Genomic DNA, 109,997 nt, shown 5'->3' on the forward strand with positions numbered 1-109,997 from the left:
CGACATCTATCGACGCCGATAATCGGCTCGGTGTGTAAGAGGCTTAAAGGCCCTGACACACCAATCTGACAACAAAGAACTGACACAGACCGACCCCGACTGTCGCGTCGCCTCGCATCTCTGCGGATTGGCGGTGTGTCGCACTGGAACACACCGCAAAGACTTCAGCCGACGGCCAAGAAGCACGTACGAACTGCACATGCGTGAGTGGCAATAACTCTCCTTACCAGCAGGCGGCGGTAGTGTGTATTCGTCATTCAAAAGAGGCAACAACCGGAAGACAGACTGCGTGATAACCGAGAGAAGAAGAACAGACTGCGTGATATAAACAAACAACAAATAGCGTGTGCGTTCCATTTTCACTCTACAGCGAGAAGCTCATGGGGCTTTCCCGAACCTGTGTCGAGAGCTGGAGTTAAATGAAATCTCAGATTTGCCTTCTTAATAGTTTGTTTGGGTCCCTCACTTCCGTTTCGCTTCTCATGCACTGATTCGCTAGCTGAACAGCCAATCAGAATGATTTCTTTCGCCGACTGCCTTTGGCCGACAGCCTACCGATTCAACATGTTGAATCGGCGGGTTTTCGGCCGAAAAGGCGTCGGGTCGGCTGAAGAGACCGACGGTGCGGGACACACCAATCCGATTAGGGCGTGTCGACGGTCATCGTCGGCCTGACGCCCACCAACGCCGATAATCGGGTTGGCGTGTCAGGGCCTTAGCTGAATGCGGCGATTACCATTTTGTTCAGCAAAACGCCTCACAAACGTATTAAGATCTAAAGCTTTAGTGCGTTTTGATTCAAGGCTGAGTACAGCCAAACTTGACAGTCTCTTCTCTGTCATTGTAGACCGCAAATACCTCATTCCTTCCCTCTACTTGGGTCCGAATGCTTCTCGTTTTGCGCCGTCCCGTTCAAATGAAATTGCCGCCAATCATATTTCCACGATCGCGCCAGGGCCGGGGGAGGGGTTACAAGACTCGCGTCTTGTGCTGCATCAACACGTTCTCACTCCCAACCCGTCACATGTTGACGGACGGTCAGGGCCCCTCCCCGTCACTCCATTACGGACAGGGTACCCCTTGAGAGTCAGTTTTCAACGGGCAGGGCGTCCCATAGACCTTCATAGACCTCCCATAGCGTTGATAATAGACGCCATGAGAACGCTCCCCGACGGTCGGTTGTTATTGTCAATATTAATATAATAATTATTTATTTTGTAATAGTCACACTCGATTTCGCCGATTTTCTTGTTGCCCCAGCTGGTTGACACCTCTTTTAGCAGAAACAAAGGCTACATTAATGTATTAAATCGATGTTAATCCATGTGTGTGGTTGTGGAATTAATGGAAGTGCCGTTATGCGATTGCGTTGCCAGGCAACGCAATTTACAAACTCTTCAACTACAACCCTAATTATATTTTAAAACATTTTAGAAGGCCTCACGAAATACTTTAATGTAAATTAAAATGTAAGTGTGAAGGGATGTGTGTAATGTGGTGATTGACATTATTCACCCACGGATCTATGGGTTGGGGGTATTGTTCCGCACGGACATTTTAGTTAACCGGACTTCCTGTTGATGTGAAATCCGAAAACATTTAAAAAAAAAAAAAAATACTTTATTCCGAGTTTGCTTGCTTTTCTCTTTGGAGGTCATCACATAACGGCATTGTAATATGTTCGGCTGCTAGGACCCGTTCAAATCCAGTTTTGGACAGTCTGTCGTGGTTCCATCCCATTTCAAAGTGCTGTTTGACGCTCGGCGTAACCCTCGGCGCACACTCAATCATCCAATCACAGAGCTTGAGGACTATCACGGGGTTTGTCAAGCGAAGCGGAGAGAATACTTACTTCCGCGTGTAAAATTCTCTAAAGCAACTACTATGAGCTGCTCCGACCCTCGGTCCTGACGGACTCCAACTTGTGTTTATTAATCAAACAAATAAATACACACAAGGATAATTATGTGTTATTGTTGAGTAAATAACAGTGTGTGGTTTAGAAAAGAATACAAAATTAGAAGGAAAAAACGATGAAACAATACAGATTTCAGTATTCTGAGCCCCTACTCTCCCCCTAACTGACGGCAACAAAAGTCCTACATTATTCAATTAAAATAAAGAAGTAAAAACAATAAGTGTGGCTTGATCTTGAGTAAGAAAAAGGTTGATAAACGCTGTGAGAATGGATCTGCGGAGAGCATTTAGCCGCGATCCCAACTTGTCTATTACCAACGTTCAGGGAGCTCTATGCAAGTCAATGGGACGCCCTGCCAGTTGAAAACTGACTCTCAAGGGGTACCCTGTCCGTAATAGAGTGACGGGGAGGGGCCCTGACCGACCGTCAACATGTGACGGGTTGGGAGTGAGAACGTGTTGGCTGCATTCACTTGCACTCGGACATTAGAGACTTTCTCTCATAAATGTCCGATGAGCCACAACTTTTCTTTCAAAACAAAGCTGCCAACTGGGGTGGCAGCTGGGGTGGCAAGGCCTATTTTTAGGGTGGCAGTTGCCACCCCATGCCACCCTGGTAGATCCGCCTCTGACTGCAAAGTATGCTGATACATGGACAGAAAGACTCACTTACAGTATGGTGGTGTCACAACAAAACACATTTTCAAAACAGAAAACTCAACTTTCCAATAAATATTTACAGTGTTTCTGGCAAATTAGCATCTGAACCATGTGTTGTTGTGTTGATGGGCCTTCAGCTGCCTAACCAACACGTATATAAAAGTGCACATCTTGAAGGTTTATTGACAGAATCATAACTTTACTTATTATTTAATCATAACCAGTCACACCAGGAGCAGATGGAGGTAATTTAGTCATACCGTACATTAGATGATACAATGTTCAGCTTTAGTGTTTATAAAATGGGATTATCCTGTAAAGACAATGCTCCGGCCGATAATGGAAAATGTATATTATTATGTAATATTCGGATAATGAAGTTATAGTTGATTAACTCTTGGACCATAATACAAAGCCAAATTGCTTTTATTTACTTAACAAGCGCTTCATTCAACACTCAGATACAGTCGGTAGTGGAATGCAATTTTAAAGTTGGTTTGACACACAATATTAAGTTTTAGATGTAGATACAAATGAATAAAACATGAGGTTGGGAGCATACGGCAGGCAGAAGAAGCTCAATACAGAATGTTTGTCAGCATAAAATGTGTCCTTGAACAGGAAATTAGAGAACTAGTGCTCACTTCAAATCATGTTTCACAAAATAATTAAGGGGTATGATTCCAATGATATTTAGCATAAATATTGGAGGACTAGGATTTAATTTGATAAAAAAAAAAAATGTGTTAACCAAAGCAGGATAATGATAAAAACAGCTGTACACACTGTTGATCTCAACAAAGCAAAGTGCTTTTGTAAAATGCGACTGATCTGACTGAAGTCCACGGAGGCTGATGACCGTAACTCAGCTGAATGTTTACTATTTCTTAACTTCTTTGCTTTTTGGCTGAATGCCCTCAACAATTATTAACTGGTCCTGATCTTAACTGAAACCCTTTTGGCATTATTATTTCATTCCTGACAAAATGTGCGTGAGATATCTTGGAGTTTTTCTCCTGGTTTGGAATCCACAAGTGCTGCATGGTAAGGGATTCAACTCTGTTGCTTAGAAACTTCTGAATTTGTCTGGATATATATTATTTGAAAGTTATGTTTGTCATTATATTTCAGCACAAAGTGCAGCTCAGCCTTGTCCTGCTCCCAGTCTGAATGGCGGGTTTTTTTTCCCCTGGACAATCAGCTTATAATCATGAAGCCACGCTCAGTTATGCCTGTCATGCCGGACTTAAACCAGCAGTGAAGGGCTGGTGGGGGACCAGCAGGTGTCAAAATGGCAATTGGTCTCCTAATCCCCAATGTATAGGTACGTTTTCTATAGTTTTTTTGGTGGTTTGTTTAAATGAGCAGCTCTACGTTGTGTTTTTCAGTGTACAGTGTTATACTTATTTATTTTCATTTCATTCTGATTGGGATTTAAAGGATAATGTCCTGCTTTTGTACCTGTATGATACTTACTTGAGATATTTTCTTTATGACACATTTGTTGTACATTAGTCAGCTTTTTGTTACATGTCACCAACAAACAGATATGAATTATACAAACACCAACACAACCCGGCGGCACACACATATTTTAGCATAACATTTAAAGAGTTGGCAAAGATTCCTTTTTATTTCATTTCTGAATGACGCTGGTTCATTTTGTGCCGAACTTATTTAATATGAAACAATGAAATAAATATATGAGTTGTGGTTAAATTTAACAATAATGTTTGGTTTAATAAAACCTTAGAGATATTGTTCACTCAAATAATGGCATTTTAAAAATGAAAAGACTGTCAAGATGGTATAATGTCTTCTTCTTCATTGTTGATCTTGAAAAAGTATTTGGGGGCCCTAACGTCCACTGAATAAAGGACAATGCATAGGAGCTGTCGTGTGCTGCACTTTATTTCAAATTGTATTAATTTATTTTCCAACACAGATGAAAAAGCCTGTATGCCACTGACTATCCCAAATGGAAACTATGATGCAAGCACAGATGGTTGGTATAAGGATGGAGGCAAAATCAGGGTAAGATGTGAAGAAGGATATGAACACAAAGACCATGACGCCACAGCGCAGTGTATCAACGGAATATGGTCCTCTGTGCCAATCTGTGAAAGTAAGTTAAAAGTTAATCAGTTACCAGAATCAAATCAGTGTCTAAATCTTAAATCCACTTTACACAATAACCTCATTTTCAGGGAGTACCGAATCATGTGGTGATCCCCCTAAAATCCCCCATGCAGTCATCATTGGTAAGGGATACCAGGAGGTGTTTGCTGTAAACTCACAACTGCAGTGTAAGTGTGAAGATGGATATGTTGCAGAGGGAGCAGACACCAAAACAATCAGTTGCATCTCAGGAAACTGGACTGAAGGCCCAACGTGCAGTAAGTGAAAACAGTGCAATATGCTGTCATTAAAGGAGACATGGCGGAGTACTGATACATTAACTTTTTGCTTTAAATTGACATTGCATCAAATAGAGGGGTGCAGTTGAAGTATTGTTGTAAGCAAGTAACATCGCAAGGGCTCCCTCAACAAAAACAATGGGAATTTTTCCATTGGATTTAAGAATATTGCAGAAAATAAGATGATGACGTTTTTGTTCAGCAGGACACCACTTTGTGATTTTGGAAGCCTAGATGCAATCACCAGAAGTAAAAAGCTAACGCTAGGTGAAAAACAAACTACATCTAGAACTACAAGCTACATCACTGCATAGCTGCGTGTCACAACCGCTAAACTAAAGGCGGCTAATTTTCGGCGGGATGGCGTTCAGCAGGGGCGGACTGGCCATTAGGCGCTTTCACACCGCAGTACTTTTCCCACAAAGGTTCATCAGAACTTAGTTCATGAGAACTCTTTAGCTCTCATGAACTAAGTACAGATCGCGTTCACACCGGAATAAGTGACTGGGGGAGGATTAGGCAAATGAAGCCGCTGACGTCACTTCTTCTTCTTCTGCTTTCGGTTTACTGGCAGGCCGCAAACAACTTCACGGCGTATACTGCCACCCGGAGTCCCCGGCCGGGACTCCCAGCACCTTTTTCTCCCACGAAAGTACCTGCTCTCTAGCAGGGACGGAAAAGGGGGTAAAAAAGGTTCTCATTAACTAATTTTAGTTCCAGATTTTTTCGGTGTGAACGCAACATTTCGGAACTATATCGGAACTAAAGTGGGAAAAGTACTGCGGTGTGAACGCGCCTATTGGGAATACCGGGAGTTTTCTTCGGTGGGCCGGTACCGAAGTGGGCCGTTCGGACAATTCACTAGCAACCCCCCGCGTTGACAATTGACTAGCGGTACCGAGTTGGGCCGGTCGGCCGGTCGAGTTTCCCGGGCTGATTTTTAGTCCCAGTCCACCCCTGGCGTTCAGTAGTCGCATTTAGCCTCTTGTTATCAACCGCCATTTTTATGACACATAAAAGCTTCGGATATTCACTGCTAGTGGGGTAATATCATATGCATTTTTTGTCGAAGGACAAAATGTGAAAATCTAACCCATCAAGTGGTAAAATGCTAACTAATTTCCATGTCTTAGGACTCATTCCCCCCATACTTGATGAGTATCTGTGAACGTGTAGTGAACAATTTAAATCAGCATTGTTCACATTTTTGTCAACTTGCTAATAGTTCTTTATTTTCACTGTTAGCGCATTTATCTATTTCTTATTGAACTACCACAATAAAAATACTCTGCTAAGATTTGTTGAAATGAATGCTCATGTTGCTCTGTGTCAGCTGACTGTGTAAATAGGCCACTTTTTTCTAACAAATCCACCATATTCAATTTATAAGGTGATAATATGTCAGTGCTGTTCTGCTGCCCTCAAGTAGTAAAAAAGACCAAGAACTATAAAAACATGTTTAATTTCAATAACAGATAAATAATCCAAAACTGCATTTTGGTGAAAGACCAACTTTTGTTCAAAGAAAACCACCATATTTTGTGATTCATAAAAGTAAACATATTGTATGTATTTTTTTTGTTCTTCTTCTACTGGACATGGTGGTTCTGCAGGTGTGGGGGACACTACTGTGACGGAACCTGTCTCCGGAGGTAGGCTTGGATTTGTATGAGAAATGTAATAGGACTGTTATAGTATAACATAACCCTCATATATACAATACGTTTGAAATTACAATTGTACTGGTTGACACAAATGAACAACAGTTAAAATGACAAAGAGGGTTTTACATTTGAGATGATTTACTCTGCTATGGCATCTTGAAATAAGTATTTCTGAAATAACACATTTCTTTTTTTCTATTTCAGGGAGTGAGACTGTGTTGTTATATCTGTTAAATGTCGAATAGAATTATATATATATATCTGCTTGTGAAGACAACAAATTACCTTAAAATTGAGAAAGCTAAAATGTTTAGGCTTTCTAAAATAAATGCTTAAAACCAACATCCCATTGCGAAATGGCCGCTTTATCTTTCAGGATCTTAGCAGCTCCAAAAAGGATGAAGAAATTGAAAGCAACATTTTATTCCTTTCTCCTTTTAGATATTATAATAACCCTCATATATACAATACGTTTGAAATTACAATTGTACTGGTTGACACAAATGAACAACAGTTAAAATGACAAAGAAGGTTTTACATTTGAGATGATTTACTCTGCTATGGCATCTTGAAATAATTATTTCTGAAATAACCAGTTATTGTTTTCTATTTCAGTCGACACCTGTGGAACTCCCCCCCCGGTTGCTAACGGTGAAGTTGTGAAAAACACTGGAAGGTATTTGCGGTACCGATGCGCTGCTCATTACGAACTAGTGGGTCCGAAGATGGTGGAATGTTACAGCAATGGCACGTGGTCCGAAGCACCCACCTGCAAAGGTAAAAACAAGTCCACTCTAACATTCAGATAACTTGGCTGTGTAAATAAATATGTTGTTTCTTTTTCCAGCCACCTACTGTTCTGTGAACACTGGTGAAGTTTCTCACGTAAAATCTGTTGGAGTCAGATTAATAAATGATGGTGAAGAAGAGCATTTGGAATGTTCCAGGTCTGGCACGTTTTTTGATCATTTTTCTGAAGCCCGGTGCACTCGTGGGAAAGTTAAGTTTTCTGAATGTAAGTATAATTTAAAGCTTGTTACATATTCAATGCCATTAAAATATTTTTGAACATTATTGTTTAAAAGACATAGCTTACGGAAAGCAAGAACTAAGTAATTTAGTCGAATACCCAAGCAACTTCTCAGTGTTTTTGCTTTTTGGTCAAGTCCCGAGTAAGACCACACCCCCAAAGATACTGCAGTCAATAGAGTGCCACAGTGACGTGTCCTAAAACCTTCCGGTTCCCTCGACAAAAACGCTAGGATTTGGGAAAATAGCTGGAAATAAGGTCTGTGGTTGACACACATTTAAGAGACGGATCACGTTTTGTTCAGCAGGATAATATCCACATGTCTACCCTACTTTTATCATTTTCGAATCATAAATCTAGTCGCCAGAAGCAAAATGCTAACGTTATGCTATAAACGAACTACAGCAGGGTCGCTGCTTCAACGTCACGCCAACTTAAGATCCATATTCAAAAATACAGATTCTAAATGGTACAAGTTGAAGCGTTTGTTTGAACAGTTTGCAGGAGGCAGGGACTTGCTTTCAAGCAGAACACGGGAAAAAACAAACTTAGAGGAGTGTTTACGTGTTCGGTGTAATGACGTACAACGGCCTCGACAACTTCTGTAGTCCTATTCAGCCACTTGTTAACAACCATCGTTTTTCAGACACGTGAACTCTTCAGAAATCACCAGTGGGGTCACTGCTGATGTATTTAATGTCGTAGAACAAAACGTGATCCGTCTCTTCAATGTGTGTCAACCACAGACCTTATTTCAGCTATTTTCCAAAATTCTATGGAGAAATTGCATTGCTTTTTGTCGAGGGAACCGGAAGTGGTAAAATGCTAACTTACTTCCGGGTTTTAGGACGCGGCACTCTGGCACTCTATACTGCAGGTATACAGTCTCATAAACACAAAAAACATAAAATATTTTGAATTATCAAAAATGTAATTCATTAATTTAGACATGCCTCAATTCAGGTCACAAGTCTTTAACAAGTCCAACTCGAGACCATGTCACAATGTTTTGTATGCACATTTCTAAACCAAATCAACCTCACAGACATAATTTACATAAAAAACGTAATAGTTATTTATATAAAACGAAGGCACACTTATTTGAACCCAAAACATGATGTTTTTCCTAAACATAACCACATACTTTTGGTACCTCAATCTAACGTAGCTAAAATGTATACATCTGTAAAACTTTCATAGTGTTGGCTGTGTGAGGGTGAAGTGTGACCCTGTTGAAGCCTTACGTTGGAAACAGCTGATGACGGCTATTTAATGGCCTGATAACATTCGCAATGGTTGCCAGACAGTTAAGCAGATAGTATTGACTTCCAGAGGTGGGAGAAGTACGCAGATCTTGTACTTGAGTAAAAGTCCAAGTCCTGCATTCAAAATGTTCTTCAAGCAAAAGTACAAAGGTGTTAGCCTCAAAATATAGTTAAAGTACCAAAAGTAAAAGTAATCATTCTGCAGATTGGTCCATTTCAGAATAATATATATGATATGTTTTGATTATAATTATTCATTAACCGAGCAAGACCACACCCCTAAAGATACTGCAGTCTATACTGCAAGTATCTTGCTCAAGGATTCATCGACATGTTGACTACATGAGCTGGGATCGAACTCACGACCTTCTGGTTGAAAGAAGACCGCACTCCCTCGTAGCTACAGTCGCCCATCTGCCTTACATTGGAAACAGCTGATCACGGCTTCTTAATGGCCTGATTACATTCGCAATGGTTTCCAGACAGTTAAGCAGATAGTATTGACTTCCAGAGGTGGGAGAAGTACTTAAATCTTGTACTTGAGTAAAAGTAGAAGTACCAGAGTGTAGGTATACTCTGTTACAGTACAATTCCTGCATTCAAATGTTCCTCAAGTAAAAGTAGAAAAGTATTATCATCAAAATACAGTTAAAGTAGCGACAGTAAAAGTAGTCATTGTGCAGATTGGTCCATTTCAGAATAATATATATGATATGTTTTATAATGATTGATCATGAAAGTGTTCTCAAAGCTGGTAAAGGTGCAGCTAGTTTGAATGACTTTGTATACTGCAGGGTAGCTTGTGGATTTACTCCAGGTGGAACTAAAGTCTGATTTAACACTTGATTATATTTCACATCATTCATCCACATCTGCACAGTAACTACAAATATGTGTAGTGGAGTAGAAGTACAAAGTAGCATAAAATGGAAATACTCAAGTAGAGTAAAAGTATCTCAAAGTTGTACTGAAGTACAGTACTTGAGTAAATGTACTTAGTTACTTCCCACCTCGGTTGACTTCCTGCTAAGAGAAGCTAACCCCTGCTAGCTACATGTTTAGCATAAGCAAATTAAGTTGATCTCTTTAATCCGAAAAAACAATTTATTTCAAAGATAATTTCACAGTTTTGGCTTTGTACTCAAGTGACACCATCAAATTCACAGTCAACACTTGCCTACATTACCCACAAAGCAACTCACCTGCAGAGTTAAATCAGTCATTTTAATGTTTATTTGTTGGTAGTGGCTAATGTAGCCTGGAGCCTTTAGCAGCTCCACATTTTCAGTGTTGTTCTTTTCTCTCCATGTTTTCAGGTTGCAATAAGCTTGAAATAAGAACGGTGAGTGTTATTTCTGAATATACCTTTTGAAGAAACACATTATATTAAAGCTTGTGTTCATGCATTTGTATTTTACCATATTTTGTTTTCATTTCTTATTATATTGTTTTTTGTTTTTCACCAGGGTCTCTGCAACGATCGAATGTAATGCTGCCCTTGGATTGGCTCTCTACACACGGAGACATCCTGGCAACTTTTGAGGGTTAAGATTGTGAGACACTTTGTGTTTTCTAGAATATATGTCTGGCTTTTCATATGGTTCTGTGAATGCCTCACTACTGTAGGAGGAAATGACTGTGCTTAAAGGTGCAAAAATAACTCAACAAATACAGTGTGTATTTGAGGTCTAGAGGTCTCAATAAAGTATTCAACTCTTGGACGCCTTTTTAATTTTTTTGCAGGATTCTTGTATTTTGTTACTTCTTTCATGAAATGTTTGACATACTGTACTATCATTTCTTTCACACTTGCCTTATCAGACATACCATACTATTTTTCCATACTTCAACAAACTGTACTATGATGTTTTTTCATATGTTTTGACATACTATACTATACATTTATACAAGCCCCACCAGAAGAAAACATTGAAAAATAACCCCAGATGATGACTTCTAGTAGTTACATCTAAATAGATGAGAGCAACGATCTGGGTACTTTCCCTCTATGCAAGACCACGCCCCTTTTGGGTGAAAACACTCGCTGTCATTTGAATGGATTTTACATATTTTACATCAAAATATTTATAATACCAGCCCTTTTTTTATCTACAAGCAGGGGCGCCGCCAGGGATTTTGGGCCCCATGAAAAGATATCACATTGGTCACTTAATCATTTTTTTCTTAATGTTCTAAAATAGTTTGGGCCCCTGTCAGTCACGGGCCCTTAGAATCGTCCTAACTTTTCACCCCCTTACAGCGCCCCTGTCTACAAGGAGCCCAGTTATGATGGTCAGTTAGGCAAACTATTAAATAATGTTATTAGAGATCGTTGATCGGCCTCTTTATGGTTCAATCTAAATCAATAGTGTGATCGATGTCTGGTCGGTCTGCCGCTGGACGAGTGGCAGGCAGCAGTAAGACACTGAGACTGTGATTTCTGAATTAGATCCTTTCTTTTACAGTTCTTTAGTAAAGTAAAGTAAAGAGACCGTGACTCAGGATTTATTTGTGGTTTGAGGTGCAATATATGACCCGGCAGATTTTAGGCACAAAGAAACTAATGTTTTCCTCTTCGCTCTGATGCCTTGTTTGCACCAGAAAGTGGGCGCCCCAGACGAGAGAGGGTAATGAAACATACTGTAATAATAGTTTAGATATGATATATAAACATTATTGTACATTTAAACACATACATTCTGAGGATAATTAGTTCATTTTTATTTTAAATATATAGAAAATTAATCAAAAAAGAAAAATCACTTTCCACCACGGAGGAGGGGGGGGGGGGCGCCGCCCTAGCGCCCTATACTGAACAGCCGCCACTGTTACTATTATAACGTTCTTATGGGTGTTTCAACACACTGGTATGGACGATAGCCATGATATTTAAGGTATAACAAAAAAAAAACACTTTGGATAATATTGTTTGAGTATAACTGTGCCTCTTTAATCATTTTTAGTTTCTTTTCCATTCTCCTTTTACCGAATTCCACACACACAGCTGAGTGTAATTTGTCAAATAAATTACGCACAGTAAACAAAAGAAAAAAATATTGTACTTTTAAAAGGGCCCTATTCTGCTCATTTTCAGGTTCATATTTGTATTTTTTTCCTCTACTGTGACATGCTCTAAAAGTCCCCTATTGTGCAAAATGCACTTTTTAATGTATTGAATACATATATATGGCTCCCCTGTGTTTTAAGAGAGGCCTTGAGTTTGAGACCCCTGATCTACAGTATCCATTACAGCAGGTGGTGGTATTTACTTTTAAACCTGGTTTGAAAACATATTTGTAATATGCAATAAAAAAAATCGACATCTATCGACGCCGATAATCGGCTCGGTGTGTAAGAGGCTTAAAGGCCCTGACACACCAATCTGACAACAAAGAACTGACACAGACCGACCCCGACTGTCGCGTCGCCTCGCATCTCTGCGGATTGGCGGTGTGTCGCACTGGAACACACCGCAAAGACTTCAGCCGACGGCCAAGAAGCACGTACGAACTGCACATGCGTGAGTGGCAATAACTCTCCTTACCAGCAGGCGGCGGTAGTGTGTATTCGTCATTCAAAAGAGGCAACAACCGGAAGACAGACTGTGTGATACACCGAGAGAAGAACAGACTGCGTGATATAAACAAACAACAAATGGCGTGTGCATTCCATTTTCCCTCTACAGCGAGAAGCTCATGGGGCTTTCCTGAACCTGTGTCGAGAGCTGGAGTTAAATGAAATCTCAGATTTGCCTTCTTAATAGTTTGTTTGGGTCCCTCACTTCCGTTTCGCTTCTCATGCACTGATTCGCTAAGCTGAAGAGCCAATCAGAAAGATTTATTTGGCCGACTGCCTTTGGCCGACAGCCTACCGATTCAACATGTTGAATATCGATAATGCCGATAATCGGGTTGGTGTGTCAGGGTCTTAGCAGCTGAATGCGGCGATTACCATTTTGTTCAGCAAAACGCCTCACAAACGTATTAAGATCTAAATCTTTAGTGCGTTTTGATTCAATGCTGAGTACAGCCAAACTTGACAGTCTCTTCTCTGTCATTGTAGACCGCAAATACCTCATTCTTTCCGTCTACTTGGGTCCGAATGCTTCTCGTTTTGCGCCGTCCCGTTCAAATGAAATTGCCGCCAATCATATTTCCACGATCGCGCCAGGGCCGGGGGAGGGGTTACAAGACTCGCGTCTTGTGCTGCATCAACACGTTCTCACTCCAAACCCGTCACATGTTGACGGACGGTCAGGGCCCCTCCCCGTCACTCCATTACGGACAGGGTACCCCTTGAGAGTCAGTTTTCAACGGGCAGGGCGTCCCATAGACCTTCATAGACCTCCCATAGCGTTTATAATAGACGCCATGAGAACGCTCCCCGACGGTCGGTTGTTATTGTCAATATTAATATAATAATTATTTATTTTTTAATAGTCACACTCGATTTCGCCGATTTTCTTGTTGCCCCAGCTGGTTGACACCTCTTTTAGCAGAAACAAAGGCTACATTAATGTATTAAATCGATGTTAATCCATGTGTGTGGTTGTGGAATTAATGGACGTGCTGTTATGCGATTGCGTTGCCAGGCAAACTCTTCAACTACAACCCTAATTATATTTTAAAACATTTTAGAAGGCCTCACGAAATACTTTAATGTAAATTAAAATGTAAGTGTGAAGGGATGTGTGTAATGTGGTGATTGACATTATTCACCCACGGATCTATGGGTTGGGGGTATTGTTCCGCACGGACATTTTAGTTAACCGGACTTCCTGTTGATGTGAAATCCGAAAACATTTAAAAAAAAAAAAAATAATACTTTATTCCGAGTTTGCTTGCTTTTCTCTTTGGAGGTCATCACATAACGGCATTGTAATACACGGTTCGGCTGCTAGGACCCGTTCAAATCCAGTTTTGGACAGTCTGTCGTGGTTCCATCCCATTTCAAAGTGCTGTTTGACGCTCGGTGTAACCCTCGGCGCACACTCAAACATCCAATCACAGAGCTTGAGGACTATCACGGGGTTTGTCAAGCGAAGCGGAGAGAATACTTACTTCCGCGTGTAAAATTCTCTAAAGCAACTACTATGAGCTGCTCCGACCCTCGGTCCTGACGGACTCCAACTTGTGTTTATTAATCAAACAAATAAATACACACAAGGATAATTATGTGTTATTGTTGAGTAAATAACAGTGTGTGGTTTAGAAAAGAATACAAAATTAGAAGGAAAAAAACGATGGAAACAATACAGATTTCAGTATTCTGAGCCCCTACTCTCCCCCTAACTGACGGCAACAAAAGTCCTACATTATTCAATTAAAATAAAGAAGTAAAAACAATAAGTGTGGCTTGATCTTGAGTAAGAAAAAGGTTGATAAACGCTGTGAGAATGGATCTGCGGAGAGCATTTAGCCGCGATCCCAACTTGTCTATTACCAACGTTCAGGGAGCTCTATGCAAGTCAATGGGACGCCCTGCCAGTTGAAAACTGACTCTCAAGGGGTACCCTGTCCGTAATAGAGTGACGGGGAGGGGCCCTGACCGACCGTCAACATGTGACGGGTTGGGAGTGAGAACGTGTTGGCTGCATTCACTTGCACTCGGACATTAGAGACTTTCTCTCATAAATGTCCGATGAGCCACAACTTTTCTTTCAAAACAAAGCTGCCAACTGGGGTGGCAGCTGGGGTGGCAAGGCCTATTTTTAGGGTGGCAGTTGCCACCCCATGCCACCCTGGTAGATCCGCCTCTGACTGCAAAGTATGCTGATACATGGACAGAAAGACTCACTTACAGTATGGTGGTGTCACAACAAAACACATTTTCAAAACAGAAAACTCAACTTTCCAATAAATATTTACAGTGTTTCTGGCAAATTAGCATCTGAACCATGTGTTGCTGTGTTGATGGGCCTTCAGCTGCCTAACCAACACGTATATAAAAGTGCACATCTTGAAGGTTTATTGACAGAATCATAACTTTACTTATTATTTAATCATAACCAGTCACACCAGGAGCAGATGGAGGTAATTTAGTCATACCGTACATTAGATGATACAATGTTCAGCTTTAGTGTTCATAAAATGGGATTATCCTGTAAAGACAATGCTCCGGCCGATAATGGAAAATGTATATTATTATGTAATATTCGGATAATGAAGTTATAGTTGATTAACTCTTGGACCATAATACAAAGCCAAATTGCTTTTATTTACTTAACAAGCGCTTCATTCAACACTCAGATACAGTCGGTAGTGGAATGCAATTTTAAAGTTGGTTTGACACACAATATTAAGTTTTAGATGTAGATACAAATGAATAAAACATGAGGTTGGGAGCATATGGCAGGCAGAAGAAGCTCAATACAGAATGTTTGTCAGCATAAAATGTGTCCTTGAACAGGAAATTAGAGAACTAGTGCTCACTTCAAATCATGTTTCACAAAATAATTAAGGGGTATGATTCCAATGATATTTAGCATAAATATTGGAGGACTAGGATTTAATTTGATAAAAAAAAATAATGTGTTAACCAAAGCAGGATAATGATAAAAACAGCTGTACACACTGTTGATCTCAACAAAGCAAAGTGCTTTTGTAAAATGCGACTGATCTGACTGAAGTCCACGGAGGCTGATGACCGTAACTCAGCTGAATGTTTACTATTTCTTAACTTCTTTGCTTTTTGGCTGATTGCCCTCAACAATTATTAACTGGTCCTGATCTTAACTGAAACCCTTTTGGCATTATTATTTCATTCCTGACAAAATGTGCGTGAGATATCTTGGAGTTTTTCTCCTGGTTTGGAATCCACAAGTGCTGCATAGTAAGGGATTCAACTCTGTTGCTTAGAAACTTCTGAATTTGTCTGGATATATATTATTTGAAAGTTATGTTTGTCATTATATTTCAGCACAAAGTGCAGCTCAGCCTTGTCCTGCTCCCAGTCCTGAATGGCGGGTTTTTTCCCCTGGACAATCAGCTTATAATCATGAAGCCACGCTCAGTTATGCCTGTCATGCCGGACTTAAAACCAGCAGTGAAGGGCTGGTGGGGGACCAGCAGGTGTCAAAATGGCAATTGGTCTCCTAATCCCCAATGTATAGGTACGTTTTCTATAGTTTTTTTGGTGGTTTATTTAAATGAGCAGCTCTACGTTGTGTTTTTCAGTGTACAGTGTTATACTTATTTATTTTCATTTCATTCTGATTGGGATTTAAAGGATAATGTCCTGCTTTTGTACCTGTATGACACTTACTTGAGATATTTTCTTTATGACACATTTGTTGTACATTAGTCAGCTTTTTGTTACATGTTACCAACAAACAGATATGAATTATACAAACACCAACACAACCCGGCGGCACACACATATTTTAGCATAACATTTAAAGAGTTGGCAAAGATTCCTTTTTATTTCATTTCTGAATGATGCTGGTTCATTTTGTGCCGAACTTATTTAATATAAAACAATGAAATAAATATATGAGTTGTGGTTAAATTTAACAATAATGTTTGGTTTAATAAAACCTTAGAGATATTGTTCACTCAAATAATGGCATTTTAAAAATGAAAAGACTGTCAAGATCAGGGGTGGGCAATTATTTTTTACAAGGGGCCACTTCAGAAACTCGAGCTGTGTTGGGGGGCCGAATCAAAAATAAGTTGAACTTAATTCTGCTCAATATACCAATACTGAAAAGGTGTTTTACAGTATGTTAAAGATAAGAAATGAATCAGCTTTATACAAAAAGAAATTAGTGCTTTTGACTTTTGTTTTTCAGTTAATTTTACTTGTTCAGTGAGAAAAATCCAGTCTGTCTTGGGCTTGAACAAGTGCACGGAAATCTGGTTCAATGTCTGAGGTGGATATGCGAAGGACAGCTGAGAGGTGATCATCAGTGATAGAGGATCTGTATCTGTATTTGTTGAACTTCATCACTGAGAATGTCTGTTCACATATGTAGGTAGATCCAAAGAGGACCCTCATCTTCTGAGCACGTCTCCTGATGTGTGGAAAGTTCTCCTCTTTCAGGGAAGAGTAAAACTCAGGCAGTGAGACTGACCTAAAGTGCTCTGACAGAAGTGTGTCAGACTGCAGGTCAATGAGTTCAAGCTGAACATCACTGGGGTGCATCATCCACATGGCATGTAAATGGGGAAAAGATCATGTTCATTTCATTCTCAACTGTTTTGAAGTCCTTTAAATCGCCTTGAAAACTCACCATGCAGTGCTTCTAACATGGATGAGTACCTCTGGAGGTGATCAGCTGATGGTGTGGCTTCCTTCAGTGTTGGCAAGTGCGTGAGAATGTTGTCCTCCATTTGGCTTGAGAGAAGCTGCAGCTTTCTCATGAAAGCCTTCACTGCACTGTACATGTCATGCACAAAAAGGCCCTTGCCTTGCAGTTTGACATTTAGTTCACTCATTAGTGCAGTCACATCTACAGCAAAACCAAGGTCCTGCCATCCAGTCTGCATCTGAAAGCTGTGGGATGTCGTTTCCTTTCTTCACACAGAAGTCTTGAATCTCTTCTCTCAGGTCCCATACTCTTTTCAGCACTTTGCCCAGGCTGAGCCACCTGACAGCTGCATGGTAGGGTATGTCACGATGTTCAGTCTCACTTTCCTCCAAAAGTGCAACAAACTGTCTGTGATTCAATGCTCTTGCCCTGATGAAGTTAACTATTTTAGTTACAACATCAACACATGGTTAATTTTTAACACTGACTTACACAAAACTTCCTGATGTATAATACAATGCAAAAATACCTATTCTGCTCAGGGTTAATTTCTGTCACTTTATCCTGCATTCTCTTCAATAGTCCAACATTTTCCCTGTCAGATTTGGACAACCATCCGTTGTCACGCCTGCCAGCTTGTCCCATTTCAGTCCCAACTTTTCCACACATGCATTTACCTCCGTGAACAAATCACTCCCTGTTGTTGTACCTTTCATTGACTGCATGGCTGCCAGCTCCTCCGTGATTTTGAAGTCTGTAGTTATCCCACGTAGGAAGATGAGTAGCTGGGCAGTGTGACGTACATCGCAGCTCTCATCCAAAGCCAAGGAAAAAAAGTCAAAGTTGACCGCTCTGTTCTGCAGCTGAAGCTCCAGATTTCCCGCGATGTCCTCAATTCTCCTCGTAACAGTGCGTCGGGAGAGCGGCACTTTCAAACACTCCTTAATGAACTCTCCGTCCGAAAACGGTTAACTTTTAAGACATAACTCGTCTTGACAGCTGCATCTCTGGATGTGGAATGTTTTGTGAAAATGTGTTGTTGGCTTTGCAGCTTAGCTAGCAAAGCATCCGACCCCTTTGCCTGCTCTTCCTCAGACAGGTTCTTGTATTTATCTGCGTGTTTGGTAGCATAGTGGCGACTCAAATTGTACTCCTTGAACACGGCGACCTGCGCACCACAAACTAAACACACAGCTTTACCTTTCACTTCTGTAAATAAATACTTAGCGGTCCATGTCTTGTTGAAAACGCGGCATTCAGTATCGATCTTTCTTTTTTTGCCCTTAGCGGACATTTCGAGGACTACCGGCCAGCATCACTCGTAGCTGTTCACGGCATGCGCGTTTACGTAAATAAATAAAAAAAACAGCAGCTTCCTTTTCAAAATAAAAGCAACACAGTTAGAAAAGTATTTACGCCATGCAAGCAATACAGCTGTGTTGCTTTTATTTTGAAAAGGTTGCTGTTTTTTTTCATTATGTTATAATTTATGATCAACCTCACACGGGCCGGCCAAGGCCGGCCAACGGGCCGGATGTGGCCCGCGGGCCGTAAAATGCCCACCCCTGGAAGATGGTATAATGTCTTCTTCTTCATTGTTGATCTTGAAAAAGTATTTGGGGGCCCTAACGTCCACTGAATAAAGGACAATGTATAGGAGCTGTAGTGTGCTGCACTTTATTTCAAATTGTATTAATTTATTTTCCAACACAGATGAAAAAGCCTGTATGCCACTGACTATCCCAAATGGAAACTATGATGCAAGCACAGATGGTTGGTATAAGGATGGAGGCAAAATCAGGGTAAGATGTGAAGAAGGATATGAACACAAAGACCATGACGCCACAGCGCAGTGTATAAACGGAATATGGTCCTCTGTGCCAATCTGTGAAAGTAAGTTAAAAGTTAATCAGTTACCAGAATCAAATCAGTGTCTAAATCTTAAATCCACTTTACACAATAACCTCATTTTCAGGGAGTACCGAATCATGTGGTGATCCCCCTAAAATCCCCCATGCAGTCATCATTGGTAAGGGATACCAGGAGGTGTTTGCTGTAAACTCACAACTGCAGTGTAAGTGTGAAGATGGATATGTTGCAGAGGGAGCAGACACCAAAACAATCAGTTGCATCTCAGGAAACTGGACTGAAGGCCCAACGTGCAGTAAGTGAAAACAGTGCAATATGCTGTCATTAAAGGAGACATTGCGGAGTACTGATACATTAACTTTTTGCTTTAAATTGACATTGCATCAAGTAGAGGGGTGCAGTTGAAGTATTGTTGTAAGCAAGTAACATCGCAAGGGCTCCCTCAACAAAAACAATAGGAATTTTTCCATTGGATTTAGGAATATTGCAGAAAATAAAATGATGACGTTTTTGTTCAGCAGGATAATCTCCACATATTAACACCACTTTGTGATTTTGGAAGCCTAGATGCAATCACCAGAAGTAAAAAGCTAACGCTAGGTGAAAAACAAACTACATCTAGAACTACAAGCTACATCACTGCATAGCTGCGTATCACAACCGCTAAGCTAAAGGCGGCTAATTTTCGGCGGGATGGCGTTCAGCAGGGGCGGACTGGCCATTAGGCGCTTTCACACCGCAGTACTTTTCCCACAAAGGTTCATCAGAACTTAGTTCATGAGAACTCTTTAGCTCTCATAAACTAAGTACAGATCGCGTTCACACCGGAATAAGTCCCTGGGGGAGGATTAGGCAAATGAAGCCGCTGACGTCACTTCTTCTTCTTCTGCTTTTGGTTTACTGGCAGGCCGCAAACAACTTCACGGCGTATACTGCCACCCGAAGTCCCCGGCCGGAAGTCCCCGGAGTTGGGGACTGGCTTCAGTAGAAGCTGCCGGGACTCCCAGGACCTTTTTCTCCCACGAAAGTACCTGCTCTCTAGCAGGGACGGAAAAGGGGGTAAAAAAGGTTCTCATTAACTAATTTTAGTTCCAGATTTTTTCGGTGTGAACGCAACATTTCGGAACTATATCGGAACTAAAGTGGGAAAAGTACTGCGGTGTGAACGCGCCTATTGGGAATACCGGGAGTTTTCTTCGGTGGGCCAGTACAGAAGTGGGCCGTTCGGACAATTCACTAGCACACCCCCCGCGTTGACAATTGACTAGCGGTACCGAGTTGTGGCCGGTCGGCCGGTCGAGTTTCCCAGGCTGATTTGTAGTCCCAGTCCGCCCCTGGCGTTCAGTAGTTCCGCCCATTTAGCCCTCTTGTTATCAACGCGCCATTTTAATGACACATAAAAGCTTCGGATATTCACTGCTAGTGGGGTAAAGATCATATGCCATTTTTTGTTCGAAGGACAAACGTGAAAATCTAACCCATCAAGTGGTAAATGGGGCTAACATAATTTCCATGTCTTAGGACTGCATTCCACCCATACTTGATGTAGTATCTGTGAACGTGTGTAGTGAAACATGTAAATCAGCAATTGGTGCACATTGTGTCAACTTGCTAATAGTTCTTTATATTTCACTGTTAGCGCATTTATATCTATTTCTTATTGAACTACCACAAGTAACAATATACTCTGCTAAGAATTGTTGAAATGAATGCTCATGTTGCTCTGTGGTCAGCTGACTGTGTAAATAGGCCCACTTTATCTAACAAATCCACCATATTCCATTTATAAGGTGATAATATGCCAGTGCTGTTCTGCTGCCCTCAAGTAGTAAAAAAGACCAAGAACTATAAAAACATGTTTAATTTCAATAACAGATAAATAATCCAAAACTGCATTTTGGTGAGAGACCAACTTTTGTTCAAAGAAAACCACCATATTTTGTGATTCATAAAAGTAAACATATTGTATGTATTTTTTTTTGTTCTTCTTCTACTGGACATGGTGGTTCTGCAGGTGGGGGGGACACTAATGTGACGGAAACCTGTCTCCGGAGGTAGGCTTGGATTGTATGAGAAATGTAATAGGACTGTTATAGTATAACATAACCCTCATATATACAATACGTTTGAAATTACAATTGTACTGGTTGACACAAATGAACAACAGTTAAAATGACAAAGAAGGTTTTACATTTGAGATGATTTACTCTGCTATGGCATCTTGAAATAAGTATTTCTGAAATAACACATTTCTTTTTTCTATTTCAGTCTGAACACCTGTGGAACTCCCCCCCCTGGTTGCTAACGGTGACGTTGTGAAAAACACTGGAATGTATTTGCGGTACCGATGCGCTGCTTATTACGAACGAGTGGGTCCGAAGATGGTGGAATGTTACAGCAATGGCACGTGGTCCGAAGCACCCACCTGCAAAGGTAAAAACAAGTCCACTCTAACATTCAGATAACTTGGCTGTGTAAATAAATGTGTTGTTTCTTTTTCCAGCCACCTACTGTTCTGTGAACACTGATGAACTTTCTCACGTAAAATCTGTTGGAGTCAGATTTATAAATGATGGTGAAGAAGAGCATTTGGAATGTTCCAGGTCTGGCAGGTTTTTTTATCAATTTTCTGAAGCCCGGTGCACTCGTGGGAAAGTTAAGTTTTCTGAATGTAAGTATAATTTAAAGCTTGTTACATATTCAATGCCATTAAAATATTTTTGAACATTGTTGTTTAAAAGACATAGCTTACGGAAAGCAAGAACTAAGTACTTTAGTCGAATACCCAAGCAACTTCTCAGTGTTTTTGCTTTTTGGTCAAGTCCCAAGTAAGACCACGCATTCAAAATGTTCTTCAAGTAAAAGTACAAAGGTGTTAGCCTCAAAATATAGTTAAAGTACCAAAAGTAAAAGTAATCATTCTGCAGATTGGTCCATTTCAGAATAATATATATGATATGTTTTGATTATAATTATTCATTAACCGAGCAAGACCACACCCCTAAAGATACTGCAGTATATACTGCAAGTATCTTGCTCAAGGATTAATCGACATGTTGACTACATGGGCTGGGATCGAACTCACGACCTTCTGGTTGAAAGAAGACCGCACTCCCTCGTAGCTAGTCGCCCATCTGCCTTACATTGGAAACAGCTGATGACGGCTTCTTAATGGCCTGATTACATTCGCAATGGTTTCCAGACAGTTAAGCAGATAGTATTGACTTCCAGAGGTGGGAGAAGTACTTAAATCCCTCAACAAAAACAATAGGAATTTTTCCATTGGATTTAGGAATATTGCAGAAAAATAAGATGATGACGTTTTTGTTCAGCAGGATAATCTCCACATATTAACACCACTTTTGTGATTTTGGAAGCCTAGATGCAATCACCAGAAGTAAAAAGCTAAACGCTAGGTGAAAAACAAACTACATCTAGAACTACAAGCTACATCACTGCATAGCTGCGTATCACAACCGCTAAGCTAAAGGCGGCTAATTTTCGGCGGGAGGGCGTTTCAGCAGGGGCGGACTGGCCATTAGGCGCTTTCACACCGCAGTACTTTTCCCACAAGGTTCATCAGAACTTAGTTCATGAGAAATCTTAGCTCTCATGAACTAAGTACAGATCGCGTTCACACGGAATAAGTCCCTGGGGGAGGGATTAGGCAAATGAAAGCCGCTGACGTCACTTCTTCTTCTTCTGCTTTTGGTTTTACTGGCAGGCCGCAAACAACTTCACGGCGTTATTATACTGCCACCGAAGTCCCCGGCCGGAAGTCCCCGGAGTTGGGGACTGGCTTCAGTAGAAGCTGCCGGGACTCCCAGCACCTTTTTCTCCCACGAAAGTACCTGCTCTCTAGCAGGGACGGAAAAGAGGGTAAAAAAGTTTCTCATTAACTAATTTTAGTTCCAGATTTTTTCGGTGTGAACGCAACATTTCGGAACTATATCGGAACTAAAGTGGGAAAAGTACTGCGGTGTGAACGCGCCTATTGGGAATACCGGGAGTTTTCTTCGGTGGGCCGGTACCGAAGTGGGCCGTTCGGACAATTCACTAGCAACCCCCCGCGTTGACAATTGACTAGCGGTACCGAGTTGGGCCGGTCGTCCGGTCGAGTTTCCCGGGCTGATTTTTAGTCCCAGTCCACCCCTGGCGTTCAGTAGTCGCATTTAGCCTCTTGTTATCAACCGCCATTTTTATGACACATAAAAGCTTCTGATATTCACTGCTAGTGGGGTAATATAATATGCATTTTTTGTCGAAGGACCAAAACGTTGCAAATCTATCTACCGCATCAAGAATGGTAAAATTGCTCACTAATTTTCCCATGTCTTAGGACTCATTCCCCCCCATACTATGGAATGAGTATCTGTGCACGTTCGTTCACATTTTTTGTCACTTGCTAATAGTTCTTTATTTTCACTCCTGTTAGCGCATTTATCTATTTCTTATAGACCCACAAATAAAAATACTCTGCTAAGAATTTTGTTGAAATGAATGCTCATGTTAGCTCTGGTGTCAGCTGACTGTGTAACATAGGCCACTTTTTTCTACTACAAATCCACCATAGTCCATTTATAAAGGTGATAATATGCCAGTGCTGCTTCTGCTGACCTCAAGTAGTAAAAAGACCAGAACTATAAAAACCATCGTGTAATTTCAATAAAGATAAATAATCCCAAACTGCAATGTTGTGGTGAAAGACCAACTTTTGTTTGTTCAAAGAAACCACCATAGTTTTGTGATCATAAAAGTAAACATATTGTATGTATTTTTTTGTTCTTCTTCTACTGGACATGGTGGTTCTGCAGGTGTGGGGGACACTACTGTGACGAAACCTGTCTCCGGAGGTAGGCTTGGATTTGTATGAGAAATTTAATAGGACTGTTATAGTATAACATAACCCTCATATATACAATACGTTTGAAATTACAATTGTACTGGTTGACACAAATGAACAACAGTTAAAATGACAAAGAAGGTTTTACATTTGAGATGATTTACTCTGCTATGGCATCTTGAAATAAGTATTTCTGAAATAACACATTTCTTTTTTCTATTTCAGTCGACACCTGTGGAACTCCCCCCCTGGTTGTTAACGGTGACGTTGTGAAAAACACTGGAAGGTATTTGCAGTACCGATGCGCTGCTTATTACGAACGAGTGGGTCCGAAGATGGTGGAATGTTACAGCGATGGCACGTGGTCCGAAGCACCCAGCTGCAAAGGTAAAACAAGTCCACTCTAACATTCAGATAACTTGGCTGTGTAAATAAATGTGTTGTTTCTTTTTACAGCCACCTACTGTTCTGTGGACACTGATGAACTTTCTCACTTAAAACCTGTTGGAGTCAGATTAATAAATGATGGTGAAGAAGAGCATTTGGAATGTTCCAGGTCTGGCAGGATTTTTGATCATTTTTCTGAAGCCCGGTGCACTCATGGGAAAGTTAAGTTTTCTGAATGTAAGTATAATTTAAAGCTTGTTACATATTCAATGCCATTAAAATATTTTTGAACATTGTTGTTTAAAAGACATATAGCTTACGGAAAGCAAGAACTAAGTAATTTAGTCGAATACTCCAAGCCAACTTCTCAGTTTTTTGCTTTTGGTCCAGTCCCGAGTAAGACCACACCCCCAAAGATACTGCAGTCAATAGAGTGCCACAGTGACGTGTCCCTAAAACCCGGAAGTAAACTCCTTCCGGTTCCCTCGACAAAACGCTAGGATTTGGGAAACTAGCTGGAAATAAGGTCTGTGGTTGACACACATTTAAGAGACGTGATCACGTTTTGTTCAGCCGGATAATCTCCACATGCCTACCCTACTTTTAATCATTTTCGAATCATAAATACGAGATCGCCAGAAGCAAAATGCTAATAGTTATGCTATAAACGAACGACAGCAGAACTACAGCTTCAACGTTCACGCCAACTTAAAGGGGACCTATCATGCAAAATGCACTTTTGTACGTCTTTTATACATGAATATGTGTCCCCCGGTGTTCCAGGGAACTCACCAAGTGTCAGAAAACACAACCCCTCTCTATTTTCCTCCATACCCAAATCTCTAAAAAGGGGCTGCAACGGATCTGATAAAAACTGATCCGATTTGAACACTGTTCCTGACGTCAGGACAGTGGCGCTACGGCTATTGGGGCCCAACTCCACCAATCAGGAGGAGCAGCCACGGCCATTGCCGTTCGAAAGCGCTGGAGACGCTGTAGTGACATCTGCCAGGCCTCTAGATGGTTGCTGTTTGCTCACAGAATCAACCCTTGCAAAAACAGAGCTATAAATTGTCAAATTAAGCGAAATGAGGCATGGCTAAAATGCATGATGTTTGGTATTTTGAAAAAAAAAAAGTATAAATATGCCTTATATAGGTATGGTCCTACACTATATTATTCAAATATAGCATGATAGGTCCACTTTAAGTGGTTAAGTGGTTCGATGCTTCACAAAAAGCTTCATTTGCCCATCACTAGTGAATACTGTAGCTTCAGTTCTTATTCAATTAAAATGTGTGCGTTAAAGGTCCAGTTTTAGTCTGTCAGTGTGAGTGATCAGAGTTGGAGATGTTCTGCACAGAGGAAGCAGAGTCCAGTCCCAGCAGGGTGCCGAGGTAGGACTGCTCCCGGGGGTCCAGCATCTGATCGGCCCTCACGACGTTGGCCGGCTGCGGAGTGAGGGTGTACTTTTCCAAGAAAGCCAGATCTGTAGCAGCCTGGTAGCTTGAGTTCTGCTGCTGCCCCTGCCCTATGGGATTAGTTTTGTTTCATAAAGATAAAGCAACACTTTCTCAGAATCAAGCAAAACTAAGAGTTTAAGAGAAAAAAAACTGAGTCAAGTAAAACAGGGGTTCCCAACCTTTATTGTGCCAAGGACCGGTAGATACATTAAAAAAAAATCGCGGACCGGTTGTCAATTTTAACTGATTTTAATATTTACTCACCACCAGCAGGTAGCAACAGAGGCTAATTGTATGGTAACAGCCCTGAACAAATACTTAGAACAATATGCATCCAAAACATATTAACAAAGTTTAAAAAAGAACCGGTGTTGTTTTTTGGTTTTTCGGAAAACACCAAAAAACCGACGTTATTCAGTTTTTAACCAAAACGGGAAAACAGATAAATCAACGTTTTGGTTTTGTTTGTATGATTTACGGATAATCCAGTGAATGCTGGGAAAATGTCGTTCATTTCCGGTGCACTCCCGACAGCATTTAGCATCGGAGATTAAGATTAAACTAATTTATTTTTGGGAACAGCCGGCAATATATGCCGGTGTCGGACAGACACAAACACACCGAACACACAGAGCTGAGCTGAGCAGAGCACATACACACACACATCATGCGCCTTGGTGACTGACTGGACATCTCCTTCATAAAACTAATAAAAGGGGGAGTAATCGGGCAGTTCGATGTGTGTAGATGTGTGTGCTGGTTAACACGTAGCAGCCTGCAGTCACTCTTAAACTGTTCTGATTAAGTTAAACACAGCGAAGGCGGTGCGTAAAAAGGCACAGCTCTTTACCGAGTATAGGCTACGTCCCGCTGCCTCCTGATGCTGCAGCCATTTCATGAAGGAGGGTTTCCTTCTATAAAACAGCTGCGGGCAGCAGATCGTGAGAGTCCCGGACATTAATTCATAGATCAAGGCATACTGGTTTACTCTCCTGTTTTGCCAATCCAGTGCTTAAACAAATAGCTCTACACCCCTGGCCGACATGTCCTTAAAATGAAGTCCGAGTTTGAAATATATCTCAAATAATGTATGCAACCACCATTTCCCCACATAAACATAACAGTCTGCAATATCAAACGGTTGTCTCCTGTGCGCTCCTCTTCCTACTTGGCGCACCGGTAACATGCTCGTGCGCACAAGAGGCTGAGACCTTAGGCTGAGCCGCCGAATCCCTCGGAACATCATAAAAGCCATTTTCAACGGTTTTCTGGTGAAAGATTAACTAGCTACTGGATGAAATAATATGACTGGTGGCATAGGTGCGAAAATTAACACTTTTTGAAAAAATATTATGATAAAATATTTTTATATATTTATAATTCTGCAAATATTACGATAAACTCACAGCTATTTCGCGGCCCGGCAGTAACACCTCCGCGGCCCGGTACCGGTCCGCGGACCGGGGGTTGGGAACCCCTGAAGTAAAATACATTTAATTAAAAAAATAAAACTATAAGTTGCAAACAAATCATTTGTGTAATCATGTAAACTATAAGTATTTTTTATTTGTTTAAACATATCTTTTTGTTTGCAGTTCTCTTTGCTTCTTTCTCAATGATCAGACTTTTGCTCTCGCTGCAGCTCTTCTCGTTTGCGCTCCCTCATTTTTTGTTTTCAATTTTGACACAAACGTCCCAGGTAGGCGGGACTTTCAGGGGTGCGTCCCCATTGGCTACTCAGTTTTGAGTGACAGCCCATTACACCACAGATCATACAACTCATGCAGCAAACTCCAGAGGCCACTCGGCCACGTTTGTGTTGGTGCCTCCTGGGGAGTTTTCATGGAAATATCCGACTTCTCTTATGGATTGCTGTGCATTAGACTTGTGTTGTGTAGTTTATACTTTATTCCAACTTTAAATATTTTAATACCTGAACACACTGCTGCTGTTAAATAATTTCCCAATTTGGGATTGATAAAGTGTCTGTCTGTCTATTTATTTATTTTATAGATAAAAAAACGCTTCTATGTATTTTCAAGCTAAAGGTGATACACAATATAAACTGGATACTGTTATTTTTTCAAATACATGTTAAATTTCAAAAGCATATATTGCTATGTTTAGGACAAACAATTAATGAGATGCAGCATTTTCTCAACAATGTTTAATTTACATTTTTCATCTTCCTCAGACGTCACTCATTGGGTGACAGCCCAACGATGATTTGAACTTTATTACCCCAAAAACACAAGCCACAGCTTTGCTATCATTGCAGTTTAGTCGTGTTTATATCCTACATTGGATTTTTAAGCATATAATGCTTCACCGAACACAGGAGGGGGCTTGGCTGTCTACAAATAAAGAAGGCTCATTTTAATTCTCCCCAAATATATTGAGGCTGAACCTGAACTTTGAATTCTCTGCTCCCATCATAATCTTGGCGATCTTGTTAAAATTGTGAATGCAGAATTAGAAATACTATGTAACTGGTTTGCAGTTAATAAATTATCCCTTAATGTGGCCCAAAACAAATTACATGTTATTCAATACAAAGTGAAATGACTGCATTATACGGATTTGCAATACCGAGATAGAAAAAGTTGGTGCATGTACATTTTTAGGACTGGTTGTTGACAAAAAACTCAATTGGAATCACCATATAAATTATGTACAGACTAAACTGTCAAAAACAATAGGTATTTTGTATCATACTAAGAACATTCTTGAAGAAAAAATACTCTTTATAACAGTCTATTTCTCCCTTACCTTTACTACTGCTCCGAAATAGGGGGAAACACGTACTCAACAAATCTACAAAAAAGAATAACATCCCAAAAAAAAGTATTACGAATAGTCTGTGGTGTTGGTAAATATGAACACACAACTCCCATATTTAAAAAAACTCAATCTATTAAAATGTGTTGACATAGTACAGCTTAAAACAGTACTGATTATGCACAACATTTTCCATAACAAAATGCCTAATAACATTCAAAAGCAGTTCCAAACCACAGCGTGAACATATGAATGTAAAAAAGTGTTTATATGCAATTATGCATATATTATTATATGCATATATTATTATTATTATTCATTTGCCAAGTACATGTGTACATATGTATATATTTATATATAGTATTTTCATTTCCAAAAAAAGATAGTTGAAACTGCTATTGGCATGTGCAGAAAATGACCCTATATCTAGTTTTCGTATATATATATATATATATATATATGCATTTATTGTTTTCCTGCCCTAACTTTTATTTAATTTTTTCTCCTGTTTTCTTTATTTCTTTGTACTCCTTCATTTCTATACGTTTTTGACGCAATAATGCCGATGTTGTATTAGGATGATGCACGGGAGGGCTACTTTCCATAAGCTATGCTTCAGCCCTCCCGCTTCTACTAATTTTGTTCATCTTTGTGTGTATGAATTATACTTTTTTTGTTTTTTGGATGAATAAAAAAATAAAAAAATAATTACTTTCAGCTTGGGGGCCCCCTAGTGGCCGCGGGGGCCCTATGCATCTGCATAGTCCGCCTATGGGAAGAAACTGCCCACCACCTCTCTAGCAGGCACTAAAAATGGGGGTAAAAGTTCCCGGCACTAAGTACTCTTTTGTGGTGTGAACGCCAAAATAAGGGGTACTAACGGAACTAAACGGGAAAAGTACTCTGGTGTGAACGCGCCTCCTAATAATGTCTTGTAGGGTGTGATGGTTTTGCATACAGTGCCAGAGGGGGTATCAGCTGGCCTCCCAGAATGTTGTTGTAATCTAAATCTGCTTTGATGTCCTCTAAAGAGAGCCTGTACGAACAGTACGTGCTCTTTGGAGGAGACGTCATGCTTGCAAGTATAAAGATCTTTAGTGCTTTCTCTCTAGACCACAGCTGATTTTAAAGCTGCTACGACACAAGATATAAAGCAAGGTATTATATATACATAAGTATGTGACAGATGGAATATATCTCACTTTACATTACAACATTATTTAAAACTTGTTTTGATTCACTTAAGATGACATTCATCTCTATTTGCGTTTCTATTTGATTAGTTACTTTACAAATCCTTAAAAACTTTTGCCGTCATTTTATTAGCTATCATTTACACCTTGTTTTAGGGTTTTTTCTCTACGTCACACCAAGAGGCCAAATAAAGGGAAAAGAAAACAAAAATGTAAATACAATCATCCACTGTGCAACTGTGTTTATTTCCCAATGAAATTGCACACTAATGCAATTTGTTTCATTTCTTTATGAATTCCTTAATGTACCCATTATAATGTGTGTGCGCGCGTGTGTGTGTGTGTGTGTGTGTGTGTGTGTGTGTGTGTGTGTGTGTGTGTGTATAACCCTCAGAGAGTGCACTGAACTCGGTGACTCATGTTACACACTCGTGACATTCTTTCGTGAAGTGCAGACGTCACCAATGTCAGTTGACGAGGCATGGGACTGGCCAATGAAATCTATCAGTGTGGTACACGTCAACCAATGGTAGGCCGACATTCGTAGAGGGGGGCGGGACAAATGTCAATTTTGCCAATGGCAGAAAGTGAGTGAAGAAGTCCGTCAAAGCGAAAAAAAGGGAAGATGGCGAAAGGTGGTCGGAGCCTGAGGAAAGTAGCGGAGTGCATCAGACACTTTCCTTCTACTGCCAGCAGGGAAACTCACTTAAGGAACAGCGTAAGGTAAAGTATTTTATATATTTAATCTGGGTTTAAAACTGGGAAGTGTCAAATGAGGACACACCTCGTAGAAAAACAAAAAGTTAGCCACAACACCAAAGATATCCAGCTGGGAACGAGTTATATCAGTGGTGTTAAGTAACTAAGTAGATTTACCCAAGTACTTAAATGCAATTTTGAGGTTCTTGTACTTAACTTGAGTATTTCAATGTTGTGCTACTGTGTACTTCTACTCCACTACAGTTCAGAGGTAAATGGTGTACTTTTACTCCACTACATTCATATCGTTAGTTACTTTACAGATCTGGATGAATGATGTGAAATATAATCAAGTGTTAAATCAGACTTGAGTAAATTCACAAGCTACCCTGCAGTATACAAAGTCATTAAAACTAGCTGCACTTTTACCAGCTTTGATAACACTTTAATGATCAATCATTATAAAACATATCTTATAAAACGGATAAATCAAATCAAGCAATCTGATATAATGAGCGTAATACACGGGTAGAATTGTAGTTACTTTTCACAAGTCAGTATCCCTCTGCGTCTAACAAAGCTTAAGATGGAAAGGTTAACTTCGACCTCCGGGGTACTATAGAGTGGCGAAGTCACGCCCACTTACTTCCGGGTAATGGGACCTTATTTCGGAAAGATTATGCATTGAAGTCAATGGAGAGAGAAAGATTATCTTTCGATCCCGTTTGAATTGTGCCACGAATTACACATATGATGTTTGTCAATTTAAAAGATAATTTTACAAGTCAAAAAAATAAAAATGTGTCGTAAAACTGTGAAGTAATACTTTTTTTGTGTGAAACCGCTCAATGAACTACATCTCCCGTCTCGCACCACACACCAAGACGGCCGTCACGTTGGCACATTTAACTTATTTCTTTCCGAATGAGGCGAAAAGTATTAAAATAGGTGAAAATCACTCCAAGTCTGGGCATGTTGAGAGCTGTACATACACACAAGGGGAGTTAGTCGGTTCCATAAGAGCCAGCATGCGGGACCGGGATTCTGGGATTTGTAGTCTTTCTAGTTGCGTATTTTTCATAGTCTTATATTTCAACAGTTTTACGACAAACTGTGACTTTTTTGACATGGAAATTATTATTTAAGATTGACAAACATCATATGTGTAATTCGTGGCACAATTCAAACGGGATCGAAAGATAATCTTTCTCTCTCCATTGACTTCAATACAAACTTTTTCCGAAATAAGGTCCCATGGGTCCCACCGGAAGGGGAGGGGACTTCACCTCTCTATGGAGGAGTGGATTGAGCAGACTTGTAGTGATTTTCACCTCTTTTAATACTTTTCGCCTCATTCTGAAAGAAAGAGGTGAAATGTGCTAACGTGACGGCCATCTTGGTGTTGGTGACGTGTGCGAGACCAGAGATGTAGTTCATTGAGCGTTTCACACAAAGTGTTACTTCACAGTTTTACGACACATTTTTATTTTTTTGACTTGCAAAATTATCTTTTAAATTGACAAACATCATATGTGTAATTCGTGGCACAATTCAAACGGGATCGAAAGATAATCTTTCTCTCTCCATTGACTTCAATACATAATTTTTCTGAAATAAGGTCCCATGGAGGTCCACCGGAAGGGGAGGGACTTCGCCTCTCTATTCTCTTTGAATGGTGACGTCAGGCTTTACCGAACTGCATTGTGGTTCCGTCGCTTCGCTTTGCCTCCGTTGCTCGCTTAGAAAGTTAAGAAAAGTTCAACTTTTCAAGCTTCGACGGAAGCGTCAGCCAATCGAATCATATGCCAGTACAAGCGCTAGCCAATCAAACCGCTTGCTTGTGTGTCCGGGGCGGGAGATTCATGTGATTGGTTGTTGGTCACGCACCAGACATGCCCACCGGAAAGCTTCAACGCGACGCTGTGTTGCATAGCAACCACCTCGCACTATGTTTTGTGCAGAAGGCAACGGAGGGACTATTTTATTTTTAACATCATTATTTACTAATAACAACTATTTAAATTGGACTGTGTATTTTTCTTTCATATTGCCACACTAGGTAACCGTTTTATAAAAGCAATAGCTCACTTCAGGCCGTGATAGTTGTCGGCCCGACGCGACTTAGCTGTGATATAATGACCCTAACCGCGGCCTGTCGTGAGCTATTGCTTAAATATATATTATTCTGAAATTGACCAATCTGCATAATGAGTACTTTTACTTTTGCTACTTTAAGTATATGTTGATGATAATACTTTTCTACTTTTACTTGAGTAACATTTTGAATGCAGGACTTTTACTGTAACAGAGTATTCCTACACTCTGGTTATGGCTCCTTCTACTTCAATCCACAACATTTATTTGTTGGTTTTAGTTACTTTTATATTCTTATAAATAATATGACCAAAATAAATTATGAATTATTGTCATAGATTAAAATAAAATTCATAAGCTAGCAAGCAAATAAGGTATTCTAAAAATCACAATTTTATATAAAACACAAGATCAATATACCAACAATTGCTTAAATTCAATAAAAGTAATGCACATCAATTATGATCCTGTGATATACATCTATATTATTTTAAAATGGGCCATTCTGCATTTGGTTCTGAGCTCTAGGTATTTATGGAAGCATTTCTTACTACTTCAGCCTGACCCTTCTTCCAAGAAAGACAAAGTGGTAGCTATATATGTCAGGATTTTTAGAACCTGTGACAGCTGTTGCAACTGCACTGAGTTTTGCAATATCTCTGGACACACATTTTCTGTCTGGGGCTTAAAACCCTGCACCGGAACAAGTGTTTTATGCCAGCTGACAAGTGTTAGTTTAAGATAAGCCCCCTGCACAAAGCCCCCAGGAAGAGCACCAGGCTCTGAAACCACTTTCGGTAGTGGCCAAACAGTGGACACGCATCTTCCGTGTCAGTCTGTGGTGCCATGTGGCCAAAGAGACATGTTGCTTATGACTAACATCAGGAAAGAGACGTCTGTTAATAATCAGATTTAGGTAAACCTTCCAGCAACAATTCAAGTCATTTGGTTTCAATATGGCTTCATGCACGCCTGAGCAATTTTTCTTATAGCCCGTCTCTTATATTTTGTTACTGGTCATTTGTATTTCATGTATATTTCCACCTGTATATTTTTTTACTTTTTAATGCTATTTTATTTCTACTTCAGAAATATTTTGGATTGTTTATTTCTAGTGTCTTACTTTCTCTTATTGCCTAGCTATCTATCTATCTATCTATCTATCTATCTATCTATCTATCTATCTATCTATCTATCTATCTATCTATCTATCTATCTATCTATCTATCTATCTATCTATCTATCTATCTATCTATCTATCTATCTATCTATCTGTCTGTCTGTCTGTCTGTCTGTCTGTCTGTCTGTCTATCTATCTATCTATCTATCTATCTGTCTGTCTATCTATTTGTCTATCTGTCTGTCTATCTATACACTTGCATGGTCTTGTCAGTCTGAGGTCGCTGCCCATGTGTCTGATGTATCACATTTCAGGTAGTAGTGCCCAGCAGGCCAATAATGGAGCAGGAATCCCAAGCAGTGCGTCACGAGAAGCACAGAATAGGTTAAGCTGATGATGATATTAAGATGACATTAAGTGGTGACATAAGAGCTGCGTGACAAACACATGCCCTGGGTGTCTATGCCAGGGACATTGTGGAACAGGGAGACCTCAAAGTGTGTGTCTCTGAGCTGAGTTTGATGGTCATATTGAAGTTACGAGCCATCCAGGATTAAAAGTCCTCGCATTCATGGAGTCTCTGAGGACTTTAGGGTTAGAGAACATGATCCCACTGATCCATATAATCACAACACAGCACGGTGGAAAGAAAGGGATCAAATTGGGACATTTTATGATCCTGATGATTGATGTGGATTTTCTTTTTTCAGTCATTAAGATTTTTAATACATTTTTCACATTATATACAGAAATGAAAAAGATACACATATGATATAAGAGGATTCATAGTCAACTACGGTAGAAATTGCAAAGATTTTTTTGGGGAAAAACTAAATAAACTGAGATTTTCGGAAAAAATATGTACAATTATTTTCTCAGAATTCTGACTTTAATCCACTTTTGGTTGGATTAAAAAAAACACATCTTAGGCCCCTAACCCTCGTCCGTATTTTAGAAACTTGACCCAGAAAATGCTTGGATTGTCTTCTTAATACATGCCTGAAAAAGATGTAGGAAAAATATATTTCCATCCACAGACAAACTGATAAACCAACACATTTGTGGCACTTGATATTAAAAAGTTGGAGCCATGTGTTGCCTAATCATGTCTCTACTCCCCCAGGCAAAACAGAAAATATGTACTGTATATTTTAAAAGTAGACGGGCAGGGTTAGTGCACTTGTACACCTCATTTGATTTTGATTGAATGTGTCACAGTAAATGTTCAGCAGGTGTTGCGAGAAGGTTTTCTATGGAAAATATCCAAGGAGTGTGAGTGGCAGCTTGTTGCTCTCATATTGATTTACAGGTGTTCTAGGGTAATTAACACCAGGCTTTATTAATGAGTGTACCGTCACAAAGAAAAGGGTTTCAGGTTTATGTCTGAGGCTAGAAAATACAGAAAACAACAAGGCAAGATTATTTATAGAGCACTATTCAGACACAAGGAGATTACAAGTGCTTTAAATTAAGGGCATTGAAACATATTAATTATATCAAACACAAGGCATTAAGATTTGCATTTAAAACACAATAAAAACCAGAAAAAGTGAGAACAATAAAATACAAGTTAATTGCAATTTTAAAAAAGGAACTAAAAGAACAAGAAAATTGCCCGATATTTGTATTAACAAAACATAGTTCATGTCCTCTGTCGTTAGTGGTATTTTTCCCCAGTTTGTGTGACTATTGTGTGTTTTGTGCTCAGATACCTGTCGTCATGTGGGGTCCTGAACACTCACGTGCCCCCCCGTCCCGGTGCGGCCATGTTGGGGCCCGTCGTCACATTACCCGTCCGCAGCTTCTTCAACCTGGCCGACACCTTCTCCAAGAGGAAGGAGTACTCCGAGAGACGCGTCATCGGGTGAGTCCATGGTCATGTGATGCAGGAAAATTACATTTAAAAAAAAAAAAAAGTGTTTCTGTTTATTGGGTTTCGCATTAGCATACAGCTGCTACATTAGAGCAGAGATGGCAAAAGTACACACATCCTTTACTCAAGTAGAAGTACAGATACTCGTGTTTAAAAATACTCTGGTGAAAGTAGAAGTACTGACTAAACTTCTTTACTCAAGTGAAAGTAAAGAGGACTTTGAAATGTACTTCAGTAAAAAGTACCCATAACTACCATCTGTTTTAAAGAGTACCTGACCTCCCTTTTTATTAATAGAACAATAATGTCATTGTTAGCTAATGAATGTTTCCATGCTGAACAACGGCAACATGACAACGTTTTCATTGGTCCCTCTTCTTTAGAGAAGACCAGGAAATGATGGATACACGGATCGTGTTCAAATCAATAGGCACGCAATGACTCTAAAGAATAATGATCACGCCACCAAACACACATTCAAACTAAAGGAACCAGCCTGTTTGGAAAATGTAAGAAGTAGAAAGTACAGGTATTTGTGTTCAACATGTGAGAAGTAGAAAGTACAGGTATTTGGGTTCAACATGTAAGAAGTAGAAAGTACAGGTATTTGGGTTCAAAGTGTAAGAAGTAGAAAGTACAGGTATTTGGGTTCAAAATGTAAGAAGTAGAAAGTTCAGGTATTTGGGTTCAAAGTGTAAGAAGTAGAAAGTACAGGTATTTGGGTTCAAAATGTAAGAAGTAGAAAGTACAGGTATTTGGGTTCAACATGTAAGAAGTAGAAAGTACAGGTATTTGGGTTCAACATGTAAGAAGTAGAAAGTACAGGTATTTGGGTTCAACATGTAAGAAGTAGAAAGTACAGGTATTTGGGTTCAAAGTGTAAGAAGTAGAAAGTACAGGTATTTGGGTTCAAATGTAAGAAGTAGAAAGTTCAGGTATTTGGGTTCAAAGTGTAAGAAGTAGAAAGTACAGGTATTTGGGTTCAAAATGTAAGAAGTAGAAAGTACAGGTATTTGGGTTCAAAGTGTAAGAAGTAGAAAGTACAGGTATTTGTGTTCAAAATGTAAGAAGTAGAAAGTACAGGTATTTGTGTTCAAAATGTAAGAAGTAGAAAGTACAGGTATTTGGGGTTCAACATGTAAGAAGTAGAAAGTACAGGTATTTGGGTTCAACATGTAAGAAGTAGAAAGTACAGGTATTTGGGTTCAAAGTGTAAGAAGTAGAAAGTACAGGTATTTGGGTTCAAAGTGTAAGAAGTAGAAAGTACAGGTATTTGGGTTCAAAATGTAAGAAGTAGAAAGTACAGGTATTTGGGTTCAAAGTGTAAGAAGTAGAAAGTACAGGTATTTGGGTTCAAAATGCAAGAAGTAGAAAGTACAGGTATTTGTGTTCAAAATGTAAGAAGTAGAAAGTACAGGTATTTGTGTTCAAAATGTAAGAAGTAGAAAGTACAGGTATTTGGGTTCAACATGTAAGAAGTAGAAAGTACAGGTATTTGGGTTCAACATGTGAGAAGTAGAAAGTACAGGTATTTGGGTTCAACATGTAAGAAGTAGAAAGTACAGGTATTTGTGTTCAACATGTAAGAAGTAGAAAGTACAGGTATTTGTGTTCAAAATGTAAGAAGTAGAAAGTTCAGGTATTTGTGTTCAACATGTAAGAAGTAGAAAGTACAGGTATTTGTGTTCAACATGTAAGAAGTAGAAAGTACAGGTATTTGTGTTCAAAATGTAAGAAGTAGAAAGTTCAGGTATTTGTGTTCAACATGTAAGAAGTAGAAAGTACAGGTATTTGTGTTCAACATGTAAGAAGTAGAAAGTACAGGTATTTGTGTTCAAAATGTAAGAAGTAGAAAGTACAGGTATTTGGGTTCAAAATGTAAGAAGTAGAAAGTACAGGTATTTGGGTTCAACATGTAAGAAGTAGAAAGTACAGGTATTTGGGTTCAAAGTGTAAGAAGTAGAAAGTACAGGTATTCTTGTTCAACATGTAAGAAGTAGAAAGTACAGGTATTTGGGTTCAAAGTGTAAGAAGTAGAAAGTACAGGTATTCTTGTTCAACATGTAAGAAGTAGAAAGTACAGGTATTTGGGTTCAAAATGTAAGAAGTAGAAAGTACAGGTATTTGTGTTCAACATGTAAGAAGTAGAAAGTACAGGTATTTGTGTTCAAAATGTAAGAAGTAGAAAGTACAGGTATTTGGGTTCAAAATGTAAGAAGTAGAAAGTACAGGTATTTGTGTTCAAAATGTAAGAAGTCAAAGTAAAAAGTGGTCACAAAAATAAGTAGTGGAGTAAAGTACTGATACCAGAGAAATGTACTTTAGTACAGTAACGAAGTATTTGTACTCCACTACTTCCCACCTCTGCATTAGAGCAATTATCAAGAGTAGGAAAGTACATCTTTATTGTGAAAGACAATATAAAAAGCACTAACTGAAATATGGCTGAAAACCAGAGCAATTAAAAAATATAGAAATACATTTTAAATTGTGATTTTCTCTTAATACTCTCTTTCAATCTAATTAAAAAAACGATTGAAGTGTATCGCGATCATTATTGCACAAGTTAAAACCACGAATACGAACACAAGGTTTATTTGAGCTTGAAATGTCCTTGTTAGGCTAATAATACAGAACAATCATAGTCCTGATACACTTTACAGAAAGCAACAAACAGCACATTATAGTATCAAAAATACAAATGTTGATAAAATATTGTAAACAATGCCAGACATGTAAACAAGTTAACAGTAAGTCCTAAATATAAACTGGTTACCTGTGAGGTGCAAATACAAACTATACACCAACAAGTAAACAGTTACCTGTAAGGACCACAGATGTGTATTAAAACGTTTTTTCAATTACATCTCTGTAGAGGTATATGGTTTAAAAAAAGCTGTGTCCCTATCATAACCCTTTACAAAAATCACTAATGTATGAATGATTGTTTAAATGCCTTATCTCTCTACGTATGCATTCCTGTATGACGCACAAAGTGTTCCATTGAGATAAAGAGTTTAAAGATAAGTCTGCTTGTATAAATAGCTCAGGCCACTGCAGATATTTCCCTCAGCTGTGTGATGACTCCATCTGTGTCACCTATTATGCAAAATCCACTTCTTCATGTCTCTTCTACATCAACATGTGTCCCCTCTTCTTCATGTCTCTTCTACATCAACATGTGTCCCCTCTTCTTCATGTCTCTTCTACATCAACATGTGTCCCCTCTTCTTCATGTCTCTTCTTCATCAACATGTGTCCCCTCTTCTTCATGTCTCCTCTACATCAACACGTGTCCCCTCTTCTTCATGTCTCTTCTACATCAACATGTGTCCCCTCTTCTTCATGTCTCTTCTACATCAACATGTGTCCCCTCTTCTTCATGTCTCTTCTACATCAACATGTGTCCCCTCTTCTTCATGTCTCTTCTACATCAACATGTGTCCCTCTCTTCATGTCTCTTCTTCATCAACATGTGTCCCCTCTTCTTCATGTCTCTTCTACATCAACACGTGTCCCCTCTTCTTCATGTCTCTTCTACATCAACATGTGTCCCCTCTTCTTCATGTCTCCTCTACATCAACACGTGTCCCCTCTTCTTCATGTCTCTTCTACATCAACATGTGTCCCCTCTTCTTCATGTCTCTCTACATCAACATGTGTCCCCTCTTCTTCATGTCTCTTCTACATCAACATGTGTCCCCTCTTCTTCATGTCTCTTCTACATCAACATGTGTCCCCTCTTCTTCATGTCTCTTCTACATCAACATGTGTCCCCTCTTCTTCATGTCTCTTCTACATCAACATGTGTCCCCTCTTCTTCATGTCTCTTCTACATCAACATGTGTCCCCTCTTCTTCATGTCTCTTCTACATCAACATGTGTCCCCTCTGTGTAAAGAGATTCTGGAAGTTTCAGGAACAAAGATTCTCTCTTTTTGTCCTGATCTATTTATATAAAAACCTGTCTGAAATGAGATAAAAATGTGTCCCTGTGTCCCCCCCCACCTTATCACCTGAATCTCCTCCTAGAGCACCATTGTGTTCTTTGTAACCAAATCTCTCTCAGAGGGGCGTGGGGAGGGGCTCCTTATTTTCATCTAAAGTAACAGACAGAGAATCAGCACTTTGGAAACAGGGCTGAAACAGAGGGGATTATGGGTAATGCTGCAATGATCTGTTTGGTGTTTCAGCCAATCAGAGACATGTTTTGTATATATCTGAGACCTGTTGATGAAAAACAGTATAATAGGGGACCTTTAAGTAATGAGTTGCACACTTTTTGTAAAGTTCCATTGAGGTGTCCAAATGTCTGTCCTCGAAAAAAGCAGTGGTCACCAACCAGTCGATCGCGGTGCGGGTAGATCGCGCACCGTTGCAAAAATGTTTAGATGTAAGCCTATCATCCACCACCCCGTTAGCAGGTGCCACTTGATTGACGTATCTTTGAGACATTCCCTGTCGCTCCCGAAAATAATAGACTGACTTCAAGTGATGCTGCATATTTGACCGTGATTTAATTGTAATACACGTTTCAAAATGATGCCGGAATAACTACATACTGATACCGGTTAGTAAAAACCATGAATTAATGCTTTGACAAGTGTGCAGACAGACGGCAGGCGAAACACCTTTTAAAATGCGTGTTTTCTGAATGGAGATCGGATCGATCAGGCTAAGCTAACGTTGTAGCTGCTCCGTCCAAAACTCACAACAACGGCCTAAAGACATAAATAAAGCAGCGACTGTATTCGCCATGACACAGACAGTCTGTGGTTTGTACTTGTTTAACTTTTGTCCAGTTTCTGAACAGATATATGAGGAGCTGTGAGCTCTGTGTGCTAACAGCTAACGGCTGATGTTTTGATTTTCTGATTCAACGTCAGTGACGGCAGGCTGAGATCCTCACTGCTGATTGGCTACCGCGCGAACGCGTCTTTCGCATCGCGTCCGGTGTGAACGCACCAATGGTCTATGCACGGATAAAGAATGTTGTTAGAATTTAGAATTTGTAAGAATTGTGTTAAAAATAACTAGTTTTAATGTTAATGTTAAATGTTGCACTTGCATGAAGCTTCAGTGGATACGCCTCACAGTTAAAATGGCACTTTATGTTATCTGCTCACTGCAAGATGATGTTTTTTTATTTGTTGTTGCTGTCAACAAAATAATATACTCATTCACACAAACAAATGGAAAATAAGCTACGTACATTTATATTTAGGATTGGAATTAATGAAACTCAAAATAATAGGTATGATGTAAATATATGTATATGTATCCTTTTTGACATGTTAGTTATGTTGTGTTGGTTTAATCAAATTGGAAGTTGCACAAAATGATTTGATGTAATTCAGATGCAGTTAGCCGACATACAAGGCCTCAAATTGGAAGCACTGTCTGGGCCGTCTTTTTCACTCAATTCTACAATAGGTAGATCTCGCCTTTCACCAAGGTCGGGGATCTTGGGCTTAAAAAGGTTGGTGACCACTGATCTAAAGTAACAGACAGAGAATCAGCACTTTTGAAACAGAGGGGATTATGGGATGCTGCAATGATCTGTTTGGTGTTTGGAGACAAACACCTCAGAGACATGTTCTGTATATATCTGAGACCATAATATATTGATGAAAAACAGTATAATAGGAGACCTTTAAATCTCCTCTCTTGCACTGTGTCCCTTTCTTCTCTTCCCCTCTATCTCTGTTCCTGATCGACCTACTTAAAGGAGTCATTCATCTTGTTGCATGCCAGCCTTGTTTAGTGTTTATTGTTACTTCACAGTCGCTGACCTTCACCTGCTTCCTGTCCTGCCCACACACACACACACACACACACACACACACACACACACACACTCGCACTCATCTACCTAATTTCGGTATGTGCTTTCTTACTTCTTTACCAACTCACTAAAGTACCTACTGACTTACTAAAGGACTTACTTAATGACTTACTTAAGTATGTACACACACACACACACACACACACACACACACACACACACACACACACACACTCTCTCTCTTTCTCTCCTACCGACTTATCTACCTAATTTCGGTAGTATGTCCTGACCTTCTCCTGCTTCCTGTCTCACACACACACACACACACACAGCTTATGACTAATGTCCTCCCTCACCCCCCAGGTTTTCCATGCAGGAGATCTATGACGTGGTGAACGGGGTGGAGAACTACCGCCTGTTTGTTCCCTGGTGCAAGAAGTCCGATGTCGTGTTCAAGCGCGCCGGGTTCTGCAAGGCTAAAGTAGCCGTGGGCTTTCCACCTGTGATGGAGAACTACACCTCTCTGGTCACTTCAGTACGCCCCCACCTGGTCAAGGTGAGGTACTGCATCACAGGCCTATATCACTAAATGCATACTTTCCGAAATCCACTCTCTTGGTTTGCATGGTAGAGAAAAACCTTGATGTTTTAATTGACCATGGTTTCGAGGCATTGCTCATGAGCATCTGAATTACTTTCGCTTATGAAACTTGCATACATTTAAGTGGAGGTTATTTTCTAAAGCCATGGTCCTGCTACTTTTCATTAAATAAAGCATGATGCTCAGTGAGAAAGTCCAGGAAATCCACCCCTAATATTTGAAAAAACATACAGTATAAAGTAACAGTCCTCAAAATGGTAATATGATGCATGTGTACTTCATTTTATACACAATTCCCACCAAATTCAACCTTAAATACTAGTTATTTGCAGCAAACTCATTGCATTAACAAGTATATTGCGTTTGTTGGCAGGCGGCCTGTTCTGATGGGAAACTGTTCAACCACCTGGAGACGGTGTGGCGTTTCAGCCCTGGACTCCCAGGATACCCTCGTACCTGCACGGTGGATTTCTCTGTGAGTAGTAAAACATGTTATTTTTGGCTTCATACCACTGGAGTTACCAGATTAATTCAGAAGACTTGTGAGTAGCTAGAGACAGTATCTACAGCTCTCACTGCGCTGTGTGTCTCCAGATGATGTTATGAACCCAAACACGACACAGTTTGGTGTCTCAACGTCTCTGGGACTCTCACAACTTGCACAAAGAAGCAAAAGTGGTTATTTCTGCCATGACTTATAAAACATTGTTGGTATCTAAACGTCTACATGGAGATACTGTAAGCCCCGCCTCCTCTCCGGTGCTTCTAGCTTGAGTGACGCAAGTAAACAAACACCTCAAATGCCAAGAAGCATCATAAGAAACAAACCAAGTATGAATACATATATTAAGGATCTGTCAGCATGTGTTGCTTTAGAAAAACTAACATACATTACTAAAGGAAAGCTGGCAGTTTTTGAAAATATCTGGGGGTGCTTCATGGAGTTTTTGAAAAATAATCATCAATAAAACCAAAGACCGGGGCGGGGAGGGAATAAGATTATAAAGTGTAGTAGCCCACGTCATATTCTTTCAGATTTCTGTACTTTGTTATCCCTGTATCATCTGTATACTGACCTGTGTTTATTTACATGCCTATTCATTTGATTGTGCACTGTATCTGCCACCTGGACTGACCGTTTTATGTGTGTGTAATGTTTGTTATATTTGAAAACTTCAATACAAATATTGTTAAAAAAATAAGCATTATAAGACGTGTTTATAGAGAATTAAACTCGGCTCCTTTCCTCTGTCCTCAGATCTCCTTCGAGTTTCGCTCCCTCCTCCACTCCCAGCTGGCTCACGTGTTCTTCGACGAGGTGGTGAAGCAGATGGTTTCTGCGTTCATTCGTCGCACCTCCAAGCTGCACGGAGCCGAGACGGCCATCCCTCAAGAGCTCATGTTCCACGAGATCCACCACACGTAGCGCTGCACAAACAGACAGGAAACAGACAGACAAACAGACAGAAAACAGACAGGAAACACAACGCCTAACGCCTAAGTCAGACAGGAAGTAGAGACTCGCACTGATGCCTTTCTCACAGCATCGACCAAGTTAATTCCCAACAGTTTCCCATCTCTCCCTTTTTATTTTTTAATGAAATTATATATTTTTGATGTGGATCCACCAGCTCATTTTCATCTCGGTGCTACAAACAAATGCAGACTTGTTTCCATCTCAACTCATTTCCATTATGGGAATTAAACAATCGGTGCCTGGTTATGAAACTTGAGATGACGGGGTAAAACGAGTGTGTTGTGGGTCATGATGAAAGAGAGTATCTGATCACATCCTGCAATGATTAGATAATAATCGGCCACTTAAAGTCCTTTTTTATGCAAAAATGGCACTCGATATATATCAGAGGGCAAGATAATGTATTAAAACTGTCTTGTTCTCTCTCAGTAACTGTCGTAAACCAGAAAATATTGAATTTATAAACACATGTGATGAAGAAAACCCGCAAATAAGCCATTTTTTAAAGCTGGAACCAGAGAATATTATGCCTTTTTTTGGTTTAACAATGACTGAAACATGTATTTGATAATATAATATAGTTGCAGGTTGTTTTCCAAAGAAAGACTCATTGATCAAATGACTATTTTGGGTCCATGAAAGCTTGTTTACTACAGTGGAAATAAAGGGTTGAAGATGTAGAAAGTCTGAGGTTACAGCTCACAGATTACTTATGGATCTTGTTACAGAGGTTAAAGAGAGAGGGAAACAATCATTGTGTTATCTACAGATGACGTGTTTATATAAGCAGAAGCAGTAACTAAGAGCGGGTCCAGATTGATAATAAAACCTCAATGTTTTTCTGTGGTTACTTGAGCGTGAAGGGCTCAAAGCAACTCAATAAATTCATATGTAAACTCCTTCTACAAACCTCCACCAGGCCAGGTCTCTGGAATCATGCAGTGAGGACAAGTAGATAGATGTACTTCATGTACTGTAAACTATCAGAAATACACACACCTTTCAAAGGGTGCTGAACTTTTATTTTGCTTTAGTAGAAGACTGTGTTTATTTCTTCTTCTTTGTGTTACATATACTGTGCTCTCATCATCCTTCAGGGAGCCATGCTGGACAAAATGTTGGTTCACACCAAACACAAAGCGATATAATGTCCTTTTATTGCAGGAAATGAATCAAAAGGATGCTGAATTAACTATATCTTGATGCTAATTTGCAAAAAATGTGAATAAATGCTTTGTCAGGTCTGTTTGCGAGACGGAAAAACACATTTTAAAATGCTTGTTCTCTAAATGGAGTTTGGATCACTCATGGCTAGGCTAACAAAGTAGCTTCTCAATCAACACTCATGTCTACTAAACAGTGGCGGACTGGCCATCGGGGACGTTCGGGACGAAACCCGATGGGCCGCCGGCTGAAGTGGGCTGGTCGGCACTAGCACCCCCCCCCCCCCCCCTGTTGACAATTTACTAGTGGTATTTACTTGCGGTGGGCCGGTTGGATAACTAGCACCCCCCGTTGACAATTTACTAGCGGTACCGGTCGAAGTAGTCCCCGCCCCTGCTTCTAAATTAGGTATAAATATGGCAGGTTTGTTATCAAGTATACACATTGATATCTCTATACTGTTAACTTTTACATTAGATAAACTCACCAGCATTTAAGATGTTTCTTATTGAATCAAATGCTTTAATTTCCCGGTAGGCCTATAGGGCTTCAAGCTAATTTTGCGCTTAAATTGGAAAACGTGGCATTGACTTAATCTAAATACATCAAAGAAAAGAAAGCTTTGGGTTTGGTGTGAACAAACCATAAGATTATAAAACTATAACGTGTGCAATATCAGCATATATCAGTATATATGTGTTACTTTTAAATGCTGAGAAAGCATGTATACCCACTGTCGATACAAAGGGCGCAACCTGGCTGGACTACAGCCATGAAACCTCCACCTGTGCCTCCTAACAGCATATTTATCTCGTTATTTTTAAACATTATACTCATTTTATCATATTTATTACCTAGTTTAAGTGTAAATGTTAGTTTGAAGAACTTAAAACACTGCTTTTAAATATAAATGGTAGTGTGTGTTTCATGGGAAGGGGATGAAAACAATGTGTTGATTGTCTTCAGAAATATGTACCAACTGCATGAGTTATAAACTATTTTTTCAAAAAAGAAAAAGCCTGACTTGTGTTTTATTTTGTGTTTTGAACACTTGATACTGAGGTGTGTTCAGGGTCGCAGTGAGGGGACAGGAATAGTGTCATGTGAGCGGTAAGAATAGATCGGTATGAAGCTCGCCGAGTCCGAAGTTCCGAACAGTTTGCAAATGTCACTGCTGTCAAAGCAGAGTGCAATTTATGGCCTCTGTGACCTCTGACCTGCTTTAGTGAAGAAAAGTCAAATGTTATATCAAATACTTTAGACTTGACATCTAAACAGCCTTGGAGTTAAGCCTTTTGACTCAAAAATACTTGATACCTTCCCTATTAAACCCAAATATTAAACAGATTAAAACTATTGTGCCACAGACAAATGAATGTTCCTTCATTTCCTGAGTCAACAAATGTTAGACTATTCATTCCCAGCTCTCCCAACACATTGTACGTGATAGGCGAAGGGTCGGGACATCTAACCAATCAGAGCAGACTCGGCTCTGGTTTCAGACAGAGGGTGAAAAGAGGTGCTGCAGCACAGGCAGTATGAGAAAAATAAAGAGCTTTTTGAACATTAAAGCATGGAGACATGTCCCAGTAGAGGCACTACATACTGATATACACCTGAACATCAGCATGAGAGGACTCTTTAAAGTAGAGACACTACATACTGATATACACCTGAACATCAGCAGGAGAGGACTCTTTAAAGTAGAGACACTACATACTGATATAAAGCCAATAATGAGCAGAATAGGGCCCCTTTAAAATGATATTTTTGGGGTGGCAATACATGTTCTTAATGAAGACACCCCTCCTGTTTTTCCTCTATTACTGTGACTGAATGAAATGCCTATACAAGCTCCAGAAGAGCCGTTTTATTATCATCTTAAATGCTGTTCCTGACTCAAACAGGAAATATTTTTAAAAGAACTTGAGTGACAAATTCATCTGAACAATTGACTTTATTAAATAAAAAAAAGGAAAGAAAATCACCATTAATCATAGTCTACATTGTACAAAACAGAAGTTGAGTGAGCACTGCTATATGCCGTTTTCACACAGGAAATAAAGTATTTAATGTATGTATAGTTTTCTGGATGTGACTTGACGTTAAAGCAGAGCGCATGAGAGGAGAAATGAAGGCCAATGTTCAACAGCACAAAGACACACAGCATTTCACATTTAGACTTTGTAACTCGATCCCACTTCCTCTCACTTTAAGTCAGCAACAACATACAGGAACATAAACTCACATGCATGAAAATGACTTGCACACATCTGCGTAAACATTACTTTGTTTCTTAAACTGGGAATTTAGGCACTCGTCACCTTACTGTACGGAAGAAAAAAAAAAAATCACAGAAAAAGCTCTGTATGAAAATGGGTTTAATTAAATCACATAATGTTAGCTAGGGGGGGGGGAACAGAAACAACAGATATATATAATAAAAAAAAAACAAGAATTAACAAAATACTATGACAAAGATAACTGACACAATCATGGCTAGGCATCGTTTCTCTTAGCGCTAACAGAGCATCAACACTATGGACTTTATAAATGCGTATAATCTTTCTGTTGTAGCCATTACAGTGGAGTGGAGGTGTAGTAACTTCATCCTCATGTCGTGTTTTGGACTCCTCCAGAGGCAGAATCGTGTGATTTGTGGAAATTCGGGGAGGGCTCCAACATACACTCATGGCCAGTCAGTTTGGACAAAGTCTGGTGGGGGTGGGTGCAGTTTTCTCAGAGGGTTTTCTCCCTCTAAGCCCCCACCCTGCACCGCTCTGCCTGTATTAGTCTGTACAGCTAGGAGGGCAGGCTTTAGAAACCACCTCCCATTCCTCCCATGCCTCCCATTCCTCCCATGCCTCCCATTCCTCCGGACATCTCCTTCTCCTCCTTGGGGATTTCCGTCACCACGCACTCAGCGGTGGAGAGCAGAGAAGCGACTCCTGCAGCGTCCAGCAGCGCCGTCCTCACCACCTGAAGGGAGAGAGAGGACGCCATTAGTTTATAGCTTGGTGTCTGCAGTCATTTTATTTCACTCTTTTATTGTGAAGCACTTAACGTCTGCTCATGCAAGGTGCCATGTAAAAACAGATTTCTAAATTGAAGGTCCCCTATTATACTGTTTTTCATTAATATATCACAGGTCTCAGATATATACAGAACCTGTCTCTGATTGGCTGAAACACCAAACAGATCATTGCAGCATCCCATAATCCCCTCTGTTTCAGCCCTGTTTCAAAAGTGCTGATTCTCTGTCTGTTACTTTAGATGAAAATAAGGAGCCCCTCCCCACTCCCCTCTGAGAGAGATTTGGTTACAAAGAACTCAATGGGGCTCTAGGAGGAGATTCAGGTGATAAGGTGGGGGGGGGGGGTACCTTGGTTGCTGATTGGCTAATGGTTACACAAGACAAAAGATCATGACATCATAAAGTGGCCAAAATCTGATCAGCAGTTTTTATATACATTTTTTTTTTAAAGTGCATTTTGCATGATAGGTCCCTTTAAGGTCCATGTTATTCCTGATTAAAGCAACTTTTGTGGTTTTTAAGTATACATTGTGTGATGTAGTAATGACTATTAGCATCTGTAAACACAAGAGACGTTCAGAGAAGGAAACTGAGGATCTTTTCTGTCAGTTCAGAGAAAAAGCAGATGACTCGGATGTAACCAACGGGTGCAGGGTGAGAACAGAGAGGCAAGGAGATCCTCTCTGATAATTCTCGTGCTGGTGTTCATCTAGCGACATACTAGCCCTGACGCAGCCATGTGGGGACTGAACAGGCGAGAATGAGTCGCAGGAAGTTAGTTACAGGAGTAGGTTCAGAAAGAAATTCATTCCTTTGTGAGTTCCCTGACACACCGGGACACATTTTTAGCTCACTTTCAGACAGGTTTTTATATAAATGAAAACTTTCAGAATCTCTTTACACAGGGGGGACACATGCTGATGGAGAAGAGACATGAACAAGTGAATTTTGCATAATAGGTGACCTTTAAGTTAAGAGCTAAAGTGGAACCCTGCAGTTTAGAAATATTCTAGAAACTGTAACAAAAACTACTGTAAATATCAGAAGTAAAAGTGAGCCTCCCAACCACTAGGTGGCAGTGTAGACCCAGTTTAGATCTCATATTAAGCTTTAAAATAAAGCGTAGAAGTGATGTGTGTTTTCCTCACCTTGGTGGGGTCGATGATGCCCTTCTCCACCATGTTGACGTACTCTCCCAGCATGGCGTCGTATCCGATCTCGCCTCCCAACTGCAGGATCTTCTCCACCACCAGAGCGCCCTCCACACCGGCGTTCTTCGCGATGGTCATAGCGGGGATACGCAGCGCCCGTCGGATGATCTCCACACCTGGCAGGGGGACAGAGGATTTAAACACATTATAAAGCTGCACATGTGGTCGTCGCTCAAGAAAAATAAAATGTCCTGTAAATGTGCTTTTCACTACTTTACAAAAGGATATAATATTCATAAGGCAATTAATTTGGTAGAAAAAAAAGAATACAAATAATTCCTAGGATTTCAATAGGTCTTCGCTCTGACTTTGTCGAGCTCAGGCCCTAAATATATTTAGCCAAACTATCTCTAAAAGGGTACAATAACTGAGCATAGTATATGTGTACTGACCGATCTTCTGGTCAGCGTTGGCCGTGGGGATGGAGTCCAGGCATGGGATGCAGCGCAGCAGAGCGCAGCCGCCGCCCGGCACGATGCCCTCCTCCACCGCCGCCCGCGTGGCGTTCAGAGCGTCCGTCACACGGTCCTTCTTCTCGTTCACCTCCACGTCACTCGTTCCTCCAATCTGAAATACAGACGGCACAACTCATGTTCTTCAATCTGTCATTTCTTCATGGTTGGTTAATCTGTACAGACTGTAAAACCCCCCAAGACAAATGTGGAATTTGTGATGTTGGACTATATATATAAATAACCAGAGGTGGGAAGTAGCGGAGTACAAATACTTCGTTACTGTACTTAAGTACATTTTTCTGGTATCAGTACTTTACTCCACTACTTATTTTTTCCGACCATATTACGTCCAAAACAGTCGGGCATTGTTTCTGATAGCAACTTTCTGATTGTGCCGTGGGTCCACTTTTCAGATATTACGGCATATCAGCCGCAAATATCAGCTCCGTTGTAGCCCCGTTTTTAGAGATTTGGGTACGGAGGAAAAGAGTGTTTTATTTTCTGACGCTGCGTGAGTTCCCTGACACACCGGGGACACATATTTATGTAGAAAAGACATAAAAAAGTGCATTTTGCATGATAGGTCCCCTTTAAGGCGTCTAGTGGCTTGAAAGAAAAACAAGTAAGGAAGCCACGATCAGTATTTACAAGTATTTATCGTCTGACGACTTTTTACATGTTGAACACAAACACCTGTACTTTCTACTTCTTACATGTTGAACACAAACACCTGTACTTTCTACTTCTCACATGTTGAACACAAATACCTGTACTTTCTACTTCTCACATGTTGAACCCAAATACCTGTACTTTCTACTTCTTACATGTTGAACACAAATACCTGTACTTTCTACTTCTTACATGTTGAACACAAATACCTGTACTTTCTACTTCTTACATTTTGAACCCAAATACCTGTACTTTCTACTTCTTACATTTTCCAAACAGGCTGGTTCCTTTAGTTTGAATGTGTGTTTGGTGGCGTGATCATTATTATTTAGAGTCATTGCGTGCCTATTGATTTGAACACGATCCGTGTATCCATCATTTCCTGGTCTTCTCTAAAGAAGAGGGACCAATGAAAACGTTGTCATGTTGCCGTTGTTCAGCATGGAAACATTCATTAGCTAACAATGACATTATTGTTCTATTAATATAAAGGGAGGTCAGGTACTCTTTAAAACAGCTGCTAGTTATGGGTACTTTTTACTGAAGTACATTTCAAAGCCCTCTTTACTTTGACTTGAGTGAAGAAGTTTAGTCAGTACTTCTACTTTCACCAGAGCATTTTGAAACACGAGTATCTGTACTTCTACTTGAGTAAAGGATGCGTGTACTCTTGCCATCTCTGTGCATAACATTAGATTAGCTTTCTAGCCACTGTGTGTTGAGCCGCACCTTGAGCACGGCCACTCCGTCAGAGAGCTTGGCGAGCCTCTCGTTGAGCTTCTCCTTCTCGTAGTCGCTGGTGCAGTTCTCCAGCTGCTCGATGATCTCAGCTGCTCGTCTGTCTACGTCAGCGATGCTGCCGCCGCCCTTCAGCAGCAGGCAGTCGTCTTTGGTGATCTGAACCTCGCCCACCTTACCGAAGTCATGAGCCTGGATGTCCTCCAGAGCCAGACCCACAGCATCGTCTCCAAACACCTGCAGGGAGGACGAGATATCAAGATAAGATTAATATTTAACAGAGATAAATCCCAGATCAAATGCACGCTGAAGGCTCTTTGAGCATGTTTTCTCTCAGTGATTGTGCTGTTATGTTAAATGTTTGTTTTTCATGTGTTGTGTCTTGATATTTGAATATGCTAAACTAGAGAATCGCTGGCAAGGGGGCTACAACTACAACAAGATGAACATATTTGACCGTGATTTAATTGTAATACACGTTTCAAAATGATGCCGAAGTAACAACATACTGATACCGGTTAGTAAAAACCATGAATTAATGCTTTGACAAGTCTGCAGACAGACGGCAGGCGAAAAACCTTTTAAAATGCGTGTTTTCTGAATGGAGATTGGCTAAGCTAACGCAGTATATGCTCCGACCGTCCACACTCACAACGGCCTATACAAACATAAATAAAGCAGCGACTGTATTCTCCATGACACAGGCAGTCTGTGGTTTGTACTTGTTTAACTTTTGACTAGTTTCTGAACAGATATGAGGAGCTGTGAGCTCTGAGTGCTAACGGCTAACGGCTGATGTTGGTTTTGTGTTTCGCATTGAAGATGACGACACGGCTCCGCCTACACTGCGTTACTATAGTTACTACCCCAGTTCCTAAACTGTAATGGAAACGCAGCATAAAGTGAGCCTGGCCTCCCAAGGCCTAACAATACCGTACGAGGCCCTGCAGTGGAAATGTGCCATTAGACTTTCCGACTCTCAACTTTAAGGACCACCCTACGTGAGCCTAAACTTCAAAGTTGATGAGGGGGGGGTAAATGTTGTTGGAATTTGAATAAAATTCACCAGGAGAGTTTTCTTGACTATCATAACGAATTCCGGTGGTTGGAGCTTAAAATAAATGAATTTGAAAATGTACATGGCACTAAGGACCACCCTGAGGAACACGGTATGGGCTCTGGCGGTGTTTAAAGAGTGGCCGATGGAAATACTTTCTTTGTTGCAACTGCAGAGTATTCGCACTCTTTGAATTAACTTCACGTCTGTGTGTGTGTGTGTGTGTGTAGTACATTTTTATCCCCAGGGGCCGTGATGAAGCACCGTGGGGCCCATGAACTACAGCTTCACTGTGGCAGCCATTTTGGCCAGTGGCATCCACAGAGGAGGAAGCACTGAATTTGACAAAGCTGCACCATTTTGTATTATTAATCCGAATCTGCAAACTAAAGTTATGAAATATATGTATTTGAATTAAAAGGTAAAATATGTCGTTACGATGGTTATTGCAGTAGAGGTTTAAGATAGCATTCAATGGACATGATGGACACTTACAATCTACGTAATTATGAGAAAGCAGTGAACTTACGGTTCCTCCGGTGGCGACGGCCATGTCCCTCAACTGGTTCTTCCTGTTGTCTCCGAACCCTGGAGCCTTAACAGCCACAACCTGGAGCCCCACCTTCAGCCTGCATGTCAAGATGTGAGAAAGAAACTATTTACTAAAAGGCCAAGAACATCAAAGTGCTTTTTTTGGACTTGCAGGCGTTACAAATCACACTTAAAAGGTATTCTATTGTTTTTCATCAATATATTATAGGTCTCAGATATATCCAGAAACTGTCCCCTCCCCACACCCCTCTGAGAGATTTGGTTAAAAAGAACACAATGGTGCTCTAGTTAACTTGGTTGCTGATTGGCTAATGGTTACACAAGCCAAAACATCGTTATGACATCATAAAGTGCCCAAAATCTGATCAGCGGTTTTTATATACATTTTTAAAAAGTGCATTTTGCATGATAGGTCCCCTTTAAGGTGACAATTTTGTAACAAACTGTCCATGTTATTCCTGATTAAAGCAACTTTTGTGGTTTTTAAGTATACATTGTGTGATGTAGTAATGACTATTAGTGTCTGTAAACACAAGAGACGTTCAGAGAAGGAAACTGAGGATCTTTTCTATCAGTTCAGAGAAAAAGCAGATGAATCAGATGTAACCAACGGGTGCAGGGTGAGAACAGAGAGGCAAGGAGATCCTCTCTGATAATTCTCGTGCTGGTGTTCATCTAGCGACATACTAGCCCTGACGCAGCCATGTGGGGACTGAACAGGCGAGAATGAGTCGCAGGAAGTTAGTTACAGGAGTAGGTAAAGAAAGAAATTCATTCCTTTGTGAGTTCCCAGACACACATTAAGCACATTTTCAGACAGGTTTTTATATAAATGGATCAGGACAAAAAGAGAATCTTTTTTCCTGAAACTTTGAGAATCTCTTTACACAGAAATGTGGGTTTTTTTCTGAAAATGTTTCTGAATTTCAAAATTCTGACTTTCTCTCAATTCAGATTTTTTTTCTCAAAATGTTGACTTTCTGAAAATCTCAAAATTCTGACTTTTTCTCAAAATCTAAAAATTCTGAAGTTTCTCAAAATTGTGACTTTTTTCTCCAAATGCAATGTTTAGTTCAGATTAACATGATGTAGAAAAGACGTGAAAAAGTGGATTTTGCATAATAGGTGACCTTTAAGACATGAAGGTCTTTCCCCCCCCCCCCCCCCATCTCCTCTTCACATGTACCTGTTGAGCACCAGGGTGCTGAGCGCCTCTCCGTCCACGTCCTCGGCCACGATCACCAGAGGTTTGCGGTTCTGGTTGGCGAGCTCCAGAGCGGGAACGATGCTCTGCACGGTGGAGATCTTCTTCTCGCTCAGCAGGATGTAGGCGTCCTGGAACTCACACTTCTGACCTGGAAACGCCAACAAACACATTCAGCTTCGAGTTTCTTCATTTCTTCATGGGAGGCGTTTGTAGAAATGTGAGCTCTCTTACCTTTGGCAGAGTTGATGAAGTAAGGGGAGATGTATCCGCGGTCAAACTTCATTCCCTCGATGATCTCCAGCTCGTCGTGCAGGGTCTTCCCGTCCTGAGATGAAAAGCATTCATTAGCTCACACACTATTACAGACTTATTGACATCATTAAAGCAAATGTTTTTAACCCGTATGTTCAATATTATTTACTACAGAGGATACCGAGAGAATTTACAGAACGAACATCAGTAACACTAAAAAAAAAAGGGACGAGAAAAGGGAGGATATTTTGCCGTTTTATCATTTCCAGTTAGTGCGTGTTGGGAGTGCGTGTTGGGAGAGCGTGTTGGGAGAGCGTGTTGGGAGAGCGTGTTGGGAGAGCGTGTTGGGAGAGCGTGTTGGGAGAGCGTGTTGGGAGTGCGTGTTGGGAGTGCGTGTTGGGAGAGCGTGTTGGGGGTGCGTGTTGGGAGAGCGTGTTGGGAGTGCGTGTTGGGAGAGCGTGTTGGGAGAGCGTGTTGGGAGAGCGTGTTGGGAGAGCGTGTTGGGAGAGCGTGTTGGGAGAGCGTGTTGGGAGAGCGTGTTGGGAGAGCGTGTTGGGAGAGCGTGTTGGGAGAGCGTGTTGGGAGAGTGTGTTGGGAGAGTGTGAAGGTATTAAAGTTCTGATCCTAACCTTGACAGTGATGACTCCCTTGCGGCCGACTTTCTTCATGGCGTTAGAGATGATGGTACCGATCTCCACGTCTCCGTTGGCTGAGATTGTGGCAACCTTAAAGAAAATAAAAAAAACATTTCATTAGGACTTCAGGATGTTACTGCATACTGTACTTAAAGTAGTTATTGATTGTGAAGTAAAATAGTCCATGTTAATATACATTTTGTATATGCGTATATTTCATTGTACTTGAGTAAATGTACCTAAAGTCTTTGTTATGTGAGTATCATTCCAGTTTGATGCATGTGTGTATTTGTACTGTGTGTATGTATATATACACACTAACTGAGTGAAAACAGAATACACTCTAGTAGGATTAAGAGAATATGTCTTCTTCATTTTAGTTTCATTACACCCTTGTGCACTTCCTCAACATTTCTCTAAACTAACTCCTGCTCGTCATGTTCACCTGTGCGATCCCCTCTTGTGGGATTAATAAAGTATTCATCTTCCCCCCCAGTGCACTTCCTATAAACTCATTCATGTCTCTAAATCAACCTCTCATCATGTCTCACCTGTGCGATCTCCTCGGGCGTGGTGACCGGCCTGGAGAGGTTCTTCAGCTCCTTGATGACGGTCTCCACGGCCATCATGACTCCTCTGCGGATCTCCACGGGGTTGGCTCCCTTGCTGATGATGTCGAAGCCCTCCTTGGCGATGGCGCGGGCGAGCACGGTGGCGGTGGTGGTGCCGTCGCCAGCCTCCTCGTTGGTGTTGTTGGCCACGTCCTGCACCAGCTTGGCTCCGATGTTCTGGTACCTGTCCTTCAGGTCGATGCTCTTGGCCACCGTCACGCCGTCCTTCGTGACCTTCGGGCTGCCCCAGCTCTGCTCGATGATCACGTTGCGACCCTGGAACAGACAGGAAGTGGTTAGATACAAAAAGGGTTGGGATTACATTACAAAGGGGATGTAGATGAGAGTTTGAGGCTTCATTAAAAGCGCATTATTCAAAATCTGTTTGAATTATCTAATGTCAGGGAATAATTTGCCCTAGTGTCCTCTTTCACCCTCCGACACAGATGCTCCAACCTTGAGCAGCCGTTATCTCCCTTAAGGAGGGGCTGCCCTAGCATTTTGTTGCTGTTACCAGTTTGTGACCGGGCAACTGTCGGTCAGAGATAGTCATTGTTGTGGGACACCTGGAACACATCCTTCTCGGGGTGTAGATGACCCCGAGCCATCACCGACAACTAAAGTTGATTCAGTTTCCTCCGCTGTTTAGTCTAACTAATGAAGAATGTTGATTACCCTTAGCGAAACTAGTTAAAACCTCATAGGAGAAGAAGGGTTCTTCAGAATTGATTGTGGCATCTCAACCGTGTGGTTAACTCGTGGCCCGTGACATGTCGTGTGAATTCTCCGGCCGAAGCTCCAAATAAACCGTCAGTGTTTGCCATCAAAGCTCCAGCTCTCCTCGTGTCTCTCTGAGTCTTGACTCAAACTGCTTCAGAAGTTTTCCCCACAGAAACACTTATATTATACAATCTGTAGGATTGCTTCTCACACGTGTGATCCACATCCTCATTTGTTGGTGTTAAAAAAATAAAATAAGTGTTTGACCTCCCGCTTGCAAGGGAAGCACACATTTGTATTATCTAAAAGCTTCATACATTACCACAATTACTAGTATTTGCTTACGGACAGTGACTATAAAAAGACGTAGCATAAATGACCAGGTTGGAAGAAAACCTTTTAAAAATGTTTATTAAAAAAAATAAAGAGACTTATTTAATCAGATTAACGACTTTGTAAAATTCAGGATTTTATTCACGTTTTTTTGTTTGTTTTAAAAGCATTTATTTTGGGTATTACAATATTACCCAGCACCAGTGGTGAGTTAAGTATTTAGATCCTTTAATTAGATTAATCTATAGTTAAATTCCTGCTTTCAAACCCTTATGTAGAAGAATGCTAATCTGATTTAAAGAACAAAGGCTAATCCAATTAATCACTTTGTCCAAATTGAGGGTGTGTAACTCATGACTTAAAGGTCCCCTATTATACTGTTTTTCATCAATATATCACAGGTCTCAGATATATACAGAACCTGTCTCTGATTGGCTGAAACACCAAACAGATCATTGCAGCATCCCATAATCCCCTCTGTTTCAGCCCTGTTTCAAAAGTGCTGATTCTCTGTCTGTTACTTTAGATGAAAATAAGGAGCCCCTCCCCACGCCCCTCTGAGAGAGATTTGGTTAAAAAGAACTCAATGGTGCTCTAGGAGGAGATTCAGGTGATAAGGGGGGGGGGGGGGGGGGGGGGGGGGGTTACCTTGGTTGCTGATTGGCTAATGGTTACACAAGACAACACATCGCTATGACATCATAAAGTGGCCAAAATCTGATCAGCTCATTTTCAGACAGGTTTTTATAGAAATGGATCAAAAAGAGAGAGAATCTTTGTTCCTGAAACTTTCAGAGTCTCTTTCCACAGAGGGGACACATGTTGATGAAGAAGAGACATGAAGAAGAGGGGACACGTGTTGATGTAGAAGAGACATGAAGAAGAGGGGACACGTGTTGATGTAGAAGAGACATGAAGAAGAGGGGACACATGTTGATGTAGAAGAGACATGAAGAAGAGGGGACACATGTTGATGTAGAAGAGACATGAAGAAGAGGGGACACATGTTGATGTTGAAGAGACATGAAGAAGAGGGGACACATGTTGATGTAGAAGAGACATGAAGAAGAGGGGACACATGTTGATGTAGAAGAGACATGAAGAAGAGGGGACACATGTTGATGTAGAAGAGACATGAAGAAGAGGGGACACATGTTGATGTAGAAGAGACATGAAGAAGAGGGGACACATGATGATGAAGAAAAGACATGAAGAAGAGGGGACACATGTTGATGTAGAAAATACAAGAACAAGTGGATTTTGCATAATAGGTGACCTTCAATATACTACAATCTTCAATATGAGTTCTCACCTTGGGGCCCATGGTGACGGCCACAGCGTCGGCCAGCAGGTCGACTCCCTGCAGCATCAGAGCTCGAGCTTCAGCTCCGAACTTCACGTCTTTGGCGTAGGATCGGGTGAGGTGAGGGGCGAGCGCACGGCACACGGGCCGCACCTGCTTCATGATGGTCGGGAGACGGAACATCTCTGAGGAGAAAACGGACAGAAAGAGGAGGAGTTAGCCGACATGTGAGAGACTAATGGACATTGTGTCCAATTAAACCCGCAGAGCTATCGGGAAGTCACAAGAATGTAATATGCATGGCAAGACACGTGTTCACCAAAATAAATTAAGGCTTCTCATCAAATGTTAAGATACAGTCTCCACAAACTAAGAGTATAAGTAGCATAAAGCAGAAATACTACCTCAAATTTGTACCCGATTACAGTAATTGGGTAAATATATATTCTACCAGTACAACCACACATTTTTCCATTTGCCAAATAGTCCTAATTCACAGTTATTTAGCCCAATAGTTGTATTTAATTAGTGAAAAACATCGTGGTAGAAGGGAACTAAGTACATTTATTGAAGTATATGTTACCTGTTGATGTTTAAATTATATTAAAGTATTGTAAAAACCTGCTTGCAACAAAGCAACTTCCCAATGTAGGATCACCAAGGTTCATTTTATCTTATTAGTAATACAATTTATAGGTATTATAAATTTACTCGAGTCAATTTTCTGCTAAATTACAGAAATCTCCACAAATATTGTTCTTTTTTATTTATTCAATAACATGTATTTGATAGATTGTAAAGTTACTTTCTAGATAAAAAAAAATACAAATCATAAACCAACAAATGAAAAGCTGTACGGCAGTAGATAAAAGTACTAAAAAAATATTAAACTAACTTTTTGTTCAAATTAAATGCATTTAAAAAGGCATGACTTTTTCTTCAAAGTAAGAGTATTTCTTCACTCTAGTATTGGCACATCCTAAATAATAATTATTCAAACCCCCCTAACCCACCCCTCAGATGTCACCTGAGGACAGATTATGTGTTACAAAGGTTAACTGAGCCCCCTAGTGGTCTCTAGTGGTATCGCATGACACCAGTTAATGAATGAATGAATATCCACTTCTAAGTCAAATATGTTCAAAGTTCTGTGAATTATCTTCTACAAAAAGGTTACATGTATTACAAAAATATAATTTTACAGGTTAACTTGTGTTCTCAGGGGATGGATATAAAGTCACACTACAGTTATTATTACTAATTAATGAGTAGGCTGGGTTTAATTCAAACTACTAATTTTTACCAGCTACCTGAGGGGATGGGATCCAATCCAATTAGGATGCAACCATTTCTTATTTTTATCAGTTAGTTAATTACTCAAATACTCTATTATTATTTTGATATCAACATGTCAAAGCTTTAGGGCCATGTTCATGTTGATTTAAGAAACCAATGTGCTTGATCAATATCTAAATAAGGATTATAATCGTCTCGATTAGAAATCCCTTACGTCAATATTGAAAAGTGGCCTTGTCTCAAACTCATTCTAGAATAATTGTCAGTTTAGAAGTATTAAGCTACATAACTACTCAAGTAAAGTACACTGAAATTGTACTTAAACACATTACTTGAGTAAATGTACTTAGTTACTTTCACCACTGCATTAAATTTAGTGCTTTTTTGCCATTTCTGTATAAAGAAAATGCCTTACATTTCTCTCGAGTAAATGAACGTTCAATGTTATTTCTTACACTGCTTTTTCCAAATTTAAGTCCAATCCTGAATAAAAATCACCCGTTTTAGTTTGATTTTAAACCTGTACGTGTAGATCTTTAAACTACCTGTATTTAGTTTGACATTTTAATATACCCATCGACTGTTTATCCTTCATTTGAAACAATTTAATGGCTTTTATATCACTGTTTTATAGCTGCTTCTCTGTTAGTAAAAGTCTTTGTTGTTTCTCTTTGATTACGAAAGTTCCTTGAGGGTGGCCCTTTAATTATCTCAGAAATATTGATATTTAAAGGCTTCCCATCACATGTTAAAATACAATCTCCACAAATTAAGAGTAGCATAAAGCAGAAATACTACCTCAAATGTGTACCTAAATGTGTACCTAATTACAGTAATTGGGTAAATATAGTGGCGTCACTATGATCTCACAACCACCCATTTTTCAATTTACCAAATCCTAATTCACAGTATCTATAAATAATAAAGAATCTGGTTTATTTGACCATCTGTCATTAATCGTGACTGGATTATGAAAAGCACCCCACCCCCCAAAAAAATCCACTTCCGGGTTCCCCCCACCCCCACGTGTGCTCTTCAGGTCGTGCGTCACAAGGTCATATTGTAAAAAAGCATGTGCGGAAACAGCCTCACCATCAATGAAACTCCATCCTACTGTCTGACAGCAGGAATACATGATTATAATGTATTTAAAATCATAATGAATTCATATTAAAGACACGCTTCCTGCATTGGATGTAAGGTTGTGCACAGCTGCAATGTGGTGGAGTATGACAGGCAATGTTGCATCATGACATTTCTGATTAAATTCAATTAAAACAGGGTATATCATACAAAGACAGTAACCTAAAATTAGATGTAGAATGTAGTTAGATTCAATCATGTATGTCCTTGCAGTTACGAAAGAAAAACCTGTATGCTAGGAGTATTTAAAGCTAGTAGTTGCCTCATAGCTAGAGCAGAAATCCGCCTTTAATGTTACACAAAAGTGCAATAAGCTTGTAGTATTAGTCACATTAGTTTTGTAAGGAGTTAGTAAAGATGTCAGCACTTACTTGTGAGGTATTAGAGATCGTGTAGCTGCTTCTTGGTGCAGGTCTGCAGGTCTGAATGAGAGACGGTCGGAGTAAAAGGACGAGCCGTGTGCTGCAAATGAGATCTGATGGAGCTGCACATGGGCTTTTCACATCCGGGGCATTCACCGGCGGGCCCCGGAACATGAATAACTGCAGAACACTTTGGAAAAAAGGGACTTATAAAACAGATGTATTTGAGTATATTCAATACATTTAATACATGGAGTATACCTGTGGTAGTAAGTATATAAATATATAGAATACAAAAATAAATAATTTTAACAAGAAAGATGTATATAAAGATGTCTATTTTTTTTTTTTTATCTTTTAACTTTTTAACTTTTTAATGCTATTTTATTTCTATTTCTATTTCTAAAATATATTGGACTGTTTATTTCTGTGTCTTAGTTTCTCTTATGTACATTGCCTTGTGTTTTTATGCTGCTGCAACGCAAACATGTCCCAAATTGGGATAATTAAAGTATCCATCCATCCATCCATCCACCTACCTACCTACCTACCCACCTACCTACCTACCTACAAAAGGACACAATTTCTTATACATATAAATAATTACACATTGAATAACCAACAGAGAGCTTCACTTTCAATGTTTCCAATACAATATACATCATTCAATATTTAAGGTAATGTTCACTTGTGTAATTCAGAATATCTCTCTATGCTCGTTCCGGGGCTGGCGTTTCTAGAAGCTTCTCCTGTGCCATTGGAGGAAAAAATAGAGGTCAAAGTTTATATTGTGCAACATTGCTGCGACATTAAAACACTAAATAAGACATTAAACACCTTAAAAACACACTGTATTCCCCTTATATAACATGTATGAATGAAAACCGTTGTTGTTATTCGCAGTTAGGTGTTGTGGAATCTTCTGGAAGGCAGAGAATCCGGTGTCAATTTCTACACCGTAATGCGCATGCGCAGTACATTTCACGTGGAGTACAGATATCCCCCTTCAGTCTGTGTCACAGCAAGAAAACCTGCAGCTTCACGTCGTCTCCAGACCTCTCACACATCTAGAAATGGTAAGATACTCAGCTTTAAACAACTGTGGGTGTTAATAATTCAAACTAAAGATGGATAAAGGATTTAAATACAGGATAAAACTGTCTGCATGTGGCTGCTGTGTTATAATACGCAGCTAGCTAATGTTGTGTTAGCTGCCTTTAACATGGTTTCACAAGGTCAAGCGATTAAAAGCTGAGAGAAAAGGATGCGTTTACTAAACAAAGGAATATTCATCTTTATAATGCATTGTATTAACTGTTATAGGAGATGACTGACTAGCTTTAACGTGCAAATGGAGCTTTAAACCGATATATTTCTGCTTTTCTTGTGTAGTATTAGTTATTATCCGTCATCAAAGCAGACATATGGGGATATAAATGCAGGTAATTTAGTGTCATAGCTTACTGATCCTGACATTCATTCATTCATTCATCCCTGCAGCAGCAGTCACATGTGAATGAATTAAGTGTCAGAGATCCTATAGAAAGTCCAGTTTTTACTGTAATTTTGGGCTATTATCTCTTAAAACTGCGTATTTATTACATGTTTGTCATATACATTTTTGTCATATTGCGCTATGCATGCCCTTGGTGGGTGAAAAATACGAATTGCATGCTCGCCCGGTTTAAATCATTTCCGGCTTCCGTTTACGTCGTCTCTGACCTCACATGTCCATGCACACTACAGCTTAACTTTGTAAGGTCCTGAGACCATACAATAATGCCAAAATAATAATTCAAGATGTGTTTATCTATAGGATTTGTAGCCAGTTTCCCAAAAAGTAAATCAAATAATTATTCCTTATAGTAATTATATGCAGAATTGATCAGGAGATCTGTGAATACACTTTAAATCCATCTGATAAAACAGAGAGGTCCTCTTAACATATTAGCTAAAATTGACTTAAATAGCAACTTATTTTAGTATATAAATGAAAACGCATTACCATATTTGTCAAATATTCTGGTTTTATTACAGTACAGCTGTGGGGATAATTGAATCTTAAAGAACTAAGTACCACAGGAAATGCAGACGGTATTATACAAATAGGAAAATAACCCTAAATGTGCCGGTTCATAAGGTATATTCTGTAATGCATCCTACAGTTTATATACTTTTTCAGCTACAGCTTATCAAAAAAGCTACGGGGACTTCAGTTTGTGGTGCTGTTGAAAACAAAAAGGGGTTACTCTTTATCAACACTGGGGTGCAGTACTAGAAAATAGGCTGTGTAGTTAATCGTAGCCATTTTATGCAACTTGCGCCTACAACCTTGTGAAATACTGCACTGAGAACATTCTGGTAATCTGTACAGCCGGCCTCGAGTGTTATCTTGTCATTTTAAAAACCTGGAGGACATTGCATCACCAGTCAAGGTTTGTATCATACATACACAGTCTGTTTCTGACTGACTAAATGACCATTCAAGTATGTTATCAGCTGTCCTTGTCCTCGGGTTAAACCGTCACGATGAATGAATGAGTAACCCCACCTCTTTCTGATCAGTCCACAAACTGTGACCTGTCCTCCCCCACACACCCTCCCCCTCCCCCTCTTTTAACTCCCACTACCACCACCTTGTTCAAAAACAAGCTTCAACCAAGGTCACTGGTACATCTGCTGCGATCAGACATGTTGGTGCAGCTGGTGTTATAAATCTTGTCGTCCATTATTCAGCTGCTGCTTCTCCTATATTAATAGAGTGAATGAACAAATGCTGCCTCTGTGGAGTAGCTGCTCACTTAGTGTTTAGATACTGTCTTTAATTAAGCTCTATGAAGATTTACTCCACCTCCCACTCCTCCATTTAGCTTCCTCCCCCCTTTCCCAAATAGATCAGCCAAAACTGGGAATTAATCCTCCCTCTTAAACACATTTTACTAAACCCCTTTTTTGTTTTTCTTGTGTAAAAATACTGTAAAAGAATCGATGCTATTGATCAGTCTGGTTTTTTTTTTTTGGTTACAAAACTCACTATAACCTCAGTGGGGTCCTAGGTGTCTTTTAGGGTTGTGTAACATAAGCGTCTTACAATAAAATAAAGGTTTTATTTAGTGATGTGACAAGGTAAAATGTAATTTGTTATAACTGTGTTTATTCGTTTTTGAGTATTACAGACAAGTTGAATGCAAACATTTTCCTCAAACCAAAAAAAGCAAATATGACAAAAAAGGGGAATATTTGTTAAATGGTTAAAGAACAACAACAAGGCTAATGTTACATTCTCAAGGATTACACTTTAAAAGATGTCATTATGCAGCGTGTCCTAAATAATACACTGTGTATGTCTACTAATTACATATAAGGAGATTTAAAGCTTAAATTCAGCTTATTCCAGGAATGGATGCCACCTTTTTTCAAATTCTCTAGTTGAGAGTTTCTCTAGTTTTAAGTGCTTTATGACCTCTCTTAAACCTAACATTTTATTTGATAGTAATTTATATTATTTGCTAATGATTCCTTCTCTCTTTTCTGGACACTTCACAGGCTTTCAGGAAATTCCTCCCCTTGTTCGACCGGGTGCTCGTGGAGCGTTTTATCCCAGAGACGGTAACGAAGGGCGGCATCATGCTGCCGGAGAAAGCTCAGAGCAAAGTGCTGCAGGCCACGGTGGTGGCAGTCGGGCCAGGCTCCCGCAACGTGGTGAGATTACCTAAATGTACCTGGTACTGATGCGCATTTACCCACATTTATCTGGTATTAAAGGTCACCTATTATGCAAAATCCACTTGTTCAAGTCTTTTATACATCAACTCTGTGGAAAGAGATTCTGAAAGTCTCAGGAACAAAGATTCTCTCTCTTTTTGTCCTGATCCATTTATATAAAAACCTGTTTGAAAATGAGCTGATCAGATTTTGGCCACTTTATGATGTCATAACGATGTTTTGGCTTGTGTAACCATTAGCCAATCACCAACCAAGGTAACCCCCCCCCCCCCCCTTATCACCTGAATCTCCTCCTAGAGCACCATTGTGTTCTTTTTAACCAAATATCTCTCAGAGGGGCGTGGGGAGGGGCTCCTTATTTTCATCTAAAGTAACAGACAGAGAATCAGCACTTTGGAAACAGGGCTGAAACAGAGGGGATTATGGGATGCTGCAATGATCTGTTTGGTGTTTCAGCCAATCAGAGACAGGCTCTGTATATATCTGAGACCTGTAATATATTGATGAAAAACAGTATAATAGGGGACCTTTTTAAGATCTGTTTTTTGAGCAACTGTTAGATATACAGGCAAATGTATGACAGAGTAATTTGAGCCATTGTAGGTAAAGAGTAAATAATAGTAATATGGACCGTGGGGTAAAATTCAGATGGAAGAAAACGTAGAATGATCTAGGGATGGGAATTTGAAAGCACATTTTATATTAGAATATTCAACCCCAAAAGAAACGGTTAACCGAATTTACATATCCTATAAAAAATGTTTTTTAAATGTTTGTTTTAAACCAAATGGCACCGTCGTATACATTTAATTAATCCATTTGATGATATGTAATCAACTTAGGCACCCCTCCCAATTTAAAAAAAACACTCGTATTCGAGTACCTGAATCATTTTGAATATTTGATTAATCATTCCCATCCCTAGAATGAACAAAAAACATGGATATTATCTGGTATTACGGTGGGGTTTTTGAGGGGAGAATCACAACTTTACAGTAAAAAAAATATATATATGATTATTCTCTCATAAGTCCCAAATTTGGTCAAGGAACCACATTGCTTTCATTTGCGAGGTTAGATCAACCTCATCACACCACAGACGTTAAATAGGAAAATCCACATGCACTCATTATGGAGGAGGAGCGACAGTATGGAACTTATATCAAACACTTAGATCTCAAAGAATATCCCATTTTTTTTTTTCTTGAAAATGTCAACCTTTATCTCCTAAAATCAGTTTATTTTCTTGGGATATTTCCCCCTCTCCCCGGCTTTGTATTTAACATTTTTTAAAGCCCTAGTCGTGTTGTATAGTTGTAAAGCGTTGCATCCAGAGTTTCCGTTAGCATTTTTCTTTTGCCGGTCAACATGTCCGTTAAAGTTTAAATCTTCTGGACAAAATGAGAAAAGTGTCGGTCAAAGGTCTTCTTTGTTATTTATTGAGCTTTAAAACAAATTGATGTGATTCGATATTAAACAAACTAATTATAGTAGATTAACTACATTATTCAAAAGTGTACAGTAACTTACAATAACACGGGAATAATAAACGGAGCGCTCTCTCTCTCTCTCTCCTGACAGCCCATCAGTATCATGCAGCTCACGGATCCAGTAATGAGTGACCCGACTAACTAAACATATCTATAACTAGTTTAGGTAGTTTGAGAGGTAATTAAAATAGCTACGTGTGATATTTTGTTCCGCTCACCTCTGCAGGTGATCATGCAGAGCTGCGTGTCGACTCGTCAGCAGCAGCTGATCTCTCTCTCCCGTCAGATTAGACTTTACTCGCGTTTATGTCCATATCGATCAGATCTAGCTAGTTCTAGCTAATGATATGACTACCTGCTTATTAAAAGACACCTAAACAATAAGCGTCGCTATGCAACCGGGTGAAGCCACAAAGTATAGCACAGCATTATGCATTTGTTTATATGCCCACCGGAACCCCGAGGCATTACCAACAGATCAACGCACAATCAACCCATACAGGACATCTCTTTCTCCACAATAAGTGTTAGACATTAGAATTGACTATTCTTGTCTGTCACATAAGTGGCGTAACTGATGCGGTATTGCGCTAAGGGGAAATGATTTTGACCGGAGAGATTTAGATTTGCCGGTCTTCAGCATATTTTACCGGTCAAAGTCCGGTAATTACCGGCTAACGGAAACTCTGGTTGCCTCTGAAGACTGTTGTGTAATTCTTTGTGTGATATTTTCTTTTCCAGAAAGGTAACCTGCTGCCAGTCAGTGTGACGGTGGGAGAGAGTGTCCTGCTGCCAGAGTACGGAGGAACTAAAATCAGTCTGGACGACAAGGTAAAATACAGTTTCATCTAAATCACAAATATGTGTTTCGTCTTGTGCCTTTCCTTGTTTTAATGTCTTGTTTTTCCTCCAGGACTATTTCCTGTTCCGTGACGGAGATATCCTTGGGAAATACGTCGAGTAAATCATCATTTTTTTTCGTCGCAGTCGATCATGTCAAGTCCCAAAACCTGGAGAGAAGAAATTAAGTTGCCTCTTTCATGTCTGTTTTTCTTTACTTTTTTTTTTCCAACGTGTTATTGCAAATGTAAATAATTCTAATCCAATTTTGTTACAATAATAAAGGTGAACTATTGATTGTTGTCTTGTGGCCTTCTTAAATGTTTTGAAGTCAAGGTTAATTTACAACCTTTCTTAATAGCTTTGATTGTGTATGACCTAAGGAGATAATTTCATACACATGAATAGAGAAGGAACAATAAAAAGTAGAAGAAAGGAAAGGGGCATTTAAACTGCACAAGCGCATATGGAAACACAAATGTCAAGAGATAGAAGTGTGATAATGTAAGTGTGTATATCAGCAAAAGTAGGGTTTATATTGAAATCAAGACAAAATATGTTATAAAATACAACGCGAGAACCCATGTAACATAAGGACATAATCAGGGTGTCTGCGGGGTCTTAAAAAGTATTAAAAGACATTTTCCAAGGTATTACATTTTGTAGCTTGTTTTCAATAAGTATATAAATTGTCCAAAGAGGTTGTATTCTACAGTGTGCCTGAATGTAATCATTGCGTAGGTGTGTAGTGTGATTCTGTGTAGTTTATTTATGGCATCCCGTTGGATTTGACGTCATCTGAACAGGACATCGCGCGCTCGCTGCTTGATAGCGCGCGAAGGTCCGTTTACGCCGGTTGTTAAACAACATCGTTATGGGGAAATGCAAGTCTGCGTCCAAATGGTTGGAAGATAAGGAGGAAGGACAATCCATACTGTATATAGTAAATGTGAGGTTGTCTGTCCACCATGTACAGCGACCTTGGGTCCCGTGAAAGGCGCTTTATAAATTCCATTTATTATTATTATTATTAAAGTGTGTCGCCAATGTAACCGGTTAAAACTCGAAGTGGCGATGAGGTCTTAAAATGTATGGAAAGGGTCTTAAAGGTCTTAAAAAGGTATTACATCTGACTTCAGGATTCCTGCATATACCCTGATAATATAAACAGCAATATAACAGCAGGATGTTAAGTATAGAAAACGTATATGGGTATGAATACATAAACATATAAAATATATGTCAACATGGAAAGGTATGTTTTCCAACAGAAAAAGTACCTGTTGTGTAAAATGACAGATGACAGATGCATTTAAGCACTATTTATTGTTGCAGCTAGTTAAAGTGTAGGCTATAATGTACTTTAGTAGTGTATTTGCTGATTAAAATATTTGGCCGGTTTAACTTGTTAGATCCCTGGAAGGTGAACACTTTCTGTAAGGCTCTTATTTATGGGTTAAACTGCCTAAATGTTCATACAAATAGGCTTCAGGTGAATGACTATTTTCTCCATTTTTAATACAAAGATGCAAAACATTTTATTGATCCAGCTTTGTCATCTGTTTTTGGAAGTGCACAACTATTAGTTGGACAACTAACCAAACAATACATCGATCTTCTTATGAAGACAATCAGCAGATGAATAAAAAAGGAAAATAATCAATAGAAAATAATAGTTAAAAATGAGCTTCATCTCAATTTACTACCACAGTAAAATAATGAGTAATAATATAATATAATGATGTAATAAATACTTCATTTTTTCTGCTTTTACTATCAAATGTAATTCCCCTGATCATACTTAAATTGTATTTTTACACTGTGATATTAATACTTTTACTTAAAGGGGACCTATTATGCAAAATCCACTTTTTCATGTCTCTTCTACATCAACATGTGTCCCCTCTGTGGAAAGAGATTCTGAAAGTTTCAGGAAAAAAGATTCTCTCTTTTTGTCCTGATCCATTTATTTAAAAAGTTAAAAACCTGTCTGAAAATGAGCTGATCAGATTTTGGCCACTTTATGATGTCATAACGATGTTTTATCACCTGAATCTCCTCCTAGAGCACCAATAGGCGCTGTCACACCAAGTACTTTGCCGTACTTAGTGCCGGCACTTATGACCCCAGGGCACTTAGTACAGATCGCGTTCACACCGGAATAAGTTCCCTGAGGGAAGATTACGCAAATGAGCCGCTCACGTCACTTCTTCTTCTTCTGCTTTGGGTTTACTGGCAGGCCGCAAACCACTTCACGGCGTATACTGCCACCCGAAGTCCCCGGCCGGAACAGACAGAGAATCAGCACTTTTGAAACAGGGCTGAAACAGAGGGGATTATGGGATGCTGCAATGACCTGTTTGGTGTTTCAGCCAAACACTTCATCATCATCATCATCAGCTTTATTTAAAGAGACTCTTGGTCCATTATTAAAAAACATACAACACTCAAATATAAATAAAAAAAGGCAGTTATACCAATGTTTCCACAGAGGTGACTGGTATCGTACAGCACTGAGACACGGATTTGAAAGCAGCATAATGACAGAGTTATGAGAAACATTCAATCGACAGATACATTTGTACATCAGATTTCTCAAGAGAGCATGGAACGTGTTGACTCGTGCATTACAAAACATTTCACTTGCACTGCACCACCTTGGTTTTCTAAGCAGTATACGCAAACAATCATTATAAGCAACCTGGAGCTTCTTGAGGCTCGCCTTCTTAAACTTGACCCACAAGGGGGCACACTTGTACAAGAGGAGTACAATAAGCTCTAAAGAGGTTCACCTTAACCTTATCTGAACACCAAGAGAATTTTCTAGCCAACATGTTAGCTTGTGTATATAAGACACGCCACTGTCTATACATGTCATCATCATCAGCCATTTCATCTGTAATGATGTGTCCCAGATACTTTGTTTTACAGCAAACAGACAGCACCTGTCCTGACAGATAGAATGTTGGAAAACCAAGGTTCTTATCCCCTTTTGCTCTGCAGATCATTACAGCGCTCTTCTTAGCATTGTATTTAACATCAAATTTGACACCATAATCAGAACACACATTTAGCAACTGTTGAAATCCAGCACTGCTAGGACATGTTTTGTATATATCTGAGACCTATAACATATTGATGAAAAACAGTATAATAGGTTCAAGGTTCAAGGTTCAAGGTTCTTTATTTGTCAAACGAACATAGCTACAGTGTAGTTATGTCGATGAAAATCTTGTGTCACAGGCTTCTCCAACAGTGCAACACAAAACACAGATAAACAGAAAAATATAGTGCTATAAGTAAATAGTAAATACAAGAAGAAAATAGTTTAAAAAAGTGAAATAGTGAAATAGTGCAACAAGAGTCTATATGCAAGTCATTGAAATATGATATATTAGGTAAATAGATAAATCATTTTTAAGTAGCAGCCAGATGAATATTGTGGATGTTGTTTCAACAGTTCAGGTCTTTAAGTAAATTATAGGCCACTCCCTCAACAAAAAGTTACAAGTCTCTTACATTTTTAGTTAAACATAATTACTTAAGTAGATGTTGTTACTTTCTATCACTTGTCATGTAAAAATAATTAAAAAGGTAAAATAAAAATGTGTTTTTACACAGTCTGTGATTAAATACAATTATTTGTCTCTGCAGAATTTTGACAGTCAATCTATAAGAATAACAAAATTACTTAAAAATACTTAAAATACAAATAAAAAAAGATTTTTAAATTATAGGCTACTTCCTCCACAAAAAGGAAGACGTCTCTTACATTTTTTATTTTTTTTTAAAAGGACTTGATTAGATGGAGTTACTTTCCGTCACTTGCATGAAATGTGCATTATATAAAAAGGTAAAATAACAAAGTGTTAATATTTTACACGGTGAGTGATTCACACTGCTGCTGCTACAACACAGCGTCTGACGAACATCCGGGTATTCTGTCGAGATGGTCATGGCGGAGGGAGCTGCAGTTCTCAGGAGGAATCGGCCTGGAACCAAGGCAAAGGTGCGTTTACACCCCAAATAAACACCCTTACATCCCCGCAAACAGACCTCCACGACTCTGCAATGCTGTCTCACTTCAGTCGAGTTGTTCTAACACACGTGTTTTTAACGATAACTAAATCATAGGAAGTAGGGCCTGACCTGGAAATAGCCAGCTAGCTGGTTAGCATTTCGGCACCGTCTACTTGCTGGAGTTACGTTAACTTAACAGTGGCTTACTATACATTTCGGAGCTCCCTGTGATAATCAATGGTGTTTAAATAATCACACAGCCACATTTTAGTGAATCAGGTTTACACAAGGGACCATTAACATTGTCTAAGTTATTGTTGCTAAAAATCTTACTAGTTAGCTGTTAGCTTTGCAGAAAGTAGTCGCACCCCGAGTTGACGTTATCTAAGTAGCTAGCGTCAAGTTTGCTTAGTAGCTGTGTAATGTAGAAACGCTCCCAACTTTTACAATTAAATGTATTCTCCCAGCAAAGCTCTACCTATAACCAATAACCAAACTTCAGCTGGCTAACCTTAGCCACTTTGACGCCCTTATGTTATTAGTTATATCAATGTTTATATATTCTAATGTTTACATACTCCTCTGAATATACGTTTTTTTAAAACTCAGAATATGTATATATTGTTTTAAATGTGTGATATTTATCTTTTTTATTTCTATTTTATTCTATTTTAAAGTACTTTTGTAATTTATGTTGATTTTCTGTCAAAAGGCAGTCTTGTTTAATCTGTCTGTGTCGGTCGGTTTTATGTGTCTGTCTGTCTGTCTGTCTGTCTGTCATATGTGTTGTGATTGTTGGTTAACGTCAGATGACAGCTATGTAGTTAGTTAGCATTCTCAATGCTACAATAAAGATGCTTTTTAAACAGCCTGTGCTACAATGCTAGCTTTGTCACTTTGAGTGTATAACGTTGGACTAAATGTACCCTCCCTCCATGTGTAGGATTTCTACAACTGGCCGGATGAGTCATTTGAGGAGATGGACAGCACCCTGGCTGTCCAACAGGTGTGTTGACGTGTGTGTGTGTGTGTGACACCGGTATTTCCGGTTTATTTCATATGTAGGATGGAAGAAGCACCAAATTGTAGAAATAAAACCTTTTGTTAAAAGTTTAAATCCTTTTATTGAATTAAAAGTACAACAATTTTGCATCAAAATCCAATTAGAAAAATCAAAGTACTCATTACATTTAGATGTATTGTCCTAGAGGGATATTTGCTTCACAGCTGGTGCCCAACATATTTATACACAGCAACACATGTAACACACACAGCAACTGAACATACTAATAGCAACAAATATAGCAACGTATAGCTATAGACGATACACAAAATCTTCACATTCGCATCAATATTACTAAACATTTTTACCACATTTAGTCTAATCAAGATGTCAGTGATGTAATGGCCACGTTTGTAGACGCAGTTAATGTTAATTTCAGTCAGCAACAGCCAAACACATTCAGAAATTGAACTTCTCAAAGACCTTTATTTAAGGTATGGCCTAACGCAATATTCACATGCCTAAATGTACATGGAGGAATGTTTGCTGTAATTATTTCTCCTGTCCATACTTGTCATTATGAGCCTGCTCTCTGGGTTTACTCTCTCCCTATTTCCAACACTTTAATCAAAGTTGACATATTAGGCATTGAGAATTACCAGTGTATTGTGACCATACAAAATGTGATAATAACATGTGTTGTGTGATTGCTTTTGTTTTTCAGTACATCCAGCAGAACATTAGATCAGACTGCTCTAATATCGACAAAATCCTTGAGCCTCCAGAGGGTCAGGACGAGGGCGTGTGGAAGTATGAACACCTCAGGTATGTTGATAAAGTAATTTAAGCTTGAAAATTAATAAGTTATTGAAGCAGCAGTCCTAGTAGGGTCACTCATGCTCATGTGTTTGTCTTTTCTTCTAACTGTGCTCGTGTTTTGTCCTTCATGTAGGCAGTTCTGTCTGGAGCTCAACGGACTAGCTGTAAAACTGCAGGTACGTGATCCAACTCGGAAGATATACAACCTTTGATTCATTTTTAAACATGTCTGATGGAAGGTTTTTTCCCATTCATGTGTCCATATCAAAGCAAAGATCTTAATCAGGAACTATTTGGTAGAGCTGTATAAAGAACCGGTTAACCTTTGTTTTAAGGAGTGTTTTAAGGAGTGTTTTAAGGAGTGTTTTAAGGAGTGTTTTAAGGTGTGTTAATTTAATCTTTGCTTTGCTTTTCAGAGCGAGTGCCATCCAGACACCTGCACCCAGATGACAGCCACAGAGCAGTGGATCTTTTTATGTGCTGCCCACAAGACACCCAAAGAGGTCAGTCAAGACCGTGGGTTAGTCAATGTTTACTTGGGTGTCTTTTATTACAATTCTTTATTTAGTTTTATGTGCATCTTATACAATGTTCATGAACTTTATACAATAACAGAAGGGATGTTTCCATTGACATGGTGAGGGACTACAAAGGGGGGAAAAGTTCTCATGAACTAAGTTCTCTTTTTGGTGTGAACGCAAAATCCCAGGAACTATCGGAACTAAAAGGGAAAAGTACTCCGGTGTGAAAGCGCCTAATGAAGTTTCTAAGTGTGTTTTGTGCTTTCTCCACAGTGCCCTGCCATTGATTACACCAGGCACACGCTGGACGGAGCTGCCTGTCTTCTCAATAGCAACAAATACTTCCCCAGCAGGTCAGTCATCATCATTTACAACCTGTAAATACAGCTTTTTATTTTGGTCACTTAGGGGCAGTGAAAACAAAGTGTGAACACAACATAAGCAACACAAATACACAGCTGAAAATCACTTTAAATATCCATTCATTCTCATTAGGTTTATTACTAAATGTGACAACTTTGAAAAAGGACATGCACCGGAAATGGCTGTCATATTGAGGGGTGATTGACGGCATTCTTTTGGACGTGTTTATTGTGACGCACAGGGGGGTTTATACGATAATGTGACAATTAGTTGTGGTAAAATAAGAGAAATTAAGAGAGGATAAATCACTGCAAACCTTGTCATCTTCCTACATATGGCCAAATGCTGCGAGTAGTTTCAAAATGTATTGTCGATTGAAGCCTTGCCAACTTCTGATTTTGGGTTTTAGATGTTATACAGTGCACCAACAAGAACTTTAAAAAAAAAAAGTATCCTGACACCTTTATTACGAGTTGGTCTTTGAATCGCTTTGTCAGTCACACACCATCCATGAGATATCATTTCATAGATCTACCCCCGTCTGATTGGTCTCTTTGTGTTTGCAGGGTGAGCATCAAGGAGTCATCGGTGGCCAAGCTGGGCTCCGTCTGTCGTCGCATCTATAGGATATTCTCTCATGCCTACTTCCATCATCGCCAGATATTCGACAAGTATGAGGTGGGTCTCCTTGGAAATATCTTATCAACCAATCACACCTAGAATGCTTTTGTTTCTGTGTCTATTCTGGATTGTTTTTAGGTACAAATAATAATAATAATAATACACTTTATTTGTATAGCACCTGCACAAAGCAGCCCAGAGTGCTTTAGAGAAAACATAACAACAATATTAAAATAATATAAAAATTAATAAAGAACAAGATAAAACATCTACAGTGATAATATGTTAAAAATAAAACAATTAGCACGGCTTAGTACGGTATGGTTAGGCCTTGGTAGGCCAGGCTCACTTTATGCTGCGTTTCCATTACAGTTTAGTACCTGGGGTAGTAACTATAGTAATGCAGTGTAGGCGGGGCGATCGGCTGTTTGGCGTGCGGAGCGACGCTGCGTAAACCTGCCGTGACGTCCTCTTCAATGTGAACCACAAAACCAACACATCAGCCGTTAGCTGTTAGCACTCAGAGCTCACAGCTCCTCATATCTGTTCAGAAACTAGACAAAAGTTAAACAAGTACAAACCACAGACTGCCTGTGTCATGGTGAATACAGTCGCTGCTTTATTTATGTCTGTAGGCCGTTGTTGTGAGTGTGGACGGTCGGAGCATATACTGCGTTAGTTTAGCCGATCTCCATTCAGAAAACATGCATTTTAAAAGGTGTTTCGCCTGCCGTCTGTCTGCAGATTTGTCAAAGCATTAATTCATGGTTTTTACTAACCGGTATCAGTATGTTGTTACTTCGGCATCATTTTGAAACGTGTATTACAATTAAATCACGGTCAAATATGTTCATTTTGTTGTAGTTGTAGCCCCCTTCCCAGCGATACTCTCTGACCAATCACCAGTCGAGTGTTTACGTGTGTTACGACACTCGTTTAGCATATTCAGCCTGGTTGTTGGCCCGGTAAGAACCTAGATTTTGGAGGGCCAGAAAAAGGTGAAAAAGTAGCCCTGAGCCGGAACTAGCCCTAGTGGAAAAGCAAAAAGCTTAAAGCGTGCTACGTGCTGCAGTGGGAAAAGCGCCATAAATGACTTTGTTAAAAATCAGAACGCCAGATTGACCTTGTTTTGATCTGTTTTTCTGCCTACAGAACGAGACGTTCCTGTGTCACCGGTTCACGCGCTTCGTCATGAAGTACAACCTGATGTCCAAGGACAACCTGATCGTGCCCATCCTGGAGGAGGAGGTGCAGAACACCTCGTCAGCGGGGGAGAGCGAGGCCTAAACACACTGCTGCCACAAAGGGAGACACATGTAACACACACATGACATGAGGAGACACATTCACACACCTTGCATACACAGTACACACATATATAATATATATATATATACACACTACAGTGTCTACAATAAGGCTCCTGTCTCGTAACACTGTCCATGTCCCTCCACCCTTGTCACCTGTGTCTATCTCAAAGGACGTGAGGGGTAGCGGGAGCAGAGTTCAGCCATGCCTGCAGGACAAGTTGACGTTTTCTATCCTCCTCCCTCTCGCTCTGTGTGTTCAGATCCACTCTGGGGGTCTGGGTGCAGCCCCTGCTCTCACACTACTCCTCCTGGGGAAACCCCTTTTACCTTTAATGTTCTTTAAGCAGCTGGATTTGCAAAAATGTAATCATGGTGACCTGTATTGTTGACAAAGGCACACGCTGACAGCCCCTCCCTCTGTATATAACCCCCCCCCCCCCCCTCTCTTAATTCACTACTATCATGTTTTCTGATGGTGCTTCACTTTTTCGTGTCTGCTTCTGTTTCTCTGTTCGCTTATTGTGTTGCCTACCAGCCTGTTTTTCGGGGGGGGTCGTCCTATGAAATGGATCAATAAATTAGCCTGCTGACTCAAAGGGATAGTTCAGATTGTGTGTGGGTTGTATGCATATCCATAGTTCAGGTATGACCGACAGTAACTGCTCTCTAAAAGCCACCAAACTCCATTGTCAGAAACCAGTTATTTTACATCGCTGAACACAGAAGTTTCTCGCTTTCTGTTGCCTCAATTAGTACGTTTTTTTTGGTGGTATTTTGTGACTTTGGTGTTTAAAATAGTTAGTTTGGATTCACTGACGTCACACGATTTACACAAAATAACTAACTGATAGAGGAAGAAGTAGAACAGCAACACCTTTTTTGTTCTGCGATTTATAAAATCACTGCTTTTATCAATGGCGTCTGGCTTTAGCGAGAGCATCAAAAAATGCTTTGGATCCTCGTTTGACGGCAAGGTTAAGCAGAGAAAACATCGTCATCTACTGTAGGTAATACACTTTTATACAACCCTACTTTAAAACACAAACCATCCCTTTTTAATTATGCCAGTGAAACACGAAACGTAGGTGTGTGTGGCTTGTGTGGTAGTGAACAAAGACAAACGTAACCGTGCAGTCAGATATTCTTTCTCTCATCTCTGAAGTGTTTTTCAGATCATTCAGGAACTCTGGTCCTGCTTAGTGGCATGCCCCCATTTTAATACTGTGTGAAATGTGTCGGATATTCCCCTTTCCTCGACAGGGTTGGGTCTGAGGGCCACATGGGACTGAGCTGCTGTAAGCCGGTCTTTACTAACACATTAAGATGAGTAAAATACAAGGAAAGGATGAAATATCAGATACATTTACGTGTCGGAGCACAACCCTCCCCCCCATCTTGATTTTTACCCTCCCCCTCATTAAGTTATTTTGTGGGAGGAGTCTTGTCAATCCAAACCCACTTTTTTTTTAATGGACTAAAACAATTTTGTTACTGTCGACATTTTCATGATGTCTGTTAATAAAAAAGACCTATTATTCAGGTGTTTGTGTGGTTGTGTTATCATTCATGGGGCTTTCCAGTGATGGGTGTGAACCAAATGTGTGATTTCCAATAACTACGGCGTTAAGACCAAAAGTAAAACAAAAAATATTGGACAAATATGAATAAGCATTTCCAAAAATGACATGTTTTTTATTTGTATTCTGCTTCAATCCATATTTGTTAGGCTTTTAAAAATTTGCATATTTGTATATATATACAGGGTTGGGTGAAGTGTTTTGCCCAAAATACCCAAAATACCTCATCTGCGCTTTTCAAACTTTTGGCCCTGATGTTGCTTGGGGGGGGGGCGGGGCTTACCAAAGAGTAGTTCAGCATCCTGAGTGACAGCCCTCCCTCTGTCATGTTGCCTTCATGGATGTAAGGCAGCGCGAGAAATATAACTCAACACTTTCTATACACAATACTCCCGTGATTGGTGGAAAACTGATACCAGCGTCAAAGTTCCGTTAAGCGAGCTGTTGAGCATCGTAGTTCAGAATCAGATCAGAATCAGAAAACCTTTATTAGTCCCACAGAGGGGACAAGTACGTTGTTACAGCAGAAAAGAGCCACTGACAGCTTAATGTTACATATGTTACATGCAACAAAAAGTATTTAAAGTAAAGTAAAAAGTTATATGATAAAAGAATATAATAAAATAAAAAGTTATACAATTTACAAAATACACATCCTGTAACAGTTCTGAGGATTTAGCAGCCAGGTATATATTGCAGTTTTTAACGGCATATATATATATATATACAGTGGCGTTTTTATATGTACAAAAGTGGTGGGGCACAAAAAACTTAGATGTCTATATATAAGCTTCTGCAGTGACGTGCAGTGAGGTTCATGGCTGGTGAGGCACTGGCACTGACTCTTCAGGTTTACAAATATTATATTTTGACCTAAACCAAAATATAATATTATTTTCAAAAGCTTTTTTTGTCTGATGCTTCGATTAATTTTAAACAGACAGTTCAACAAAAGGATACCCAAAAAATGTCATTTTATCATTTAAATATTGAATTGTTCTCTCTTAGTAAGATCCCATTTTCAATAAAATGGCGGTCTTACCTTGACTTGAAGATGAAGTCCATTTGCCTATCCTTCTGGACAAACATTTCTATTACTTTTTTGTAAAAGTCCTCCTTATGTTCTTGTAGTTTCAAAAGTCTATCATAAATCTAATCCATAGATTTATGATAAAAAAATTATAAAAGTAGGGTAGACATGTGGATGTTATCCGGCTAATCAAAACGTGCATTTATCTAACAGGTACGTTTCCCACAGATCTTATTTCGAGCTATTTTCTAAAATCCTCTGGAGAAATCTCATTGCTTTTTTGTGCTTACTTCCTGGTTTTAGGACGCGCCACTGCAGCTCTCTCGTCTCCTCTTCACACAGCACACTTTTCGCGGCACACGTACTTACAGCCAATCAGCTCTGAATGATTTGAGATGACGTATGGTGGGGATGGTAGCTCCGTGCCCCTCTGGTCATTATTTTTTTGCCACACACATTACATTACAAAATACTCTGAGCATGCGCAGTGTAGTTTTTACAGTCACCGTCCACTTCACAGCGAGAGGAAGGGGCATAATCAGGTTTTGTCCCACATGGCTCTAAACAGCTCAATAGGCACACACTGTGACTGTAGACACACTAATTAGAAGAACACAGACTAAAACAGCAATGTACAGACGAATCAGATGATTAAACATGATCTTAAAATATATTTTATATATTTTTTAATTTTTTTTTTTGCATTTTTGTAATCATTATTTGTAATACTTTCTGCTGACACTAGGTGGGGCTGTGCCCCACCTGCCCCTAATGACCAGTCGCCACTGGTCATGTTGCCTTCATGGATGTAAGGTAGCGCGAGAAATATAACTCAACCCTTTCTATACACAATAATCCCGTGATTGGTGGGAAACCAAACTGATACCAGCGTCAAAGTTCCGTTAAGCGAGCTGTTGAGCATCGTAGTTCAGAATCAGATCAGAATCAGAAAACCTTTATTAGTCCCACAGAGGGGACATGTACGTTGTTACAGCAGAAAATAGCCACTGACAACTTAATGGTACATATAGGCGCGTTCACACCGAAGTAATTTTACCCCGTACTTTTCCCGTTAGTACCCCTTATGTCGCGTTCACACCAAAACGAGTACTTAGTGCCGGGAACTTTTACCCCCATTTTTAGTGCCTGCTAGAGAGGTGGTACCAAAAAAGTACCAAAAAAGTCGGGGACTTCGGGCGGCAGTATACGCCGTGAAGTTGTTTGCGGCCTGCCAGCCAAAGCAGAAGAAGACGAAGTGACGTCAGCGGCTCATTTGCGTAATCTTCCCTGAGGGAACTTATTCCGGTGTGAACGCGATTGGTACTTAGTTCCCTGGGGTACTAAGTGCCGGGGCACTAAGTACGGCAAAGTACTTGATGTGAAAGCGGCTTATGTTACATGCAAAAAAAAGTATTTAAAGTAAAAAAAAAGTTATATGATAAAAAAATATAATAAAATAAAAAGTTATACAATTTACAAAATACACACCCTGTAAACCCTGTGTGAATGTCCAAGATTTTTTAACGCTGCTGTGTGGACGGGCCGTAACAGTTCTGAGAATTTAGCAGCCAGGTATATATTGCAGTTTTTAACGGCATATATATATATATACAGGGTTGGGTGAAGTGTTTTGCCCAAAATACCAAAAATACCTCATCTGCACTTTTCCCCATAAAAATGAATTTGAATCAATACTTTTAGATGTAAATGGTTTATTGTATCATTACTATGGGTCTTTGAAACAATCAGACTTTTACCACACTGTTATCAGACTTTTAGCAGACTTTTAGCAGACTTTTAGCACTCTTTTCCCCACAGAAACGACTTTAAACCATCAGTGTCACTATTGTGGGGATGTAGGAATGTACCTGTGTCTGGTGCGGAGCCTCCCTGCACTTTAAATCAATTGATTTGCCTTTATTTATCGTATTTTCTGCTGTTAATGCACTGTGCTCATGTTGGGTGATGCGCTCCCTGGAGCCCTCCTGTGGGGAAACTTGGAACTGCACTTAAATCACTTGGTGCTTTTTAAGCCATTTAAAATAGTTTTTCTCACTTTTAAAATACTTTTTGCCCTAGAAATGATTTTTAATCAGTATTACCATTATTTAGGGGCTGCATGAACACGAATTTGAGCATCCCTGCACACTTTCCTCCTATTTAAAACACTTTTCAGTGAGGTGCTGCAGCCTGATTCTCTCCTGTTTCTCTGCCCCTATTTAAAACACTTTTCCTCCTATTTAAAACACTTGCTAGAAGTGAAATCTCTATTTCAGCCCTGATTTTGGCACATCTTGTAAATTAGTTAAATGTAGCCTTGTGTTTTTATTTAAGTCGCTGTTCATTGTTTGTTATATAAAGCAGATTGAATTATATCCTATGGACGCTGATGTGTGGATGTTGTGTCGTCTTTTGATAACTTTGTTGAGCTTGTTTTTAGCTGCATGTCTTTTTCTATCTCACTGAACAAAGTCCCTGTGTGTGAACTGCTTCAGCTGGTAAGGCTGGTTATGAATCAAGAGGAGGAGCTGCAGACAGGGAGGGAAGTTGAAAATGAAAGTTTGAAGTCAAACTGCCAGACGCCATTTTACAGCTCGACACGAGGAGAACAACAGGGTGAGTGTTAACACCAGGATCTGCTTTTTAACACATTTATTATTTACTCTGTCAAACTGGATGTCAGAACATAACTTCTTGGTTAACAATCTGCGTCCTAGAGTCCAATGAGACTTCTGCAAGTGTTGTACACTTTTATTATTTCCTGTTTTCTGATTCGTCAGCCCAGCGCAGACAAAATGGAGAACGGCCTGTCTGAAGTCTGACTGATTTCATGTATTTTAACCAAGTTTATTATTAAGATGGTTTTGTGTGTGTGTGTGTGTGTGTGTGGTGTGTGTGTGTGTGTGTGTGTGTGTGTGTGTGTGTGTGTGTGTGTGTGTGTGTTGTGTGTGTGTGTGTGTGTGTGTGTGTGTGTGTGTGTGTGTGTGTGTGTTTTATCTCTCAGACTGGAGAAGATGAGTGATTTAAAAGATGAGGAAGAGGACAAATCTTCAGTCTCCAGCGGTCTGTCTCTGAAGAGTGACCGGTCTATGGGCAGACTTCCTCCAGCCTTCAGTAATGAACCTGGACCCTCAGACACAAAGTAAGAGTTTCTACTGTAAACTGACCTGAAGAGGATCCAGTTTGTTGGTATCTGATAATCTAAACTGTTTAATGAAACCCAGTAGAGTACATTAACAAAGTTTCATTGATCTCTTGCTTCTTGTCATCATCAGAGATAGTAAATAATCTACTAGTCAGAATCAGAATCAGAATACCTTTATTAGTCCCACGGAGGGGAAATTTGCATCGTTCCAGCAGGAAAGAGCCACAGACAGCTTAATGTTACCTATGTTAAGAAAAAAAAGTACTAAGTTACGATATAATAAAAAATATAATATAAAAAATAAAAGTAAAAGAAAATACTTTCCAAAATACAAATCCTGTAACAGTTCTTAGGATTTAGCAGCCAGGTATATATTACACAGTTATTAATGGCATATGTATATAATGTATATATTGCACATATAGCACATATTGCACATAGTATGATGGTATTTAACTGCAGCAAGTTACACAATTTACAAGATACAAAATGCAAAAAAAACACACCTTGTAATGGTTCTTAGGATTTAGCAGCCAGGTATAAATGACACAGTTATTAACGGCATATATATATATTGCACATATTGCACATAGTTGATGGGTATTTAGCAGCAAGGGGTGATATAGTCTGTGTTGTGGTGTGTGTAGGGGAGGGGGGGTCTACTAGGGGCTGTGTTGGTTGTATAGTCTGACCGCTGCAGGAAGGAAGGACCTGCGGTATCACTCCGTGTGACAGGTGGGGTGCAGCAGCCTGTCACTGAAGGAGCTGCACAGTGAGGACAGGGGGTCCTGGAGGGGGTGGGATCATCCTCACACTCTACATGTTGGACTTTGTGTTCAATTAAGCAAATAAAATGCAAATATGTAAAACGTTTCACACTCGAATGAATTTGAACAACAGAAACCCACAATCACGACTCAACAACTCTAAACATCTTTAATAAGGTGAACAGTCATAGATCAAAAGCTGCTCTTTAAATAAACTAATGATGTTTAAAACATGTGTTGTTTCCACAGACAGAGAGCAGAGTCTACGGTCTCCATGTGGTCTCTGAAGAGTGACCGGTCTAAACAGTGGCTTCCATACTTCAGTAATGAACCTGGACCCTCAGACACAAAGTAAGAGTCTCTCCTGTAAACTGACCTGAAGAGGATCCAGTTTTTATGTAATCTAATATATTAAACTGTTCTTTAATGATATCATGTGAGCAGTTTGTAAAGGGAAAACGCAGCAGAGTAAGCTAACATTATCTAAGGATATTTCAATATGCGATTATATTATCATTGTATCTGTGTATAAAATGGTTTTAAATAGCAACAATGTTGATAAATACTGATTTAAAAACTATATATATTGTCCAAAACATTATTTAACTACTTGGGCATATCTATGATATGTCTTTTTAAGATGTGTATTAATAATAGTGATAACCTGGTGAGCTGGTTGTGTTTAGCATTAGCAGATAAAACAGTGTTTTGTGAAATCACATGTAGAGTCAATGCAAAGACCCAGATCCGTGCCTGGCAACACGAAGGAAGTGAAGATGTTAAATTCATGTCACCTGCGTATTCGTGCAGCGTGACACATTTCAACTTGAGTGTAAAGTTTGTGACGCTCTGTTACAAAAACCTGTCAGTGTTGAGATTGTGCTCCTGGGGTCTCTGACGGTCTGAGGGGAATCAGAGAGGAGAACAGAGCTCTACAGCAGCTCATATTAAATCAGGGTTATTCATGTTCCTGTATAAACCAGAGACTGTCTGTGGTGCTAACAATATAGTGACTGCTGTACTTATGACTTCATGAAGTTACTCTGAGTGTTGATGGAGCAGCTAATGTTAGCCTAGCTTTCATCAAACCCATCTCTTCAGAAAAAAACATTTAAAAAATGTTATGCTCGTTGTGTTGGAGACAGACCTGATAAAGCATTAACTCAGGCTTTTTACAAATCAGTATCATTCTGTTGTTACTTAGGCATCCTTTCCATATGTTTATTTATATGAATTCACAGCAGATTCTATGCAAGTTGGGTTTATAGTGTACCAGGTTAATACAGCTGTGTGTGTAGATACAGGGAACATGTGCTCCTCTGGGTCATGAATCCAGACAGGATGCTCTCTGGTTTTATGATCATGTGAATTGTAAGCTATCTACCTGATCACAAGGGTATATATTATATAGACCTTTTTTTAAATATCAAACTAGAATGTGCCCCCTTGTTGTACCTTTGGTGAGAATCAGCCCCTCTGAAGTAAAGTGCTTTAAAGGATGTGTTCCTCTCCACAGAGGGAAGAGGAAGAGTGGTGTTCCTGTGGAGGAGCAGCTGTCCAGCTGTGCTCTGTGTCAGGACGTCCTGAAGGATCCAGTCTCTACCAGCTGTGGACACTGGTTCTGCAGACAGTGCATCACCTCATACTGGGAGCAGAGACCTCCATCAGGAGACCCCTCCTGTCCCCAGTGTGGAGAAAGATCCAGAACCAGAGCTGGCCTGCAGACAGCCAGTCAGACCAGCTCTGTACGAGGTAAGAGGCCGAACTCATGCAGCGTCTTATTCCTCTTCCTGGTTCATTTGTTTTTTTTATTAGGTATTCTGTTGAAGAACAAAGACATTACAATGTTTATAAAACATTTAAACTCAGTCTGTTTTTATTAGTTTTATTGTTATATTCTCAAAAGCATTTTCTGATTCTCTCCTGTTTCCTTCTCTTCCAGCAGATAGTGGTCTGCAGGAGGTTTTAGATGAACATAGGCTCAGTCTGAGGAGGAGATGTGAACGTGTGACTGAAGGAACTGATCAAAGTGAAACCCTCCTCAACAGGATCTTCACTGAGCTCTACATCACACAAGGCCAGAGTGAAGAGGTTAATACCCAACATGAGGTGAGGCAGCTGGAGACAGCTTCCAAGAAAGAGACCCTCCATGACACTCCAATCAAGTGCCAGGACATCTTTAAAGCCTCACCTGACCAACAGACTCTCATCAGAGCGGTCCTGACCAACGGAGTCGCTGGAGTTGGAAAAACCTTCTCAGTGCAGAAGTTCACTCTGGACTGGGCCGAGGGTTTGGAAAACCAAGATGTCAGTCTGGTGATCCCGCTCTCCTTCAGGGAGCTGAACCTGATCAAAGGTGAGCAGTACAGTCTTCTCAGGCTGCTCCATGTTTTCCATCCAACCTTACAGAAGGTCACAGCAGAGCAGCTGGCTGTCTGCAAAGTGCTGCTCATCTTTGACGGCCTGGATGAAAGCAGACCTTCTCTGGACTTCAGAAACAATGAGGTTGTGTCTGATGTCTCACAGAAGTCCTCAGTCAACGTGCTGCTGACAAACCTCATCAGGGGGAAGCTGCTTCCCTCGGCTCTCGTCTGGATAACTTCCAGACCTGCAGCGGCCAATCAGATCCCTCCTGAGTGTGTGGACAGGGTAACAGAAGTACGAGGCTTCACTGACGCCCAGAAGGAGGAGTACTTCAGGAGGAGATCGAGTGATGAAGACCTGTCCAGCAGAATCATCTCTCACATCAAGAGCTCCAGGAGCCTCCACATCATGTGTCTGATCCCAGTCTTCTGCTGGATCACTGCTGCAGTTCTGGACCACATGTTGACTACAGACCAGAGAGGAGAGCTGCCCCAGACCCTCACTGACATGTACTCACACTTCCTGCTGGTCCAGACCAAGAGGAAGAAGCAGAAGTATGAAGAGGGACATGAGACGAGTCCACAGCAGCTGACGGAGGCTGACAGGGAGCTTCTTCTGAAGCTGGGGAGGCTGGCGTTTGAACATCTGGAGAAAAGAAATATCATGTTCTATCAAGAAGACCTGCAGCGCTGTGGTCTTGGTGTCACCGAGGCCTTGGTGCACTCAGGAGTTTGTACAGAGATCTTCAAAAGACAGAGTGTGATCTTCGAGGAAACAGTCTACTGCTTTGTTCATCTGAGCATTCAGGAGTTTCTGGCTGCAGTCTACATGTTCCACTGTTACACCAACAGAGACACAGAGGTACTGCAGGACTTCCTGCAGGGAGACTGGGACTATGAGAACAGTAAAAACAGATATCAGGATTACCCATCCCTGGATGTCTTCCTAAAGGGAGCCATGGCGAAATCCCTCAGAAGTGAAAATGGCCACCTGGACCTGTTTGTCCGCTTTCTCCACGGCCTCTCTCTGGAGTCCAACCAGAGACTGTTAGGAGGCCTGCTGGGTCGCACAGACAACCGTACAGAAATCATCCAGAGAGCCATCAGAGGCCAGCTGGGTCGCACAGACAACAGACCGACATTCATCCAGAGACTCTTAGGAGGCCTGCTGGGTCGCACAGACAACAGTCCAGAAACCATCCAGAGAGCCATCAGAGGCCAGCTGGGTCGCACAGACAACAGTCCAGAAATCATCCAGAGAGCCATCAACAACCTGAAGGAGATGAGAAGTGATGATTCCTCTCCTGACAGGAGCATCAACATCTTCCACTGTCTGACAGAGATGAAGGACCACTCAGTTCATCAGGAGATCACAGAGTTCCTGAAGTCAGAGAACAGATCAGAGAAGGAACTCTCTGTGATCCACTGCTCTGCTCTGGCCTACATGCTGCAGATGTCAGAGGAGGTTCTGGATGAGTTGGACCTGAAGAAGTACAAAACATCACGGGAGGGAAAACTGAGACTGATTCCAGCTGTGAGGAACTGCAGGAAGGCACAGTAAGTCCAGATGTGATTAACTTTATAAACTAATGTGGATCAGAAGTTTAATTATTCAAATAAACACTATAACATTTCTGCTGTTTAAATACTGAGAGCAAAATAAACCAACACTGTTCTTCTATTTATTTATAATAATAGTTAAACTGAAGCGTTTCTCTCTTCATATTGAGTGATGGAGGCGACATGTCAAACACATGAAGGACTTGAGAGCTTTCTCAGCATGTGATCACACCACACAGCAGGACTTACAGTTATCAGTTATTATTACTTTCTAGTAGTTTCTTTATCATTAAACACACACACGTTTTTATCACAATGTGTTAGAGTTTAAAATAAGATCTATATCATATCCCACCAATACCAGAGTTATGTCTTAATACTGATATAGTGAGAACATCTGATGGTATTCAGTTTAAAATATTGAAACTTTATTGGTTTGTTAACTGTGTTTGTGTGCACAATACATTTCCAGATGCTCAGAGAAGACAAAACATCCATCATTCACATCCAAATATTAATTAACATTTAAATATGTACATCTCTAATATTATCAAGTGATTTATTTAATTTCTGTTTCTTTGGTAACAGTCAGTGACAGCAGGAGCACAGATATGTGATCAGATCACACTGACAACACATTACACTCTATTATCATATATTATTATATATAAAATGGACTAACAGCAAATCTCAATCAGAACATATGTCAAATATTTGTTTCATCAAATGCTTGAGGTCATTATGTTTCCTCTTTTTAACACATGTTGTAATATATGTGTTATTATAGACTTGCTTAGCTGTGGACTCTCAGAGACTCACTGTGAAGTCGTGGCGTCAGCTCTGAAGTCTGAGCCCTCCCATCTGAGAGATCTGGACCTGAGTGGCAACCATCTGAAGGGTTCAGGAGTGAAGCGTCTGAGCTCTGGACTAAAGAGTCCAAACTGCAGACTGGAGGCTCTCAGGTCAGTTCACTGACTGAACTTCATCTGTTTGTATTTATCATTTTCTGAATTTGAAAAAAATTAATTAATTAATTTTTCCTTTTTTGATAAAGACTGAATATTGATCAGAATATCAAAGAGAAGGTGAATGTGTGAGGGAGAGAGTTTGAGCTTCCTCAGACTCACTCTGTGCTCCATGAGTCAGTGGAGATGCTGTCAGTACTGATGAGCTGTGAGGGAGATGAAGGAGTTGTTAAACATCTGATCAAAGTTAAAGTTCTAGATTATCAATGGATTGTTTCTACATCATCTCTGAGATTAAAGGTCTCCTATCATGCAAAAGTCACTTCCTGATGTCTTCTCTACATCACCATGTGTCCCCGGTGTCAGGAGACTCACAAAGTGTCAGGAAACAAACCCCTCTCTCTTTTCCTCCGTACCCACATCTCTAAAAACGGGGGAACAACGGAGCTGATCCAGATTTGCTGCGTCATGACGGCATTACTAAAATGTGGGCGGGCTTTACACCAACGGGCCAATCAGAAACGTTGCTGTCAGAAACAATGAGACGTGTTCTGGAAGTAATATGGTCTGTGTTTACATTAGCATGCTAACACTCAGAGCTAACCTGTACTGGAGAGAGTATGTGTGAAGAAGCAGGAAATAAGAAGGAACTCACCTTGTGGTAAACCTGAGAGAGAGGAAGAGTTTGAGCTCCATACTGTTTCAGAGAGAATCCTTGATGTGGTTTGGAACATGATATGGAGTTTCATCACGGCAGCATTTAGCTGAGTTTCTGCTGGTAGAATTCTGATCAGGCATTAGCTCCACCTCCTTTGTTTCTTTTTTTCAAGCTAAGGACCCGAACCTGCTCTTCTCTAACAGCTGGAACAGAGGGATATGAGGGATTTCTAAAATGCATGATCTGTTTGGTATTTTGAGCAAAACACATCATAGACATGTTTTTATATATTTGTATATATCTGAGACCCATAATATATGCCTAAAGATAGCATGATAGGAGACCTTTAAAACCCTGTTTAACTCTGAACAGATTATTAAACCTGGAGTTATTTCAAACAGGAACATTGTTTTCTAAAGTTACATCATGTTTTCTTTATTCAGACTGAGTCACTGCTGGTTATCAGAGATCAGCTGTTCTGCTCTGATCTCAGCTCTGAAGTCCAACATCCATCTGAGAGATCTGGACCTGAGTTACAACCCTCTGAAGGATTCAGGAGTGGAGCTGAGAGATCTTCTGGAGAGTCCAGACTGCAGACTGGAGACTCTCAGGTCAGTAAGGGGTCTCTGCTGGTTCAGCAGTATTGTATGAACCACAGGGAGGTGTTTCTCTCACTGGGGAAACAGATCAGTGATGTTACCCACTGACTGCAGGCTCTTTCATTCTTCCATCAACTATAGAAGGCCAGCTGGAAATGCAAAGCCACACTTTAGTAATCAACTCTCTAACAGACATATGGGGTTTTACAGAAGAGTGGGAAAGGTAGTCTGTTCTTATGGGATGTTTTTAGTTTCTAGCCCAGGGGTGTCCAAACTGCGGCCCGGGGGCCAAATGCGGCCCTCAGCAAATTCTGAAAGTATAATGAAACATGGCCCACAAATGAAACTTCTGCTTGTCTTGTATTGTACTTCTTAAATATATATGTACACATATATTACACAGTAGTATTCATGTGTTAATGAGCCCACCTTTAAAATAAATTCAGTCAATTAAAGCTGAAAACATTTCCTAACAAATCTAACTTGATAAGAAAAAAGCCCAATAACTTATTGTTATAACAAGCGTGAAATAAACCCTTCATATTTCCTGTAATTATAATCAATCTGAAGCTCCTGCTTAAAGGAATGAGCTGCTGACAGAATAAAGTAAACCCTCTGGAGAGCTGAGAGCTGTTTTGTTTCTTAAAGCATCTTCAAGTAACAAGCATCCTTTACCTTCATTTGATTGAGTTTCCTGACTTATAACTGAACTCATGAGACAGTAAACCTCTAGAGAGCGGCCCAGACCTTTAGATATTTTTCTGTATGTGGCCCTCGGTGAAAAAAGTTTGGACCCCCCTGTGCTAGACCAATGAGTGGTTACTTCCTGTCATGCAGCTGAGAGCTGTGGCAGGCAGTCGTAGTGTTTGCAGAGAAGATATGATGGGATGTAAAGCATGAGATCAGGACTCTGAAGCTGACTCAAAGAACTAACACTTATTTTAAACTGGATCTAAAACTGTTGGATTGTGTTCATCTCTACAGGATCAATGATGATGAGACGATCAGAGCCAAGATCCAGAAGACCTGTGAGTACTGAAACCATATCCTCCATTCATCAAGATAGTAAACTCTTTAATGGAGCGTGACCTCAGAGGAAAACAACACTCTTCTTTCTCTCTCTTCATCATTTTAGCTGTTTCTCTTAGTTTTATCATCATCATCATTATTCTCTCTCTCTCTCCTTCTCCTCTCAGGTGACAGGAAGTGAAGACACACAGAAAGGTGAGAGGTCGTACCGTGTGAAGTTTATTTATTGAGGTTTCAACACGTTTTTCTGGTGTTCCAGACAAATCTGCAAGCTCAGGTTTTATGTGTTCTCAGTTTATTCATCACGGGGCGAGTTTGAGACGTGAAGAGGAGCGTGGAGGCATTTAGGAAAATAAAGAAGAAGGCTGCAGCTGATGAGAGACTTCCTGTTAGCTCTCCTCAATATCAAATGAACAAAAACAATCAATTGTACTTAAAGCTTATCTTAAGAAGAAAGATGAGTTGCACATACACCTGCTGCTACCTACCACCACCTCCCACCCATCCCGGCCCCAAAGAGGAGACTCCATCGACCCCAGATACCCCAACTCACTCTTCTTCAGGTTAGCTTGGAGCCCCGCCTTTACCTGCCCCAACATCTCACTTTGAACGATGTAGTCATCCGGATATCTGCATACTGAGAGTGGGACGCAGGACCCGGTCAATGAGCTGCTGGAAGGGGGTCCACTGGACTGGAGGGGCTCTTGGATCTGGTGATGCCTTGCTCTTCCTGAAAGGGGAGGACACCTATCTGCCATAGTTTCTCCACCTGACGACTGAGTTCGGCATCGGGGGTTCAGTTGGGGTGAAGAGACTCTGGGGGGCATCCGATGGCTCCTGAATAGGGGGGTCCTTGGAGTGTCCAACCTAATGATAAGAATAATAATAATGCATTTTATTTGTAAAGCACCTTTCATTGCTAAAAGTAATCTCAAAGTGCTACAAGGGGCATAATATACTTCTTTTTTTTTTAAAGAAACACAAGTTTAATAAAAGGCTTTAAAAAAAAGAAAGGTTTTTAGGCCCTTCTTAAAGGAGTCAGTGGTCTGTGGAGTCCTCAGTTTGTCTGGGAGGGAATTCCACAGGTGAACAGAAAGCCCCCCCCCCATGGTGCGGAGTTTGGTCCTGGGGGGGGAAGCAGATGGTTGGTTGTAGAATGGAGGTTGCGTGTGGAGGTTTGTGAGGAGAGTAGTTCCTTGAGGTATGAAGGAGCGTTCCCGTGGATGCACTGATGGGTGAGGAGTGAGATCTTGTATTTGAACCTAGCTGGAGGGCTATTGGTGCCCCCTGTGGACCCAAAGAGACTCTTTTGGTTGGGGTAATGAGGTGAAAGTTATCTGCACCTATTAGTAGGAGAGGCTGCACTTTGGAAAAGAGGGAAGGGGAAGGCCTTGTAGGTGGAGATAGTGTTTCTTGAGTTCATCCACAGGATAACTCTAGTCCACAAGTGAAAGTCTGTCAGAGGTGTCTTTGAGGAGGAATGTTTTCTTGGGATTGAAAGAGGGTGATATCTCAAAGGTCACTGAGGCTCCATTTCAGAATAATATATATGATATGTTTTATAATGATTGATCATGAAAGTGTTCTCAAAGCTGGTAAAGGTGCAGCTAGTTTGAATGACTTTGTATACTGCAGGGTAGCTTGTGAATTTACTCCAGGTGGAACTAAAGTCTGATTTAACACTTGATTAGATTTCACATCATTCTTCCACATCCGCCTTATATTGGCTACCTAGCTTACTTCGTGTTCTTCATCAGCCAGCATCCTTGGTATCTGTTGTTCACTGAGTTGATTCTCGCTAAGTAGCCAATATATGGCTTAGCCATCTTGCCAAATAATATTATTATTATTATTAAATAGTGAGCCTGTGTTGATGTCTATGTTAGAACTGGTTTATAAATGGTCCTTAATGATTAATAAAGTGTTTACAACCTAATTCATAACCTAATTATAATTTAGCACTTTGAGTTTTGCTTACGCAAATGAAAAGTGCGCTTATAAATAAAATATATTATTATTATAAACCCTTTGTGAATCCTTTATAAGGGTAGTCTTATTGTAAAGTGGTACCGAAAGCTTAGAACGGTTGAACCTGTGAAACTCAACAGGATTAATAAGGACAGGAACGAGTCATAATGAACACTACGATGCTGTTAATGACACGACTCTCAAACCATGGGAAATAAATGTTTAATACAATAAAAAGAGGGAGCAAAATGTACAAATCTGCAAAACAAAATTAGATGAAAGGCTGGAATTTTAAAACTAAAATTTAGTAAATGCTGACACAGAATTGGAGAGTTTAATACATTTAAAACATGTATAAATGAGTGGTGTGTACATCACTGATATACCTGAACTAGTTGCATTTAATCTCTTTTCCCCGAAAAAGCAAAATAACATGCATCACATTTATCTGAAACCCAAATCTGCACAATGGATACTAACATCTAAATATATATACAACAACAATGTGTCCTCTTAAAAAAATCCCTTTCGTTGTTCTTATAGGACTCCACTTAACATAGTCCCTCCTATAACACTGTTCACATACCGTTTTATAAAAAAAAGTATAAAATTCATGATTGTGTTCCTATTCTAAACCTGTCGCCTACATTACCCACAATGCAACGGAACGACTTGTAGTCCTTAGAACAAACTGATGCTTTATACAACTACTTTACAGAGACATGAAGTCACACTTACATGTCTATAGGCGGAGTTACCCTTTAAGGAATTACATATGTTATTGTATTAATATAAGAAAAGTAGCAGGTGTATTTCCAGTACCATACAAGCTGCAAAACAGCACTTTGCACTAAAGGAAAACAATGCATATCATGGCTGATGAGATATGAAATAATACTTTAAAATGTATGCATGATGAGACACAACCATTTCCAGAATGATTATGAAATGGCACGAATTAGGAGGGAGGTTAAAAACACTGATATGAATCCTCATAGCACCAGAACTCGAAAATACTTCAGACTTTCCTCAGAGAAATACTGTTATGTGTACAAATGTACTACTGTCAGTACCAAAGTACACAGGAATAAAGTGACCTGAATAACCTTCCTTTCATAGGAGAGGAGCTTTTATTTAGAAATACAAGGAGCGTATGTGAAGGTGTGGAAGAACATGTACACACATATATAATAATGGGAAAATAAAATGTGTTTAACTGTGAAGGAATTCAACTTTTAAGATGATGTGAGCTGGCGCCATTTTACCACATTTCGCCACCAGTGTTTCCAAAAATGTGCAGAAATCTGTGCTTTAATGTGACAATTTCCCATGTGCACTTGAAGAACATAAAGTGTGTATGTGTTTCTTCCCTTAACATATCTTAAAGTCTGGACATAGATCTAAAAGTATACCTCATCCTCATTATGGCTTCATGAAAAACATTTTTTTTTATAAAAGTGCCGAGTTCTTCTACGTTAAAGTCTCTGTTAAATTCCAAAATGTCCGTGGATTTTCCTTCAGTAATCCTCTGTCTCACATGCAGGTGACCTCAGCTTTCCCCTCCTCCTGCTCGAAGCCCCCCTCCTCCAGGTGGGACAGGGCGCTGGGATACCCCCCACCCCCACTCCCGAACACTGGGAAGCCCCCGATGCCCCCCGCGGTGGGAGAGGGATCCTCGGGGGGGGGAGAGGGGGCTGCTGACCGACCGACTCACGGAGCGATTGGAAACCTCGCTGTGCACCGAGAGGGTCTGCAGGGGGAACAGGAGTTAGATACATGAGGGCAAAGTGATTCATATTTAACTGATTTTAGATTTTAGTAGCAAAAACTGCCTGTCTTAGAGTCCTAGCTTCAAAGGAACTGACTGAACAAGTAGATATTTTACTCAATTAAAGCACTAATACACACAGTGCAACAAGTAAAAGTCCTGCTTTCAAAATCTGCAGTGGGGAGAATGAACGCCGGAAATGCAATTTCAAGTTTGCTCAACAGGGGGCAGTGTAGCCACATAGAAAGCTCCTCCCTGCAGCTCCACACTGACAGATGTTAAGATGGATTTATTTCGTTATACTATATACATAAATATTGAGATATTGATGCATACAAATGCCTCTATACTTTTTTGTATTTGTTTGTTTAATATCATGTAATTTTTTTGTCTTCTCTCTTAATGTTGTTTCAAATAAAGAGTAAATAAATACTATTACCGGGATCCTCTGTTGCCCCGCTGCCTGACCTCTGACCGGACGCTGCAGAAACACAACCTGCTTCGTGGCCAGATTCCCATCACCACACACACACACACACACACACACACACACACACACACACACACACACACACAAACGTCAACACACCTGTTGGACAGCCAGGGTGTGTGTGACCCCCCCCATATGTAGGATGGAAGAAGTACCAAATTGTAGAAATAAAACCTTTTGTTAAAAGTTAAAATCCTTTTATTGAATTAAAAGTACAACAATTTTGCATCAAAATCCAATTAGAAAAATCAAAGTACTTCTTACATTTAGATTTATTGTCCTAGGGATATTTGCTTCACAGCTGGTGCCCAACATATTTATACACATGTAACACATGTAACACACACAGCAACTGAACATACTGTACTAATAGCAACACATATAGCAACGTATAGCTATAGACGATACACAACATATTTGCATTCGCATCAATATTACTAAAGATTGTTACCACATTTAGTCTAATCAAGATGTCAGTGATCTAATGGCCACGTTTGTAGACGCAGTTAATGTTCATTTCAGTCAGCAACAGCCAAACACATTCAGACATTGAACTTCTCAAAGGCCTTTATTTAAGGTATGGCCTAACACAATATTCACATGTCTAAATGTACATGGAGGAATGTTTGCTGTAATTATTTCTCCTGTCCATACTTGTCATTAGGAGTCTGTTCTCTGGGTACACTCTCTCCCTATTTCCAACACTTTCCCTGACATTTGGAACACTTTCCCCCGCATTTTAAACACTGTTCCTGGCTTATAAAGTGAGGTGCTGCAGCCTGTTCTCTGGGTACACTCTGTGCCTATTTAAGACACTTTCCCCTACATTTAAAACACTTTAATCCACATTGAAAACACTGGATGTCAATGACTGGATTTTGTCCCTCATCTTTCAGATTCAAGCTGTGTAAGAATGCTCTTTTTATGTACATATGGTTTTGTGATGAATGCATTTAGAAAGAAGGTTATGCCACTTACACTTAGTCCATGCCACCAAATAGGGTTTTAGTATTGTAGAATAATCAAAGTTGACATATTAGGCATTGTGAATTACCAGTGTATTGTGACCATACAAAATGTGATACTAACATGTGTTGTGTGATTGCTTTTGTTTTTCAGTACATCCAGCAGAACATTAGATCAGACTGCTCTAATATCGACAAAATCCTTGAGCCTCCAGAGGGTCAGGACGAGGGCGTGTGGAAGTATGAACACCTCAGGTATGTTGATAAAGTAATTTAAGCTTGAAAATTAATAAGTTATTGAAGCAGAAGTCCTAGTAGGATCACTCATGCTCATGTGTTTGTCTTTTCTTCTAACTGTGCTCGTGTTTTGTCCTTCATGTAGGCAGTTCTGTCTGGAGCTCAACGGACTAGCTGTAAAACTGCAGGTACGTGATCCAACTCGGAAGATATACAACCTTTGATTCATTTTTAAACATGTCTGATGGAAGGTTTTTTCCCATTCATGTGTCCATATCAAAGCAAAGATCTTAATCAGGAACTGTTTGGTAGAGCTGTATAAAGAACCGGTTAACATTTGTTTTAAGGAGTGTTTTAAGGAGTGTTTTAAGGAGTGTTTTTAAGGAGTGTTTTAAGGAGTGTTCATTTGATCTTTGCTTTGCTTTTCAGAGCGAGTGCCATCCAGACACCTGCACCCAGATGACAGCCACAGAGCAGTGGATCTTTTTATGTGCTGCCCACAAGACACCCAAAGAGGTCAGTCAAGACCGTGGGTTACTCAATGTTCACTTGGGTGTCTTTTATTTCTTCTTATTTAGTTTTATGTGCATCTTATACAATGTTCATGAACTTTATACAATAACAGAAGGGATGTTTCCATTGACATGGTGAGGGACTACAAAGGGGGGAAAAGTTCTCATGAACTAAGTTCTCTTTTTGGTGTGAACGCAAAATCCCAGGAACTAAAAGGGAAAAGTACTCCGGTGTGAAAGCGCCTAATGACGTTTCTAAGTGTGTTTTGTGCTTTCTCCACAGTGCCCTGCCATTGATTACACCAGGCACACGCTGGACGGAGCTGCCTGTCTTCTCAATAGCAACAAATACTTCCCCAGCAGGTCAGTCATCATCATTTACAACCTGTAAATACAGCTTTTTATTTTGGTCACTTAGGGGCAGTGAAAACAAAGTGTGAACACAACATAAGCAACACAAATACACAGCTGAAAATCACTTTAAATATCCATTCATTCTCTGTAGGTTTATTACTAAATGTGACAACTTTGAAAAAGGACATGCACCGGAAATGGCTGTCATATTGAGGGGTGATTGACGGCATTCTTTTGGACGTGTTTATTGTGACGCACAGGGGGGTTTATACGATAATGTGACAATTAGTTGTGGTAAAATAAGAGAAATTAAGAGAGGATAAATCACTACAAACCTTGTCATCTTCCTACATATGGCCAAATGCTGCGAGTAGTTTCAAAATGTATTGTCGATTGAAGCCTTGCCAACTTCTGATTTTGGGTTTTAGATGTTATACAGTGCACCAACAAGAACTTTAAAAAAAAAAAGTATACTGACACCTTTATTACGAGTTGCTCTTTGAGTTGGTCTTTGAATCGCTTTGTCAGTCACACACCATCCATGAGATATCATTTCATAGGTCTACCCCCGTCTGATTGGTCTCTTTGTGTTTGCAGGGTGAGCATCAAGGAGTCATCGGTGGCCAAGCTGGGCTCCGTCTGTCGTCGCATCTATAGGATATTCTCTCATGCCTACTTCCATCATCGCCAGATATTCGACAAGTATGAGGTGGGTCTCCTTGGAAATATCTTATCAACCAATCACACCTAGAATGCTTTTGTTTCTGTGTCTATTCTGGATTGTTTTTAGGTACAAATAATAATAATAATAATAATACACTTTGGAAAAAGCGCCATAAATGACTTTGTTAAAAGTCAGAACGCCAGATTGACCTTGTTTTGATCTGTTTTTCTGCCTACAGAACGAGACGTTCCTGTGTCACCGGTTCACGCGCTTCGTCATGAAGTACAACCTGATGTCCAAGGACAACCTGATCGTGCCCATCCTGGAGGAGGAGGTGCAGAACACCTCGTCAGCGGGGGAGAGCGAGGCCTAAACACACTGCTGCCACAAAGGGAGACACATGTAACACACACATGACATGAGGAGACACATTCACACACCTTGCATACACAGTACACACATATATAATATATATATATATACACACTACAGTGTCTACAATAAGGCTCCTGTCTCGTAACACTGTCCATGTCCCTCCACCCTTGTCACCTGTGTGTATCTCAAAGGAAGTGAGGGGTAGCGGGAGCAGAGTTCAGCCATGCCTGCAGGACAAGTTGACGTTTTCTATCCTCCTCCCTCTCGCTCTGTGTGTTCAGATCCACTCTGGGGGTCTGGGTGCAGCCCCTGCTCTCACACTACTCCTCCTGGGGAAACCCCTTTTACCTTTAATGTTCTTTAAGCAGCTGGATTTGCAAAAATGTAATCATGGTGACCTGTATTGTTGACAAAGGCACACGCTGACAGCCCCTCCCTCTGTATATAACCCTCCCTCCCCCCCCCCTCTCTTAATTCACTACTATCATGTTTTCTGATGGTGCTTCACTTTTTCGTGTCTGCTTCTGTTTCTCTGTTCGCTTATTGTGTTGCCTACCAGCCTGTTTTTCGGGGGGGTCGTCCTATGAAATGGATCAATAAATTAGCCTGCTGACTTAAAGGGATAGTTCAGATTGTGTGTGGGTTGTATGCATATCCATAGTTCAGGTATGACCGACAGTAACTGCTCTCTAAAAGCCACCAAACTCCATTGTCAGAAACCAGTTATTTTACATCGCTGAAAACAGAAGTTTCTCGCTTTCTGCTGCCTCAATTAGTACGTTTTCTTTGGTGGTATTTTGTGACTTTGGTGTTTAAAATAGTTAGTTTGGATTCACTGACGTCACACGATTTACACAAAATAACTAACTGATAGAGGAAGAAGTAGAACAGCAACGCCTTTTTGTTCTGCGATTTATAAAATCACTGCTTTTATCAATGGCGTCTGGCTTTGGCGAGAGCATCAACAAATGCTTTGGATCCTCGTTTGACGGCAAGGTTAAGCAGAGAAAACATCGTCATCTACTGTAGGTAATACACTTTTATACAACCCTACTTTAAAACACAAACCATCCCTTTTTAATGATGCCAGTGAAACACGAAACGTAGGTGTGTGTGGCTTGTGTGGTAGTGAACAAAGACAAACGTAACCGTGCAGTCAGATATTCTTTCTCTCTCATCTCTGAAGTGTTTTTCAGATCATTCAGGAACTCTGATCCTGCTTAGTGGCATGCCCCCATTTTAATACTGTGTGAAATGTGTCGGATATTCCCCTTTCCTCGACAGGGTTGGGTCTGAGGGTCACATGGGACTGAGCTGCTCTAAGCCGGTCTTTCCTAACGCATTAAGATGAGTAAAATACAAGGAAAGGAGGAAATATCAGATACATTTACGTGTCGGAGCACAACACTCCCCCCCCTTTCTTTTTACCCTCCCCCTCATTAAGTTATTTTGTGGGAGGAGTCTTGTCAATCCAAACCCACTTTTTTTTTAATGGACTAAAACAATTTTGTTACTGTCGACATTTTCATGATGTCTGTTAATAAAAAAGACCTATTATTCAGGTGTTTGTGTGGTTGTGTTATCATTCATGGGGCTTTCCAGTGATGGGTGTGAACCAAATGTGTGATTTCCAATAACTACGGCGTTAAGACCAAAAGTAAAACAAAAAAAATTGGAAAAATAGGAATAAGCATTTCCAAAAATGACATGTTTTTGATTTGTATTCTGCTTCAATCCATATTTGTTAGGCTTTTTTAATTTGTGGTTAAGACGTGTCTCTTGCCACTGAAAGGGAGGCATCCACTGAAGATTTAAATTAAAGTTGTTTTAACAGGGTGTCCGCGGGGTCTTAAAAACAGGGTTCTTACGGGTGCTGGAAATCCTTGAAAATGCTTGAAATTTCATGTGGTGTTTTCAAGGTTTGAAAAGTGCTTGAATTTTGGTTAAAGTGCTTGGATTTTGGAGAAAGTGCTTGAAATTGTACTTGCTTTACTTTTATAATAAATTGATGTCTGACTGAATAGTTCGCTTTTTTCGATAAAAAAAAAGAGAAAGAAGTCGGAGCGAGCTTAATTACTTTTCATAAAAAGACAGCTCCACTCCTTTTATACATATTTTGATATTTGAATCCTTCTTTTTTTCAGTTGCAGATTTTCCGTTTTCAGATTCCAAACAATTATTTTTCAAACTTTCTTTTTTCAGGTTTCACCGTTTTTTTTCGCTTTCAAACTTTTGGCCCTGATGTTGCTTGGGGGGGGGGGGGTGGGGCTTACCAAAGAGTAATTTTGCATGCTGAGTGACAGCCCTCCCTCTGTCATGTTGCCTTCATGGATGTAAGGCAGCGCGAGAAATATAACTCAACACTTTCTATACACAATACTCCCGTGATTGGTGGGAAACCAAACTGATACCAGCGTCAAAGTTCCGCTAAGCGAGCTGTTGAGCATCGTAGTTCAGAATCAGATCAGAATCAGAAAACCTTTATTAGTCCCACAGAGGGGACATGTACGTTGTTACAGCAGAAAAGAGCCACTGACAGCTTAATGTTACATATGTTACATGCAAAACAAAGTATTTAAAGGGGACCTATCATGAGCGACAAGCTGCATTTAACACTGGGTTTCTGGAAGTGCTTTCCCAGCTAGTGACAGCCAACAGGTCTTCCTCCCTTTAGTGGCCACTGTTAATGTCTGCTGCTGAGCCTATGCCTAGTTTAGGCATAGTTTAGTTAAGTTTAGTTTATTTGGTATAGTTTTTGTAAATACTGACACACGACACACAACTTTGCACTAAGGTGTGTATGCTGCTGAGACTATCCCCACACCTGGGACCCTTTTATTTTATATTGTTATTACTGTTATCACTTTATTTTATATATAATGTTTACTGACATGTCCAACTGACACTTTATTTACATTCAAAATTGTTCTATTTCATGTTATGTCTTGAGAGTGCAATAAAGAAAACCGACATGGCGATTAAACAGATCCTGTATCTTGCTTATTTCTGACACTTTATCTTTTGTGACCTGTGTAGCATCCTATACATCACATGTAAGTGATTATTCTGATACCATCATGTTTCATCGGTTATAAACTGGCAAAGCTTTATTTGTCATTTATTTATCATCAATGTTGCAACCTTGTGGAGGAATGGCAGCGGCACATACACAAATATGATAATTTATATCATTTTAAATATTTGACCTAAACTTTTAATTCCCCCCCATTTCACACAACACAACATGGAGTCCACTATGGGCCGAAACTAACATGTATGTTTCCATAGTGTTTATGGCAGACGGATGCAGTGGGTCTCAGGAAGATAAATAATAACGGTGGGTTTGCTGCTGAGCCTATTTACTGTGCATACAACACACCTGGCACAGTTTATTGTTATTATATTGCCACACTACACTATTGTAATGTTGCCTGTCTTGACTGGAAAATAAAAGAGAAACAAAAGCACTGTACAAAAGATCAGCTTTATTGTCAAAATGTTTACAATTTACACGCTGTTCAGATGCCTCATAAAGCTGGGTCGCCGGTAAGGCAGTCCATTCGTCCCTGTACTCATTACTTTCACAAAGGTTATGTAATATGCAACATGCTGCCACCTGGATATGATCTTGTCCATCTTGCAGTCGTTTCTTTTCATCAAGCACCGCCACCTGCCCTTCAGTCTGCCAAAAGCGTTCTCCACCACCACTCGTGCTCGGCTTGTTTTGTTATTGTACGCAAGTTGCTCAGGCTGCATTAACTCAGTTACAAAGCTGTATAACATGAGCACAAACAGCACAACTTCAGTCGACTCCATCTCCATCATGTCTGAGGTCGGAAGGTAAACAACAGACGCCTAATGTACAGCGAGTGGGTGGGCGTCGCAGTATACGTGGGAAGTTTTTCTTCTTCTTCTTCTCTTGTTTTGCAGCGGATTGCAAACAACTTTAAGGTGCATACCGCCACCTACTGTACTCGCCGTGAAGTGGTTTGTGGCCTGCCAGTAAAGCCAAAGCAGAAGAAGAAGAAGTGACGTCAGCGGCTCATTTGCGTAATCTTCCCTCAGGGAAAAGTACTCCGGTGTGAACGCAATCTGTACTAATGGCGCATTTCCACTACACGGTCGGCCTCGGCCACGCTCGGTACGGCTCGGTACGGCTTGGCCGCGTTGGGCCTTAACAGGGCCGACTCACTTCATGCTGCGCTTCCATTACAGTTTAGGAACTGGGGTAGTTACTATAGTAACGCAGTGTAGGCGGAGCCGTGACGTCATCTTCAATGAGAACTCCAGAAACACAACACAGCCGTTAGCTGTTAGCACTCAGAGCTCACAGCTCCTTATATATGTTCAGAAACTCGACAAAAGTTAAACAAGTACACACCACAGACTGTCTGTGTCATGGAGAATACAGTCGCTGCTTTATTTATGTCTGTATAGGCCGTTGTTGTGAGTGTGGACGGTCGGAGCATATACTGCGTTAGCTTAGCCAATCTCCATCTAGAAAAACACGAATTTTAAAAGGTTTTTCGCCTGCCGTCTGTCTGCAGACTTGACAAAGCATTAATTCATGGTTTTTACTAACCGGTATCAGTATGTTGTTACTTCGGCATCATTTTGAAATGTGTATTACAATTAAATCACGGTCAAATATGTCCATCTTGTTGTAGTTGTAGCCGCCTTGCCAGCGCTCCTCTCTCTAGTTTAGCATACTCAGCCCGACTCAGCCCTGTTTGTTGGCCTCGATAGAACCACAATTTTGTCGGGCCAGAAAAGAGTCGAAAAAGTGGCCCCGGGCCGGGCCGGGCCGTAACTAGGCCTAGTGGAAGCACAACCAAAAACGGGTACGGCACGACACGGCACGCTTAAAGCGAGCTCCGCGCTGTAGTGGAAATGCGCCATAAGTGCCCTGGGGTTAAAAGCGCCGGGGCTCTTAGTGCCGGAACTAAGTACAGGAAAGTACTTGGTGTGAACGCGGTTATGTACGTTGTTACAGCAGAAAAGAGCCACTGACAGCTTAATGTTACATATGTTACATGCAAAAAAAAGTATTTAAAGTAAAAAAAAGTTATATGATAAAAAAATATAATAAAATAAAAAATTATACAATTTACAAAATACACATCCTGTAACAGTTCTGAGGATTTAGCAGCCAGGTATATATTGCAGTTTTTAACGGCATATATATATATATATATATATATATATATACAGGGTTGGGTGAAGTGTTTTGCCCAAAATACCAAAAATACCTCATCTGCACTTTTCCCCATAAAAATATCAATACTTTTAGATGTAAATGGTTTATTGCATCATTACTATGGGTCTCTGAAACAATCACACTTTTACCACACTGTTATCAGACTTTTATCAGACTTTTAGCACTTTTTTCCCCGCAGAAACGACATGAAACCATCAGTGTCACTATTGTGGGGATGTAGGAATGTACCTGTGTCTGGTGCGGAGCCTCCCTGCACTTTAAATCAATTGATTTGCCTTTACTTATCTTATTTTCTGCTGTTAATGCACTGTGCTCATGTCGGGTGATGCGCTCCCTGGAGCCCTCCTGTGGGGAAACTTGGAACTGCACTTAAATCACTTTGTGCTTTTTAAGCCATTTAAAATAGTTTTTCTCACTTTTAAAATACTTTCTGCCCTAGAAATGATTTTTAATCAGTATAACCATTATTTAGGGGCTGCATCAACACGAATTTGAGCATCCCTGCACACTTTCCTCCTATTTAAAACACTTTTCAGTGAGGTGCTGCAGCCTGCTTCTCTCCTGTTTCTCTGCCCCTATTTAAAACACTTTTCCTCCTATTTAAAACACTTGCTAGAGGTGAAATCTCTATTTCAGCCCTGATTTTGGCACATCTTGTAAATTAGTTAAATGTAGCTTTGTGTTTTTATTTAAGTCGCTGTTCATTGTTTGTTAGCAGATTTAATGATATCCTATGGACGCTGATGTGTGGATGTTGTGTCCTTTTGATAACTTTGTTGAGCTTGTTTTTAGCTGCATGTCTTTTTCTATCTCACTGAACAAAGTCCCTGTGTGTGAACTGCTTCAGTTGATAAGGCTGGTTATGAATCAGAGGGAGGAGCTGCAGACAGGTGAAGGTGTGAAAGTCCAAGTATGAAGTCCGACTGCCAGACGCCATTTTACAGCTCGACAGGAGGAGAACAACAGGGTGAGTGTTAACACCAGGATCTGCTTTTTAACACATTTAGTATTTACTCTGTCAAACTGGATGTCAGAACATAACTTCTTGGTTAACAATCTGCATCCTAGAGTCCAATGAGACTTCTGCAAGTGTTGTACACTTTTATTATTTCATGTTTTCTGATTCATCAGAGTTACATAACATGTGACAAAATGGAGAACGGCCTGTCTGAAGTCTGACTGATTTCATGTATTTAACCATTTATTATTAAGATGGTTTTGTGTGTTAGAGTGTGTGTGTGTGTGTGTGTGTGGTGTGTGTGTGTGTGTGTGTGTGGTGTGTGTGTGTGTGTGTGTGTGTGTATGTGTGTGTGTGTGTGTGTGTGTGTGTGTGTGTGTGTGTGTGTGTGTGTCTTACTGGGCATGTGTGTCTTACTGGGCGTGTGTGTGTCTTACTGGGCGTGTGTGTGTCTTACTGGGCGTTTAGACAGTAGCTGCCAGGTCCACATGAGCTCAGCCCCCTCCTTTTTTATTTTACCAACTTCCTTTTATTTTTAAAGCTTTATTCCCCAAATCAGCACTTTTGAAACAGGAAGTGAAATAGAGGTATATGAGGCATGGCTAGAATGGGTGATCTGTTTGGTATTTTGAACAAAACACTTCATACACATGTTTCTTATATATTTGTATATATCTGAGACCTATGCTATTGCCTAAAAATAGCATGATAGGTGACCTTTAAGATACAAATATCTTTACTGCATCAAAGAGAGGACACATCTTTCTTAATCACTTCATAAAAGAAAAACAAAAACATGTTTGAAAAAGTAAAATGTATGGTCTCCATGCATAAATAATAGGATACATTATACAGTAATATAATTAAAAAAAACATTGTGTGGTAGAGAAAAATAGGGAAATGATCATGTGGACGAGTAACGAAGGATTTCAGGGTTTTTAAAGAAGCCCTGAGAGACAAATGTGAACTAAAATATTCTTATGTCATTTTGACATCTGATCTAAAAAAGTGTCTTCACGTTCAACATTTTCACCTGTTTTATGTATGATTTTAATTTTTTACAAGTCGTTAACACAGGAGAGAAAGACCTAAGAAAATGGATCAGCAGAATTAAAATGTCTCACTTTTGTCTTAGGGCTTCCTGTAACACAAGAGCAAAACGCTTCTCAAATAGACTTTATCATATCAAAATCAAAGTAGTATCTCACCATGTTTGAACACACCAACACAATATTGCCAGAGAGCAATTACTAGTAAGATGTTCCTGTTATGTTCCCCAGAAATGTACTGTAAATAAGTAAGGCTGATATTCCATCACTAATGCATTGTCTGTGTGTGTGTGTGTGTGTGTGTGTGTGTGTGTGTGTGTGTGTGTGTGTGTGTGTGTGTGTGTGTGTGTGTGTGTGTGTGTGTGTGTGTGTGTGTGTGTGTGTGTTACTGGTTTATCTCGCAGACTGAAGAAGATGAGTGATTTAAAAGAAGAGGAAGAGGACAAATCTTCAGTCTCCAGCTGTCTGTCTCTGAAGAGTGACCGGTCTATGGGCAGGCTTCCTCCACTCTTCAGTAATGAACCTGGACCCTCAGACACAAAGTAAGAGTTTCTCCTGTAAACTGACCTGAAGAGGATCCAGTTTGTTGGTATCTGATCATCTAAACTGTTTAATGAAACCCAGTAGAGTACATTAACAAAGTTTCATTGATCTCTTGCTTCTTGTCATCATCAGAGATAGTAAATAATCTACTAGTCAGAATCAGAATCAGAATCAGAATACCTTTATTAGTCCCACGGAGGGGACATGTGCATCGTTACAGCAGGAAAGAGCCACAGACAGCTTAATGTTACCTATGTTAAGAAAAAAAAGTACTAAGTTACGATATAATAAAAAATATAATAAAAAAATAAAAGTAAAAGAAAATACTTTCCAAAATACAAATCCTGTAACAGTTCTTAGGATTTAGCAGCCAGGTATATATTACACAGTTATTAATGGCATATGTATATAATGTATATATTGCACATATAGCACATATTGCACATAGTATGATGGTATTTAACTGCAGCAAGTTACACAATTTACAAGATACAAAATGCAAAAAAACACACCTTGTAACGGTTCTAAGGATTTAGCAGCCAGGTATAAATGACACAGTTATTAACGGCATATATATATATATATTGCACATATTGCACATAGTTGATTGGTATTTAGCAGCAAGGGGTGATATAGTCTGTGTTGTGGTGTGTGTAGGGGAGGGGGGGGTCTACTAGGGGCTGTGTTGGTTGTATAGTCTGACCGCTGCAGGAAGGAAGGACCTGCGGTATCTCTCCGTGTGACAGGTGGGGTGCAGCAGCCTGTCACTGAAGGAGCTGCACAGTGAGGACAGGGGGTCCTGGAGGGGGTGGGATCATCCTCACACTCTACATGTTGGACTTTGTGTTCAATTAAGCAAATAAAATGGAAATATGTAAAACGTTTCACACTCGAATGAATTTTAACAACAGAAACCCACAATCACGACTCAACAACTCTAAACATCTTTAATAAGGTGAACAGTCAAAGATTAAAAGCTGCTCTTTAAATAAACTAATGATGTTTAAAACATGTGTTGTTTCCACAGACAGAGAGCAGAGTCTACGGTCTCCATGTGGTCTCTGAAGAGTGACGGGTCTAAAGGGGAACCTCCATTCTTCAGTAATGAACCTGGACCCTCAGACACAAAGTAAGAGTCTCTCCTGTAAACTGACCTGAAGAGGATCCAGTTTTGATGTAATCTAATATATCAAACTGTTCTTTAATGAAATCATGTGAGCAGTTTGTAAAGGGAAAACGCAGCAGAGTAAGCTAACATTATCTAAGGATATTTCAATATGCAATTATATTATCATTGTATCTGTGTATAAAATGGTTTTAAATAGCAACAATGTTGATAAATACTGATTTAAAAACTATATATATTGTCCAAAACATTATTTAACTACTTGGGCATATCTATGATATGTCTTTTTAAGATGTTTATTAATAATAGTAATAACCTGGTGAGCTGGTTGCAACCTGGTCTCACCAGAATGCGTGACTCCACCACGACTCCTTAACACCGCAGTGCGTGGTGGAGTCACGAACTTTGCTACATTTACGTGTCGGCACCACGCAAACAACCCCAATGTAAAGTGAATGAGGCTCCTTTGTCGTGGTGCACACACGCATTTCTACAACGTCCCGCAGTGAGCTTTTATTCTATAAAACGTTTTTAAAATCTACTTTATAGCTTGTAGTAACTCACGAGAGGCTTCTTTTATTTTATTTGTATTCATAATAATTTTTATTTTTCGTCAGAATGTATTATGGTGCATTATTTACCAATTTTTGTTCTCAAAAAACAGTGCATTGTGTGTAATACAACTGTGATTTTTATTAAATTAGTTAGTTTTTAAGGAAGGCCAGAGCTTCAGCTGTGTCAAATTGATTGTTCCCTTTAGTTAACGTTATTTAAAAGATAATTATATTCCTATTTGATCATGTCCGCTTTATTGTATTACGGACCCAAAGAGCGATGAGCGTCCATTCCCATTGGATAACGTAGGATTTTACACCCGGAAGTAAGTATTCTCCTTACTGTCGATTGATTTTATTTACAGTGATATCTGCACTACTCATCGACTCAAAAACACCAGATTATCCTTGTTAATTACACAACATTGATTGGTTTAAATTGTGTGCAATGCTTTTGTATTTTCCCCTTTCGATTCGGAGAAACAAATATTTGTTCGTCGTGTGTGGATGGCAGAAGACACTACACTACCCAGAATCCTCAGCTATGGGACTACACCATGTGCTTAGAACGTGTCCTACCCCCCCCCCCCCCCCCCCCCCCCTTAGGTCACAGGCTCCTCCAACAGTGCAAAACAATAAAACAGATACACAGACAAAATAGTGCAGTAAATACAAAAATAAAAATTGTAAAATAGTAAAAAGTGAAATAGTGCAATAAGAGTCATACAAGTGATTGAATATGATATATTAGATAAATAATTTCTAAGTAGCAGCCAGATGAATGTTATGGATGTTGTTTCAAAGTTCAGGTGTTTAATAGTCTTCTGGCCTGTGGGATGAAGCTGTCCCTGAGTCTGGTGGTTTTAGTCCGGATGCTGCGGTACCGCCTGCCAGACGGCAGCAGACAGAACAGTTTGTGGCTGGGGTGATGGGGGTCTTTTATAATCCTGAAGGCTTTCTTTAAGGTTAACCTGGTATTTTTACTCCACTACATTTATTTTAGTTACTTTACAGATTTGGATTAATGATGTGAAATATAAACAACCCTTAAATCAGACTTTAGTTACACCTGAGTAAAATTCAGTGAATTCAAGTGCCAACAATCAGGCGAGATATTTGGTAGTGGGTGCTTGAGAAGGCTAAATATTTATCTGCAGATCCCTATAAAGTATATTCATTACTCGTTATTCTCTACTAATAGTTAATTAAAAACTGTATATAATGGCTATTTTGCACATCCCTTTCAAGATTTCAAGATTTTCTAAGGTTCATTGACATATCTACACAACTACGGTGTAGTTATGCAATGAATGAAAAACTTGGGTCACAGGTTCCTCAACAGTGCATTACAAGACATCTATCGATATCTGTGTACCTCCACCATTAAACATATTCTGCACATTTCTTATACTATCTACATACATCTTATAAGAGTATAATTAATATGTATAATATCAGTTAAAATAAGTGCTTCAACATAGTTAACATTGCAGGAAAGTTGATTGTCAAGTTCCAAAACAAACCATGCAATATATTAGACGTTAAGTACTTTGTCAGGCTTAATATCTGTAGATACCCCCAAAGCTTTTTTCTTATTTAAAAGAAGACCTTAACCTAAAGTATTCTTTAATGTTTAAATAAAGCCTTATTAGTTTGTCTGTTTTGCACATCCTCCTATCAGGCACTAAACTGTTTTATTGTAGAGATCACTTACAGTATCTTCTTGATATTTTCTATTCTATATTAAGAGTATGTACTCTTAATATTTAAATGTTTTCATCAAATATAACACATTCAAAAGTGCTTTACAAAAATGAAAGACATTAAGAAAAAGGCATTTTAAAACAGTCATTAAAAAGCAACACAATCTACCTGCATTGCATTACTCTAAACGTGCAATAACGTGCTTTAACCAGTAGGAGGTGCGGGTTAAAAAGCTGTCCAGTTTACAGTGTTAACAAAATAAAATATACTGCTGTTTCTGGTTTAGTTTACGACGGATATATTCTGTTATTGTTTTGATATTTGTAACACAAAAGCGATGTAAAAAACCCACAGCAACACAGAAAAGATGGTCTTAACATGACCCATCGGTCTAGTAGTTAATAAAAAACAATAATATCAAAACAAATTATTACTACTAACTTTATTGTGAAATTAAAACCGAACGGTAAAAGAATAGTTTCCGGTCTATTCTGAGGCCCGATCTCTGTAGATAAATAAAGAACTACGACAGATGTGTAATGTTTAATGCAGCCAAACCATTCATTACAATGCATTCATGTGATGACTTTCAAAGAGTAAAGCAAGCACTGCTGAATAAAGTATGATTTTATCTTTACGAAACGTTTTTTTTCCATATGGAATGCAGTTGGAGGTCAACCAATCACAGAGCTTGAGGCAAAGCGGAACAATAGCTGAGGATTCTGGGTAGTGTAGTGTCTTCGGCCATCCTAAACTCTGAACACATATTTGTTTCTCCGAATCGAAGGGGAAAATTACAAAAGCATTGCACACAATTTAAACCAATCAATGTTGTGTAATTAACAAGGATAATCTGGTGTTTTTGAGTCGATGAGTAGTGCAGATATCACTGTAAAATCAATCGACAGTAAAGAGAATACTTACTTCCGGGTGTAAAATGAATGGGAATGGATGCATTGCTCTCTGTGTCCGTAATACAATAAAGGGGACATGATCAAATAGGAATATAATTATCTTTTAAATAACGTTAACTAAAGGGAACAATCAATTTGACACAGCTGAAGCTCTGGCCTTCCTTAAAAACTAACTAATTTAATAAAATCACAGTTGTATTACACACAATGCACTGTTTTTTTGAGAACAAAAATTGGTAAATAATGCACCATAATACATTCTGACGAAAAATAAAAATTATTATGAATACAAATAAAATAAAAGAAGCCTCCCGTGAGTTACTACAAGCTATAAAGTAGATTTTAAAAACGTTTTATAGAATAAAAGCTCACTGCGGGACGTTGTAGAAATGCGTGTGTGCACCACGACAAAGGAGCCTCATTCACTTTACATTGGGGTTGTTTGCGTGGTGCAGACACGTAAATGTAGCAAAGTTCGTGACTCCACCACGCACTGCGGTGTTAAGGAGTCGTGGTGGAGTCACGCATTCTGGTGAGACCAGGTTGGCTGGTTGTGTTTAGCATTAGCAGATAAAACAGTGTTTTGTGAAATCACATGTAGAGTCAATGCAAAGACCCAGATCCGTGCCTGGCAACACGAAGGAAGTGAAGATGTTAAATTCATATCACCTGCGTATTCGTGCAGCGTGACACATTTCAACTTGAGTGTAAAGTTAGTGACGCTCTGTTACAAAAACCTGTCAGTGTTGAAATTGTGCTCCTGGGGTCTCTGACGGTCTGAGGGGAATCAGAGAGGAGAACAGAGCTCTACAGCAGCTCATATTAAATCAGGGTTATTCATGTTCCAGAGACTGTCTGTGGTGCTAACAATATAGTGACAATGTTCAAGGTTCAAGGTTCTTTATTGTCAATCTGACATAGTTACAGAGTAATTATGTAGTTGAAAATCTTATGTCACAGGCTTCTCCAACAATGCAACATAATAACATAATAACAATAAGAGCATGAGCAATCCAAAAATAATAATAGTTATAAAATGAAATAAAGTTATGATGTGGAATAGTGCAATAGAGTCTATATACAAGTTATTGGAATGATATATATATATTAGGTATTAGATACATACTACTGAGTAGCAGATGAATGTTTGATGTTGTTTCAACAGTTCCATTTTTTAACAGTCTCACTGCCCGCGGGAAGAAACTGTCTCCGAATCTTCTTGTCCTTGCCAGGATGCTGCGGTAACGTCTGCCAGACGGCAACAGAAAGAACAGTTTGTGGCTGGGGTGATGGGGGTCTTTGATAATCCGTAGTGATTTCTTCCTGAGCCGCTGGGAGTAAAGGTCCTCCATGGATGGCAGCTCCGTCCTGGTGATGTGCTGTGCAGTTTTCACCACCCTCTGTAAAGCCTTACGATAGAGGTCGGTGCAGCTGCCGTACCAGGCCGTCATGCTGCCAGTCAGGATACTCTCTATCGTGCACCTGTAGAAGTTGCAGAGTATCCTGGAATCCATTTTGAACCTCCTCAACCTGCGGAGGAAGAAGAGCCGCTGTCGAGCTCTCTTGGTGATGGTGGTGGTGTGAAGAGACCATGTCAGGTCCTCAGTGATGTGGACCCCAAGGAACCTGAAGCTTTTGACTCTCTCCACCGTAGTCCCATTGATGGCGATGGGGGCGTGTCCCTCTCCCTGCTGCTTCCTGTAATCCACAAACAGCTCCTTTGTTTTGCTGATGTTGAGATGGAGGTTGTTCTCCTGGCACCAAGATGTCAGGTTTTCGACCTCCTCTCTGTACGCCGTCTCGTCATCGTCTGTGATCTGGCCGATGACGGTCGTGTCATCAGCAAACTTCACGATGGTGTTGGAGCTGTGTGTGGCCACGCAGTCGTGGGTGAACAGGGAGTAGAGGAGAGGGCTGAGCACGCAGCCTTGAGGGGCACCGGTGTTTAGAATCAGGGTGGAGGATGTGATGTTTCCCACCCGCACTGCCTGGGGTCTGCCTGTCAGGAAGTTCAGGATCCAGTCACAGAGGGCGCTGTTGAGCCCGAGGTCTCTGAGCTTGATGGCTA

The 109,997-nt window shown here is 40.0% G+C and overlaps 6 protein-coding genes and 1 non-coding gene across 11 annotated transcripts; 5 read left to right on the plus strand and 2 right to left on the minus strand.

Annotated features, from left to right (window-relative positions):
* Positions 1–3,514: 3,514 nt before the first annotated feature.
* On the plus strand, positions 3,515–28,004 carry LOC117495298 (complement factor H-related protein 5-like). 3 transcript variants are annotated; one of them, XM_034146485.1, is made up of 9 exons: positions 3,519–3,621; positions 3,709–3,901; positions 4,523–4,702; positions 4,785–4,973; positions 6,608–6,646; positions 7,274–7,435; positions 7,506–7,673; positions 10,270–10,295; positions 10,420–10,671. In XM_034146485.1, the coding sequence occupies exons 2-9, from the start codon at positions 3,748–3,750 to the stop codon at positions 10,441–10,443; spliced, it is 942 nt and encodes a 313-aa protein (XP_034002376.1). In that variant the 5' UTR covers positions 3,519–3,621; positions 3,709–3,747; the 3' UTR covers positions 10,444–10,671. The 3 variants fall into 3 exon arrangements, with proteins under 3 accessions (XP_034002377.1, XP_034002376.1, XP_034002378.1); XM_034146486.1 differs by lacking the exons at positions 7,274–7,435; positions 7,506–7,673; positions 10,270–10,295; positions 10,420–10,671 and adding exons at positions 24,139–24,300; positions 24,370–24,537; positions 27,958–28,004 and having other exon boundaries at positions 3,515–3,621; XM_034146487.1 differs by lacking the exons at positions 3,519–3,621; positions 3,709–3,901; positions 4,523–4,702; ... (4 more) ...; positions 10,270–10,295; positions 10,420–10,671 and adding exons at positions 15,959–16,064; positions 18,915–19,094; positions 19,177–19,365; ... (1 more) ...; positions 24,139–24,300; positions 24,370–24,595.
* A 2,275-nt stretch (positions 28,005–30,279) lies between these two features.
* Positions 30,280–43,522, plus strand: coq10b (coenzyme Q10B). Its single transcript, XM_034147385.1, has 5 exons — positions 30,280–30,457; positions 35,356–35,511; positions 41,668–41,860; positions 42,279–42,380; positions 43,164–43,522. The coding sequence occupies exons 1-5, from the start codon at positions 30,360–30,362 to the stop codon at positions 43,329–43,331; spliced, it is 717 nt and encodes a 238-aa protein (XP_034003276.1). The 5' UTR covers positions 30,280–30,359; the 3' UTR covers positions 43,332–43,522.
* A 2,966-nt stretch (positions 43,523–46,488) lies between these two features.
* hspd1 (heat shock 60 protein 1) lies at positions 46,489–60,234 on the minus strand. The gene is made up of 11 exons (XM_034147594.1): positions 60,134–60,234; positions 57,333–57,508; positions 54,908–55,243; positions 54,351–54,446; positions 53,701–53,794; positions 53,449–53,617; positions 52,240–52,339; positions 50,645–50,890; positions 49,184–49,358; positions 48,729–48,907; positions 46,489–47,525 (listed from the first exon to the last, which is right to left on the minus strand). Exons 2-11 carry the CDS (start codon positions 57,504–57,506, stop codon positions 47,364–47,366), a joined length of 1,731 nt encoding a protein of 576 aa, XP_034003485.1. The 5' UTR covers positions 57,507–57,508; positions 60,134–60,234; the 3' UTR covers positions 46,489–47,363.
* On the minus strand, positions 51,929–52,065 carry LOC117496269. The gene has a single exon (XR_004557269.1). It is a non-coding gene; the product is annotated as a small nucleolar RNA SNORA5 (small nucleolar RNA).
* An 853-nt stretch (positions 60,235–61,087) lies between the features above and the next one.
* On the plus strand, positions 61,088–76,378 carry LOC117495966 (MOB-like protein phocein). 3 transcript variants are annotated; one of them, XM_034147597.1, is made up of 9 exons: positions 61,088–61,200; positions 63,671–63,826; positions 71,144–71,206; positions 71,928–72,028; positions 72,156–72,198; positions 72,439–72,525; positions 72,817–72,896; positions 73,473–73,584; positions 74,680–76,378. In XM_034147597.1, the coding sequence occupies exons 1-9, from the start codon at positions 61,198–61,200 to the stop codon at positions 74,812–74,814; spliced, it is 780 nt and encodes a 259-aa protein (XP_034003488.1). In that variant the 5' UTR covers positions 61,088–61,197; the 3' UTR covers positions 74,815–76,378. The 3 variants fall into 3 exon arrangements, with proteins under 3 accessions (XP_034003488.1, XP_034003487.1, XP_034003486.1); XM_034147595.1 differs by lacking the exons at positions 61,088–61,200; positions 63,671–63,826 and adding an exon at positions 70,028–70,189; XM_034147596.1 differs by lacking the exons at positions 71,144–71,206; positions 71,928–72,028; positions 72,156–72,198; ... (2 more) ...; positions 73,473–73,584; positions 74,680–76,378 and adding exons at positions 66,082–66,171; positions 66,254–66,477.
* A 7,924-nt stretch (positions 76,379–84,302) lies between these two features.
* Positions 84,303–86,212, plus strand: LOC117495967 (NLR family CARD domain-containing protein 3-like). Its single transcript, XM_034147599.1, has 2 exons — positions 84,303–85,276; positions 86,067–86,212. The coding sequence occupies exons 1-2, from the start codon at positions 84,384–84,386 to the stop codon at positions 86,074–86,076; spliced, it is 903 nt and encodes a 300-aa protein (XP_034003490.1). The 5' UTR covers positions 84,303–84,383; the 3' UTR covers positions 86,077–86,212.
* A 7,618-nt stretch (positions 86,213–93,830) lies between these two features.
* On the plus strand, positions 93,831–97,426 carry LOC117495968 (MOB-like protein phocein). The gene is made up of 6 exons (XM_034147600.1): positions 93,831–93,976; positions 94,104–94,146; positions 94,388–94,474; positions 94,754–94,833; positions 95,422–95,533; positions 95,727–97,426. The coding sequence occupies exons 1-6, from the start codon at positions 93,846–93,848 to the stop codon at positions 95,859–95,861; spliced, it is 588 nt and encodes a 195-aa protein (XP_034003491.1). The 5' UTR covers positions 93,831–93,845; the 3' UTR covers positions 95,862–97,426.
* Positions 97,427–109,997: the final 12,571 nt, after the last annotated feature.

This window comes from Trematomus bernacchii, unplaced genomic scaffold (assembly GCF_902827165.1).
Source record: "Trematomus bernacchii unplaced genomic scaffold, fTreBer1.1, whole genome shotgun sequence".
Taxonomy (NCBI): domain Eukaryota; kingdom Metazoa; phylum Chordata; class Actinopteri; order Perciformes; family Nototheniidae; genus Trematomus; species Trematomus bernacchii.

What these genes read in the sequence shown, in the direction of transcription:
- LOC117495298 (XM_034146485.1), top strand. Translation starts at nt 3,748, where the DNA reads ATGGCGGGTTTTTTTTCCCCTGGACAATCAGCTTATAATCATGAAGCC. An exon ending in CTCTGTGCCAATCTGTGAAA is followed by an intron (nt 4,703 to 4,784) that starts GTAAGTTAAAAG and finishes CCTCATTTTCAG; the next exon opens with GGAGTACCGAATCATGTGGT. An exon ending in GACGGAACCTGTCTCCGGAG is followed by an intron (nt 6,647 to 7,273) that starts GTAGGCTTGGAT and finishes TTTCTATTTCAG; the next exon opens with TCGACACCTGTGGAACTCCC.
- LOC117495967 (XM_034147599.1), top strand. Translation starts at nt 84,384, where the DNA reads ATGTTCTATCAAGAAGACCTGCAGCGCTGTGGTCTTGGTGTCACCGAG.
- LOC117495966 (XM_034147597.1), top strand. An exon ending in GGCCAGGCTCCCGCAACGTG is followed by an intron (nt 63,827 to 71,143) that starts GTGAGATTACCT and finishes CTCCATGTGTAG; the next exon opens with GATTTCTACAACTGGCCGGA. An exon ending in AACAAATACTTCCCCAGCAG is followed by an intron (nt 72,897 to 73,472) that starts GTCAGTCATCAT and finishes TTGTGTTTGCAG; the next exon opens with GGTGAGCATCAAGGAGTCAT.
- coq10b (XM_034147385.1), top strand. Translation starts at nt 30,360, where the DNA reads ATGGCGAAAGGTGGTCGGAGCCTGAGGAAAGTAGCGGAGTGCATCAGA. An exon ending in TCCGAGAGACGCGTCATCGG is followed by an intron (nt 35,512 to 41,667) that starts GTGAGTCCATGG and finishes CTCACCCCCCAG; the next exon opens with GTTTTCCATGCAGGAGATCT. An exon ending in CCTGCACGGTGGATTTCTCT is followed by an intron (nt 42,381 to 43,163) that starts GTGAGTAGTAAA and finishes CTCTGTCCTCAG; the next exon opens with ATCTCCTTCGAGTTTCGCTC.
- LOC117495968 (XM_034147600.1), top strand. Translation starts at nt 93,846, where the DNA reads ATGTGTTGTGTGATTGCTTTTGTTTTTCAGTACATCCAGCAGAACATT. An exon ending in TGGAAGTATGAACACCTCAG is followed by an intron (nt 93,977 to 94,103) that starts GTATGTTGATAA and finishes TCCTTCATGTAG; the next exon opens with GCAGTTCTGTCTGGAGCTCA. An exon ending in GACTAGCTGTAAAACTGCAG is followed by an intron (nt 94,147 to 94,387) that starts GTACGTGATCCA and finishes TTTGCTTTTCAG; the next exon opens with AGCGAGTGCCATCCAGACAC.
- hspd1 (XM_034147594.1), bottom strand. Translation starts at nt 57,506, where the DNA reads ATGTTCCGTCTCCCGACCATCATGAAGCAGGTGCGGCCCGTGTGCCGT. An exon ending in ACGGAGTGGCCGTGCTCAAG is followed by an intron (nt 49,359 to 50,644) that starts GTGCGGCTCAAC and finishes TCTGTATTTCAG; the next exon opens with ATTGGAGGAACGAGTGACGT. An exon ending in GCATCATCGACCCCACCAAG is followed by an intron (nt 47,526 to 48,728) that starts GTGAGGAAAACA and finishes CTCTCCCTTCAG; the next exon opens with GTGGTGAGGACGGCGCTGCT.